This window comes from Cyclopterus lumpus, chromosome 17, assembly GCF_009769545.1.
Source record: "Cyclopterus lumpus isolate fCycLum1 chromosome 17, fCycLum1.pri, whole genome shotgun sequence".
Classification (NCBI taxonomy): Eukaryota; Metazoa; Chordata; class Actinopteri; order Perciformes; family Cyclopteridae; genus Cyclopterus; species Cyclopterus lumpus.
The window spans coordinates 7,589,677-7,731,538 of record NC_046982.1 but is presented as its reverse complement, the minus strand read 5'-3'; the positions used below and the strand labels follow the sequence as shown (position 1 = coordinate 7,731,538).

At 43.6% G+C, this 141,862-nt stretch overlaps 9 protein-coding genes and 4 non-coding genes across 16 annotated transcripts; 7 read left to right on the top strand and 6 right to left on the bottom strand.

The window, feature by feature from the left end:
* Window positions 1–9,804: 9,804 nt before the first annotated feature.
* LOC117746664 (solute carrier family 12 member 9-like) lies at window positions 9,805–17,538 on the top strand. The gene is made up of 14 exons (XM_034555935.1): window positions 9,805–10,163; window positions 10,462–10,596; window positions 11,220–11,357; window positions 11,434–11,534; window positions 11,974–12,175; window positions 12,332–12,439; window positions 12,850–12,961; window positions 13,221–13,378; window positions 13,865–13,947; window positions 14,991–15,115; window positions 15,221–15,413; window positions 15,501–15,675; window positions 16,024–16,170; window positions 16,256–17,538. The coding sequence occupies exons 1-14, from the start codon at window positions 9,950–9,952 to the stop codon at window positions 17,185–17,187; spliced, it is 2,823 nt and encodes a 940-aa protein (XP_034411826.1). The 5' UTR covers window positions 9,805–9,949; the 3' UTR covers window positions 17,188–17,538.
* Window positions 17,539–24,786: 7,248 nt separating this feature from the next.
* per2 (period circadian clock 2) lies at window positions 24,787–39,048 on the top strand. 2 transcript variants are annotated; one of them, XM_034556317.1, is made up of 24 exons: window positions 24,787–24,917; window positions 26,503–27,023; window positions 27,695–27,787; window positions 27,938–28,092; window positions 28,621–28,742; window positions 28,926–29,127; window positions 29,318–29,372; window positions 29,893–30,035; window positions 30,344–30,422; window positions 30,534–30,640; window positions 30,733–30,886; window positions 31,008–31,122; window positions 31,338–31,562; window positions 31,740–31,830; window positions 31,965–32,142; window positions 32,406–32,530; window positions 32,676–32,882; window positions 34,212–34,475; window positions 34,630–35,540; window positions 35,659–35,769; window positions 36,084–36,303; window positions 36,614–36,812; window positions 37,493–37,643; window positions 37,818–39,048. In XM_034556317.1, exons 2-24 carry the CDS (start codon window positions 26,626–26,628, stop codon window positions 37,959–37,961), a joined length of 4,449 nt encoding a protein of 1,482 aa, XP_034412208.1. In that variant the 5' UTR covers window positions 24,787–24,917; window positions 26,503–26,625; the 3' UTR covers window positions 37,962–39,048. The 2 variants fall into 2 exon arrangements, with proteins under 2 accessions (XP_034412208.1, XP_034412207.1); XM_034556316.1 differs by having other exon boundaries at window positions 31,962–32,142.
* Window positions 39,049–40,915: 1,867 nt separating this feature from the next.
* hes6 (hes family bHLH transcription factor 6) lies at window positions 40,916–42,833 on the bottom strand. Its single transcript, XM_034555798.1, has 4 exons — window positions 42,536–42,833; window positions 42,364–42,450; window positions 42,146–42,227; window positions 40,916–41,859 (listed from the first exon to the last, which is right to left on the bottom strand). Exons 1-4 carry the CDS (start codon window positions 42,608–42,610, stop codon window positions 41,444–41,446), a joined length of 660 nt encoding a protein of 219 aa, XP_034411689.1. The 5' UTR covers window positions 42,611–42,833; the 3' UTR covers window positions 40,916–41,443.
* Window positions 42,834–44,275: 1,442 nt separating this feature from the next.
* Window positions 44,276–49,341, top strand: itm2cb (integral membrane protein 2Cb). Its single transcript, XM_034556456.1, has 6 exons — window positions 44,276–44,416; window positions 46,714–46,851; window positions 46,992–47,183; window positions 47,287–47,397; window positions 47,549–47,699; window positions 48,208–49,341. The coding sequence occupies exons 1-6, from the start codon at window positions 44,330–44,332 to the stop codon at window positions 48,297–48,299; spliced, it is 771 nt and encodes a 256-aa protein (XP_034412347.1). The 5' UTR covers window positions 44,276–44,329; the 3' UTR covers window positions 48,300–49,341.
* A 495-nt stretch (window positions 49,342–49,836) lies between these two features.
* On the bottom strand, window positions 49,837–54,769 carry LOC117747028 (G-protein coupled receptor 55). 2 transcript variants are annotated; one of them, XM_034556415.1, is made up of 3 exons: window positions 53,511–54,769; window positions 52,243–52,984; window positions 49,837–51,571 (listed from the first exon to the last, which is right to left on the bottom strand). In XM_034556415.1, exons 2-3 carry the CDS (start codon window positions 52,969–52,971, stop codon window positions 51,365–51,367), a joined length of 936 nt encoding a protein of 311 aa, XP_034412306.1. In that variant the 5' UTR covers window positions 52,972–52,984; window positions 53,511–54,769; the 3' UTR covers window positions 49,837–51,364. The 2 variants fall into 2 exon arrangements, with proteins under 2 accessions (XP_034412306.1, XP_034412307.1); XM_034556416.1 differs by having other exon boundaries at window positions 52,243–52,981.
* A 291-nt stretch (window positions 54,770–55,060) lies between these two features.
* snorc (secondary ossification center associated regulator of chondrocyte maturation) lies at window positions 55,061–61,054 on the bottom strand. Its single transcript, XM_034555083.1, has 3 exons — window positions 59,698–61,054; window positions 55,995–56,156; window positions 55,061–55,906 (listed from the first exon to the last, which is right to left on the bottom strand). Exons 1-3 carry the CDS (start codon window positions 60,047–60,049, stop codon window positions 55,797–55,799), a joined length of 624 nt encoding a protein of 207 aa, XP_034410974.1. The 5' UTR covers window positions 60,050–61,054; the 3' UTR covers window positions 55,061–55,796.
* A 112-nt stretch (window positions 61,055–61,166) lies between these two features.
* On the bottom strand, window positions 61,167–75,819 carry gigyf2 (GRB10 interacting GYF protein 2). 2 transcript variants are annotated; one of them, XM_034555080.1, is made up of 29 exons: window positions 75,711–75,819; window positions 73,787–73,838; window positions 73,398–73,572; window positions 73,131–73,226; window positions 72,782–72,890; window positions 71,063–71,168; window positions 70,899–70,939; window positions 70,782–70,817; window positions 70,495–70,587; window positions 69,809–70,020; window positions 69,161–69,296; window positions 68,383–68,571; window positions 68,105–68,274; window positions 67,608–67,764; window positions 67,355–67,521; window positions 66,975–67,069; window positions 66,240–66,368; window positions 65,975–66,105; window positions 65,758–65,858; window positions 65,354–65,494; window positions 65,109–65,264; window positions 64,780–65,019; window positions 64,574–64,696; window positions 64,105–64,464; window positions 63,397–63,602; window positions 63,092–63,243; window positions 62,806–62,999; window positions 62,452–62,587; window positions 61,167–62,337 (listed from the first exon to the last, which is right to left on the bottom strand). In XM_034555080.1, the coding sequence occupies exons 2-29, from the start codon at window positions 73,822–73,824 to the stop codon at window positions 62,270–62,272; spliced, it is 3,957 nt and encodes a 1,318-aa protein (XP_034410971.1). In that variant the 5' UTR covers window positions 73,825–73,838; window positions 75,711–75,819; the 3' UTR covers window positions 61,167–62,269. The 2 variants fall into 2 exon arrangements, with proteins under 2 accessions (XP_034410971.1, XP_034410972.1); XM_034555081.1 differs by having other exon boundaries at window positions 69,809–70,017.
* Window positions 75,820–76,895: 1,076 nt separating this feature from the next.
* Window positions 76,896–76,967, top strand: trnap-agg. The gene has a single exon. It is a non-coding gene; the product is annotated as a tRNA-Pro (tRNA).
* Window positions 76,968–78,288: 1,321 nt separating this feature from the next.
* On the bottom strand, window positions 78,289–78,360 carry trnaw-cca. The gene has a single exon. It is a non-coding gene; the product is annotated as a tRNA-Trp (tRNA).
* Window positions 78,361–78,530: 170 nt separating this feature from the next.
* Window positions 78,531–78,604, top strand: trnai-aau. Its single transcript has one exon. It is a non-coding gene; the product is annotated as a tRNA-Ile (tRNA).
* Window positions 78,605–79,137: 533 nt separating this feature from the next.
* trnag-ucc lies at window positions 79,138–79,209 on the top strand. Its single transcript has one exon. It is a non-coding gene; the product is annotated as a tRNA-Gly (tRNA).
* Window positions 79,210–86,274: 7,065 nt separating this feature from the next.
* Window positions 86,275–89,993, top strand: LOC117747083 (transmembrane protein 275). Its single transcript, XM_034556486.1, has 2 exons — window positions 86,275–86,657; window positions 87,500–89,993. Exon 2 carries the CDS (start codon window positions 87,618–87,620, stop codon window positions 88,236–88,238), a length of 621 nt encoding a protein of 206 aa, XP_034412377.1. The 5' UTR covers window positions 86,275–86,657; window positions 87,500–87,617; the 3' UTR covers window positions 88,239–89,993.
* Window positions 89,994–115,354: 25,361 nt separating this feature from the next.
* Window positions 115,355–119,596, bottom strand: LOC117746663 (glutamine synthetase). The gene is made up of 7 exons (XM_034555934.1): window positions 119,142–119,596; window positions 118,250–118,437; window positions 117,987–118,148; window positions 117,230–117,376; window positions 117,018–117,145; window positions 116,731–116,930; window positions 115,355–116,610 (listed from the first exon to the last, which is right to left on the bottom strand). Exons 2-7 carry the CDS (start codon window positions 118,413–118,415, stop codon window positions 116,298–116,300), a joined length of 1,116 nt encoding a protein of 371 aa, XP_034411825.1. The 5' UTR covers window positions 118,416–118,437; window positions 119,142–119,596; the 3' UTR covers window positions 115,355–116,297.
* Between the last annotated feature and the right edge of the window lie 22,266 nt (window positions 119,597–141,862).

Genomic DNA, 141,862 nt, shown 5'->3' with positions numbered 1-141,862 from the left:
ATGCACCAGACCCCTGGTTGCTTTCCAACTGCTCAAATGGCGTCTCTCCTGCATCTCTGCACAGGACCCAGAAAATAACAGCTTGCTGCCATTCCTTTTTTTATATACACATATCTTGATGGTTATAAATAGCTTGTTTATTCTCTGTTTTACTATTCCCTTTGGATAATGAGTTCAGAGAGGTTAGTGGAGATGCTTTCTAAGAACAATCCATGAAATATTTGGTGCAGAGGCTAAAAACACAGCATCAGTGCTGCTGTGCAGATATGGAAATGGATATGACTTACATATCAAATCCTTGTTTTACGGTTGATTTCGCACAACGGGAAATGTGATCACGGTCATTTGCAATGTAATTATATCCAGCCGTCCATCTTATTTATGTGACAAGTTTATGACACCCACCACATATTATCTTAAGGGCTTCTCAAATTGATTGGCTGTAAAGCTCCAGCACTAGTTGTTTGCTCTATTGTCTTTGACACGTAAAGCAGTCAGCTGCTGATTCTATAAAAAGAAATGTATAGATACTGAAGGGAATTAGCCATTTTTTTTGGCAGTCGCTGTGAATGAGGAGATGACATTTCTGTGCTGCGTCCTCGAGGATAAGTTATCAGACAGATCTCTATTTTTCTGTATCTGCTTCAAGTCATCTGCTTAGTCTTGCTATATAGCACCAGTGGTTATGTGCTGCCAGAAATTCGAGCAACCACATGACTGAAAATCCTCTGAATCTTGCTGATGGCCAACAATAAAGCGCAGGATCCTTTTGTCAACATCAGAGCCCAATATAAGACTGTGGCTACGCTGGCAATAAATAATAAATTATCAGATTTGAGTTTGTGGTTAACATCTATCTGTGCATGTCGTTCCGTTCACAGGTGCTTTGTTGAACCAGGGGGAAGGTGCTTGATGAATAGCGCTGTCACTTTGTAGAAAAGTATCACGAGTTGCACAAACATGCATGCATCCATGTTTGGGGGTAATGGACTGCAGGTGATTGATAAAGCCATTGATCTGAGAGCTAGTCCACGGAGAGGGAGGGGGCAGACGGCACGTTCCAATTCTCAGAGGCTCTGACTGCCATCTTATATTATATTGATCTTTGCACTGAGACACACAGCACGGCATCGATCTTCACACAGACAAATGGCAGAGAAGAAGAAAACACACACATCTGTACCACTTGGGCCCAGGCACATCTGCGTGAACACGGACTGACTGAGTGAGGACGCATGTGTGGAAACAAGTGGACACAAAAAAAAGAAGCGAGGAAAGGAAGATAAGCTATTACTGCAGTCACAGACTCACTAATCGTTTTGGAAGGACACTTTAATGCACTGCTGTGTCTGTCTGCCCCTTTTATCCGAATATAGATGTTCCCCTGCGTGGAGAGCTCCGGGGTTTGACCGTCCACACACGAGTGGGTAAAGCTGGCGTATAAAGTGATTCGTATTTTAGTTTAGTTCACAAGTATAGAAAGCACACAGGAAGGGAAGAGGGGAGAGAGGAAGGGCACGAGGAGGGACAAGATCTGCATGAGAGGTAGGGGAGATAAGGGAGACACAGGACGTGAGTCAAATACATTAGAGCTCGAGTGAGGCTCTAATTGCATAGTGTAAGGATATTAACTTCTTAATAATGACCCATTAGGCCACACATAAAGTGATCAGAGATAGCCATACACATATTTCTTCGAGCTGAACAAATTCATCTGACATGGTTTGGTGAAATCTAAATGGATAAGAATTAATTATGGCAGGCAGAGACTGAGAGTAATGCAACACCTGTGGATCAAATTATACTGAATGGAGTGCACGGCAGCTGCTAGAGGGAATAAAATCAGCCAACAAGGGACTATTCCATAAACATTTTTTTTTTTTTAAAGCTGCACACAATCCCCCTCCTGTCCTCATGCAGGACACATTTTGAGCCAACCTGGAGGCTGTGTCTCCATCCTCCGGCCAACACCTATACATGGCCGACGCGTGTGTCCGAAGACATCGTCTGTAAGACCTCATCCGAAAACTCACCAAAGTTTGCTGATACTGAAGCGTCCGGTTCTCGGCCTTGTCCTTCACCATTGTCGCAATATCCTCATTACAGACACCCAATCCGAGCCTGCCGGGGAGCAGCAAGTGCGCCCGCTCATTAATCTGCGGAGGAGGACCCGGCACGGCGACCTGCCATCACGTGCGCAGCGCGTAACAGGTTTCTTAACATGAGGCGTCCTGCACGATGCAAAGCGCCGCCGCAATGTGTGTGATGGTGTGTGTGTGTGTGTGTGTGTGTGTGATGGTGTGTGTGTGTGTGTGTGTGTGTACGTGTGTGTGCGTGTGCTAGATGAGAGGATATAGCCGGCTGCCGACTCGGAGCAGCGCTCGTGCGGTTTGACTGCAAAACAACGCCTCCCTCCTCCAATATCTGCACTGTCTCCACTGTCTCTCATGGAGTTACTAATGATGTGATGATTTTTTTCCTTCTTTTTTTTTCCTTCTCTGTGTGCGGAGGCGCGCGCAGGTGCCGGTGTAATGAAACGCCTATTTGGACAAATTAGGATGTGTAGGATATCAATGCTCTTTTATTGCGTGGTGCTGCGCTTTGCTCCCCATTTGAGTCATCAGCATGGGTTGATTCAAGTGTGATGAGTAATTCTCGAGGCTGAGGCTTATGTTGGCCGGTTTTATGGCTCCGTCAATGTCGTAAATGCATCGTTACAGCGGCCCTTAAGTAGTGACTATACAGAATGGTGCTGATAACCCATCAGTGATTTCCAATGTCCTTTGCACGCGTCTCACTGTCACGCTATGAAGGGCGGTGACTCTGTTCTACAATTAATTTATAAATAATTTCAGATAATCTTTCTAAATCTAATTCCTTTATTGCTTTTTTCGCCTTGTGCACTTTTTCTTCCTAAAGATGGGTTGTCACATATTTGATAAAGACACGGTCAAAGTCAATGCAGCAGAAGCATAAGAAAGAAGAATAGAAGAATAGGTCCTGACTTTTAGTTCCTGTGGTCCAGCTTGAATAACAGGATCTTAGATTTCCCCATAATGCAACTCAATGTATTTATATACACCCTCCCACAGGCTATCTATTTAGAAGTTTGAAGTTTCAGAGCCCAGTGGTGGAATGCCGCTTTAAGAAGCCCTGGTGTTGATGCAAACTGAACTGGAATAACATCAACTCTCTTCATCAGCTCTTTGAAGCTGTCAATATATGAGGCCGCTGAATGATGATGTAAAGACTTCAACCGGCTCGCATTTTACAGAAAACAGACGACTTACACACCTGCAGATTAAAGTGAAAACATGATGTGAGTGGTCCTATAGCCCCATTCACAGGGTCAAAGAATGAGTACGACAATCACTCAGGGGACATGCACGCAGCCACCACAACTCAACACCTATGGCACATTTTGGACATCATCAAACCACCAAATGAGGGAACGTCATGGTGGTCATCCTGTCCAAAGACAGGTAGAATCAAGGCAATGTTGGAATGCATTGCCTTGCATTCAAGTGTATTTAGGAGAACCATGTCTTCCATTGGCTGCCCAACAGCCCCGTAAGGAGCATTCTGCAGTAAGTGCAGCGCTCACGGGAACAACAAGGTTCATACACCATAAAACTTCCTTTGTGCGTTTCGCTTTCAGAAGCACTTCTCAGGTAGGATTGTATCCAACAGTGAAAGCTCACACGTGAAGGTTTGTTACACTTCCTTTCCTCAGATGATACATGTATTACAATACTCTGAGCTCATCTCTCAGGCGTTCACTAAAGGCTTTTCAGAGGTGCTACTCACTGGCAGGGAAATCTATCGCACTGAGAGATGTGGTGCCAAAAGAGACACGCACCTGAACGATAACCTGTTCCAAGGATTCACTGCTCTGCCCGGCGCCAAAGAGCCCTCAGTTGGTCTGGGAACTCAGGAAATTAAAATGTTCAAGAGTTCAGAACTTTATCAGGTCTTAAGAATTATGCTTGCCTTAGCCACTCCTATTGTTTTAAACTTGGACCAGCAGGTCGCTAACAAATTCAAGCGTTAAGTGGAGGGCACAACATGAAACGGTTTGCCTCGTCACAGGCCACCGTGCATTTGAATATCAAACTCTCTGATCTTTTACAGGTTAAAAGACTTAACTCCTCCGGGAGTCAATGCCTCTGACTGGCTGACAGATAAAAAACGGTCCTGCACAAGGCTGCAGCTGATTGACGGTTGGCAGGGCAACCAGTTCAAAGCGCTGGAGCACTGGCACCAGAACCAGGGCCTCTGAGACCGCGGAGGGATGGGACAGATTTCACCCAGAAGCACTCTCCTTTACGGCATTCACACATCTCATTATTCATGCACTTCAGGTTCACACGCACCTCCAACGTGTCCTCACATCATCCCCCCTCCCTTTTAACTGAGGGTAAAGAGAGTGACCGACTTCATTTTATCAGGGAGCTGGCAGCCGCAGACAGGCCGGGGTTCTGTGGCCCCGGCAGCACAGGAACTGGGCGCTTTGCAGCCCCGAGCACCAGCACACTGACCCACATCTTTCCATCTTCACAGGACTCTTTAGAAATACAAACCATCCAGCTCTTAATAGAGGTTTGGTTCCAAAATACAAGAGGAAAAACAACATGTCCCCTGTCCTCTGTGACAGTGACAGTTAGTAGTCGATGACCAAATGATGAGAAAGCGTGGTCAAACAATCCATTTCCAGCTCTCGTTAGAAAATAGTATAAAGCATTTAGGGTTGTGATTAGAACCAGGTTTTGTTAAGTTAAGTGTTATTATAAATTACTCTGAGGAAAGATATGTCTTAAATGTATGGAAGTTGTCTTTCTTCTCATTATTTTTGTTATGATGGATATGGAAGTACCCATCTTATTCAATCTGACACACTATGGGCACAAATGTGTCAATATCCTCACACATTTAATTTGACTGCGATACATCTACAATATTACAAGGACCTTGAGTCCTTGGTGCGCAACATCATGATGTACAACCACCTGTGCTCCTTTTTGTTTTACATGACACGTTTCAGTCATTCCCATTAGCAGAAAACACTTAACCTGTCGGAAATACCCACAGAATGACACCAGCAAATACCCCATAACACAATCAGACCCACAAGTACCATTTGCCCTTGAGCCAGATGTGGGCAAAGTTCAGGAGCCACGCGTGGATTAGACACTTTGGAGGCAGAAAAGGGAGACGGTGATGCATCCTGTCAGGACGCCGCATACTTACGGTTTCCCCGGAGTCTGCTTGTCTCCTCTTCTTTTCCTTCTCTCCTCCTCGGGCCACGGATTCAAAACCGTCAGCTGTGTCCCTCCATTGTGCCTTCCGCGGAAACGATGACTGATGTAACGGGGCACGCAGCTACAGGTTGCAGCGCAACACTCAAAACGGTGATGTGACCGGATAGACTCCGGGGACAATCACACTTTTCTCTCCGCCGGAGAGAAAATATCAGTAGATCCCAGTAAAACTGTCCCGTCGCAGTCCCGACAGCGCCGCGTCCAAAGTTGTCAACACGGTGCGTAATTACCGGGTTTTTTTGCGCCTCCGGAGCAGCGCACAGCGGAGCAGCTGCTTTGCTGGCTTTGGAGACCAGGAGAGCGACGACAAGCCAGCCGTTGGAGAGCGCGTGCTGCATGGGATTGGGAGACCAAAAAGAAACTCTATGTGACAAGACGCTACAGTCTCCTCGTCGGCTCCAGCTGAGGTGGGAGGGAGACAGCGGGGTACCGGGTGTCGTGTCCGTGATGCAATGCGGGTACTGTCGGTGCCATCGCCCGCAGTGTTCTCTTTGTGTGCAGAAATCCAGGCGCTCCGTTCATTCTCTGCGGAGCCGTGGCGCACATTCGTCTCAATTAACGGCGCTCGGGATTGTCCGCAGAGGTAGAAGTGGGCTTGGAGGGGGAACAAGAAAGCGTGCTCTCTCTATCTCTCTCTTTATCTCCCGTGTCCCTTATGGTGACAACACGCACTCATTATGGGCTCTAACAGTAGACGGCATGCGTACACGGCTTGGGCGCAAATAGAGGAAGGCAGCCACTCAGTCAGTGTCCAGGCTGGGGTGATGGGGTTGAGCACGTGTGTCTAAAATGATGATGGATGGTGCATTACCCGTATGGTTTCTCTTATCCGTGTCTTTGACAGCTATTATACCTCCTCAACACATCAACATGGCAATTGGATTGGAGCGTCACCACGTCTTCCAGCTGCGGCCCTCAGGCATTATGGATGATTTGTTTTGCCTTACAGACACAGTTAAAATCATCACAAACACCCACATGGGTACACACCCACCAGCTATATGTGGGCTACATATAGCTCCCTCTGACACTCATTCTGTGAATTATAGGAACCCAAGCTGCAGCAAACCTTGACAACAAGTAAATAGCCTCTGGCAGTAGTGACCGGATTCAATGTCAGCTGTGTAAATGGAGTCTTACACAATAATAAATCATTAACATTTAGTCAGCAAGCAGGCTGTCCACTCAACACTCCGAAAGTCAACTGTGGCCCAATGAGAAGGCAAAATAGTCCGGCTAATATCAATGAAATGCCATTTTCGGTCTGTAACATTTTGTCATGCTGCGCAGCAGGGAAGTTGGAGCGCATCCTGCTCTCAGGCTAGATAACACTCACACTTCCCACTACTGAATGAGAAAGGTGGGACATCAAGTGGTGAGAAGACCAAAAAGGACGCACGGCTCCTCCAACAGTGGACACGGGGCATTTTCCACCTGGCACATTTCTTAATGGAACAAATGTCGATTCCTTGGGAGCGGCCGCGCAGGGCATGGCTTTAAGCAGTGAGTAGTGAGCCTCAAAAGTTTGACTTGTGACAATTGAATGCACTTGTTCTGAGCCGAACAAGCACGGTGTGTGGCGCCTCAGCTTCAGCATGTGTTTGCGTGTTCGTCCAGGACTCCTGCTGCTCTGTATGGTTGCCTCGGAGGTCTGGCACACTGAGACCAACCCCACAGAATTTGTGTGTAACAGGGGCGCCAGGAGGGCTATGAATATCGTGGCTGAGATGGAGAGTGCGCTGGTGAGGATATGACTGTCAGATATACATTTTACCAACATGTCTGCTCCTGTGGGGCTGCATCTAATCCTCCTGCCTGTCTGTTGTCACCTTTAGTCTCCCATCATTCTGTCTCTCTGTAGTGCACCCATGTGTCTGTCTTCTGTCACCTGTCTCCTCCCTTGCAGAGTGACTGTAACGGCTCCACAAACCTCTCCCCTACGGTTCAGCTTCCATGTACGGAGCTCCATGTAGCATCTTGGGAAAACAAATCAGTATGTTGGCACACGTAGGAGTCCAAAAGCCTCGCCCACAACGGTGTTCTTATTTGCTTACTATTGGTCTGAGTGTTTTATCACCTTCTAAAAACCTTTTTAATTGCTTTTTATGTATCTCCTTGTACCTCTTTGTGTGTGTGTGTGTGTGTGTGTGTGTGTGTGTGTGTGTGTGTGTGTGTGTGTGTGTGTGTGTGCGCGTTACCGCAGCACCAGGAGAAGAGAGGAGGCATAGTTGCATCCTTGAGGCTTCTTCTTGAAGGTCTGAAGGTTGTAAGGGCCCCAAGCCAGCCAGGATGTGCCGCTTCGCTACTGCAGAGGCTGAAGAACAACGTCAACAACTACCTGCTCATTCTCACACACCTCCAGCTGAGTGTACGCAGCAAACACACTGCATGCAAACAAACTGCATGCAAACAAGTGCACACATTTTGGTGATTCGTTGGTCAAAAGAAGTGTACATGTCGAGGGTTACAGTTGCCATACATCATCTGCAAAGTTTCTGGATGTCTTGGATACTTTAAACAATTTAAATATATATTATTCAAAGTAGAGGCGCTCCCATATGCACCTCAGTATCGACAATGAAGAAGAAACGTTATCGTCTGGATGCCTTTTGACCCTTAAGCCACCAAATCAAAGCGAACCAGGCTCAGTCTGTCTTCTTCTCCACTCACACACAAACACAGCCAAAAAACATTAAGCAGTGTGTCGATGAACATTCACACAAACTGAGTGAAAATGTGTTGATGGGCTTCTCTCTCACTGGTTTGCATCGGGTTCAGAGGCACTATCAGTTTCCTCCGGTGTGGAAATATCCTGCTTTCACATACTTCTGTGGCTTTCTGGAGTATCTGTGCCCTGCGAGTGATGATGTTATGTTGTGTGACCCCAAGCCTTCCTTCCTCAGGACAAGAAGAAGATAGCGATGCATACTTTCCCAGTGAGACACACTGCAAGATGGATGTCCTGTGATCTCTGTTTTTACATAATATCCTAAGTTGATTTGTGGAATACTGCTAATAATCACTTTTTATAAGTGTTCCTTTCAGTTGATAATGACATTAAAAAAAATCTGCGTTGGGTGTTGGGGTTTAATTTCAAGCCTCTTCCTTATGTTCATGTTCTTTCGGTCTCATTTTTAAAACTGTCTTCATTGTTGTATTTTCTTTTTCTACCAGCAGGGGCCAGTGGTGAGTCCAGCACTGTCTTGTGTTCCTCGAAGCACCCAGAGTCTGAGCACAGTCCTGTTGAACTACAACAGACTGATCTCAGGCAAAGTGGAGCGGTTCATGGTTAACCTCGGTGACAGATGCATTTCCCAGTGACACAAGAGCAACTTCAGGGGACAGTCTTCACAACCTGGGGGATGAGTTTAAAATGGGGCACCAATGCAATAGAAGAGGAAGAACCCCCACCAGAGGAAAACATTCAGAGTATTCTCCTCAGCTTGTCTAACTAGTGTGACGTGTAGACCCTTTTAGAGTAAAGAGAAAAGATACACACTTCTCTGTTGGCCATTCATAAAGTATTTTGAAATGAATGAATTAAGAGGCAGTGCAGCTGGAGAAGTGGAGGGAAAGGAAAAATAGCAATGTGTCTGCAAGGATAAGCATCATATAGAAATGAATGTATGACAGGAAGGCAGTTTTTTTGGATCATTCTACATAACATTTGCAAGGCTTTAAAGTGAGTTGAAGGCCCATAGAAGCAATACAAGCCTACAATCTGCCAAAAGGCAGTTATTTTATGTTGTATACTTTGTAGACTACACACAGCTTCTCCAAGTTTCTTCCGGTCAAAGTCTACTTCTTTGGATTCAGGTGTTCATGGCAGACTTACTCCCAAAACTATTTTCAATATAATTCTAGTTTTAATATCAAATAGAGCAGTCTTTGCACATTAACTGAGTAGAAAACAAATCAAAGATACTTACTGAAGAATAATGCAGACTGAAACAAGTGTTGCTATATGCTTTTCTTGTATGCATTTAGTGAGAAAATTAAATGTATTCTCAATGCACTTTTAGATATTATCTGTTTACATTTTTTTATTTACCGTATATATGTGTCTGCTTTTTTTAAATTCAGGAAATCTATCTGAGGCAACTTTGTGAATTTCTGTGTTTCGCTATCCATATTTTGAATTTAAGATGACGTTTTTTACTAACACGATATATGTGAATGCTGTTTATGATACAAAACTTTTGCAATACAATATGCAATAAACTCTGATTTCCTCCTGCCACATTTATTACAATGTGTTTATATATATATATATATATATTTTAGATATCACAATTGCATAGTGCTATCAACATGTAAACAACAACATGTAAACAAAGTAGCCGGTGGTTCAATCAAGGAGAACCTGCCACTGATTGGATGAGCCCAATGCTACGTCATTTCTTTAATTAGCGAACAGGTTAGTGATCCGTCATCAACTGCAGGAGGTGAGGAACCGCGCTCGGTAGGGGAGCCGTGAGAAAGATAATGGCGACGACTCGACGAGCTGAGCATAGCTCCGGGTGTTAGACGAGGAACGGTGGGCTTTGTATTGAGCACGTGCGGTTGAAACTGTGCAGGTGACGCCAACGAGCTGTTTTACCGTTAATTGAGTTACCGCGAGCGCGACGACCATGTCGGAGAAAACTCCTCTATTGCATTACCGACTCACCAGCAGCAACAGCCCGCAGAACAAAGATGAGTGCACTCACAGCGGGGCCAAGGAGGGCCGAGACGGCCGGCGGGCCAAGGACAAGACCGCGACCGCCCGGAAGCTCGGGGTGGTGTTCGGCGTGGTCACCCCCACTGTCCTGTCCATGTTCAGCGTCGTTGTGTTTCTGAGAATTGGTGAGTAACGTCAGAGGAGGGCTTTTAAATCTGAAAGTATTTCCTTTTAAAACAAAACAAATGTTTAAATGTAAATTTGAACCAAGTCTGTTTGGTCGATGCTAACAAGTGGGTGAAATAGGCCTATTGAGTCCAAAAGGGCTCATGGTGACATCTTGGGTTTGGGCCAGTACTGTCCCAAATCCAAAGAGATTCTGTCTACAACAAGTAACTTTATTATACAGAAAAGCAGCAAACTCCCTGAACATTAGGGTTGAAGGTTACAAATGATTAGACGATGCTCTCCTCCCTTTCGCAGGATTTGTCGTGGGTCAAGCGGGGCTCTACCAGTCCATTGCCATGTTCCTCGTGGCCTACTTTATCATCACAATGACCGTGCTTTCCATTTGTGCCATCTCCACCAATGGGGCTTTAGACGCTGGAGGTGCCTACTGTATCCTTTACTGCAAGGGTTCTCCACTAAAGGCCCTCTCTGCTGGTCGCTGAAACTATTCTGACAAAATATAAAAATATATTGGGCTGTGAATATGACTCACTATTCTGCCAGCCCTAACTCATCACTTTCTGCTGTTATGCAACTTTAATGAATTGTGTCATATTTCCTCATCAAACCTTTTGAGCTTTTCCTAGTGCAGATTATCTCCATCACTTTCATGTTTAACCTAATTCTTGGGGGTCGAGGGGTTAACCCCAACTGATGTGTTGTGGTTTGCATCCCTGGTCATTGAGCTTAGGCTTTTAAATTGCAATGTTATTTATATGAGTTCTTAAACATTTAGATATTATATAATAACTTTGTAAATTACCATATCTTTTTATTTATCTAACCTAATTACCTTTGCATCCCACCAGTGGGCCACGGGTCTGATGATGCCTAACTAATGGATTGAGGAAAAAAAATGTCCCTGCTCTAAATGTTCAACTCATGATGGCACAGGCTCCCCCTTGGTGTAAATCTTAGCCTTTTTAAAAAAAATAATATTGAACAGCCTTTATTAAGGCGAGTGTCCAGTCTTATAATTCTGGAGTCTGAAATGCCTCAACTTGGATCTCCAGACATGATCAGCCGAGCCCTGGGTCCAGAATTTGGCGGCAGCATTGGGATCATGTTTTTCTTTGCCAATGTGTGCGGCAGTGCTCTCTACATTCTAGGTCTGGTTGAGGCTGTCATGTCTACCTTTGGCATCCCAGAGGGTAAGGAATATTAGTTCATTACATCTAGGCCTTTGGGTCTGAGATATTAATTAACCCTATTTTTACCGTCCCTTAGAGGGTGCTGTTGCAGGTCCCCATCAGGTATTGCCCTCTGGATACTGGTGGTCTCTGGTCTATGGCACGGTCTTGCTCTTCCTGTGTTTTATTGTCTGCTTGGTAAGATTTCATTGGTTTTATTTGACTTCATTTTTGGCTGTCTGCTCATCTTTTTAAACACTTAACCATTTAAAATAAATTGACTTTTTAAGCCCCAGCTGGTAGCCTGTAAATGGGGATGCACCGATACAACTTTTTCAGTCCAGATACCGATGGAGATACCTGGGCCCCAACTGTGAAGTGGTTATTGTTGCACTATTTTAAAGTATTGGATTAGGGTTTCAACACTTTGAAATGTTATCTTACTGTTATATGTGAAAAGGTTTGTCCATAGTGCAAATTTGCCTTTTTTTTTGCTCCATTGTGCCGAAAGAGGAAGGCTCATCTAGACGTTTCTATCTATGCCAAAGATTTCTCTCAGGTTAAAGCCTTATCTAATATGTTATACACTTCAACATAACTTAAGTAGTTACTAAATCTAACTGGCTTGTCATTACAGGTAGGTACCCACATCTATGCAAAGGCAACCTTTATTATCGTCGTCATAGTCACGGCAGTTTTGGTTACCATCTTCATCAACTTTTTCATTGTGGGGCCCTTTGTGGTGACTCTGCCACATAGTTCTGGTCTTAACGGTACCAGTGTGAGCACAGCCAATTACACTGGCTTCCAGCTCCACACCTTGAAGGGCAACCTATTCCGTAAGTAAAACTTTAAAAAAAATGTATCTTTGATCTGTTAATTCAGGACTTTGATTATTTACGCAGAAGGTACTAAAATGTACTTAACATGCTGGATGTCCCCGTTTTGTATTGGTGATCCCTGATGTGTATGAATGAACAAGCCTCTCCTTCTAGCCAGTTACACAGTGGACTACACCACTGGTGCCACAATGAGTTTTGCCACAGTGTTCGCTGTCATGTTCAATGGCTGCACTGGGATCATGGCGGGCTCCAACATGTCAGGTAAGATGATGATTCAATAAATTAATGGAATTAAGGGCAAGCAAAGGGTCCCTATTTCAAGATATTTGTCACTTTTAGAAGGGAGGAACCCAGAGCTTTGTCCCAGTTCAGAGGCTGGATCCTAGACGGTCAAAGTCTATGACGGTGAGTCCTTCAGAGGCCGAGCTAGCTCCCCCAAATCAAGTGCGGAGGAAAGAAAGCTACATTTCTCAGCAACATTTGGAGTGGTGCTTTTTGTTAACCAATCGAGGCAGGGCTGCTCTATAAATGCAGACTTTGGATCCAGCCCCTGATTTTAAGAGGCAGTTCATGTGTACACTTTTTTTTTTTTTTGTTGAAAGGCTGAACATTGACAGAACTTACAATAAGGTATGTTTGTCATGGTGAATAAGTTTTGTTGTGATTTCCAGGCGACCTGAAAAACCCCAGCTATTCCATCCCAAGAGGAACGCTCGCAGCTGTTCTGACAACGTTCATCACTTACAATCTGCTTGGTCTGCTGGCTGCGTGGTCCTGTGACCGGTTAGACACACACACACACACACACACACACAGCAGTATTGGCATAAAACTAAAATAAATGAAACAAAGTTATATTTAATCTATAGAAACATCAGAGATACTGCTATGGTCACTTAACAATTTAATGGAGGATTTTTCACAAGCATTATAAATATTTTTTTTTAAGAGATGGAATATCTCAGTTTATTTAGTTTGTACCCGTAAAGTGATTAAAATGTAGTTTTACTAACGGTTAATCTTTTTTTTACATTATCCTTAGTCCCCTCCTCAAAAAAGACTACAATTTCCTGGGAGACATCAATATATGGCCGCCCCTAGTGACCATTGGGGTTTACTCCTCCACCATGTCTGCTGCCATGAGTAACCTGATAGGAGCCTCCAGGATCCTGTATGCTCTGGCCAAAGATGACCTGTTTGGTGAGATGTTTGCCTCCTGTCCCCAACATTAAGACTCATCGGAAAAAGTAGCAAATGATGTGTTTGTTGGCAGAAGGGTTTAATCTGATGACGTGAAAAGGATTTCAATAAAAATGTTGCTTGTTTAGGTTATCGGGGCTAAATAGTTGATCCAAAGTGTATATGAAAGAATATCCAACTCCAGCTGGCCTTGTACAAAGCCGAGTCAGCATTTAATATCCAGCCATCTGTTGAAAGAGGCCTCCCATCTCAAATGTGAGACATTGACACTTTTTTTTATTAATTTCATCATGTCTCGTTATCCAAGTGGAGGCATGTTAATTTGAAAGCATCGTTTAACAGATGGCTTGCAGTGTTGACTTTCTCTGAAGAGAGAAATCCTGTGTTTGGCTCCAGGACAAGTTTAGGATGAGTCGGCTTGTTTATCCGATCTAATACCATGAGCAATAACGGAGTGACCTTTGGTAATGTTTTAAATCTCTACAGGTGGCGTGCTGGCTCTGGTGAGGAAAACGTCTCTGAGTGGGAACCCCTGGGCCTCGGTGCTTGCCTCTTGGCTGCTCGTACAGGTTGGCTAGTACACTGACAGTTTTACGAGTGGCAGTCTCTTGTTTCATAGAGTTGAGAGTAACTCTGCTTTAGCTCCCCAACGCTCAAACAGTCACTTCTGTTTCGCAATCCCTTCTGGTTCACTTTGGTCTTTTGCATGTTAGATTAGTGACCAGGTACACAACCTGTGAAGGGACTCTTTAGCAACACAAAATGGATATTTATTTTTACTAATACCCATTGTCTGCTACCCATGAACCTTAAACAACAGAAGAAAATATAGTAATTTACACCCTAATGGTTTTTTAAAAAATGTGTTTCCGTTGTGCTTTCTGCTACATATGTGCGAAAGTAAGAGGAAGCATCTGATTTTCAGTAATGAGAAGGATAAAGAGGACAAAGTTTAAACATTGTTGCCCTAATCAACATTTTGCATCATAATGTATATTGCCACCGCTTGTTTGTGTACGATGTAGTGCTGCTCTAAGGTAAGGGTGGGAGCTTGAATGGAGGCAGAGCAATTAGCAGCTGACCATCTACTGGATAACTGTCAGGGTTAGATCTACTGGTCCTTCACCAACCTGTCCGCGGTGAAAACACTTAAAACTTTTATTTCCGTTTGGCTGACCATTTGTCAAATGAAGAACATTAGAAGCCTGATGCCTGGGAGACGGCAGGCTAACGTCATCTTACGCTAAGTGATTGTCTCATTTTACTACTTTGCCACATCATTAGCTAGATGGAAAGATTTTAAAATGACCACATCATGGGCATCTATAGTTGTAATTCAAACCAGTTAAGCTGTTCAAGGTGGTTTGTATTGGGGTCAAGGGTCATCCAGAAGTCTGAAGCTACTTTTGCTTTCTAGATATGGTCTATTGTTTGTAGACATTGTTCTCAGTAACACTAAGGTAGTGCGTGCCAAGGTTTGCACAGAATTATTACATTTTAATTATCCATTTTTAGAAATTGTAGCTGCAACCTAAATTGGATTTAAGTAACACAGGAATACATATTGATTAAATATGTCAGCCAAATTAATATTGTCAATCCCTTCCACTAGGTGGTGCTGTTTGCTGGTAAATTGAACAACATTGCTAGTATTGTAACCATCTTCTTCCTGTTGGTCTATGCTGCTGTGAACCTGGCCTGTTTGGCTCTCGAATGGGCTTCTGCACCAAACTTCAGGTACAGTGTGGGATACTGGCAGGTTTTCTGTGCTGGATTTCATTTGCACAATTGTGGTTGCAAAGTACATTTTCATTCTGCCATTGTCTTAATTTTTCCATTTAGACCCTCATTCCGATGCTTTACATGGCATACCTGCTCTCTGGGAATTCTTGGTTGCCTGGTCATGATGTTCCTGATCAATGCAATTTATGCATTTGCCAGCATAGCCTTTATGATGCTGCTGTTGATGCTTATCCACTACCTCGGTCCCATCAGCAACTGGGGCTACATCAGTCAGGCTCTCATCTTCCACCAGGTGTCACAAACAAGCCCTCTGTCTCACTGAAGCAACAGTATGATGCAAGTTTGCACAAATTATGACGGCACATCTTTATTCACTCAGGTGCGCAAGTACCTGTTGATGTTGGATGTGCGTAAGGACCATGTGAAGTTCTGGAGGCCCCAGCTGCTGCTGATGGTGGCAAACCCTCGCAGCTGCACAAATCTCATGATGCTCATTAATGACCTGAAGAAGAGTGGCCTTTTAGTACTGGGACATGTACAGTTGGGTTTACTGGGTAAGAATTGTCATTGGTCATACTAAAGCTAAAATGGAAGTTTTGAAAGGTGGCTTTTTAAAAGTTAGTGGCTGTAGCCTTAAAGTATAGCTTAAAATCAGTTCCCGGAAATTCTAACGTTGACACGGAAAAAGTGTCAAAATGTACATATCCACTTTTTAACCTGCCCTTGCAATGTAAGCCACATCTCTTAAGTATGCACCATCAGTATACTTTCACCAAAATATACCCAGATACACCGCAACCTTTTGCTTAAACTGATTTGCGGATGTTGGAAACTTGCAAACACGAAATAAGACTGTTCCAACACATTTGACATTTTCTATTTGTGTGTGTGTGGTTCTGTAGATGGGTTGCCCTCTGATCCTCTGCTGAGCTGTTATGACTCCTGGCTTTCTCTAGTGGACCATCTAAACATCAAGGCATTTGTCAACCTTACCCTGGCAGACTCTGTCAGACATGGAGTTCAGAACCTGCTTTTCATCACAGGCTTTGGTAGGCACGTTTCTATTGCTGATGTATGAGGATGTTATTTACAGTTCTTATCCTTAACGCACATTTCATACATCTGTTTGTCTAGGCGGAATGAGGCCAAACACTCTTGTCTTGGGATTCTATGATGACTGCACCCCTCAAGATGACCTCCAAGGTAAAATTCTCCTGTCTTCAGGACCTGGCCTAGATGCAGCGTCTCCATCCATGGACCCCCGAGAGGAATGGTCTCCCTTCTTCCCTAATGTGCGGTGTGCTGAGGAACTCAAAGACCTTCCAGAAGATGAATACGTGTCCATCATTGCTGACGCTGTAAAAATGGGGAAGAATGTGACACTGGCTCGTTACTTAACTCAGTTCAACCGCGAGGAGGTCTTGGAGTCAGGCAGGAAGATTGGGAGCCACCGAAGCATGACGGGGCCATTTGTTGACGTGTGGCCTCTGAATCTGCTCCAACCAGACAGCCGCGGATACGTAGACATCTGCTCACTGTTCCTACTGCAGCTGGCCTGCGTGCTTCAAGAATCACGTGCCTGGAGCCAGGCGAGACTCCGCCTCTTCCTGTGTGTGGAAGCTAATTGCAGCGTGACCGAAAAGGAGGAGGGAGAGAAGAAGCTCCGGGTGATGCTAAAGAAGCTAAGGATCTCAGCTAAGGTGCAAATGGTGGCATGGGACCAGGTGGTGGCGCTGCACTGGCGGAGACAAGGAGGAGAGAGTCTGGTAGAGTCTGCACACAATAATTATGATCGGAGACCAGAGCAAGAACTGCAGGAAGATGGCATCCAAATGTTTCCCAATAATGATGCTCTGCTGACAGACGAGTATATCTGCGCTGTCAACAGTCTGATTCGCAGACACGGAGCCCCTAGGCCCGTCGTGCGCTTCCTGTATTTGCCCCGTCCCCCAGCAGACACCAGACGGTATCGCGCCTACCTTCACCAGGTGGACATGTTGAGTCGAGACCTGGGCCCAACATTGCTCATTCACGGGGTCACTCCTGTGGTCACTACTGACCTCTAAAATGTTACTCTTGATCCATCAACTGATCTGGTATTGTTGGTCTATGGGACTGTGCCACTTGTCGTCAATGTTTCCACCTGTAATTTAAGCCGTTGACCAAACTTTCATACTAGTCATCCCCACGCTCTGTATTTATACAGTTTGTCTGCCTTCTGTTAGAACGACCTTTCGGGGAAATGGATTTGTTGAAGTTTACTTTGGGTGGGTTTTGAAAAGTAAGTTTTAAGCTGTTCAGTCCTCACTTGGAGAAGGTGCCATAGAAATGTATGATTTGCACGTGTTGGGTGAAAGGGGAAGTCCTTACCGCTCTCGTAGTTGACATCATATTATGTATGTTAGAAAAGTGCATTTGTCTGGCCCATGCATTTGTGAAAATACTGTTTTGCTCTTGAACATTTTTGTACATGTGAAAATGAATTTAATAAAAAATTGTATTAAATCACTTGCCTACAATTTATTTAGAAATGAGAAGAGACTGCACATAATTATCAGTTAGTCGCATATATTTTACAAAGATTCCTAAATCTGTTTGTCCAGTTTATTTTGTAGCCCAAAATCACAATTTTGCCTCAGGGCTTTACATCTGTACACTAGCACCATTACAGTCTCTTTAGAGCACCATTGAGGAACACCTGAGACATGGCTGAAAGCCTGCAGAGGGCGCTATACTCCCAGTGCTGATGTGCTGTACTAAATTTGCCTCTACTAGGCTGCTGGTGTACTGCAGCAATGGTGCTAATGCCAGATTATAAATCTGACTCTGTACTTTGAGTGCATCTAGGTTAGTTGTTTCAAAAGGTTTTCTGTATCTCAGACCACAAACTGTCGGACTCAGACAGGTACTGGAGGACCTTTTGCTGACCGGCTCTCATAATGGACAAAATTTATATTTAAATGTCAGAATTTACTTGCAAAATATTGACTAACTTTCACTAGTGTTTTCTGTTATAAATGGGGATAAATTAATTAAAGGGACAATATTGGGTATGTGTGGCTGCTTCTTGTTACTGCCCCCAAATGTTTTCATATATAAAACTTAATGTTTGCTTTTCCATAATTTGAGCCCATGTTACCCTGACTATTTCATTGCGCAAACGGTTTGTATTAAATGGACCGGATGTCATTTACCAGATGACGTCAGTCAAGTGCCTGAAGTTCAGGGTATTAGGCCTTAGACTACACTGAGACTGGGCCTAACCTTATCTTGAAATTCCTCCCTAATGCTTTCACCTTCCAGGTCTGTAGGGAACACAATGTACACACGCATGTTAATACAATCTGTTTTTCTCATCTGGCGTGGCCTTATTGGAGCGTTATTTGTAATTAATTGAAAACTACCTACGCAGTGCATCATAACGTGTGGTGGCAGATGACGACTGTACCTGCTGATGAAGAGCAGACGCCATCTGTGGCGTATGTCACGTTTGATTGGAGAAAATGCCATGAGTTTGCACATCGGAGTATTGACACCCGTCTACATGTCACTCACAACCTGCATGTGGGAAGGAGTGTGTTCACAGACGGAGGCAGATCGGGCTCCAAGTGCTATAAATGGATACCACGTTCAGTCGAACAGGAAACATGCGCATCTAAGACATAATGAAGTCCTCTGGGTCGTATTAACTACAATGTCTGCCATAATGTTGATGCTGAAAACTTCTGCTCCCTTTTTTAGGTGTTAGGGCTTAAAAGTGGAACTGTTTGGGAGAACGTCTGTTTAATTGACAGGTGTCTCAATTTGGACTGACAATATGTTGGCAAGCCATAAACACAACAACATACCTACATACTTCCACTTGCTACGGTGTAATGTATAAGCTGTCACCTGGTTTAGGTTGGCATGAAAACTAACCTATACAATACAATACTAATACAAATAATTGTTGGCAGTCCGGTGCGGCGGCAGCGGCGCAGCAAGCTCCAATGTACCTTCTGACGAAGAGACGCCATCTGCTGCTTGTGTCACATTTGAGGCAGAATTCCAAGAGTTTTCATCGAGTACTGACACCCGCCTTCATGTCACTGACATGTGGAAGGGAGCGTGTTCATAGGCGGAGGCCGTCCGGGCTCCGAGTGCAGTACAGGGAACTGAATCCCTTCTGACTGAGCGGCTGCTGATGAGTGAAGAACTCTCTGTGGACCTTTGGTCGGCTGGCACACAGTACTGACAGTTGTGTCTATATATACAGTACATAACCTTGAACTCTCTTTTCTCAGATTGTCCAGGTTTGAGTGTCTCCACGATAATCAATCCTGGATTAATGTTTGTCTTCTCGTCATTGCTGTGGTATGACCTCTTAATGCTTCATAGGGTGCAGTTATTATAAAGCGTTAGTCATGTTTCTAACTCAGTCTGTTGTTCGTTATGTCATCAATCACTCTCTGAAAATAGACGGGTACAGTTAAACTGTCGGAGATGTTTCTTCCTCACCACGGACATGTAAGGTAGAAGGAGTGGGAGCGGTTCATCCCGTACAGTGTGAGCTTCTGCTATCTGAACGTATCCCACGTCCTCCACCAGCAGCATCTCACGACTGACATTGTTCAAAGTGCTGTTTCTTCATGCGAGAGTGGGAGAAAGACTGTAGACATTTTGTCTTTTCTTTTTTTTATCCTGTGGGAGTGTACACCTCTTCCTCCTACAGCCTCTATATCAGCCTCTATATCTCATGTTATTTGTGAACTTTGATAAAACGTATTTTTACCACTGACCTTAAAGAATGTGTCAGTTTTTGTGTCGATTTCAATGCCCAAAATACAAGATATATTTTGGTGACTCGGGATGCCAGTTTTGTGGTATTATAGTTCACTGAGCTCCAGGGTGTCACATGTACGTTAAAAAAACAAACAAACATATTTCAATTATTTTCAGCAGAATTCATGGGCCAAGGATCATTTGACAATAGTAGTCTAACAGGTCTAAAGTATAAAGCTATAAAGGCTTGGTCTATATGTGTCGAGTGCTTTCTGTTTAATCTGTGCTTTTATTTGACAATGTACCAAATTGTATTGCTCTAATGTCTTACCACACATTGCTAAACCATTTGGATTATCACATGACCCCAAGGGTCAGTACCATTCCAACTAAGCACCACCCCTCGGGCCTCCCAGCAGCGCCTCCAGTTGATAGCTGAACAGAAACGTCACTTTACAATGCTATAAAAAACGCTTGTCAAAAGCAAACACTATCCATCGTCATGTGTTCACATCTATCTATCCATCTCTATCTGTTTGTCTCACACGAAGGTGTGAGGAGAAGAGGATGTGACAGAGGTGAGGGTGTTGAAATGCATGCGCTTCACATGCGCTGCACATGCGCTGCACATGCTACACACTTCTCACCTTTTCTGTTTGCATGCACAGGCTCAGCCTGATGCAGAGCACAGGGCAACCAGAACCTGTCCCGGCCGGCTGGTTCCTCCTGCCATCTGGTGCTGGTCGGTTTCTCATGTGGAAACTGTGTAGATTTACGCTACACAGACTCTTCTCCTTCTTGAAGGAATCAAGACAACAACCGTTTTGATTGGCTTATTTGTTTGGTTTCTTTTCAGCTGTAACAAATCACAGTATTGGAATTAGATAAAGGGATTGATGCCAAACCACATTTTTTATAGATGTCTAATATCATTAATTAGACATAACTGACCACCCCCCACACCCATCGGGGCTTTTGTTCACTAAAACAAGACTAATTTATGGATTGATGCAAATGAAATGAAAAACGTAATCATTTGAGAAGTGATGATTCCTTCCATTAATCTTCGTGTTCTCCACGTTCAGTTTATGCAAAGTGTCTCCCGAGAGCACATGGTGAGGCCGTGTCACAGCAGTGCTTCTAAATGTGTGAATGGAGGTCAGGATAGTGTGAGAGGTATGTTAATTGCACACGAGTGGATCAGGATGGATACACGTTGGCCTGGTTAGAGAAATATTTGGGGTCCTTTTTGAGTCTTTTGGGTCACACGTTATACGTCCTACAGCAGTGGTTCTCAAAATGTTTCAATAATATACCCCTTCTGAGTGCCCCCTAGGTGTTTGCTGCGGCAGTTGATATTTAACAGCAGTTCACGGTCGCATTTAAAAATAGGAATATTTAATCTAGAATGTGGTTTATCGAATTTACGTTTACCGTTTGTTATAGGATCATTATTTTAGGAATTATGCATGACACTCTGAAAATACCGTAAGAAACTATATTACCAAATAAGCTATAATTGTATAGTAAAATCGATACAAAATACAGTAAACCTTATTGTTATCACTCACTCGTAATATTGAGACATTTCATTGTCAGAAGTTGCCATTGATTTGCATCATTAAATGATATTCCACCTAATACTGACACAAGATACTCCTCTGCAAACTGGTGTCCGTGTTTACGCCTCTTACTAATTTACTATTGACCTTTTAAAAAGTTATTGCAGTGGTAGAAGCAGATTGCCAAAATAAGTGCACACTCAATATTTTTGACAAACGAGAAAAACATTTATTTATCTCACCGTTATCAATTTGACCAATGTGACACACACACACACAGACACACACACACATAATTATTAATCGTTCACATGAGAATAAAGCCAAAGTACACAAATACTGATGAACTAAAGATATAGTCTGTGAGTAGTCTTTAAGAAGCAACGCAACACTGTCCCATTTGTTACATGCTGCCCACAGAGGACATGAGGTAATGCCATCACAAAATGTATGAACACAACCACTCAATAGGATCAAATTCATCAAATGCATCATGCATTGTTAGACTGAAATTGGAATAATGAGTTCTGGCATCAGTCACCAAAGTAAGGTCATAAGTTCACCGCTGGCAAGTGGTTTGACCAGCAGCTAACATGAGTCCAAACTCAGCCACTAGAGGGACAATTGACTGGCTCCTTAGGAAAGAAAACAATCAAAACAATACGAACATTTTACATATGGAAGTCTTTATGCCATTGACCAATTAATATATGAGAACTGATTTGTAAATATATGTGACCACGGGCCACGGCAAGGCCCAGATGGAGTTCAACATGTACTCCCTTTAACACCAGCTCAACCCACTAAAGAGCTTGCAGTTTATAAAAGGTACATGTGTCAGTAAGTGACTTATCGAGACCAAGGATTACCTCAAGAGTACAACATTTATTAACACAAGGAACATTTTCACAGGGTTTTAAAATACAGGATGTCCATCACAGCTAATAGGTCAAAAACAACAAGAAAAGTATTTATCTAATATACTTGGTGATAAGGATGCGTAATTAAAAAGAGTAACAAAACAAAACCAAGCAACACAAAACCATGCAAATCAAAATCAAGTAAAACAAAACCATAAATACAACTGCATTGGTGACTTAAACCAAACAGCAGTGGCAGTCCACGTCTTTAGCCCGCTCACTGCACACACCCCATCCAGCAAGCTCGTCGGGGAACTGGGACTCTCTGGATCTGGACCTATAGAGACAAAGACAAACGGGTGAAACCCACGGCAAATATGCCTCAACGTAGAAAACTAAAGTCCACACCTACCGAGCCGGTTCAGAGAGAAAGAAAGACATCTTCTTCTTTTTTAAGGGTTTTTATTGGTGGTTGGCAATCAACTGTTTGGTGCATTACGGCCACCAACTGGTATGGAGTGTGGATCAGGATGTCTAGAACTTGCATTATTAATAAATAGAAATAATAACCACAAAATAAATGTTATATATATTTACACATATATATATATATATATATATATATATATATATATATATATATATAATTCCCAAAAAAGAAAGACAAAAAAAACAGGACTTATATTTTCCCAATAATATTTGTAATTCGAAGCTACTGTAATAGTACTTGATAGCACTTTAGTTATTTTGCAGTATACCTACTATATCTAAATGTACTTTTCCTTGCAGCGGCTTCCAATTAGCTGTCTTCTCTCATGCTCATATTTCTGACAGTGTAGAATAACATGTTCTATATTGTTTCCTCTTGCCCACAATAGTCATACTTGCCATGTATCATGTTTCATATCCTTTGTATAGCGTACTGTTCAGCCCAGTGGGTCCAAATCGAAGTCTTGATGTCACTGCTTCCTCTATGTTCCTTCCTGCCCATCTCCTTTCTCATGTTCTACTGAACTCTGATGAACCATTGCCCTTTCGTGTCCTCCTCCTATTGCTTCTGCCACCTTTCCTTTAACCTCTTTTTAATAATACTTTTGGTTTCGGCTTTGCTGACTTCAACTTTTGTGCAACTATTTTTTGTGGCTTCTTTTGCAGCTTTGTCTGCCATTTCATTCCCCCTGACACCAACATGTGCTGGAGCCCACAGGAACACTATGTCAGACCCATCATTTGAATCCTGTATAATGTTTGCTGTATTTCAATAAGGAGGTCCGGTCTACTGTGAATGACTGTTCTGTAAGCTGTCTAATGATGAACTGAAGTCCGAACAAATGATTGTCCTCAATGGTCCTGTGTCCTCTATCCACTGTAATCCACATTGTTGCCTGCATTTCCCCGGTGTAAACTGATACTCCATCTGTAATCATTTGACCTATTTTCATATTAAATGCTGGCCCTATAACTGCTATTCCTACCTTATACTAAATTATTTAATGCGTATGTGAAAACCTGGAAATAACATACTGTCAATGCGTGTCTGTATTGCAAATTAAACATACTATGGATCGTTGCTCTTTTTTTTTTTTATCAATGCAACGTTTAATGTTGCATCAGGAAGTACGGTGCTATTGCTGGCAATGGAACTGTTTAATTTGTCAATGTTCATTTATTTAGTTTTCTGTGCTACTGTCCATCCAAAGCTTCTTGTCTCCCTCTTCTCCTTTTCCCAGCAAGGCATTACAGTAGTTCTGTGTTGGATGCTCTTCACTGTGGTCCTGTGGATTAGTCCAACAACTTAATGCCAACTGCGTTCTTCGTAAATCTAGAGGCATTTCACGAGAGAAAGAGGTAACTCAGGGTGTGATTCATAAATGAAAAATTGGATGTTGAATGTAAAAGTGCTAATTGTCTTTTCTATTTGTCTCTTCCCTTCTGTGTCCTGCCCGATGCCAGAACCCAAGTCTGCAACACAACTGTATATCTTATTGCTCGGGGAGTAAAACCAAATAAGAATAACAAGCCGCGTGTTCTGTGTAAGTATCACAACGTGTACAGGCGATGTGTATTGGATATAAGCATTAGATCACAGCCCCATCTACTGTTATATGACTTTTTTGCAGAGTCAGGTAACATGTCGGATTATGCGAACGATTACGCAGTGGGCACCAAACAGTTCACCTACATTGGCCACACACACGCGCACACACACACACACACACACACACACACACACACACACACGGGTTCAACGTGAAAGCGGCGACATGCTTACGCAAACAGACAGGCGGAGCTGCGGGTCAACAGCAGCGCGCAGCGGCAGCCGCAGCCACCGCTACCGCCCTCGTTGGGCTATTGGTTCCCCGCGCCGCGGGGCGGAGCAAAGCGGTTCCCTGCGCCAATGGGCGAAGAGCTGTGGAAGGAGGCGCGGCTCGACTTGAGTTAAGCACGTTCGCTGGAGAATCCCAGGGCAGAGTATCACGAAGTGAGCGCAGTGTCAGACAGCAGCACAGGATCTTTCTACCAGTCGGGACCCTAAAGAGCTCCGAGAACAAGGCTTTCTTTCACGGAAACAGGACAGGACCAGGAGAGGGATTGTCTTTATTTCTGTCTGAGGTCGGTGTAATGTCTTATATGTGCGAGCTGTAACGTTTAACGTGCGTGATCGTTGCTGTGTGACTGACGCGTTTGACAAATGCAACACGGGGAGATGACATTAAGCAGCCAACGTGATCTTTCAGAGTTCTGTCAAATACTATGTCAAAGCGTGGAAGTGCCATAACTGTGTTAGTGTGAGACTCAATGCCGGTCCACGTGACCTTTTGTTTCTTTTAGTGCTGTAGGGGGAAATGCCACTGGTGTGACCAGCGCTCTGTGGAGCTCACAAAGTTTTACATTCACTTGTAACATGGACTTTGTTTATTAATGGAGCTTTTGCCAGTTTAAAAAGAAGGATGTCTGAATAGGTGTCCTTCCCTCTGGTGACTGGAAAGGAAGGATGGAGGATGGCTGACCACGTATGGCATGGCAAAGGTCATTTAGACTTGTTGCATGAGAGGAGGAGCTGCTTTTCTTCGAATTATTGTAAAGTAAATTTCACTCAAGGATATATATATATATATATATATATATATATATATATATATATATATATATATATATATATATCTGTCAAAGCAGATTAGGTTTGCAGGACAGTCAGGTTTGGGTTCTCTGAATATATATATTTGAGTTAGAGGCTCTGAGTGACGTTCACTAATTGAACCCTGTTGGAGTAACAACTGAAGGAAAAAGGATGACGCCTTGGGTGGTGTTGGAAGATGCAGTACAGTGGGAAGTGTGCAGTGTGCATCTGATCTATTATGAAAGTATATACTGTATATAGAAAAGGCTGAAGGTTCTACACCCTGTATCACCTTCAGCCCGGCTGGAGGTTCTACACCCTGTATTTCACTTTCTATATTTCACTTTGTGGCTTTCATGTTACCTTCACATGTTGCCAGGAAACACAATCATACACAGCATGGGTTCCATTGGCATCACTATGGTATAATTAGTATCCTTCTATATCATTATGGGCTGATTGCAGCTCATACTACCTTTTGCATCTTAACGATTTGATCTTGCACTTTAGGACATGTCACTCTCAATATGGTTTTTTTTGCCAGCTAGATTTGACTTTGTCGACCTATGGTGGCATTCAGATCAACACGACCCGGTGTTTCAAGTTGATGATCTTTTGAAAGGGTTGGGGGGCTCAGATGGGACAGCCCCACTCACCTGCAGGGGTCAGGGGTTAAACCCTGCTGTCTGCTCTGAAAAAGCAAAAGACTCCTTTTTGAAAGAGGATTTATGAAGCATTGACTCATCTTGAAAACATTTTTGGGGAACTTGTGGATGCACATGAATTAATACATCCTGCTGAAAAACCACGTCAGTGTTTTGGAATATTTTGCCGATCATTTTCAAAAGCACAATATAAAATGTGTACTGGGAACCTGTTGTCGAGACAGCCACTGATTTCAGTTTGGCATTAAAATGCAGAATTTATTTGGTATAGGTGATTTTTTTTTCTTCACTTGAACACAAATTATCATAATTATCTGTCGCAGTCATAGGATTCCACCATATTTAAAATATGCATAACTTGCAATGCACAAGCGTGACTTCATTACTAACACGTATAATATTCCCTCAACAGATCAATCCGTGACCTCTTTCATTGTACACGGCAACACCCTGTAGGAAAAGAAGTGATAGTGTTCTTTTATCATCCAATTACAACTGAAACCTGGACACAAGTCCCACGGCAGCACTCGTCCTGATGTCGCAAAATTCAGACTCCAAGCCCTATCACTTCACGGCTCTGGAAGGCCAGGACAGAGACTCGTGCAGCTCCATGCCCAGGGGAGCCTCTGGGTGCAGCTCCATGGCGCAGCTCCACCGGATGGGTGGCTACAGCCAAGGTGGGGCAGACTTAGGCCTCCACTCGGAGGGCAGTGATAGCAGCGGCCAGGATCCTCCCGCCTCATCGCACAAGCACCGCAAGAACGCCCACTCCAGATCGCTCCCCGAGGAGGACGTCGAGATGAAGAGCAGCGGCTCCAGCGGGAGTGGAACCGAGTCCCACGGCAATGAGAGCCACGGCCACGAGTCGGTGGGCAGCTCCAACGGCACCAGTAAAGACTCTGCACTGCTGGAATCTTCTGAAAGCAACAAGAGGTCAGTGGTGGTTGTTTGTCTTTCTGGCACGCCAACTGTGAATGTGGAGAAAAGTGATAGGGAGACTTCATAAGGGAGCTACTGAAATATATTTCTCTGCAAATTAATATTGAATACGTTCTTATTATCTGATCCTTTTATTTTTTTTCTCCAGCAACGCAGATTGTCAGTCAGTTGCCTTCCTCGAGTTGTTGTGACTCTGAGGAGTGAGTGAGGGAAAGGAAAATGTATTGTTTTAAGAGGTAATATACATCTCGTGTTATTAGATGACCACCACCTCTACCACAACAATAGTACTTTTTTGAGCCCGTTGAACCACTTTATTTTTTTTAACTGTTGGTGACGGGGTTAAATATGTGTCAGCCAGCAGGGGCAATTAGACTCTTGGGGTGGCACTTAGCAACACCAGGGTTGGGTGAGAAGTACGTAGATGAGCGCGAGTGTGTGAAATGTGTGCTTCAGAAATATCCGAAGATGACGCCAACATTTTTGTAACCGAACAGACGACTGTTTTATTTATTTCATGAGGAATGAGTTGAAATAAAGTGGATTAGTTGCGAGTCCCCTCCCTCTATTTCATGTGTCCTCTCTTTGAGGGCATTGAAGTATTAATATTGTTTTGGGATCTATTTGGCTGCAAAATGCTGACGTGTCCTTCTCTTCCCCCACAGCTCGAGCTCTCACAGTCTGTCTCCTCCCAGCAGCTCAAACGCCTTCAGCCTGCTGAGCTCGGAGCAGGACAACCCTTCAACCAGCGGCTGCAGGTTAGTGCACTGGCCGACTCATTCTTAGCTTACCATCAATACCGCTTACCAAATGACCTACAGCTGTAATGAACTTCTTTTTTTTGGGGGGGGGGGCATCTGACTGCAATATCTAACTTGCCACTGTGTGTGTGATTGTGCAACCCGCAGTAGTCAGGAGTCTGCCAAAGCCAAGACCCAGAAGGAGATGATTAAAACTCTGAAAGAGCTGAAGCTTCACCTCCCCGTCGAGAAGAGGCACAAGAGCAAGTCCTCCACGTTGAACACCATCAAGTACGCACTGCGCTGTGTCAAACAAGTGCAAGGTAAAGTGCTTTCATACGTCCCCCGTCCTCCCTCGTGTGTGTGTGTGAATGTCAACCACTACGCAGCACTTCATTATCAGGGCCTGTTCCCTTTTTGTTTGCGTTGTTCAAGCTGTGAAAATTCGCTCCACATTAACGAGTGCATTCATGACAAAAGGAGCTATTGTGCGGCTATGACAACAATGTCAGGAAGCGTCGTCTCCTAAATGAGATCCAAATAAAGAAATAAAGGTGTGATTTGCGTAGGAGGCAGATCCACGGGTAATGTCCTATAGAGGCTTAATTCTACCCTGCCTAAATGTTTACAGATGGATGTGGGCGGGTAGAGGTTCAACAGTACCGACTGTGACGCAGTTTAGCGTAGCACTGAGACATTTGTAATCATTAAACAATGTCTGTGACTTCACTATAAATAGATCATCTTTACTCCTTACCTAGGTTCATGTTGTTGTCAGACAATTATCAGTTTCCACATCTATTCTGCATTGTATATCAGACTTTATTAAAACCCCTGTCTGTGTGTTGCAGCCAATGAGGAATATTACCAGCTGCTGATGACCAACGACGGTCAACCTTCAGGGCTGGATGTGTCTTCTTATACGATCGAGGAGATGGACAGCATCACTTCTGAATACACACTCAAAAACAACGTGAGTCACTGGCGAAAGCAAATATTTAAATACTTATTGTAAGTCTCTTTGGATAAAAGCGTCCGCTAAATGACATGTAATGTAATGTAAATAGTTCTTTATGCACACGCCAACAAAAATACTCCGCTGATTGATTGTGTCCAAGTGTTCTCATTCATCCCGCCGTTTGGATTTCCTCAACAGGACATTTTTGCTGTGGCAGTTTCCGTCATCACAGGACGGATAGTCTACATTTCGGACCAGGCCGCCTCCATCCTCAACTGCAAACGAGAAGTGTTCAAGAACAGCAAGTTTGTGGAGTTCTTGACGCCGCAGGACGTCAGCGTGTTCCACAGCTTCACGACGCCGTACCGGCTGCCCTCCTGGAGCATGTGCACTGGAGCAGGTGAATATTTGGACGGCTCTGTGCCAATGCAACGCTTTAGAATATCAAAACAATGGCCGTTAGTGAGATCTCTGAATAGTACGTTAAGTTGACCTGACTTCATTCATTCATAAGACATGTTTGTCCCTTTTTAAACATTTAGCTGGATGACGTTGCCTTTGAATTAAAACGTTTATTTTCCCCGTTTCAGAGTCGTCATCGCCGCCTGACTGCATGCAGGAGAAGTCCTTCTTCTGCCGTATCAGGTGTGTGTATGTGTGTGTGTGTGTGTGTGTGTGTGTGTGTGTGTGTGTTGGTTCAAACACGCCGCCGGGCCATAAGCTGTGTTTATTCATGCTTTCGTTCCGCTCTTGATGTATTTTCAGTTAGTTGATGACATCATACACTTGTGGACTGTGAATACGGTTCTTTTTCCTGGCCAATTACATATAGGTAGACGCACAGACACACACACCTTACTGTACTTGTGAGGACTTCACCTTCACTCCAAACTTTCCTCAAGCTAAACCTTCAATCTAAGGTTTGGTTTAGAAATAAATCATTACACTCTCAAACTCTGAAGAACAGAAATATTGGAATGAACACGCACCACTCTTGTGGACCTGGACGAATAACTCTGGATTTGGCGATTTAGTGTATTTTAGGACTTTTAAAGCCTAATGATTTAAGTAAGGGCCATTCAAGTGTTCATGCTGGTGCAAAGGCCCGTTCATAGCCGCACGCAGCTTTATTTTGTATTCATCTTTTTTTCTAACTCATTTCTAGTGGCGGTAAGGAGTGCGAGGGCGACCTGCAGTACTATCCGTTCCGCATGACCCCCTACCGGATGAAGGTCCAAGACACAGTGCATGAGGAAGACCAGTTCTGCTGCCTCCTGCTGGCGGAGAGAGTTCACTCTGGTTATGATGGTGAGAACAACTCGTGTTTGGTCATTGTGACACTGTGTGAATGTGAATTCAATATACTTGTCTGTACAATCAACTAAACACATTTAGAAAGAAATGTCCGATCTGGGGAAAGTATTATTATTATTATTATTATTCTGAAGGAGACAATTCTGTTCCGTCGAGGCAGTTTTGTTTATTTTTTCCCAAAATCCCAAACTACAATTCATAAACATTGTTTTTTTTGTATTTAGTTTGTACTCCTGCAGACCGCTCGTGGCTTTGAAAGTGTTCTAAACTAAAATAATGAAGATCTTTTCTCTTTCTTAAAGCACCCAGAATTCCAACAGACAAACGCATCTTCACCACCACGCACACTCCGAGTTGTCTGTTCCAGGATGTCGATGAGAGGTAAGCCGCTGTGGGATGCCTTCCCTTCTCAGTTGAAGGTTCTGAGTATTTGAGCACAAAACATTTATGCAATAGCTTTCCGACAGAGCGATGTGTTTTGTCCGAAATCAGGGCGGTTCCTCTCCTCGGGTACCTCCCTCAGGACCTGATTGGCACATCGATCCTCCTCCACCTTCATCCCAATGATCGACCGATTATGTTGGCCATCCACAAAAAGAGTGAGTCTACAGAATGAAATGGAGTCCAGTGTCTGCACCGGAGATCCGCCCACATCATGATTTGACTCTGACGTTTTGGGCTTTCTCCGCAGTTCTTCAGTTCGCGGGACAACCGTTTGACCACTCGTCCGTCCGGTTCTGCGCGCGCAATGGAGAATACATCATTCTTGACACCAGCTGGTCCAGTTTCGTCAACCCCTGGAGTCGCAAAGTCTCCTTCATTATCGGGAGACACAAAGTGTGCATGTGAGTTACTGTCCGTCACTGTGGCGGTTCAATACGCCACTCTTTGAATTTCTCGGTGCTTCGTGGAAAGCTGTCGTGAACCCTGAGGCTGCTTGATCTTGATGTGCTTTCTGTTTCCCAGGGGTCCTGTGAATGAAGACGTTTTCGTGGGCCCGGTGTCCGCTGTCCGTGAGATGAAGACCATGGATTCGGACATCCAGGAGATTACTGAGCAGATCCATCGGCTCCTGCTACAGGTGAGAGGGGATAAATGCGTATGGGAATCAAGGACGAAGAGTATTGGTTATAGAAGAAGAAGTATTGTTAAGAGACGCAAAGGCTAATATATACAGCTGAGCAACATCTTACGTCCGACAAAAACAAATTAAATTTCTAAATTAGAACACATCAGGGTGGATATTGTCAAAAACGATCATCTTTCAACTGTCTACCTCTCTATGTCTGTGATCAGCCGGTCCATAACAGTGGCTCCAGTGGTTACGGTAGTCTGAACAGAAATGATCTCGTGGGCATGAGCTCCTCCAGCGAGAGCCTCAACAACTGCAGCGGGAGCAAGATCCGACCAAAGGAGGAGGAGGAGGAGGAAGTGGAGGAAGTGGAGGAAGTGGAGGAACTGGAGGAACTGGAAGTGGAAGTGGAAGTGGAAGTGGAGGAACTGGAAGTGAGAGCCAGAACGGTGAGTGAAGCCATAGTAACAGTACAATGTGTTCCAGCCCATGTGGTTCGGCATCACTACAGGGTGATATGGCAATAAAAGAGACCGGCTTGTGGAACTTAAACACAATAACCAACCGGACCTGATTGTTGTGAGACTAAAATGTCCTAAAAAACAAGCCTTGTGTCTATTTCACAGCGAACCTTTCAAGAAATCTGTAAAGGAATCCACCTTCAGAAGACCCAGGAGCATCAAACAACCAAACATGACATCAGGAAAAGCAGTAGCAGTAAGTCCAGCTGACAACTACCTGCATATTTGTTTGTGTCTGAGCAAGAAAGTTGTTGGGGAGAAACGTCATGTTTGTTGTGAAATGGACCACGTCCCGAGAGTAGCCCCTAACTCCTGGCCTTTCTCCAGTAGAGTCGATCCAGAAGAGCTCAACGGTGGTGCGGTCCAAAGACTCAGCAGCTCCCCTCCACTGGAAGGTGACCGGGGCCCCGATGGAGGAGAGTAGGTCCTCTACCCAGGAGGAGACGGCCTTCAATGATCCGAGCGTCTCCTCCTACCAGCAGATCAGCTGTCTGGACAGCGTTGTCAGGTACAGAGATAAAGACACGATTTGGAAACGCACATAATCAGTGTAAATATGAAATAGTTGAAATGCGACCCAAAAAAGCACCCCACATAAATATATAATATAATATATGAAATTGCATTTTTTTTTATGCTGGTTCTGGCAAACTTAATTAGCTTTCTTTAAACTAACAATGTTGTTGACCCAAAACCTTTTGATTTCCGCCTCTGGGATATTACCTACTTCTGCAGTTTCTCATAATTAATGGTGTGTTTTGATTACTGCAGGTACTTGGAGAGCTGCAATGTTCCCATCACAATGAAGAGGAAGTGCCAGTCTTCCTCAAACACCACGTCCTCTTACTCGGACGAGGACAAACGCAGAGGGCCTCACCGCATGCAGATGCCTGAAGGTATGTTTCCACAAAAAACCAACATCTGCAGACACTTCTTGACATCTCATCATACAAAGCTACGGCTTGTCCTTTACACTTCTCTCTCAGATTCTACAATGCCAGTTCCTTGTCAGTACCTCTTGTTCTCTGGTCTCTTTGGCAGAACCAGCCTTGTTGAAGGATCAGTCTGCTCTCTCCGCTTTGGATGATCGAGACAAAACGTCCAGTGACGCGGCCACAGCAGCGGGGGGCACTTCGCTGCCCCTGCCTGTACCTAACAAACCAGAAAGCGTGGTGTCCATAACCAGCCAGTGTAGCTACAGTAGCACCATAGTGCATGTTGGGGACAAGAAAACTCAACCAGAGTCAGGTACAGTGCCGTAAAAAAAAGATTAGCTTCCTACTTGATTTCTTCTATTGTGGCATATTTATCATACAAAGACATCAGATCTTCTCACATAGCTCAGCGTTTAATCGACATAAGAAACCCATTTGGAAAAAGGGATTGGCCACTCGAAACACAACTAGCTGCAATAACTGCATCAGGTGTTGATTATTGGTAATTGTTTGATATCAATCTTTGGGATGATTTCCGCCCTCGCAGAAATATTCCGCTGAGACGCACAGCTGTAGATTTTCAAGCATCAGCTACTTTTTGAAGATCTGAAACTACTCAGTGTGACAAATATGCAGCGACGGAAGAAATCAGGACGGCGCAAATGGTTTTTCACAGCACTGTAAATCCAACTGTCTTTTCTCTGTGTCTGTGCCTCTGTGTGTGTGTGTGTGTGTGTGTGTGTGTGTTATCAGTGGATGTTTGGCAGCTTGTATCTCAAATACAGGAAAAAGTAAACTCTTCCCACTATGCCACATTTGTAGTTCTACTCGGTGTTCACAAAACTTTTGCAAAGTTATTGGGTCCCGTCCAAAATAGCAGTGGTGGTGATAAGATAATTATTCAATTTCATCTAAAAACTGTTAGACGTTACTATGCTAATAATCCAAATACAATCTAGCATTACGTCTCATTGTTAGCATGTAGTGAAAGTTATATTAACTGACCAGATTAACATCAAAGCAAAAATACAGTATTAAGTACAAATGTGATGAAAACGGACAGAATTGGCAAAATCCAAATGATAATCTAGAGTTAATATAGTGCTTTATCTCAATACCACAGGCCTCACTGGCTGACATGTTGCAGCGAGCGACGGCAGATCACGTTATTAACAGTATTTCACCACCTTGCAATATATATATATATATCCTGTATATAATGTTTGATATATAATTGTTCAACAACTTTGAACCTTACTGGATTATTTAGAATCTTCCACAACGATGAACAGAAAGAAAAAAAACTAATCTGTACAAATTGTTGTAAATTTAGCACGGACATATAAAACACTACTATTTCAAAAGCCACTGTAGTTGTTGTTGTAACCAGTGAGCGACCCAAATGTTCCACCCTGTGATGGAAGTATGTAAGTGAATATTATCCGTGGGCCTGAATAGGGGGTTCCCATGGTATTCTTTCATAGGTCCCTGTTAATGCCCCTCCAATGCTTGATCAACACCACTGTTGTTGTTGTTGTCATTGTCACTGCAAATGCTAAACAGTTGTGTTACATTATACTCCATTTTGCATTGCTTTCGAGTATGTTAAAGTCTTTCTCTCCTGTCACCCTCTGACATACAGAGATCATAGAGGATGTCCGAGGAACAAGAGAGCCGGTAGAATGCAGCCAGAGCTCCAGGGCTCCTCTTTCTGTTGTTTCACCTCCTAGTCAGGAGAGGGAGTCCTACAAGAAATTGGGGTTGACCAAGCAGGTTTTGGCGGCCCACACGCAGAAGGAGGAGCAGACCTTCCTGTATCACGTCCGAGAGCTCCGAGGACTCACAGCGCTCAAAGAAAACTGTTCTCAGTACCTGGAGCGTCAGAGAGAGCAGATCGCCAGCGACGGTACCTACTACCACCACACTGACACACCATACCGCCATTTAATATGTATCACGCTCCGAGTTGATTGCTGGGATCTGTCTGACCGCTTGTGTTGTTGCCCCCATGGCGCTGTACACTGTGTACCCAACTAATTCTGCTTCATCCTCCTCTCCAGCTGCACCTGCTGCTCAATCCTTCAAGCAGGGCGGGCCGACTGCAGAGCGCCACGCGCGGCGAGGCACGCGGCACAGGAAGACCAAGTCGAAGCGAGCGAAGCAGACGGAGTCCTCCGACAGCACAGTGTCCCATCACAGACAACACCATGTGCGGCCTCGTCTTCTGAACCACGGCCTGAACCCAACCTCTTGGTCTCGCTCTGACACCTCACAGTCGACCTTTCCCATGGCCTACCCCTCCGTGATGCCAGGCTACCCCCTACAGGTTTACCCCACAGCCAGTGCCATAGCGCCCCGCACGGACGCCACTCTGCCACTCTTTGGGGACAATCAGGGCACCCAGGCCCCTCCCTGTGCCCCGCCCATTCATCCTGCTCCCTATCCCACCCCGATGGTCGCCCCCATTATGGCCCTAATGTTGCCCATGCCCTACCCTCCGATGGCCCCCGGACTGCCTCCTCCACAGCCAGTGTACCACGCCGCGCCTGGTGGCTTCTCTGCCCAGTTGCAGCCATTCGGTCAGGCGGCCTATCCAGGACCGGTCCCCTTCACGCCGCCACCTCCCTTCAGTGTTCAGAACCAGTTCAACCCGCAGAACCACTTTGCCCTTCAAGCAGACTACCTGACCCCGTCGTTCTACTTCCCTCCATCCTTGGAAACCTCGATGCCCCCCGTGATGGAGGGCCAGTCTTGCGCCTCTATGCCTCAGTCAGGAGGAGGCGGCGGCGGCCCGGCGTCTCCACCCCTCTTCCAGTCCCGCTGCAGCACACCCCTCAACCTGCTGGACTTGGAGCTGTCTGTGGACCGACAGGACAGCACAGTGCTCTCTTCTGGAGGACAAGGGAATAATGCAGCTGAAAGGGAGAAAAGAGCAAATGGCAACCAGGCCATGGAGAGGGAGCTGAAGCCGGTAAGCAAGGAACCAAACCTCTTCTTTACTTTTCATGCCATTTGTAAAGTGGAGTCAGTCAGATGAAATGTGGCACAGTGTGTTAACTCATGATGTTACTATTCCTTCCACCCTGTAGCCGTCTGTCAGTCTCCTCGGTCCACCCTTGTATTGCGAGGGCTCGCCCCGTGTCTGTGAGCGCTTGTCTTGGGACAAAGTGTGCTCTCGGCTGAGGGCTCGCAGCAAAGAGGTGAGCAAATCAACAGAAAACCGCCACACTATCGAGTTACTTCAAAATGTCTACCAAGTTACGCTGAAAACTACAGTACGTAGTAATGTTTGTGTGACTGCAAATACATACTCTTGCATGCCAGAACCAAACCAAGCTTGAACATTGCAATGAGTGGAAACCAGTTTTTAGATCAAAAGTGAAACAGTGGTTATTGTTTAATTGTAATAGAAAGAACAGTGACCAGGACCACAAAAGTTCTGCAGTCTGCTGTCCAACGCCATGTAGTCAAGCTCCTCTTTAATAGTATCACTTTTTGATTAATTTTTTTGCAGGCAAGTTCACGCGGCGACGGGAACAACAGTGACGCAAACTCTTTGTCCAGCGGCATGTTGGACATTATTCTCCACGAGGACTCCTGCTCGGGTACCGGCTCAGCCACCTCGGGGTCCATCGGCTCAGGGTCCAACGGCGGGACGTCCAACAGCGGGACGTCCAACAGCGGGACGTCTAAAAGCCGGACGTCAGCCAGTGGAACCTCCGGCAGTGGAACAGGTGTGTAGCTGAGGTTCAACCTTATAGAAAGTTAAACTTCACACATTCTCGTGGATGAATGAGTGGGAAAAACTGAATGCAAGTAGCAGCATGGGAAGTAGAAACCCCTCCAAGTTTAGTAGTATTTATATTAAGAGTGGTAAGTGCCAACTCTACTTGGACCTTATTTCATGTATATAGTTATAGATTTATTAATATACAGCCCCATATCACAAGATGTACAGATGGAAGCACGTGTTTACAAAAATGTGTCAGATAAGCGTAGCATGTGTTTCAAAAGTATTAATGCTGAGCTATTTGGGTGTTTCAGGAAGCAACAACAGTAGTAACTACTTTGGCAGCGTGGACTCCTCCCAGAACAGCAAGAAGGTCAAAGGTCACTCGAGCGGCAGCAAGGGAAGGCCTGTGGAGATGGACCAGAGAGAACACGTACCACTGCAGGACCCGCTGTGGCTGCTCACCGCCAACACAGACGACAAGGTCATGATGACCTATGAGTTGCCCTCGCGGTGAGTAGGAGGACAGGGGCGGGGCGGAGGGGGATGGTTACCCTGTAGGGAACTACTGTTTGATAGCTTATATAAGGGACAGCATGCATCCAGACCAACTCCAATCCTCATTCATAGACATGTTTCCGGTTCACAAACAATGGATGATGCGTGTGTGCAGCCAGGAGACAGAAAACATCAGGCAGATACGACGATAGCTTATCTGTGGATGTTTATCAGGATAAGTTCAACACTGTTTTCAGCAGTATTTGAAAACAATGCAATGTCAGTCACTAGATACACGTGCCTCCTCTCACTATCGCCGTCCTCAGTTTTCCGGCTGCATCTTACATACATCTTAATGTGGAGACACCTTTAGGCAGCAAATTAGTAAATATACAAACATACAATATATTTTAATATATACAATATATTTTACTTAAAAAGATTGTTGCAACAACAGTTTTTGAACACTAGATGGCACCCGTACATTCACACAGGCAGTAGGGAATTAGACTTGCATGTAGATCATTTCAGTGACTTTTATAACTCAAGATAATTCCCAAATGGTTGTTTTCACCGTTCGTGATTCTCCAGCATTAATAATATACTGTCCGGCTGTCTGACTTGCAAACAAAAGTGTGTCAGATACATCGGTTGGGTATTGAATGTGGCTGTGTTTCTGTTTGTTGTATCTGCAGTGACATCCAAAGAGTGCTCAGAGAGGACCAAGAGCAGCTGAGGCTGCTGCAGAAGAATCAGCCGCGTTTTTCAGAGGAGCAGAAGAAGGAACTGATGCAGGTCCACCCCTGGATTAAGAAGGGGGGTCTTCCCAAGGCGATAGACATCAAGGTACATGAATTTTTATTTTCATTTCATTTTAGTTTGGCTTTAAAATAAAAAATGTGGAAAATAAGGGATTAGGTCCAGATGTCCATCTGTTATTTGTTTGTATTATAATTGTTCTTTTGGCTTGAGATGTTTCTTGAACTCCCCTCACCTTCTCATTTTGTCTGTGCCGCTCAGGTGTGCTCCTGTTGTGACGGCGCCTCAGGGGAAGTGGCTGCAGTGGCGGAGGATCAGCGAGACCTGGACATCGGTGACACGGAGACGGGGGAGGTCGGCTGCCAGCGGCGGCCCAGAGAGGAACCCTCTCACGCTCTCTCATGAGTGAGACTCCTCCAAATGACTTGCTGGTGTTGCATTTAGTCACTGAAAGGAAAGTGCAAAATATAGACATGCTCCTGCAGCAAAGAGCAGGCACGTACTCACCAGCAATGGCTGCAGCCTATATCGCCCCATCCGTCCCCAGTTGGAAACCAACTCCTCACTCAAGTAAAAGTAGCAAAAAAGACAAATCCATTCGATGCAAAAAGTACAATATCTCCCTCGGAGATGAAGTGATAAGTCCATACGTTACTGATCCTTAGTCATGATGGAGGGGGAAACCCTTTGAGACTGCACTGTGAAGTTGTATTGTTTCTGAGAATGTATCATTACACATTTCCATTTTTCGAGCCGCCTGTGCCTAATGTGCCTAATGTACCTAATGCAGCAGTTTTTCATTCTTTATGAATATTTCCATGCAGCATTTGTATCGGTACCAGCTGTGAAACTCGCCTCATTTAAAGAAACTGTTTATTGGATGCATTTCAATGTGTGTGTGTGTGTGTGTGTGTGTGTGTGTGTGTGTGTGTGTGTCTGTAACTGCCTTTGACTCTGAGCATATTTCTCTATATATTTTTATGTACACCGATTGTTTCTGTGTGAAGAGATTTCTGTTTTTTTTTAAATTTATTTATGAAAAATGCGTCTTTACAAAAGAAAAAACGAAGCGGGACCAAGATTATTAATGCAAATCCTCTTCTTTTTTTTAAATGAGATCGTTAGGACAAATCCCACCCTGGACTGGAGCTTATTGTGAGTGATAAACATAAAATGAGGAGAATATTGATGTTTCCCCAGTTTTGAAAGTGTGCGACATAACACTTGAAATGTCCTGATGTTGCCCCTCATAAATATGGGAAAGAGCCCCCTGAGCATCCTGTGGAAGTGTCTGAAGCTCATTACCGTTTTGTGTGGTCACCTCAGAAGTCGAAGTTTAGGGTTATTGCACTGGTATAAAGCAGTGTGGAGAGCTTTCCTTCACTTTGAAGCTGTATGACGTCATGTGCGCTCCTCGGCCACGTGGAACATTTTCCTGAATTTGTAATTTGTCTTCCTGTGAGACGCTGACAACAATGCACCTTATTTTATTTGTTATTTCAATTGGCGAATGATCCGTTTGTTTTATTGTTCTCGAAATAAAGTGTTTCCGAATGGCCAGAGGGGCGATGTGTGTTCATGTCTGCTTAATTAGAACAGGTTCGAGGAGCGGTGCACATATTGGGTCCAATCGGATGTTGGATTGCAGCTGTTAATGAGTCTACAAACGACTTAGAAAAAGATTGCTCGTTTGCAGATAGATGCTTAACAAATGGGGAGATGGAAGACATTTATTTCGATATGAACTGAATGGGGACATTCTTTTTTTTTTAAAATTTTTTTTATAAACAGCTGCTACAAATAAGTTTTTAGATGATAAATATAGACCTGCTGGTTTAAAAAAAAAAAGAAGAAGAACCGTTTCTTCTCCATTCTGAAGTCGTGACATTCACCTTCCCGATGCAAAGGGCCGTCTGTCCCGACCCGAAACAACAGCTGCGATGTAATCTGCTGTCTTCCTCTGCAGACAGTCAGCCCCTCAGTCCGGATCAAAGCGACCCCCCCTAAACCCCCTCCACTGTTCACACCTGAACAAAATTAACAAGCTGCCCTCCTGCGGCGGTCATTTGCACTTCTGGAGATCCGCAATTCCGGTTTGGTCCACGCGCAGACTGACGGGCTGTAGATACGGGTCTGGAGGAGGAAGAACTCAGGTGTTGTTATACAAGTAAAAGTACTCGTATACTGCCACATTGTACTTTCTCATAGTTGATATTGTCATATATATATTATGTTATTAGATACTTATTATTGCTGATGCATGATCTATAAGCAGCATTTTCTGGGCTAACCTACAAAAAAAGTCTCAAAGTAACTATTAGAAATGAAGTGGAGTAATATTGAAATATTGGTGAAGTGGAGCAACAAATAGAAACAGTAAAGCATATCTTGGCCAATGTTGTAGCTGGTCAAGGTATTGGTCCAATAAGTATCCAATAACATAATATATATATACATGACAATATATGACTGTGTATAGTTTAATCTATAATAAGTAATCGTGTTTTGTTTAAAGAATCTGCAAAGTAACTGTAGCTGTCAGATAAATGATTAAAAACACTCTATTTCACCTTGAAATGTAGGGGAGAAATACAGAAGCATAAAACAGCCACGTGAAGCACCAGTAATGTAGAGAGGCTCTACAGTGTAATCACATGCTCAGCGTATTAATCTTTTTTTCTTGTTGTTTCACCCGAAGCACGGGTAAGAACGTGTCAGAAGTTACACTTGGAGCCATCTAACTAGCAATAGATTAAGAGTGAGTTTGGGATGGCTGTCTTTTCATATTCATAGCCGTAGCAGCCGACTGAGGCCCTCACCATGCAGGGCCACAGAGGTCATGCCTGAGGGTGCAGGCATGCAAAGAGCCATGCACATTTGTATGGGACTACTATAGGATGGTGTGTACAGCGTTTTAACAGTACATTATTAGTAATTGTATGCATTTTAAAAGCCCCATAATCAGTGTGTTGCAGTACAATATTTTGGGAAACTGATAACCTGACAGTGGTGGTGTTGTTAGTCAAGAGCCCGATTCCATGACTGGAAAGTTATTTGTTGCCATGTCATTTAAAAAACTTACATAAAAAAAGCTGAAGTCAAGTAGAGTTATAAAACCCATTTGTCAACTTCCAACTAGGCCTATATAAGGAGTGAGCGAATTACTCATTTCACACCTCACAAATGCCTACGATGTGCTAAGGGATCTTGGAGATAGAGAGAGATAGAGAGCACACAAATGGCCCACAATTGCAGAGTAATAACTAACATCTTGAAAACAGCCGTGGGCGGCTGTATAGTGGGATCCTTGGGTGTGAAATGCTGTATTTCTTTTTGAGAAGCAGAACAAATCCAATTTAAAAGCCGAAAAAGGTATTTATTAAAACGTTTTAACTTAGGCAAATCAGATGAGGTAGCCTACTAAAAGTCATTGGACACATAAATACAAAGTTAAAAGACATCCTAAATACAAAATAATTTACACACAACTAACAATGCATGTCTAGTGGGACAGCTATCTTCTATACAGCCCATTCATATTCAACAAGTAAATATTTACATATGCATGTACCCCTTCACTGAAGGCAGGCCCATATAAGACCAATACACTTCCAAATGAAGACCCTACAAGTCTCTGACTTCTGACAAACAAAGATTTAATTACATACTTTACTTATTAAATACATTTTAGCTTTATTTTAAGCTAAAATACAACCCCCCACACACTAATTACACAAAGAGCTTTTCAGATGCCTTTTAACAAAGTTGTCACCTCAGCAGTGTTATTGTCATGTACTGAGGCCTACCCCCACAAAACACCCTAACACAACGCAGTAAATCATCTAGTGTCGTTTAAAAACAGGCCTTTTTGCTTTGTTTGACGTGATCTACCATGGCCTCCACATTGACTTGGAGTAAGCTAAGGAAGGCAAGCTCAACGCATCCGGGCAGTCAGCCTCCTCTGAGGAAGAAACATGACTCTGCTCCGAGTACGTGTCGTCCAGGTCGGAGCAGAGGTCATCGCTGGAGGCGGTGGACGGGGCCGGGGACACGAGAGCCGCGTACATGCTCTCCGACCAAGTGCTGTTATTGCCGGGGCACTCTGGCGCCGTGTCGTGCAGCAACTCCCGGAGGCTGTCCTCGTCGTTCAGGGGCATGCTCTCGAGGAGGTGGTTCAACAGCTCCGCGGCCACTGTCTGGTCAATGCCCGGGCAGCTGGACACAAACGTGTGCACGTCGTGCATACACTGGATGTAGCCGGCCGCGAAACGCTCGCACGCCTCCCGGTTCACGGCGTCCACTTCTGTGGAAAGATGGAGTGAAACGACCGTTAGCGCGTGGGGGGGGGGGGGTTAGCGTAACCACACATGTTCAACCATTGGACCTCTGATTGGCTGAGCCGCGGCTGAAGATGCACACGCGCACCTGTGGCCGCATTAATTAATTAGGAGATTAATGCGCCGACCTTCATATATTAACGTTATATTGTCCGGCGGAATGACGCCGTGCCCAGTACGTTACGGTCACTATTTGTTTGTGAATAGTTAAATATGGCGGTACTCTCAAGTAAACGTGGACACGATGTGTACCTTGAGCCCGGCTTTGCAGGACGCCCTCCACCCGTTTCACTGTCATCTCCAGCACTTCAGCGTTCTCCATCTTTGATTGTAACTGCAGCGGGTGAAAGAAAGCGTTAAGTAACAAGCGCTGGCAACACAAGCTCGCTGAACTAACACCGGTGCACGTAATGTTGAGGAACCACACAAAGCAGGGGCCTAACACATATATGCAGAGCAGCCGGACTTACGTCTGCATCCGCCATGAGAACTCTGAGTTCTTGTAAACTTTCATTGATGCGAGCCCTTCTTTTCCTTTCCACCAGAGGTTTCCTCATCTGCCAAAACAGTGACGACAATGGAGTTACTTTATCGGCTATCGGCCGAGTCAAAAACGGACATCTCGGCATTCAGCGCCCTCACCTTTCTGTCAGATTTGACTCCGCCGCAGTCATCACCTCCGTCCGCTTCGTTTGCGTCGTTACGGATGGGGGCCATGTTGGTGAAAGTTTAACCCAGGCGCTGCCAGAAACCAACTGGGCTGGAGGTTGGCGTGTAATCCAAAGAGCCGTTACAGCTTGTCAATGGGACAGATGGCCGGGCGATCCCAGCGGCCAACAAAGCGTGCAGAAAGACGGGGCTCCTCAGTGCTGCTCCGAGGGGGCATGTACTCGGTATATATGACGGCTCATTTACATATGAATGGGGGAACCGAGACCAGACCCAGGGCGCGCGAGGCTCGTACCCGCGAGTCACCCGTGGTCACGTCGGCTTTTGTCCCCAACTTCAGTCAGAACCTTACGTTACTTAAAGATTACAAACATGAAATAAAGGTCATCCTATTTTAGCTGGAACAAATAAGATGGGACCTATGAACAAATTAAATGATAGCCAATTATAACCACTGGTCATTTCAGTGTCTCAAACTCCTTTTGCAAAAACACCTCCTCAACGTGTACTTCTTAATGTTAATATTCTTAAGCACTCTGGTAATGTGTGACACCACTATCTATCTGCTACTTCTCACTTTGCATCATTAGTGAGCTGGGCTTATGTCATGCTTGATTGTGAGCCATCAGTGCACCTCTGAGGACTAGTGCTCCACTCTGTAAAAAAATAACTAATGTGATTTGGACGCGATGAGCCATTTGTGAAGAAGTACACATGTGTTAAGAGCCTTTAGCCTCTCGAAATGAACCAGCAACCGGAAACAGTGCTTCCACAAAAAGAGATCATCCCTGTATTTGAACGTTTTCATGGTCAGTTCTGGTATAATTAAAGTTAGTAATGCTTTTCTCAAACACTTATTTGAGGTTGTGAATCATATGAACTGTGTGCATGTCTGCAAATGTGCATGTGTTGTGTAATAACCTACTTGGCTATTAAAAGTTTCTGATTCTGATTCTGATTCTAATTCTGATTCTGATTCTAATATGCACTGTTACATGAAATTTGGAAATTTAGAAATGTACAATGTGCTCTTACATGTTTATACTATTACATTATTAAATGCTTAAGTTGCATTCCATCATATTATACTACAAATTACACTATACATTGAATATTCAAACCTAAAGTACACATTGTAGTATAGCACACATCATATGTTCAATAATGTATGCATTACATGCCTTGCTAATGCCAATGTGCAAACAGTTATTATTACTATTATTACTTTGATCATTATTACCACACATTATAATGATCAGTCGTAGTGACATAGAGCTAACTTTGCAGTCTAGTCGCTGGCTGAGAGTTTGACACAACCCTCCATTTCCGGATGATAGTGTTGAGAACAGTACATGCAGCTTTAAATAAAATACGGAAAGCGCTACCATATCGGGCAATTGCCTTCAGAATAAGGGCACACTGTAGTCTAATATCAACAAACAGGAGAGGAAAATAGTTTATTTCCACCCAAAACACATTTGAACAGTCAATTAAATGTATGTGTTTACCCAAGAGCCCACAAATAGCGTATTTTGCATACAATATAGTTTTTTAACCAGACCCGAACTCTTATTTTGACAGCGGCGAGGCGCCTTTTCCTGTAGACCCACACAGTGCTTGTTCGTCAGAGAATACGCTGTTCTGAGGTCACTGATCCCCGGGGGCGAGACTGGTCCGCCGCTATATAATCTTCCCGGCTCGGTGGATGGAACCAGCGCACTGAGCATCAGCTAACGAGATAAGCAAACACACACTGACCAAACAAACATGGTGAAGATCACTTTCCAGACAGTTTCGGCGCAGAAGCCTGAAAAAGAGATCGATGAAGACAAGATCATTATACCTCAGGCTCACGTGAGTTGGCACTCTTTGTTTTTCTTTTCTTTTTTTTGTGTTGAGCCATTTGTCTTGTGTCTCAGTAGAGCATTAGGACACATTTTGCACATGTAATAGCTACGCTCATTTGATTGAAGCTGTATCGTTTGATCATCATGTCACTTATTGTTGGGATTTGATTTTGACCTGGTAATTCATGACCTATTTGATGATGCATTCAACCTTGTTTTTCCTTAAAATATGATGCAGTTGCAGTTTGTGTTTTTTAAATGCGGGATGGTTAAAAATCACTACGTAGTGCAGTTTATTATAATATATATTTTTTTTGCTTCAGTTACTGCTAGGACACTATTTCTGAATAGAAAAATAAAAAAGCGTAATGTACTGTAACGTTATAATAATGCTAATAATAATGGAAAAGAGCCATCTCCGCCTGGGGATGTTGACATTACGTCACCTTGGCCATCGCGAGGACACACTGCAGATGGCTCTCCTGTAATTGTGCCATCAGCAGAATATCACACACGTCCTCTAAATGTTTAATAAGTGCATGTAATATCAATCTAAGTATTTATGTTAAAGTAAAATATTCCCTTTTGTTAGAATAGGCGGTTGGCGTGCACATAGCCTCGTTTCTGTCGACACGAGTAAATAACATAACTGTAGTAGAACCACGGGACCAGTTAAGTGGCGTCACGAGACGTTGTACCACGGGGATCCTGCAGGTGGCGTCTGAGCGACTATGAGCCTGTGATTGAGAGTGGGAATCCAGGTTTAATGCATGTTGTATATGAACAGTGCACATGATCTGAAGGCGTAGATTTTTACGTATCAAAAGCGGCATTATGAAAAGTCAGGACACAAATACGGACAAATAGCAGTTTGTCCGTCAGTATTCCTGCACCCTAAGAGGAAGATCTGAGTTATTTTGAAGGGGGGTTCACCGAGGAACTGAACATCTCATTGTGTTACAATGGCAACTGATTTTCTGCAACCTATATGGCATATCCCAAATCCTGAGCTTTTAGGCTCTAATTCTCAAACGGGGCTCAACCGGTATTTTGAACCAAATGAAAATAACTGCTCTAAAGTAGATATACATATAGTTTATTGTGCATGATGTCTGGACTTTTTTTTACACAAGTATTGAATTCTCCCGTTTGGGATTGTAGACTGACTTAAACCTAAATTAAACGCCTTTGTCTTGTCACAAGAAGTCCTGTCCTTCTTAGCCTCCTTTCTGGACTACCTCCCAGGAGTTAAACATAATTAGATATCTGGCACACAATGGATGTACGCCTGTCTAAGCCTCCTCCCCCCCCCCCCCCCCCCCCCCCCCCCTCCACCCCCATCACATTGTACACAATGAATACCATTTGGTGACGCATCCACCCCTTCCACACACACCACTTTTTCACCTGTGTGTTACGTCAACAGAAGAATAAGACATGACCTAACAGGCTGTATGGATTCTGATAGGCTGAGTATAGGCCAGACGTCAGAGCCAATGTGTGTGGATCTATTAATGTGTCCGCCTCTGCTGAGGGACTCCTCCACGCAATTCATTTGGCTTTGACTCCCACTGAGGGCGCAAGGGAACTAACAAATATGGAGCGTGAAAGTAGGACTCCAAGAATAGACCCAGACGGCCACGTGCCAGCATTTTCGTCAGAGCCTGGCACAATCTGTTCTCCCTGCTTCCGCTCTCCATAGCAACAGTAGTAGCAGTCAGCAGACTGTGGCTGGGCATCTGGTACGTCTCATTCCAGTCCGTCCTACGTCTCTCAGATCTCCTCTCCTGACTGACGACTTTGCAACCACCTCTTGTCCGAATCAACACGTGTTCCGTTTCCGTCTTTGTACAGGAGAACATGGCGGTGTGAGAGGACATTACGTCCACTGATACTCCTTCATAGACGGGGGTAGGATTAATATAAATATTTAAATTTAAAGTTAACTACCAAGCCACGCTCCAATGTTTCGCCCCAAATCGTCTCCTTAAGTAGCTTCAGAGTTGGATGAAAAAAAGACAAAAAACATCAAATATGTACAGCATTCTGTTGCCCCGCACCATTCAAACTGAATTACACTCCTTCAGGGAAATCAAACAAAAAAAAGACTGATTTGTCTTGGCTGCAGCATCACTTAAAAATGGAAAACATGACACGTTCTTTGCATCATTTTGCTTCTTATGTTGTGAAAACTTTGGGGTGCTGCAAAAATACCATGAGATACCATCATGTCCAAAGATACAGGTTACGTTTAAACCGACTTTTCCTTGTGGACCTCTAACCAAACTGCTCATCTCTTCACAGGGGCAGCTGGTTCTTCCTGTCAGGCACAAAAAGCCTTTTCCAACCGGCCTCTGCTGCCTCACCTTTGGCCTGGTGGTCTTCATGTCAGGACTGGTGCTGTCCTCTATCTATGTCTATCGCTACTACTTTATACCTCAGGTCAGTTCATTCTGGATCCCTTTTCTGAGATTATATTCTGAACCCAGAGGCATGTGCAGTGAACACAAATATATTTTAAAAAAAAGATACAACCTAAAGTGACTGTCACGTGCTAATTTAGCTCTATTGCGCCCCATCAGCAGATCCCAGAAGACAGCTTGTTCCACTGCCGGGTTGTCTACGAGGACTCGGTCTACGCTCCTCTGAGGGGACGACAAGAACTGGAGGAGAATGTTAGCATCTACCTTGACGATAACTACGAGCAGATCAGTGTGCCCGTGCCACACTTTGGAGGCAGCGACCCCGCTGATATCATCCACGACTTCCAGAGGGTAGGTCAACGCCTCCACATGGTCACTGGGTTGCTCTCATTGCGTGTTCTTGTTCGTCGTTCATTATTGCCGAGGTCGTGACCTTGTTTTGAATTGATTTCAGGGCCTCACGGCTTATTATGACATTGCCTTGGACAAATGCTACATCACAGAGCTGAACACAACCTTGGTGATGCCTCCACGCAGCCTGTGGGAGCTGCTCGTCAACGTCAAGGTGAGGCCCCTCCCCCCGCCCCCGTTCGCTGCCGTTGTCAAAGCATCGTTTGCTGATGAATGACAGCGCACTCCCGTCTTCCGGCGTGCAGTGTTCGTCCCCCGTCCCCCTCCCCGACTGAGTGATTCATGTTGTGTTTTCTTTGCCACAGAGAGGGACGTACCTTCCTCAGACTTACATCATCCAGGAGGAGATGATGGTGACCGGGAGGGTGAGAAACATGAGGCAGCTGGGCCCGTTCATCCACAGACTCTGCTATGGCAAAGAAACCTACCGCCTCAGACGCCGCAGTCAGCACAGACGTGAGTGCTCTCGTCCGCTTCCTTTTTCCAATCTACTCAGGCAACAGGAGATGCTCAATGACGAGCGATGGGTCACCTTTGCTAATGTATCACCCTCTTTTCACACCAACACCAGTAAGTGTTGAGTACTGGGACCAAGTAGAAAAACAAATACAACCAGAACCAAATAGGGGCTTCCTAGTGTACAATTCAGAAATTGTGCAGCCTGATTATCATGCCAGTGTTTGTGTATGTGGGCGCAGCCCGGGAACTTCCTGCGAAGTGAGTCACTGGTAGTGCAGTGGACACATCCACACACTATGGAGGAGGCGGCGGTGCGATATCTCTGGCGCTGCCGCCTTTTGATTGGTGTGAGGGATGCGACGCAACGAGCTTCCCCTCAGCACATATATGGATGTGATTTGTGGGGATGACATGCCGGCTTTGTGGCACTATAAATAATATCACTGCTGCAAACCTCCACCGCTGGATTGCTTTTCTAAATGTGTCTCCTTTCTTTCCTCGCAAGGTATCGAGAGGCGCGACGCAAAGAGGTGCCACAGCATTCGCCACTTCGAGAACACGTTTGTGGTCGAGACCGTCATCTGCGACCGGTTCTAAATCCGAAGCGGAAATGCCAGCCATCCAACTCTGAAACCATACCTCTTGAATTCTTTAGGCTTATAACTGCACTTTAAGAGCAAGTGTTTGTCCAACAGTTTGACTTTCTGTTTTGTGTCTCCAGTTGGAAATGCTCTTTTAATTGTTCCATGTACAATGTCGCTGTCTTTTTTTATTCACGGTCCGTGTATGTGGATGATGTGATACACGTGTTGGGATATATCTGTAGCTTGTCGAGCAGCGCGTACGATGTTAACGTGTGTCAGTTTGTCACGTCAGACTGAGACGTGATTGGGATTTATTTTAGGAATGTCCTTATTGTTACCTGGTAACCCAGTGCACTGTGGGTGATGGAATGGATATGTTGAAGCTGCTTGCACGGTGCACTCATGTTAATATTTGTTTCTTTGTTGTTTTTTTATTTCGTTTTTGAATGTCATGTAAAGGCGAAACATACCTCATGTACATTAGACGTTTCTTTGCTGGTTTGTATCATTAATGAAGGGTGTATATAACTTTGATTGTTCCTAAGCAATATATACTGTAAATTGATTTTTTTCTGGAGCTCATATTGTTACTGGCATAGATTTTTATCTAAAATCGACTTGTTTTGTCTCTTTATTTCCTTTGGTATCACACTTGACTACTCCTTAGATATAATGGCTTTAGACTGTAATTAGTAGCAGTACTTCAGACAGAAGGAACCAAAGTCTGCTGTCAGAGATGCTATGCTTCGTGTTAAGGATATATGATATATTTAGAAAGAGTGCTTTTTTGTCTAGATCACTTACTGTAGATGATATCAAAGGCTAAAACGTTGCCCTGCTCTTCCTCCTCTTCACTTGGATTTTGCCTGTTGTCTTTAGCTCTCGCCAGTTCCCAATCCATTTTATTCTGGCATTCTAATCTCTACAATGTAAAACTTGGAGCAAATAAGGCGGGTCATGTGCTCCTATTTCACTGTCCTGGATACTTTATTTCACTGTACAGTCGATTCTTCTTGTAATATCTCACTGCTTAAAGAATAAATTATCAAACTTTTTCGTGTGTTGAATTTTCAACAGCAACAGTGTCAGTACACCTTACACATCGTGAATATGGAACTTATAGGGTGGAGTAGTTGTTGATTATTCCAATGTGTGCACTTTGAAGTAACGCATCTAGTCTTTATAAAGTAATATAAAATATCCCAGACACAATGTAACTGGGACCAACTCAACGCCCTGATCAGCTGCATTCCTGTTGGGCCCGCTTCACATATTTTATTATCACTTTCTATAAAACTGCCACGTCTTGGTGAATGTGACAAGTCGCAAGATGAATCTCTTGTGGTAAGTTGTATTTCCCTTTAAAACAGATATGGAAGATTTGGTTTAAAAATGTATGTCATGCAGAAAATTGAGAAAAGTTGAGTGAATTAATCATTTTTGTAATTTTCTTCACCAGCCACATGTCGTGTCTGTAAAGAACAGACTTCAGCCATAGAGCTAAAGCATGTGGGCTACAATTACTACAATCAATATTCATATCCTTATGATCTCGTCTGGGCTTACTTTATTTTGCAGAACAGAAAAATACTGCATCAAGAATCTCCATAAAAAAAAATTTCACTTCAGGAAAAACATCAGAAACAGAAATTAAAACACTGAATTGAGCACAGACGAATAACAAAGAAAGTCAACACAGAGGAGGCTGGTGCAGATGTATCGAGACTCAAGTGATGAACTAAACCAAAACATGACACTCTTACGGAATACAAATGTTTTATACAATAAAAACTGCATTAATACACACAAAATCGCCTAATCGAGACTGGTGAAAAACCTTCCACTTCTACCTCAAGGTAACTCTGTCTACCTAACATGAGCGGCGTAATGTGATGCAAGGTTAACTTCCCTTCTGGGTTCAGACGTTCACATCAATCAAATGTCCTCGTGAACATAATAATATCACAACAGTCTTAGTACACAGGTAAAGGCTGTTAATAGCTGGCTTTTAACAATTTGAAAAACATTATTGCACATTTTTTTATTACATTGTAAAACAATGTAATAAAAAAATTATATTTATACATTACATATGTCATCATGACTAATAGCATGTTCTATATTTAATAAATATGTGTATATATATATATATATATATATATATATATATATATATATTAAATATAGCTATATATAGTGGTCACATACATTTAAGAAAGAAGAAATGTACATGATTGATACACAAATGTAACCTCTCCACAAAAAGTAATATATTTTTTTTTTTGAAGCTATATTCCCAGTTTTCTTAGAAATAGATGAAGTTACTTGTAAGTAATATTTCCTAAAATGTGTTGAAGAACAAACTACAGTAATACAATGTCAATAATTACGAAAGTAACAAAATATTAGTATCAATTTAAGATGACAAAAATCAGTTTTCAATTTATAACTAATTATCAATGAATAATAATCAATTACATTAATGTGTTTTCGGATCTCAACTGGTTGGTGTCTTGATATTAGGTAAGTAAATATATGAATTAATATTTAAATAAAATATTGTCAGTTACATTTACCACTTGCTTACGTTTTCAAATTGACTTTTTATTTAAATCTACATTTTATAGATGAGATGCCATTGAACCAAATTGCTCCAAAGTGCATCTGCTTAACTGGTTTGCGCCTTTGACTTGACTTCTTGAGCGAATACAGCAGACTGCAAAGCTCTGCAATGATTTATTGTTGGCCGATTATAAAGCTTGGAAATGACTCGTAATCAGTAACCATCTCTCAATCTCCAACAATTTGGGTAGCGGGGTTCTCGGAGGTTACAGAGGCGTCTTCGGGCTTCCTGTCACTGGAACACATCACGTATCCGAGCTCGTCAGATCTTTTCCCTTCAGCCTTAATCTCAAGCGCTGTGGTTAACTGAGATGGACCCGTTGCTAATGGCCTGTCAGCTGAAACATCGCCGCCTCCTTTTCACCTTCACTGCCCTGCTAGAAATCACCAAGCCAGACATCCCACCGGCCTCCCGTGTACGGATATACATTTCAACTTTAACAGTCAAGCGTGTGCTCAGACCTCTGAAGTGCTGTTGGTGGCTCTTCTCTGGCTGACCATTGATATCCTGAAGGTGTGCTTGGGGCTCCTCACCTCGTGGGCGATGAAGTAGTAGCACAGAGCGTCCAGGCAGCAGGTGATGTTGGAGAGGCACATCGCCGTCTGTATGAACAGGCTGATCCTGGTCTTGCTGCCGCAGTCTTGAATCATTCCTTGACGTACCTGGAAATGTGTGGAGGGTCACACGTAGAGGACAGAGGAACATTAGTCGGCCATTCTGCCTCATCTTACAGTAACGGGCCCCCCCAGCAGTGGGAACTCGGTAGTGGGTGTGCAGTTTCTCATCAGGCCTTTTGAAGACCACCTCTTTGTACATTTGCTGTTCTTGCTGTCTGCCAGGTCAACGTCAGGGATTAGCTTGGATTAGTTTCTATTAAATCTATTTATGTCTTGGCTCCAGGAGCTTTCATAATTATGAACAGCCGTTTCTGTGTGGCTGAAATCGAATGGTCATAGAAGACGTGTTTAATACTGACACGAAATGAACTGTGCATAATAGGCTTTGCCACTTAAATTGCTGCTTACTGCTATCTTTGCTTCTATTTACATATTTTTCGAACATTTAAATTGAAAAAATGTCATTTTGCGAACCAAACCAGGCAAAAAAGATAACGTCAACAAAAAAAAAGTTTTTGGAGTCACATTAGGCTTAGTGTAAAAACAAATAGGGGAAGCTTTTCTACATCGCATGTAAATGCAATATTCTGCATTGTAACTGTTTTGCGTGACAGCGTCTAAATGTCTTCTCCTTTATTGGTTGCCTTCTGTAACCTGCTTCACTCTTTGCTCTTTAGAGTTCAGTTTGCTCAGAATGAACTTGCAGTGCCTCTCACCAGGAACTGCAGCAGGATGCCCAGGTGGCTGGGGGTGAAAGGAAGCAGGAAGGCACTCAGACTGCTGAAGATGATCTTCACGCAGGCCCGGCTCTGGGGGCTGTGCTGGCCAGACTGCCAAAGCGCCCAGATGGTCCGGGCCGAACAGTAGACCACCACCAACGTAGGCCCCAGGAACCCGAACACCAGCAGGCAGATGATTATCGGAGGGCTCCAGCCTTCCTCTGCAAAGCGGTGGAAGCAGTGGAAGTCCGTCTGCTTGGTCTCCCTGAAGCGAGAGGTGGTCCAAGAGACCGCCGCCAGCACCAGCACCCAGACCCCGATGCAGGTCCCCAGGGCCACTTTGGGTGAACGCAGTTGCTTGGCTTTGAACGGGTGGCAGATAGCCACCCATCGGTCCACGGATATGCACATGATGGTGTAGATGCTGCCGTATATCCCAACGAAATACAGGCTCTCCAAGACCGAACAGAGAGGTTGGAGGTAGGCAGGCCAGAGGTAATTGGTGGCGTACATTTTGAAAGGAAGAGGGAAGAGGAGGAGCATGTCCATCAGAGCCAAGCTGGTCATGTAGATCGTTGACTCTGTCCATTTCCGCAGGAAGACACAGAACACTAAGAGCGCCGCAGCATTTAGAATCAAACCAAAGAGGAAGATGGGGATGTAGATGGCCAGCTCCAAATATCTCATCAGGTGGTCCACCGCTTCCAGCGAACAGTTGCTTGTCATGCTGCCGCTGCTGCTGCAAGGGAAACAGTTTGATTTGATTTGGTGTCAACAGCCGCGTGGGGGGTTCAAAGGGACTCTGTCTCCCCTGTCATTACTCTTTGTTCCCACACATAAAAGAATATATACACCACTGAGCCAAGCCATGAGAATCCTCTCCGCTGTGTGGGCTCAGAATCTGTGAACTTGTTTTTGTATCTGCCTTCAGATTTAAGGACAACAATCATATTAGATTATATCACATGCTCCCGACAGTATTTTTCAATAAGTAGGTTGAAATACATTGGTGAATGATTTACTCGTTTCATTTCATTTAGATATGAATGAATACAGGTTGATCTTTGACAAACACAAATAGAGTTCCATAAGGATCTGAGGCTTCAGTGATTTCAACACAATTTACAAAGCGTCTCTAACTTGAAAGTCTGACTTGTAATTTAATTATATAAACAAAAGAGCTATCGTCCTAACATTTAAATGCAACACTAACCTGACATTTTTGTATGTATGTTGTGCAGTTTAAAATGTGGTTGCTCTCTTACCTCAGGGATGCCAGTCTGTCAGAGGAACATTCAGTGTGACTGTCTGACTGCCAGACACACTTCTGCTTTCTCTACCTTTGCTGTTTCATGACCACTTCCTGATTCAAGCCAAACATCATGCCTTTGTCTTTAGATGTGTGTTATAGCCATTTAAAATGAAGGCCAGCTACTTTTCTATGCTTTTTAATGAAATGTGCAGACATGATCACTGCAAATTGCTACAGAAAAGAAGATTACGTTTGTGATCTGGCAGGTTTCACAACAGTTTTAACAGACGACGTTACGTCACTCCAACCCTGACTTCTCTCTACCGGCTCCCTGTTCGTCTCAGAATTTATTTCAAGATTTCATTGATCACTTTTAAAGCACGTCTGGCAGAGATTTTGACGCCGTATCAGTCAAATTGCAGCTTCTAAAGGTGACTGTACTTTTGCCATCAGGGCCCTCGGCTTTCAAGCCACCAGCATGAGTGGATAAGGCTCGCAGCATCATTGGTAAACTAAAACTTAATCTTCACAGACTGGCTTTCATGTGATGTTATGCTTTTATTTGTACTGTTTATTTCTTTTACTGCATTTTCTCTAGATTTGTATTTATTAGATTTTTTTTTTTATTGAACAGTTTAAATTGTACCTTAGTTTTGTCTTGTCTATAAATAAAGTTATAATAAGAAAATACAATAATTAGAGCTGAAACGATGATGAATTGTTGCTTTTTCTCTGTTTTGTATCATTTAGTTTGAACTGCCGCTCGGACAAAACCTCCCATTCAAAGACATCATCTTGGGTTTAAGGGCATCCTTTTGCCGTTTTTCCTTTTACAAAGAGAAATTGATTGATCAAAAGATAATCCTCAAACTGAACGGTAATTTAAATAATCATTATTCGCAGCGCTAATGATAATAATAATATCAAAACATAAAAAGACAACATTCATCCAGTAAACCAGAATGATTGGAACAACATGAGAGAAGTGAGCCACTCTTTTTAGGTCAAAGCCCAGTTTGTTTATAGTTACTTTTCATCTCTTCATCATATATAAAACTAGTGATCACTAATAAAGCATGGTGACTGCAGTACAGTATACTAGTACTGGTAATATTATTAAGAGTGTCTGTAGAAATCAGTCTTCCTGTCTCAAAGTGAGACTGAAAGCATTCAAAGCGATTGTTGTTGCAGGTCTGAGAAGCTGCAAAGATTTAGACTGATTGTGTTTGAGGGTTTCCTGGTTTCAGACGCTGAGATGAGATCTCGCACGCACGCACACGCACACGCACACACACACACACACACACACACACACACACACACACACACACACACACACACACACACACACACACACACACACACACACACACACACACACACACACACACACACACACACACACACACACACACACACACACACACACACACACACACACACACACACACACACACACACACACACACACACACACACACACACACACACACACACACACACACGGCATCATATTCATTGGATTTATTTATTCAACCTAATTCTCACAAAAAATGGGGCAGTGACATTACCATGGCAACATCCAGCTGTATAGCTGAGGATTCTGAGGCTTATAGAAAAAAGATACAGTAATGTTACTAAAATCATTTTCGAATCCCCTGCGAATAAAACACCACCAAAGAAACTACTCACTCGATTGCTAAACAAATTCATCCAACTTTTTGTCTCCGAACTTTGACTTTGTAAATGGTGGAATACAAACGTGTATGTGGAAATATGTTACACATGATTTGGGCTCACGTTGAAAGACTAATAAAAACCTCATGTGTATCTTTCTTAATAAATGACAAAAGTAGGACACAGACTGACAAGAGCGCGTGCACGCGCACACACACACACACAGACACACACACACAAACAGACGCAGACGCACACAGACAGACACACTCACACTTACAAATAAAAGCAAACAAGTGCAGAATACCCCGAAAACAAACTTTATAGGAGCATGAAAGATCAAGAAAAATACAAAGTGAATGACATAACCATGCTGAGATTTCCACTGGAAGAGCCAGCCAGTTTCTAACATCATGCCTTCAGTAGCCAGTGGACATGTGAGTGTGTCGACAGGAGGAAATCTGTAAAAATCTGTCGGTTAAGGGACCTGCCACAATTTTCAGCATCTACAGCGAAGCGAAAGACACGACTCGGATCGAAAGAAAGAGCTGAGAGATGAGAGGCACAAGAGAAACATAGACATTCAAACACACACACACACACTAGGTGGGACGTGTTCACTCTAGGAGGCGGTGAATTTCCTGAGCGTGATGACGATGAGGGCGAGAAGGACCGACGCTCCAAGGAAGACCGCTATGACAATGGCTGTGATGGCCCCCGGCCCCAGCACCCCTGCACGCACACACACACGCACACACAATTTGAATCATTTGAACGCACGTGATGAACACAGATCTGGTGTAGGAAGTGTCGGCCTTACCCTCCTCTTCGTCGAGGGCCTGAGAGTGTGTGATGTCCTCGTAGTCGAAGGTGAAGGACGGCTCCGTCATGGCCTGCAACGGGTCTTTGGTGGTAACGTCACCGGGGGCTTCTCCAGACATGGTGTCCTGGTTTTCTCTGGTCGTTGAGTCTGCTGCTGTCTCTGCAGACCAAGAAGAAGAAAAACATGTCCTACTTGAGCTTCTTTTTGATCATGGCCGATCTCGATGCAGTCACCTAATTCCTGCTCCGCATTGACTCTCGGCTTGTTTTCTTTGGGTGGTAGTTTCACTGACGAGGCGCACAGCTTTGCTCATGGCTGTGTTTGATGCAGGGGGATGCCGAGCCGCACACATGGCCGCGTCTGTAACGAGCCCAACAGCCTCCCTCTGTCCCACTGGGTTAACGGCTCGGGCCTGGGCATAAGGATGTCTTTGTAGAGGATGGACATGTCGTCCGTTTGAGCTACAGGAAGCCCTCCCGACGTGTTCAAGGGTCCAATCAAGCTCGAGTATAATTGTAATCAAGGTTTAGTTGATTATTTATGAACATGAATATTCTTTGCTTCAGCACCGACTTGTTTGTGGGCAGAGGCAGTGATTTGCTGACTGGGCATGAAGCTCAGGTTGTGTCGCGCCGCCTCTGCCAATCAATGGTCCGTTTTCTTTCCATCCCAGTTTGCCCTCGGCCATTCATCCCATCTGAGCATGAAGTTACCCTGAGACTTTTCACACCGCTACAGTAGCCTATGATAAACCAGCAAAATGATCACTGTTGACATCTTTACAATAACTGAACAGCTGTGCAGCTTTCTTTTGAAATTCAGAGGCACATTTGATGTTCACTTCTCCTTAAAAAGATTTATTTTCAACACACAAGCCCACCCACTCACTGATTCACGTATCCCATTCCTTAACTCTTCGCATACCAACACAACCGGAATCCAAACATATTTGCACTCCGTTTATTTAACGCTACATATTTACTCTGTAGCCTCCGACGCCCTCAGTAAACTCCTTTGCCCTGCGTTATCTTTCCTCTCCGTCACTGTGAAAGAAGACTCCCCCCGATTAATAAGGAACGACTGCATCTGATATAATGATATCAAATAAAGTGTTTAACGTCAGCATGTTAGCTCTGTTGTCGCCTAAATTCTGATATGCACTTCTGACGCGAGTATTTTGATGCTGGTGTGTTGACTCTTTGAGTTGTGCGCAGCTTCCTGTCCTGTAGCTGGCTGGAGGATCGGAGGCCCGGGCCTGCGGCCAGCTCAGCCATCAATGAGGCCTTCAGCCGAGCGCACAAAAGGCAGCTTGTGCGGTCACGGAGGGCGTCGGGCTGCAACCAGTAACAACCTGCTGGGCCCTGGATGTCAAACAAACTTGTTTATTAAATAGTCCCTGTGTGTAAAAGGCTGTGCCTTCTGGACAGCTTGATTTCATAAGGCGGCAAAAAATAATAACGTGGTGTTTCCACTGAGGAAGAGTTCACTCGAGCTTGTAATTTGTGTGAAATGGATTCAACGTAACCGACACCTCGAGAGCAAAATAAAGATACATTCTTCTTCTTTTGTTGCCTGATGTATCAGATCAGCTGAAGTCCTCCGTCATCAACAGCACCCGTCATGTGGTGCGTCACTCTCATCAGTTTCCAGATTACCTTTAGCTAGCTAGCTAAAGGTAGCTAGCTAGCTAAAGGTAGCTAGCTAGCTAAAGGTAGCTAGCTAACTAAAGGTAGCTAGCTAACTAAAGGTAGCTAGCTAACTAAAGGTAGCTAGCTAACTAAAGGTAGCTAGCTAACTAAAGGTAGCTAGCTAACTAAAGGTAGCTAGCTAACTAAAGGTAGCTAAACAACTAGCTTTTACAACTGTGTTTCCTTTACTTTTAAAACATTAATATGGCTCATGTATGGCAGTTCAGTTATTGTACATTTACTAAAGACTAGTGCCACACCAAATGTGTAATCCTGTTCGTCTTAACACATTTACGTGGATGTGTATTTAAATGAAATCCCATTACTTCTAACAGAAGTACCCCTTGGTGTATGAGTCCCCCCTGGTCGTGAGTCACACTTTTTAAAAGACATGACTCCTTATGTCAATTTAAGAACCCTCCTTCTCGATATACTAGTCCAGACTCACGAAGGCCTGGCAGACTGGAGGGAAAGCTGCTTCCAGACTCTGAAAACACAGAAAGCCATTTGTTGGTACCTCAAGCCTCTTCGGTCAGGATTTCACACCAGCCAGAGAGATGACCGAACGCACAGGACGGGTGTGTGAAAAGCAACCTGCCCAAGCACCGAAAACCAAACATGACATTGTTGCTGTGGTGTGTCCCTGTTTCGCCCTCCTTAAATAGGACATATTTGACCAAGGCACTTTTAAATTTGTTTCTGAAATGATGAAAGTAGGAATGGGGTTTCAGAACTAGTGATGAGCTCTTCTGTGTATTGAGGCCATCTGAGATGGCTGCACTCAGTGTGAATTAGAACATCGTCATCTTTAGTCACATTTACATGCCTGTATTCATTTGAGTTTTGTGAGGTGTTGAAAAATAATGTTTCCACCTTCAAATTGAGAAGAGGCCGCAGGACACTAGTAGGAAGGTGGAGGCAGGTCATGGCACCTCAATGTTAGAAACCCTGACAGTGTTTGGAACGGAGCCTTTTTTTTTTCTTTCACAGCAGGCTTTGCAAAAGGTGACAGCCGTGTTTAGTTTTTTTTTTTCACAGGACAGGCAGAAAATACGTCGACTTGCTACATCCCTGTCGCCCCAGTGCCCTCTTCTCTGGCCTCTGGACTTCAGAGCTGCTCTGCTGTGTCCAAAGCTTTTTTTTTTTTCCTCCCAAGTGGATTTGAGTGAAAGAACTGAGTGTGCTTATCTGTCAAGTCTTAAACAGCACAGAACCAGATGACACTCGGTGTGAACGCTTTAAAACCAATGTTGCACAGCTGCAGACGTTCAAGCTGTGCCTGCTGCTTACTACCACCACTTAAATCTCTCCACCCACATGAAATAAACTCCACACTTGTGGATGTTTCACTACCTCAAACCGATGAGACACAGAATCACTTCAACTTTATAGCTGGAGTCAGAGGGCAGCAGCGAGTAACTTCCATATGAACATCAGGCACCGTGAAAGCAAAAAAGATCATCCTGTTTGTCAAAAAAAACTGCTTTCACAGATCTCAGTCTCAACAGCAGCAGCCGCATCATCATCATCATCATCGACCTCGGGCTACAGTATCACATCCAGGCCTGTGAATGTGTTTGTGCGTGTGTGTGGAAGGGGGTGTGGGGGGTTAGGGCAAAAATGACACGTATACTCACATCTATGATTTGATGCTTACAGATGACTGAACATCAGCCCATGAATCACATACAGCAGACAAGCAGACATCTATAAGCTTTTGGAATATAAAACCATCTATTCTGCAGTGTTCCACACGACAAAACATCAAAAATGATCAGCAACGATTTAAAATTACCCATTTTTTCTAGAACAAGAGGCTAAAGACGTCATTTAGAATTTCTTGATACAATTTGTTTTCGCCTCGTTTGTTAAAGAAAATGTTTTCCCTTACATTGTCGCGCCTTTCATTTCAAAAGGTGACAAGCAGATTTTTTTCTTTTACAGAAATCAGACTCATCTCCCAACCACAGAAATGAAATAAGCAAATGGATCACACTCAAAATGAGGTTTACCTGCGTGTACAAAGGCTACCAAGAGGCTGAGGAGCACCAGGAGGAGGAATCTACAGATACTGCTGCCGTGACCCATGGTGGTGGCTGTGAGGGACGAGATGTCGGACGGAGCGAGAGCGTCTCCACAACTCCTTCGAACTTCAAACGAGTAGCGGACCATGGAAGAGGAGCAGGGGAAGAGGACAGGGGAGCGCAGGAGGGGGAGAGGTAAGCGACTCAGGGGTGAGAGAGGGGGTGGGACTAGGTGTGCACGGGACTGTCTGGACAGTGTGGACTTTGTGAGCACATCATCGAAGGGCCCACCCACTCCAGAGCTCCTCCGGCCACATAGTTGGGTGTGAGGGGTAAACATTCGGTAGCCGCTGACCTCCACCGGGTCACATCACGAAGCTCTCCTCCTGGACACCTCGCGGCTTTACTCTTGGAGAAATAATGTGACTGGAAAAGGAATTAGTCTTAAAAATAAAAAGATGGTGGGAGGTGGAGGAAGTATTGTGATCTAATATAATCTCCCATAATGTAACTAAAGCGGTCAAATACTAGTAGTATTTATATATAGATAGTACACCAAAAGAGTACATAAGTACATACTTCTACTTATTTTGATGAACTGAGTGTCTCAGAGCCTGAGAAAGTAAGGGGGTTGGAGCATTGCTGAGGTTTGTTCTGGCAAGGGAAACTAGAGACCATCTTGAGACGGGTCGCACAAGCCGCGACACCAAATCGGTCAACGGGCCCTTTCCTCACCCCTTCCCCCCCGCAACCTTCACTTTGTTCGCAACCTCACGTGTAAAGTTTGACTGCATGCTGCCATCTCGGTGGCCGGCCCTGCCGACAGACAGAACAGCCTCTGTGGTGGTTCCTGCTACAGGAGGTGTGAAGATGTCTCGCACAAAGTGAAAACAATACCGCCGTGGCTTTGACAGCGAAGGCTTTTTAAAAAAAAAAAATGTTTCAGTGTCTGAACCGAGCCATGTGTGCTTAAAAATATGTTGCTTCTCATATTCAAAGAATTCAGTGGGTTTCATTTTCTCTTAAAAAAAATAAATAAATCACAACTCATTTCATGTCAAATACGCACAACAGCTCAGCGGATGCACTTTGACTTCCTGAAAAGTTGTTAGTGTTGGTGTTGTAACACCGGATGTACTGAGGGCAGAAGTGCATCTGCTCGACACAAAACATCTGACAAATAGAAATGAGTCAGAATAAATGTGGCAGGTCACTGGGAAAGAGGAATGTGAAAGTCTCTAAATTTAAATGGTTCTTTCATCATTAACATTATGAACGTCGTTACCCGTCTTCACTCCTGTCCTCCTCTACACCTGGCATTGATTACTTTCATATTTCCAGCTCTAAATAAAGCTTCCTGTAAAATGTGATTCATCGTGGTGCGACTGGGTGAACGCTTGTGAATCAAATATCGTTTGAATATTTTTGAATTTTTCTGAATAGTTCCAACACAGGTGTGAACAGCCCACACGTCAGACCGTTTTATTTCATACTGCAATAAAAAAAAAAAAAGTGTATGACTCCAACGGATCATTTTCATATATTATAATACAGATGCAGAATTGAAAGTTTATTCTTTAAACAGCCTAGTATTTTACAAGAAATAGATAACTACTTGGAACTTTTGATATGCCCTTAAAACAGGACATAAGTGGCCACGAATCCTTGGGCTCTACTTCTCCGTCATCGTCATCCATGAACACCCAGCAGAAAACGGGAGGGGAGGGAGGGGGCTGCATTCACACTATGAGCGATGAGGCAACATTCTCCCAAGTCATTTTCAATGGACGCCAGTGAGATAAGCCACAAACTGATGCCCAACACCATACACATCAAGGTGGAGCTGGTTTCAACAGGTTTAGCGCTTATGGCGCGGTTAAAGCATCAACCAATCATATGGTTTTGTTTCACCTTGTTCTGTTCCACCAAACAACAAAAAGAGAAATGACGTTAGAGAGCTCCGTTTAAGGAAATAACTACGCCAACGGGCAACACTTGAGTCTCGACCACAATGCAACAGGGTTTGTTGCTCGTAGTGTGAATATAGCATTGAGGGGAAACTTTCAATAAATAAAAAAAAAAAAGAAGAAAAACAATGGATATAATCTCTCTTGAACCTTTTCCCCATAATACCCCAACCACCCCACCTGTATATCCACAATTTTAAAAATACCATATAATAGTGGCCAAATTTGAATTTCAGCACACGAGTCGGGTCCAAGCTGCCGATGCCCAGCAGACCGCTCCAGAAACTTGAGTTCATTTGGCGATTGCTCCCTCGGCTGGTCGATGTTCCACTGGCCAGTTTGCTCCGGTCCGATTCTCCCGACGGTCTTTATCAGAACATCGGTGCGGCAGCAAAAAGATAAACACACCCTCCCTCAGAGATCACCCTTTGTTCGCAATTTGGAATTTTTTTGAGGAGGACCAGAGTATGTCTGATAAATGTGAAACTGAAAATAAAAAGGTGAAAGTTCTGGAAGCAGTCGTGGGGAGGGTTTGGGTAAAACAGCTGCTGTTCAAATTGGATACAGTCAGTGGAGTTGCTTGGCCGCAGTCCCTATGACTCCTCCACGGTTTCAATCTCTCCCATATTCAGTCTCTCAGATGACGCATTCACAGAGAAACCTGAAATTTTTTTTTTTTTAAATGAAAAAGATCCAGTTAGCAAATGAGATATAAATAGCAGCGACACGTCGTTAGTGATTTTCTTCAGATTCAGAAGATGGTGTTGGCGCTCACCTAGAAGGCTGGGGTCTGCACGGACCATCTTCTGCTTCTTTTTCTTCTTCCCAGAGGTGACCGTCTCAAAGCGCTGCTGCTGGCCACTCGTGTGGTTGGACTGATACGAAGAGCCTGTTTCACCCCATACAGAATCCTGTACAGAACCCCAAAATGTTACTACTTGACCTAATGTGGCCCCAGTAAATTGTGTTATCACAATCAACAAAAAACACTAATGTTTCACGGTCGGTTTGCTTTTTCTGATCACATCACAAAGATACGCGTGGATTTACGAGGCTAAAAATGGGACCAGAACATATGGTGCCTCATGCTGAGCCTTTAGCTCACTGGTACCACTTCAGTCTCGCTCACCTGCTGCTGCTTGAGGCTTTGCTGTTGGTTCTGCGATGCCGGTTTCGGTTGGTTAGCGTTCTGTTTGGCACGACGTTCCAGGAACTGCTTGGCAAAGTCCTTGGCCTCGGGAGTGTCCCCCAGATAGGCCCGGACATAGTCGTGCACCTCGTACGGAGAGTCCACTTCTTTCAGGAAGGATGCAAACGTCGGAACTGGAAGGGAGACCGATGGAGAATGCTTGTGACGTTAAAATCGATAGCTGTAGGTGGGCCGCTTTTGCCGAGCATATTTTTTAAAGTCTTACCATCCAGATTGTTGGCCGTGTTGAGGGTGTGCAGGGTTTGCTCACACCATTGCATGAAGGTGTCATGCTGGCTCCTGTTGACCCCTTGAAACAACTTAAGCAGCTTTTCCTCCTCTTCCACTTTCTTATTGACCCGCCCGCTCACAGAGTTACTTCACATGTACAAAACAATACAGGAAGACAAAAAAAAGAGAAGCCATTGAGATCGGTGCATTACTCACATCCTTCATATGGCAAGTCATGCTTCATCATCATCAGGAGGTTGCGACCGAGACGTTTCTAGTTTGGCATTCTTAATACAATACCTGAGGTTGGCGTTGCCTTTGTTGTTCTTCTGCGTGCCGCCTTTCTTTGTTTGAGGAGGCTGCTGAACGGCTTCCTTCACGGCCTCGTCCCAGAAGCCCAAGTTAGCATTGTGGGTGTCCCCCCAGATACTGCTGGAGTCTGAGCCCCAGTTAGTGCAGATGCTGGTGTTCACAGACCCCCACACCGAGTTACTCAGAGACGATGTCTGCGACGAGAGCGAGATACTGTTACGGACATAGCACTTGTTTCTCACAATACGTTTCCTTACTGACTAAGCTGCCTGGTACTTTCTTGACTGGTCCCTTGTTTGGTCTATTAAAAATGTCAGGAAATGCCAATCACAATTCATTTCATGCTGGTTTAGTAATCGATTCATCTCCTGATCCTTTCAGCCTTCTTTCTTTCACAAACCATCACCGGATATTATTCAAATTAAAGAGGTAACGTGAAAAAAAAATGTTGACATTTTAGAGGTATTATTGAACTATTGTCACATCTTCAAGCAACTATTTCTAAAATTTATACAATGCACAGAGTTCCTGAGCTTACATATTTAAATGAAATGAAAATGGCATTGAGTCATATTTTGGACATTCAATTTGAATTTCTAATGTCAAAATGTTGGTGAATCCTATAGAAATCCCTGCAGCTCTACATAACCTTTATATTATTTTAGCCAATAAGACAGTATGATGTAGGTCACGTACAGTTCTGTTTGAAGTGTGGCTTTGTTGGCTGACAATGGAGTGTGGTTGCTGTGGCGGCGGCTGCTGCTGCTGCTGTTGTAGTTGTAGTTGTTGCTGCTGTTGCTGCTGCTGCTGTTGTTGTAGTTGTTGCTGCTGCTGCTGCTGCTGTTGTTGCTGCTGCTGTTGCTGTTGCTGTTGCTGCTTTTCCTTCCGTTGTTTCATCTGCTGAGCTTCTTCCCTTTGAATCTCCAGCAAAGATTTGGTCGCAGCTGGCTGTTTGGCCAAACTTCCCCAACCAGACAGCTTGGCCTGGGGCTGCTGAGACAGTTGCAAAGCCTGCTGCTGCTGGAGTTTCTGGAGCTCTTGTTGCTGACGTCGCTGCTGTGGGGTTAAGAAGGAAAAAGGAGGACATGAAGAAATTTGCAAAAAAGATATTTGGCTAAATCATTATTGTTAACTCGAGAGGTACTAAAACATTGCTGCCCTTTACCTCCTCCCGCGTCTGCTGTTCTCTCTCCTCCTCCAGTTTCTGGATCTCAGCCATTGACAGGGCGCTCGGAGTCTGTTTTATAGTGTTGGCCGACTGCTGGCCCCACTTTGAAGAGGATGGTAGCTGGAGGGCAGGAGCGGTGTTTTATCAACTTCAAATACATGTTGTACGGTCCATTCTTGCTGGCTTATCCTCTGTGCACTTACCTTCATGTGTGCAAGCTGCTGTTGTTGAAGTCTCCTGAGGGCCTCTTGTTGCTGCTGCCTCTGTCTCTGTAGCTCCTGCTGTCTTTGGGCCTCCTGCTCTCTCCTCTTCTGCTCCTCCAGTTGTTGTTGTTGGGCCACAGCAGCGGCCGCTGCGGCAGCTGCCACCTCTTCTTCCGCTCGCTTTTCCTCTTCACGCCTCCTCAAAGCTTCAAGTTCCTCTTGCTTCCTGCGCTCCTCTTCCTGGTGAGGTAGAAAAACATTGCACTTTAGGGAGACATTTCACAAATCCAGAAAGGAAGCAGGAAGCACGTGGCACTTCATTAGCTTACTTGTTTGCGAAGGAACTCTTCCCGTTGGTTTCTCTCCTCCTCCCTCCGCCTCTCCTCTAATCGACGGAGAGCTTCTTCTTGTGCCATTCTCTCCTCTTCCTCTTTTAACCGGCGCAGCACCTCTTCTTGCTCTTGCTGCTGTCTTAATGCCTCCTCCTAGAAATGTACAACACTGGGTCAGTTCTCAACGCCATCAGAGAAACGTAGCTCAAAGGCTTTGGCTCCATATCGTTTGAATGCTCAACCTGTTTTTGCCGCGCCAGCTCCTCTTCTTCCAGGCGTTTGCGTTCCTCCTCTTGTCGAGCCCTTAGGGCCTCCTCCAGGCGTTTCCTCTCCTCTTCCTCCCTTTTGGCTCTCATTTCTGCCTCACGCCTCTCCAACTCCAACTGTCAGATGAGAAAATAAAAAAATTCCCCCATGATATCATCTGCAGAGACGTGAGAATATTTCTAGCTCATCCTACATCTCACAATCATAGATTAATCAGCTTAATTAATTTCCTCTTAGAAATCAAGAAACATGTTCAGGCTTCAAAAAAACATCATACATTGGATGCTGCTGTATCCAAGACGATTAAAAGGTCTTGGCTTTAGATGACTGTTACAGAACCTTTTTGCACCCCCACAACAAAAGCAGAAATACTGTTTACCTTTGCAGACTTTGACTTCTCTAGCTGTTGCATCTGCTCGATGGTTGGAGCCTGTGCCATGGAGTCTATAGGTAAATCCCACACGCTGCTGCCATCCCATGCTGTTGAGTGGGATATAATATGATGCATTAAAACTGCCATAACAATAGCTACCTTTTCTGTTCCTCTCCTGCGATTCAAAAAACAAACACAGCAGAATATTTAAGGAAGACCTCACTGTTTGGGGCAGCTTTTTGCACGTTCGGTGTGCAAGAAGCCTGAGAGGACGAGTTCTGCATTTCCCACACAGAACCAGAGTCTGATACAGACAGGGACCGGGTAACAGGAGGGAGGAGGCTCTCCGATGCTCTACAAAAACACAAGACAATACACATATTAAAAAAAATAAAATATATATCTGCAATACTCTTTATGTCAATGCACGCTAACATTTCTAAACACTGAAGCACGGGTACAGACGTATTTAGAGGTTGGATATCAACCTTAGCTTGAGAGCCTGGTATTGCTGTAGAAGCAAGTTGATCTGCTGTTGGTGTTGCTGCTGCTGTTGAAGAGGCGCTGAGCTCAGAGCTGCAGCTTTCTGCTGGGCCAGGGCCTGAGCATACTGCTGCCTGAACAGTGGAAGACAAATAGACAGGAGAAATGAGACGAACGGGAGTTAGCAGTTGAATGAATATCAGTGGATGAATTACGGACACTGCATTTTTATGTTTATAACCAGCTGCCACAGTGACGCTGGTATTTTCAACTTTTGAGCGTGCGTGTCATCATGGCCAAATGTGGTCCTGGAGACACCTACGATAGCGTGTAGTACCACGAAAGAGGCTTTGAGTATTGAAGTATTTTATATGTCTGTCTTTGAACAGGTTGTCACGGCGACAGCGCCATAAGCTTACAAGAGGCAGTCATGAAACTTTACAGGTGTGTAGTTGGCATTAAAATTAAGATAGAGTTCAGTGCAAAAGAGCTATAAGTAAGGGTGGAGGAAGCCCCTGGACCAATTTGGCGTTGCGACTGGTGCGAAGCCATCGGAAGATGGTTCCTAGATTACGATATTAATGGAATTAAATGTTGGATGCACATGTTTTACAGGTCATTTTGAACCCATTTCTTTATTAAGCTCAGGAAGTAAGTAAATGAGTATGTATGGATATTTTTCATTGTGAGACAAACAATCATGCTGCAACTGCAAACAAAGAAAACTGAGCCTGGTGTACCTGAGGTGGTACTGATACTGGAGTTGCTGTAACTGGTAAAGATTGAGAGCAGTGGGCTCTTGCTGCCTCTTCAACCTCTCTTGATCACCATCCCCCTGCATTACATAAGACAAATCAGAAGCAGTCAATACTAACAAACGGTAGCTAGAAACAATTTTAAATTGTAGAAATGGCTGTGATGCTTTTCTTTGTTGCTTTAAAGAGACAAGAGAAGAAGGGTCTTACAATTAAATACATGAAGGATTCCTTTTTACGGGAAAAAAGAAGAGTGGAATATCACGCCACCTGCAGGTCATGGCTAGTAATGGCAACTAGTACAGATTCAAAAGCTAAACTTTGGACATGAGGAACGAAACAGCCCTCATTTAGCAAACGCATACCTGTAGAGGCGGTGGTGCGGGGCCTGGAGTGAACGGTACTCTCCCCCATAACTTCATGATCTCACCAAGCGCTTGAAATACTTCGTCACTTCCTCTTTTGACTAAGAGAGACATTGTGAAGTAACCAGCCTGGAACCACTCAGTCATCTCCTGATTTCTGAATGGGCCTGAGAAAGCACAATAAGATTGAGGAGAGCGTTTTTTGAAAATAAATGTACAACATTCAAGTCACATTTTGAAGTTCCCATCTCACCTTGGATCTCCCCTTGGGGGTCTTTGTAGAACCACTTGAGAGCAGCCTCGTGGGTGAGCGGCAGGCCTGCAGGTTTGGGCTTCTCTGAAGTCTTTGCTGTAAGTCTGTCATCATCCACCACACTATCCTGTAGGTATGCTACCATCTTTTCTGCCTCCTGGGAAAACAAAAAATTAATACAATTATTACAATCGTCATTTACATGAAATACATACATGAAATTTGACCAACCCTAATCCTATTAAAAAATCAATAAGACCGAACAACTTCCTGTTTCCTATTAGCCGATTAGTCAATTAATTGTTTGCTGGGGTTAGAGTGGACAAAAATTGTATGAATTGTTTTATGGGAAGTTAACTATTGAGGGTTAATTTAAAAGGGTAGTTTTGATGAGTACACGGAAATCTCGTCAAAGATATGTTACGACTGTTTTGTGGAATAGAGGATAGCCCTCCTATCTTATGACAGATTTTCATGGGAAGATTCTCCTAACGTACCTGCTCAAAGTGTTTCAGTCCTTCGTCTTCATCTGTGTCATGTGGCACAGCAATGGGTCTCCTAATAGGTGCCATTATACTTGAAGGGAAGGGCAAAGGATTGTTCATTGCCACAGGAACCTCCATTGGCTTTTGCGGTAGCTGGACGCTGGGCGATGGTGCAGATACTTCTGTATAGAACAGCATGAAGAAAAAGCAGATGTCAGGAGGTTTTCCTGTAAAACCAACTGGCAAAAAAAAGGTTTGATTTACAGTAAAATTGATGACTCAAATCCCACCTGCAAGGGTTGTTGTAATGTGGTTTATGGATCGGGACTCAAGCATGCTGTTAGACATGGAGGCGTGCAGGGGGACTTTGCAGGGCTCTGGTGGGAGCTCCAGGGGTGGCTGTCGTTTAGCTGGCCTCTCAGGCTCTTCTGTTCTGTTGGGCTGGCTCAGGGACAGAGACTGGGCAGGACCCTGGGGCTCTGAGGCAGGGGGAGCCACAGGTAAAGACTACGCTAAGATATATAATAATAATAATAATAATAATAATAATAGCCAAGACATGAGCTGGTGCCATAACTAATATAATTGAGACCCTCAATTTACAAAAAGGAACAGTTTTCACTATGGTTGATGTTGACGTAATTGACAACGAGCATGAGAACCTCAACAACAGCCATTTTCCTTTTCTTTGTTCATGCATCAAGTGGCTTTGAGAGTTTTGAAATTGCTGACGGTATATTCTTATTTCATTATGGTGGTTGGTGGACAAATCAGCCACCATCTGCCGAGCAATCAATTTTTCTGCTCTCTTCTCGGTCTGACAGCAAACTGAAACACACCGTAGCCTCCTCCAACTCACTGTGCCGTCTTGTTGTCACTCGTCTCAATGACTTTGGTTAATAATAATAATAATAACAACAACAACACATTTGTGGGTCTTGCTACCATTTGAATTCACATCCTTAACGTTCATTTTAAAAGTTAGATATGCTGGTCCTACAGCATAAAAAAACCCACAAAGGCATAACCCCGCCCCAAAAAAACAAAACAGCACTTAAGCTATCTGACCTTTTCGTTCGGCATCTGCTGCCATTTCATTGGTCTCCCTGGGCTGACAGTTGTCCTCCTCCAGACCCTCTTCACACTCTTCCAAGGGTTTGAAGTCCAGCTCTCCCTCCTCCAGGATTGGCTCCTTGGAGGTTTTCTGAATACACAACAAAAACCACAAAATCAGTCACTGTGCCACTGAAAGATTTACAGAATGCTAACAGTGTCAAAGAAATTAGCTGCTCAATAATATCGAGTGAGGACGAGCCGTTCATACAAACGTAGTACAGAGAACAGTAGATAGCTTGGTCTCATAATGTAGTACTCATCCAAACAACTTCACAATCGACACTGTGCTTCCTTGGGTCCTGATTAATACATGTGCCATGATATAGTTGCATCGCCCAGCAATGCTAGAGTATAGATTTGGGTATAAAAGCTCACACCAACATCGACGGAGAGCGAGCTGTATCCAGCATGCATGGAGTAGTTAATAGGGCCCAACTAATAAATATGTCCCAGAAATCAAGAGTTCACACTCGACACTGCACTTCCTCAGCAATACATCCGTAACTCCAAGCGCAGACTCCTAGCTCAATAAATGGTGCATCAATGCTTAAGTGTCAAAGTCTTTGTCATGCATCGACTTAACCAAAACTCTTCTCGAACCTTGAGTGAGAGAAAGGCCCCTGATGAGTCGAAGGTGCCCGCCTCCTCGTCTGCGTCCTCCAGACACCACTCCGGCAGGCTGTCCCTCTCGTCCTCCAAGCTGCCGCTACCTGAGCGCGGCCTCCGGTAGCCACGCTCGTCTTCTCTTGCATCAAATGGGAAACGGCGACGCTGGTCTGGGTGTTCCCGCCACCCTGCTGACCGAGGCCCTTCTGGAGAAAACATTATATTTTAACATTCAATCTCATGTTCAACCATAGCTTCATCAAGATGGGGTAAATGCTTGGCCACCAGTACTGCGTCCACATACAATAACACATGGTAACAGTATGGTTTTGAGCAGGTGCATTACGATGTCCAGTTCAAAAGCACAGCGAAGTAAAGAGATACCATCCACCACTTTTTCATAAAGCATGAGCCCTTAATTGGTACCCGTTATGTACCAAATCATTCTGAAAGCAAACCTGAAAAACCAGCCACTTTACAGAAAGCAAAGTATAGTACATTTATTCTCCTGTAGCTTCTTCTACAGCCACCCAAAGACAAACACAGCTACACACCACCAATACATTTATCACAAGATAGATGTATTGGTAACATGGTCAGTGCTGTGCCCACCTGGCCTCAAGGGGGACCACCGCTCACCGTCCTGTCGAGACCCTGCCAGCCCCCCTCATCATCCTCACCATTCTGAGAAGAACGCCAGTTCTCGCTCTCTGATCGCGTGAAATCCTGCTTCCTCGGAAGGCCCGTTACACCATCCTCATAGTTGCCCCGGACTGTAAAGACCATTGGGATGGTTAAAGGTGAAGAAGCCGGGATTATATTGATAATTAACATTTAAAGATAGATTATCAAACTCAATTAACTTAATCAATCAGTTAAACTAACCGTAATTAAATGTGTCACTAACACCAAAGAAAAATGATAATCTGAACTCGAAACTACTACTAAACTACGAAGGTACACTTACTGTGATTCATCGGAAAATGTCCTGGGGCCACTTCAACTAGGGTGACAGAACAACAAATATATAAGCCATTGAATTTGACATGTATTGATTATTTGAGCTACGAGATTTAACACCAACCTGGATCTTTTCGACCTGGCTTTTCAAACCTTCTCTCTGCCCTGGTGAGGAAAACAAACAAACACATTATGGAAAGTTATGTTTTTTTTTAAACTAGACATGGTCCAAACAAGGGCAGATATTTTTGTTACAACAAAACTCCACAAATGGGAATTTTAATATACCTTTCTTCCCAGCTTTGGGAACGATGCATCTCCCTCACTCCACGACCAAAACCTTCCACATCATCAAAACTTCTTTGGTAAAAACCTCCATCTCCTCTTCCCCGGCCTGAAAACAATCACAGGTTGACGTGACTCAATATGACCTGACGAGGTCAAGTTGCCATTGACTTAGCAGGAACTAGCCTTTAGGTAGGATATTTAACATTACAATCAAAGAGCAAACATCAGCAGAGGATTGCATAAAACATTTAATGTTTTCCACAAAAGATAAATCAGAAAGTCTAAACCCACCCTCTACAGCCATTAGTCACTGGCGAATACGCTTTACCAAACATAGAGATAACAGAACTACCATCAACTATTGCAAAAAATCTGCTGAATAATGTGCTGTACACCCTTCCTTTTTTTAAATCCGAGGATGTATCATATACCGACTCTCGTGGTTTTTAATCTGTTTGTCCTCAATTATTCATAGACAATATCCTCCAACAGTGACATAGCAGTTAAGCTGTGGTATGATGTAGTAAGTTCCTAATGGTCTGTGTCTGTCAGATGACAAACAATATGGTGCACTACTGCCAACATCCAATATATTTTCTACATACCGTTTATAATAAAACCCTCTATATGACATGGCTTCTTGACCAACCTTCAATTTAGGCGGTTCGGAAAAAGGTTTTGAAATGACATGACCAGATGACGAAGTTCATCTGAAGTACATAAAAGCTGACAGATGTTAAGAGCTATTGCTACTGAGTAAATTTAAACTCTACTATTGTCTGGACCTAAAGCTGGGAATGTGGGCGGTGGGTGACTGTGGGTCAGTGGTTAGCAGGTCTGTCTTTCAATCAGGGGGTTGGTGGTTCAATCCCTGCCGTAGTCAATGTGTCCTTGAGCAAGACACTTAACCCTGAATTGTTCCCTGTAGCTGTGTCTACAGTGTATGAATGTAACATGATTGTAAGTCGCTTTGGATAAAAGCGTCAGCTAAATGACATGTAATGTGAATCTAAAACAGTGCAGAGAACTGTACCTCTTGCTACCCCGTTCTCAGAACAGGACTTAATTTACTCACCAACACATTGGTTATAGAGATATGAACGGTGAGGACATAGCAAAAGAAACTTAGTCCATGGCCCCAGTGAGCAGCGAGGTCAGGGTGAGCCTCCAATAGCCAGAAGCCACCTTTACCCCAGGCCTTTCCAAGCAGACCAAGAGCCAGCCGTCACACACGGAAGAAATGTGCCTGGCGAGGGGAGAGGTCACCCGAGGGCCAAGTGGCTATCTCTGACCCACTGAGTTAAATCCCACATGCAGACTGACTGCGAGAACTAGTTTTGTTTAAATCATGAAACCTTGGCAGGCCACATTTAACCATGTTATTGTGGTCACTGGAACTAATGCAAATAGACTTTAAGATTGCCAGAAAACTTAAACATGCAAACCCAACTAGGACAAAACATTTTTAATATCATACAGTTACAGCCCTAATATACGACGTTGCAGCGTCATGATTCAGCTCTTGAGAGTTAGTCAGTAAGTCAGTCAAAAGGCATCTCAACTATCTGCAGTTGTTATGACTTCAGAAACTGCAAAGACAGAATAGCTAAATAGCTCAGATAAAAAATTGGTTTGGTAGAATACATCAGCCCACAGCATAAATGCTACCTGCAGCTACTTTTCCTTGAAATGAAAGAGGAAACATGACGAAATTCTTACCTCTACCCCTTGAGGTACTTCGGCCTCTTGGTGCCCCTACTATCGGACCGCCTCCTCGCCCTGTCAGCCGAAGTACAGCCGCACTGTTTACAGACATGGAAAAATTTCTCTGCAAAAACAAATGGGGGAGGGGAGCGAGGAGGACAAAAGGCATGCTCTTAGTGCTCCTCTTTGCACCTGTTGTGTATTTGGTACCCTTTTTGACTAAAAGTACTTTATAGTCCAATAAATTACATCCCAGAGCCAACTGGTCTCAGGGAAATATGACACATATTTTAGCTTGGGCGATAGGTCAGAATGAAGGGTTTCGGATCTCACCAAGGTTGAGACCTGATACAAGTACTCCTACCTGTTCCTCCTCTGTAAAAGACACGAGTGCCAGAGGCGGCAAGGGCTCCTCTTGCAATATGGGCAGGAACTCCTTATCGTGTAGGTCTATGGGGATCTAAACAAACATAGGCTTCACTGTTAAGATGCATAAGGGTTTGAAAGAATATGTTATAACACACCAAAATAAGATGTAAATGGAATAGGCAGGAAAACAACTTTTATGCAAATCATGTTGACTTCAAGCCTGCATCAACAGCTAAGAAGCAGACATGATGAGCGTACCAACCTTGTTGTCCTTTACATAAAGTGCTAGCATCTCTTCTCTCCCGTAGCGATAGTCTGCAAGTTTATACTTTGGCAATGCAGGTGAGAGGGGTGGAGAGGCAACCCCACAGCCACCTCCTACTCCACCACCACCTCCACCGCTGCCACCACCACCGCCGCCAGACAAGGCACGGAGCCTGTAGAGAGAGAGAAAGAGAAGGGAGGGGGAGAAAGGGGTGGGGAAGAGGGGGAACATAGTAAAAGCAGAAAGGACAGCAGAAGGAGAGACAACAGATAAGCCGAGGTGGCAGTTGACATGTCTGAACATGTATAGAAAGCTGCACTGGGCCCAAATAGAAAACCAGTTTCACAACCTCCAATCAATTATGAAATGAATGCCAGTTTATTTACCATTCTGGTCCAAAGTTAAGTGTCTGGGTTTCGGCCATTCTTCCTTGAAGTTCTACAAATGTGAAAAGGGAGAAGGATTAGCACCACTCATATACTGTTGATATACATGACACATTCTACAGTTGAAAAACAAATTAAAGATAAATAATAAATGGACACTACGTCACTTTGTGGCATTTGCTATACGGCGCATGGACAAACAATTTAACTGCACTTTCATCCCAAGCACATTTGCAATGAATGTATATCTAAAGAAATATAATAACCCAAACCTATGTTTTGTTACCATATTGTTTAAGTAAATTGTCTATTTAACAACCCATTCATTAGAGAATACATCTGTCCAACATAATTTAGAGAAATATTTCAGGTTTCATCACTTGCTTTAATGTGTTACAACTCCCAGGGATATAGAGCCCATCCCACTAGCACACAAGCAGTGTTCAATTTCAGTCTGCTAAAGCTATTTTAGGAAGTCTCCCAGTCTCCAAAGAGGGTATGCCAGACACCTGTAATTGACAACGGGGGTTGCCTTTACTTCAGTTTATAACCCCCCCAAAAAACAATCATGTTTTGCCAACAAGATTAGCTAGCCGTTAGTTTACGTGCGCGTCTTTTTCCACTGCTCACTTTCCCTTCGGCTTGAAAGCCAGGTTTATTACATCGCGAGGCTTGCTCAAATATCAGGCACACACGGTGACAGAAGACACGGTACCCCCGGCCATATGGGAGACAGGATAAGCCACGTGGACGTTGTAGTACTTAAAGCAATAAAATTAGCGACTTAAGTTCGCAGCATTTGTGCAGATTCTCCAGCACACATTTGCCCGTGTTAACATAAAGTTAAAACACGACATAATGGTACGACTTATTTGAAATTAAATTAGGGAAAAAAGCTCCCCAACTGCCCAACTAAAAATACAACTTGTATGTGTACGGTTCTGTAGGACATGCATTTTTTTATAAGGGGACATTGTTTAAGTCGGCTGAGATTTTATTTTATGTTTTACAAGGACTGACCACTATGTTGCCAATAGTTGTCCGGAGTGTTGACCGTGTAACATTAACGCTAACGCTAAAACAGCCGAGCTACTTCAGCGGATAGTCACACCGACCCACTCACCCACAGATTGTAACGTTACTGACGCGCCTGGAGTTATTTACATGACTGTTTAATGTTAACGTCGAAAGCTGGCTCGAGCAGCGGCGATCACTCGGAAAGGTTTAGTGGAAATCATCCCAACGTTACAAGCATCACGTCAGCGAACATAACGAGCTAACATGGTTAATGGAGCCAACGTTAAAACACATGTGACACTAGTAACGGGCAATCGCCCGAACGGTTCCTGGGAGTTAAATGTTGACCCTGGAGAAACAGTCGTGTTGTAGTTTAAGTGCCACTCGCTACATGCTGGTGTCGGTCTGATAGCCGATGGTGGTCATGCTAGCACGTTAGCCATCTGCAGCTGGCCCCCTAACGTTAGCTAGCTAGCAGTGTTATAACACATTGCAGCTAAAGTGTCATGTCATGCGCGAGGATCGACATGTGTTGCGGCTAAATGTACGGTTTACTGAAGGAGGAACCGTGTTGTCATACACCCTAACGCTGTATAACAAACGCAACACAGGAGTTAATCCTCACTACACTTGTAGCTAGCATGCTAACAAGTTGCTAACTAGCTACACGCGGCCTTCGAGCAGACCGGATCCTCAACAGCGTTTCCTCGACAAAACGTCCCGCATTTCACACGGCCCGGACCGGCACAGAATCACGCGAGCCCGGTGCTTCGAGGCCAAGTAAACATGGTTGTTTAAGAACAGCCCCAACGCACCGCAGCTCGTCACAATATGACTCGCTGACCGTGGCACTTTACTTAAATGTACGAATTTCCTTTGCTAGTGTATTACACTTTGGCTGTCTTACCTCGGCTTGTTCTGACAGCACAAGGTTTGTATGCGAGTTGAGTGGCTCTCTCTCTCTCTCTTCGTTTTCCACAAGATGGCTGAGTGCGGGTCACATGACAGCTGATAAAAACCCGGATGCAGTGGGCTTTGCTGACTGGTGCGTATTCTCAGACAGTGTAGTGAATATGACCGCTGTACTTTTCACTGTACCTATGATCACTGTTATATGCACCGAAAAAACCCACAAAAAAACGTAAAGAAATTAATACAATTGTATTCAAACAGGGCATAGATAAATATATATCTTGAATTTATTTCTAAATTTCACCTACATTTTTTATTTATGTATTTCTGTGTCTGGATGTTAATGAGGTAGAAGGACCTAAGTCTATAGCAGAATTGCTTTCACATGTGTATCGATTCGGGTAAACTTGTGCTTTAATTATTGTGGGCACAGCGAAGTTTTGTCACCTCCTTGACCTTCTGCCTCCATGTGTATATGGACCAAAGTAATTAAGATACACAGATATCTGCAGATGGAAATAGAATATGTGGGCAACGAGATTTGAACAAATAAAAGTCAGTAAAATATTAAAAAGCTAAAAATAGAATACAAGTTGCAGTGCAGTTTAAGAAATGAAATGTAGTAGTGAAATGCAGAAATTAATTAATATCCTTGAATGGCAACAGCAAACAGATAAGTCTTCAATCCGTATTTAAAGGAGTTTTCAGGGACTTTGTTCTAGATATGTGGCAGTAGCCTTGAGAAAAAAACATTGATAAAAATGTGCAGATATTTTCAAAATTATGTTCAAGGTAACACGTTTTAGAGAGCCCAACCCCAAATGTTAACTGAACACTTAGCTACACAATACTATACAATATATTAATATATATATTAATACTGATGTGGATAAAACTATTTTGTAGGAACTCGAACGTTGGTTGTTGCAGTGAAGCTAACTCTATATTGTTTGTCTCTAGTGAGATCCAATTCAGCTCAATTCAATCATTCCAAAACAAATATTTTATTAAATCTTTCTTTTTGACGCAGTATAATGTATTTTCTGAAAGTAAAACAGGCAGCTTTGATGTCGTGCTCACTAAAACAATCATATCCGCCGTCTTGAAATTCGCCTTAGGCACAACAACGTCCGGTGTTCATTTGGTCGTCTAAAACCACGCCGCAATGTAAAGCTCGCATGGCTCGTTGGTCTAGGGGTATGATTCTCGCTTAGGGTGCGAGAGGTCCCGGGTTCAAATCCCGGACGAGCCCTGGATTTTGGTATGTTTATTATTTTTTTGCTGTAAGTAGATACTCATTTTGAATCTAATTTTGTTCTGCAGTCTTTAGTGTGAAACTGTCAGTGTCCTTCAACTAGATACATTTCAAGTGAGTTCTTTTAGTTTAGTAGTTCAGTTCCAAAATGAAAATGAAATCAATAGCACATTTATTTTTAATGAACTTAATTTGGCTACAACACTTGCGTAATTCAGCATTACGTTCAGCATAAACTCTCCCAGCTCAGCATGCCCACCTCCACCTGTCAGTGGATCACTAACTTCCTGACAGACAGGACGCAGCAGGCAAGGCTGGGAAAAATCACATCCAGCATCCGGTCTATCAGCACTGGCGCCCCCCAGGGATGTGTGCTCTCCCCATTGCTCTTCACCCTCTACACCAACGACTGCACCTCAGAGGACCCGTCTGTTAAACTCCTGAAGTTTGCAGACGACACAACGGTCATCGGCCTCATCAGGAACGGTGATGAGTCTGCGTACAGACGGGAGGTTGAACAGCTGGTACTCTGGTGTTGTCAGAACAACCTGGAGCTGAACAAGCCCAACACTGTGGAGATGACAGTGGACTTTAGGAGGAGCCCCCCAACACTACCCCCCCTCACCATACTCAACAGCACTGTGTCTGCGGTGGAGACCTTCAGGTTTCTGGGATCCACAATCTCCCAGGACCTGAAGTGGGCCTACAACATCAACACCATCCGGAAAAAGGCCCAGCAGAAGTTGTACTTCCTGCGCCAGCTCAGGAAGTACAACTTGGCTCAGGAGCTGCTGATCGTGTTCTACTCCGCCATCATCCAGTCTGTTCTCTGTTCTTCCATCACTGTGTGGTTCGGATCGGCCACCAAACAGGACCGAGACAGACTACAACGGATAGTCAGGTCTGCAGAGAGAACTATTGGTTCCAGCCTGCCCTCCATCCTGGACTTGTACACCTCCAGAGTCAGGAAGCGGGCTGGAAAGATCACTGCAGACCTTCACACCCTGGACACAAGCTGCTCAAACTCCTCCCCTCTGGTTTGTAATTTAAATATGTAAGTATGACGAGAGCGTACGTGTAACCAGAGTCAAATTCCATGTATGTGCACATGGCCAATAAAGCAGATTCTGATTCTGGTAATACAACTGGAAAATCCTTACATATTACCAGAGAACATCTATTAAAGAAGATCTATCTATGCAAATGTTTATTTAATTCCATATTCATTTTAGCATTTATTAATAATCGTTTTCTTTTATTTATTGATTTCAGCATTTGTTTTATGTATTGCATTTGTTTCGTACGATTTCAAAAATACTGACCCCGACGTGATTTGAACACGCAACCTTCTGATCTGGAGTCAGACGCGCTACCGTTGCGCCACGAGGTCTAAGGTATCCTGAATGTCCTCCATAAAGATTATTATAGAAATAGATTTAGTGAGACCGACTGTGTGTACACATGAACTAAAACCTATAGCCATTTCGCAGACATATATACATTATCTTTTATACAAGGAAAATTTGTTATGATATTATAATGTCATCACCTTAAGTTGTAGGCCGGTTAGCTCAGCTGGTTAGAGCGTGGTGCTAATAACGCCAAGGTCGCGGGTTCGATCCCCGTACTGGCCAGGTTATTTTGTGTTTCCTTACTGGATGACATAATCCTAAATCAATGTTCCTCATACACACCGGTTCCCATACTCTGTTTCTGGAGTCTTGAATATAAAATGATCATAAGAAGGAAAAGACAAGAAAAAAAGGAAAACTTGTTTAACCTTTCGGATGGGAAACTCTCCCGAGAGCAAAGAGTTAAAACACCTTTCAGAAAGGCTGGTAAAACACAAGAGTTATATATTTATTGATAATGCCACAAACGTTGCCTCTCAGCTTCATGGTACGTAGAGATGTGCCATGTGTCATTATACATATATTTATTCCTCTATATATTTCTACATCTATTAGCATTTATGTATTACTTTATATTTAATTCATTTGCAGTCCTCCATATTTGTGGATGTCTGTATGCTTTTGAGGTCGGAGGTCCTAACCTCTCTCTAAAGCAGGATTGGGTGCAGAACTTTGCGCTTTGGTTCTAAGCCTGGTGGGGTTACGTGAGCATCCGTAAATATCTGAATCTCCAGCACTATGTTGGAAAGTGTGACGCGTTGGTGGTATAGTGGTTAGCATAGCTGCCTTCCAAGCAGTTGACCCGGGTTCGATTCCCGGCCAACGCATTTTCTTAATTTTCTTCTTCATCAATGATTTATGAAAAACGTTACTGTATCTACACAATTGCAACTTCTAAATTTGTCTTGTAATATTACATCTAGTTTATAATGCTCAAATTATGTTATTGTTCTCTGACAATAGTCAAATGTGGGGAGAAAAGGGGTTCTTGATAGTAAAGGTATTGTATGTTGTATGAGTTGTATGAGTTTTTCAAGTTAATTATTATTGTAACTTTTAGTTTATCAAAAATAATTTTGAATGATATGATAGATCTGGTTTGGTTGCAAAGTCATTATATCATTATGTAATGAAAATATTTAACTTAAAACACTTTTCTTCAAGTGTTGACACATAAAGATATAACCTTTGACAAGTCGCTTAAAGAGTGACACAGTTATGGGTACACACACACACACACACACACACACATATCACATCACATCACCTGCATTGACTGATAATGGATGTAGACATATAGACTTGACATAGAGTTGCCAAACAGGAAACGTGTTTATCTTTCTCCCCACTAAGTTCATTTGTTATCCTATTCACCAGCGTTAATCCTGCTTACCCTCCTTCTCCCTCTGTTGCCATGGATATGCTATTCCTATGGCAACTGCAGGCCTTTGTGGATGGCCTCGGGCCCCCACTGTAGCTGAACCTTTCATTACACATTCCCTTCAAGCTCACAGACAAATCACACAAGTAGCACATACTCTAACTCCGACTCTAACCGTCGCCCTTTTCCTTCTCTCTCCATCTCCTCTTCTCTCGCTCTGCCTCCTTGCCGCCATGCCCTTGTTCTCACGCCACTGAGCCTTACTTCTTGGCCCGCGCTTTTCTAATTTCCCGTGGCAATGGAAACCAGAGCTCCTTCTTTAAAGATGCATGAGACGTTCTTGAGCTTGGAGGAACGGAGATGGAGGCTCTGCCAGAGAAGGTGTTTCTGTGTCCGAGAGAGTAAAAGTGAGGGAGGGCAGAGGCTCGTGCAGACATCAGTGAAAGTGCAAGTGGCAGCGAGGGCCTGAAGCAGAGCAAATCGTATCGAGACTCTTCACTGTGTGTGTGTGTGTGTATGTGTGTGAGGGGCAGGTGGCGGGGCCTCCACCTGCTGAATGAACCCCGTCAGTGTTGGGGAGTACCATGGGCTACGGGTGGGATCAGCCTTGCTCTGCATTGTGGCGGGCTGCATCATCATTGGGGTATCCACGGAGTGTGACGCTCATGCTGTCGGAGGGATCTTCCTGGGAGCGGGAGGCCTCGGTGAGTGTGTGCTGAAGTTTTTAGGGACTACACACCCCGTTTTAGGAAAGGTATTTAGTCATTATTAGGTCAGTGGTTATCTTTAATGGAGTTGTGTCATCAGACATTGATGGACGATTTGTTTGTGTAAACTGATTAACAAAAACATACTGTACATAACATTATTGTATCACTTTGGTACTTTATGACTTTTGTTAATTTTTAAGAAAATAGCTTTTACGTATATATAATTTTAACCTTTTCACATACTTCTGTTTGTAGTATCAGAGACCCCACCCCCTCTGTGACACCTGGTTAAATACTAATAATCCTCACCCTAATACCATCATGCAAAACCAACCATTCACCCCTAACCCACCAGTGGGCAGGTGGATTTAAGAGGTTAAGTTACCTCACGATGTAGGAAAACCTACTCTACATTTTGTTTGACGAATGATTTATTGGAATACATAATTGTCCATGCCTACCCCCATAAGAAAAACATGTCCTTACTTGGTGTACTAATGTTGTATCACCTTCATTGAATATGCTAGTTTAGGTTGCGTCAAAAGTGCCACATGGGGACCTTTCACGACATTGTGTTTTAATATGGTCAGAGCGCGGAAAGATGGTATACAATGATCGTTATCTCTCTATATACACCAGTGGGATCTGTGAGACCCCAAAAAACGATCCCGTATAACGTACGTTCTCCTCAGAGTGTTGTCTGGCTCGAGGAGGACACATTCATATCCAACGGGCAAGCTGAGGAATACTTGTTTCGGTTTTTTAAATATATTTAATGTCAAGTTAGTGATAGTTCTATGGCCTGGGACGTCTCCCCCTCTACCGCTCTTGAAAAAGACACCCTGTGATCACTCGATACAACCGTGTAACTGGAAGCCCGAGACGAAGGAGCGAGAAGGGGAAAGAGCAAAAGGCATGCAGGCTTTCGATCCGAGGACGACAACATCAGCATGCATAGTTAATGGGGAACCACCGTTGATTTGATCAGCTTGTTAATAATTCATTTGTGTTTTAATGTGCACAAGACTTTTGGCAAATTCAGAACTGAGCCCAGCAGCTTGCCGGAGACATTCGCAGACCAAGAAGCATCTAATTATGTGTTTTGGGGCTGATGCGCCTTGATGCCTCCTCTGACACATAGGCTGACTAATGAGTGTGAACGGAGTGTTCTCGACAGATTCCTTTCACTCCTTCTGCAGTTTGGTGACATTTTAAGCACATGCGTGCTCGTCACAGCCGCCCTCGGGACCAGCCAGGGTTTAATGTCAACTCTTGTGGCTTATAAGGGGAAAATCAATAACTGTTGAATTGGAGCCGAGAGCCACGGAGAGGCACACAAGCCGAAGCCGTGGAGCCGAACGGGGACGAAACATCACGCGCTGTATCTGGTGCACTACAAATGTGTGCCTCACATGCAATTAAATCAGATATCCCTTTATAATGAGATTTCCCTTTGGGCCTGCGGGATACACAACATGTTCCTCCACTCCTGGTTTGGTTTCTGTCCAGAAAATGACATTTGATTATCCTTTTTCTTGTTGCGATTGTGACAAATACTCACACGATAGCAGCGAATCTGTTCTCGTGCTTCTCATTTGTCGTAGCCTACCAACAGTGGATGACAGCGTTTGTGTGTGATTCATCAATTGAGTTACGCTGTCTGCTTCACAGGCCTGCTCATCTTCATCTACCCCTTCACAAAAGCCTGGCTGAACACCAACCACATACTTCCATCCTTTGGTACGTCGTTTGATTTGAACATTCGATTGAAAGACTTTTTTAAAAGATATTTTAAAGCCACACATTGTTTTGTCTCTTGTCTTAACAACCCAGGGAACTTCAGAGTGCACCCCGCGGCTGCCAATCCTGCTCCCGATCAACCGGTGGAGACGCTGAGAAGAGAAGGTGAGTACGTGTGGAGCCTTTGCAGCCAACCGCATGCGAATAACTTTCAACGACATGTTTGCTCCTCGGTAGCGAGCTGCCACGTTTGTGTCCAGTATGCATTGAGAGCAAATCTGACACCTGCACGTCTGCACGCTGCAGAGCTGATTAACACCAACGAGAAAGGTGTTGGCTCTCGGTGGTTATTGCAGAGCATCAATCATCTTACTAATATCGCATGGGGTGCAGTTGAACAGTAATACAAAAAAAGAGAGTGTGTGTGAGAGAGGGAGAGAGAGAGAAAGAGAGAGAGAACGACATGCTTTCTTCTTTCATAACCACTTTTTATTGACCTAGATGGGAAACATTATGAGATTAAGGAAAGATGTGACAGAAAAGATTCACTGTGCTGCCTTCTTTATGAATGTTACTGCATTAGAAAATCCAGGACAACATATAACAAAAAGTATAACAGCTTGAAATGAAGACCTACGTCATTTGTCTTGTGTAAGTGCAAACATTTAAAGTGTCTCCCCATGATTTTTTACGTCACAAAATACATCATTCTTAATATTATTTTATTTTATTCTTTAGGCACCACCATTTACAATCCAACATGAATAACTCTTGAATTAATACCCTGAATATCATGTAGAACATGTAATAAACAGATTTACTGTTTGTACTTTAGAAAACACAGGTATTCATATTTTCAAACCGTTAAATTACACTGGTGAAAAAGAAAAAAAGTTGGTCCGGAGTTATTAGCAATAAACTGTGAGATGGCAATTTCTCCCTTCATTTTTATCATCTCTGTTATAACTGCACCCATACAGTCCTATGAGATCTTTTATAAGCTACAGCGGCTTATGCATGCTCGTATGACTGCTGTTTGTTTGATCTGGTTTTATGTGGCGAAGACATTTAGATTGATTAATAGATTGAGAGATTATGTTTTCTCTCACCTGCCAGCCTTCATTACACGATTCAGCTGTCAGACTGAAAGATGAATATGTTGCATTGCATGTTTTCAGCGTGTTGATCTGCTCTCCATGGAGAGACCTCCTGAGGTCTCTGTAAATTAAAGAGTACGGTCTAGACATGCTCTATATGGAAAGAGTCATGAATAAATAAAAATGTACTTTGTAATTGACTCCCGTGCTCTCAACAGGGACCCAGAGTCAGCTCAATCTGGAGCGCTCTAAGAGTCGAATGGGAACCTTTTTGGAGGGCGGGCCGACGGCTGAGACCAACCCAGATGAGGGGTATGTGGACGAATTTTCTTTGCATATGTTATTAATGTGGATTAGGGATAGCATTAAGCGGGTTGACATTGATAACGTGAAAGAAAGGTAATGACGAGCAGGAAGGCCGGGTAGATCTGTGTTACAATGGACTTAGACGCCAGAGGCTCGGGTTCACATCCCATTTGAGGTCTCTACCACGGTCATCTTCTAGCATTAAAGAACATGATGTCACCCTAACTGAGGAGTTCTTCTTCCTCACATCATCAACCTCACCAGAATCTAATCACTGCATTCACCACCGATTTTCTTCCACATTAGAATGTCATCGCTCCGCCAATACTGCGGGATTGTTTTGGATATGCATGCATCACCATTCCACATATAAATGCCCCGAAATGAATGAACTGAAACAAACAAAGACTTTTAGTGACACATTTTCTGGCCCATAAAGCTGAGTGTCAACGCTCAACTGCCCTCATGAAGCGGAACAATCACTTTAACATACTAGAGTGACAGAGATATTTCTAGGATAATGTTCAGCAGGAATGTGGTCATGCTTTTAGTTCCCTGTAATGAGATTCATGAAACCCCCGCCAGACGGAAACGTCAAAGTCGTGCAGGGATCTATACACTGTTTAGATGTGTGCGCTTGCTTCCATCTCTCAGAGTCAATTTTGGGTTTGAGGCGGTCACATGCGAGGCATGAGATTGATTGATTTGATGGCTTCATAATTGTATTCGATGTTGCTCTTTTTTATGATATGTCCGGGAACAATTTCTTTTGCCGTATAGTTTAAAAGAGAAGGTGATGAGTTTACCTCGACACAAGTAAGAAGATGAAGCAATGCCAATGTTAGTTTTCTTACTGGTTACTTCAGCTTCAGGATCCAAAGAGTCAACTAACTGTGTGGGACAATCATGTAAAATGCTTTATTTATTTTATGTCACGTTCATTTAATTATTTTCAACTATCTGTTACATTTTTAGATGATTTGGGGGGGAAAGAACATAAGATAGGCTGTCACAAACCGGAGGGAAGACATAACACAGACAGACAAATACTCTGATAGTCTAATCTTCTAGTTTTGCCTCGAGGTGTTTGAGTACACAATACAACACCCCGTATGTGAGTCGTGCTCTGGTGTGTTGCAGGACATCTTCAGACATACCAGACATCTTACCTAGACGGAAACTGAAGCAGCCACCTTCTGATCCAGACCTGCCATGATGTCATCCATTTCTGTGGGATTGTGTCTGAACTTGCTTGTTTGTGGGGATGATGATGTGTACTAATAAACACCTCCGAAGATCCCTGTTGTGATTGTTTCGAGAAGTATCTCCAAACTTCCTGCCAATGAGTGGAACAAATTAAACCCAGTAGTCCCACTTGTGCGCCGCTCATCTCGCCATCTCAGAATGTTCTCAGCCGCCAATTAAGAAGCGGTAACGGTCGTTATGCGACGGTGGGACTCGTACAAGATTTCGGCTCGAGTTCCCCGTCTTGTATTTTTTTTTCACGAGGAAAACAAATTGGAATACACGTGTGCAGACAGACCGACACACAAACGGCTACGTCCCCTGTGCATGCGCACACTGAACTGCACCCCCGCAGTGAAACATTATGCATTGATATATCCAGGACAGCACAGAATGGCTGCTGCATGGGGAAGAATGCTGTGCTCCGCCAACAAAAACACTGTGGCGGGCTGCAAGGGTGAATTGTGTCGTCGTCTGCGGGGCCTTGATGAGATGGTGGCAGTCTTAGGCCTCAAATCACAATCGCTCTGTGTCTGTGTGAGGTTTAAGAGCAAAGGGACACATAACAAACGCCTATATTGCACCTCAACCAGAGCGGGTTAAAGGGATTAGCAATTAAAACACGCCTGAATAAAATCTAGAATGAAAACCAGAAGGTGTGAACAACCTTACAACCAGAAGTGAGAACATTTAAAGGGCCAGTTCACCCAAATCACAAACCGAAGCCCAATATTGTTTCTTTTATCTAAAGAGATTTTGAAGTATCCAAATCATTAGAAAGACAGTTCAAACTTCTGAACCCTTTAATAATGATTTAATTACATATAAATTACTGAATTTGTTGGCCTATTAGGCAACACATGCCCATTTCATCCTATACGGACATTTATAACTGCCAACCGGTTGGCCTATTTATTTATTAATGGCTTGTTAATGACTTTTCTTTACTGAACGGTGATGAGATTGTTACCATGGCAACCCTGAATTTGTTCTAATGAATGACTTGAATTTGTACACATTTTTGTACTTCACATTTAATTGATTTCTTAACCTTCAATTTAGCCATTAGTTACAACTTATGACTCCTCTACTTAAAGAGTTTATAGAAAAATCAGCAACAAGTATAAGTAAAGGGGAGCTAGTGAGCTACACAGGCAAGATGCGACAGCCTTCCTGTAGCTCACTACCCCCTCCACACGCACACGCACATGCACGCTTGCACACACACACACACACACACAAACACAGCACATACCAGGTTGAGCATGGGGTGGATGGGTGAGTCGCATCCACCGGTCCACATGGATAAAACAATAAAAAAAAAAAAAAAAACAATAATGATATGAGGACACACCCACCACCGGAGAGACGTCTCGCGTACATATTGCCCCCCCCCCCCCCCTCCCTCCCCCCGTTCCCGTTGCAGGATGACCTCGCCGGTGCTACGTGCGTCTCGGTCCACATCAGGAGCGGCGCGCGGTGTTTGCGTCTGATGTGTGTCAACTCAGAAGAAATGCCATCTCACTCATCTAGGAGATCTTTCCCCTCTCCTCCTCGTGTCACAGCCCTCAGCAGGTCGCACCGCGATGCTCCCGTGTGTCCGTGGCCACTGATTGAACGGCTGTCATGACTTGTGCCCTCAGCACCGGGAAGCCACGGAGGGATGAAAAGCCCTCGTTTGGTGTTGATGCGCGCTTTCAGCCTCTCGGTCATTTCACCCGGTAATTAGACCGGGACCCTCGGTGAACATCTACTGGTTAAACAATGGGAAGACCTGCACTACATCGACATTCAGGGTAAGGGGATTTATTTTTTTCACGGGTTCATTTCACAGGAATGTATTTAATGTGTTCCAAACAAAGCCTATTCATAATTAAAACGCACTGTTTGAGAGGCTTTCATAGTCGCAGTTTCACTGATATACACAAAATGATTTACACAAATAATACCCGATTTCCCCACACCCCTTTTTTACATTTGCACTGCATATGCTGGAATGAAAGGGCTGACTAAATTGCAACTACATACTGACATTTTATTATTTATTATTATTTTAAACATTTATTTTAAACATTTATTATTTTATTATTTTTTTATACGGTGGTGCAAGAGTCCCAGCGTGCATCTCATTTATACGGTGCGATAATGCAACAGTAGATTCACCATTAATGGTCTCACCAATTGATGTCCATGTTTTTGTGTTTACCTGCTACACAATGTGCTCTGCACTTGTTGTGTGTGTGTTGTTTTATTGGAATTGAGCAAAACAAGCCCAACATGATATTTAAAACATAGTGCAGTTGATTTAAATGTGCAGCATTTGCAGCAGTCCTCCCCCTGCATGTGAGACAGGCTTCATGGTGTCTCTATGATATAAACCACAGCTATACAGTAAGACACAACTTTAACACTCACCTGTGGCCAGTGTATTCAGCTTTTAGGTTATCAGATTGTTATCATGATGATGTGTAATTTATAGGAGTAGCAGGGCAGAGTGATGCATGTTCAGAGCTCGTTACACAGAGTCTCTCAGGGAGTACACTCCCCTAAAAATGCCCACAGTGATCATAAGAGCAGGCTTATGCAGAGTTTATTTCACTGTGTGACAGATGTCATGTGTTGCCATTTACATTTACAGACAAAGATGTTCCCTGGCTGTGAATTTATTTAAGCATTGCCATGGGGAAGAGTCTGGACTGAAACGCGGGGAGATTTGATAACACAGTGGAAGAGAGAGAGAGCTCGGAGGAGAAGACATGGTCATCACTGATGGAAACACTGGCACACCTGTACCTAAAAAAGAGCCCCAGAAGAAGACGAGGAGGAAGTCTCGCCCTCATGGCCTGCCCTCTCCGGCGCTCTGCTGTGCCTGCGGCCTATGCATCATGCTGGCTGGACTCAACATCACCCTCGTTGGAGCGTTCGCCTTCAGCACGCTGGTGCCTTCTGCCAATCCCCCGATCATCATCGGACCTATCCTTCTACTGGTGGCCTTCTCCTTTTTCGGGGCCTGTTGCGTGTGCAGCCGCCTTCCACCTCCCCACAGCTCGCGGAGGTCTAAGGTGGGCGGCAGGGGCGCGGGGCTGATGGGACACGGCGGGCTGGCCGGTGGGGCAGCGTTTGAAATAGAGATCAGCGAGCACACGCTGCAGGATACTACAGCCGTGCAGCTCAGCCCCACGTCGTCCCCCGGCTCGTCCCGGGCCTCCAGCCCAGAAAAGGAGGCTCCTGACGCGGCCCTACCAGGACCCTGCAAGCTCTTCACCATGGAGACCAATGGCTCTCCTTCTGTTTCCGCCACTGCAGTCTACTCGGCATCCACAGCAGCAGGAGGGGAGGTGAGGCTCAACCTGCCGCGTGAAGAAGTGGTCGCCTAGCAGAGCAGAAACTCTCGCCAGTGTAAATATCCTTCTGGGCCGAGGGCTTGCTGGATGTGGTCGTGTCCTCTGGTTTACGTCGTGCCAGATTTCTGGTTGTGTACAGAATGCTTTTGATTATTTTGCTGTGCAGACAATTGGTAATTAGCATGCAAAGCTAAGGAAACATCCAAATGTTTGATGATCATAATTTTTGGAATTCAAATTCCTACCTCCCCCGTGCTGTTTTTATTTGTTTTTTTTTAACATGGGGCATTATGAAAAGTTCATAAACAACATGTATCTTTCACTGCTCCTCGCCCATCAGCAGTGATTTCCGAGGGCTGGAATGAACAATGTGATTGTTGATTTGTTCTGAAAACGTTAAGATTGGTTGTGAAAGGTTCAACAGTGAACTGTGCCGGTACGTCTGACATTTGAAATTTGACATTCTCAGTGCCGAACTTGGTTTTGGGGGCATAAAATATTATAAATCACAGGAGTCCCAAGGCAATATTCTCCCACCTGAGATTATAGTTCTTTTCACAAGGATGAAAACACACTTACATTTCATGATAACGGTCCATATTGAACAGTGTGTCACAGTGTATTTACACGTAAGCGTGTATGTTGGAGCGTAGCAACATCAACACTTTTGTCACCACACCAACATCAACACATCCCCACGTTGTTTTCTGATTTCACGTTCATGTTTCAGGTGATCACTACTCACGGTCTTACGGGGCACGTTCATCATGACATTTACAGTAATTCATAAACGGTGCAATGCAGTTAAGGTCAAGATCCAAGCGTAGCATAGGGACATATACCTCACCGTAAAGCATACAGATGTGTCATGATGGTCATTCTGTCATCATGAATTTTAAATTCGGAGTGGGACTCCACGAAGGAAAGGTTTACAAATGTGAGCGCGTGAATTTCACAGCGCTGAATTCTTATTCCTAATGTCTGATACGACAAACCTAGAAGTTAACCGCCACTGAACTTTGTGTACAGTAGAGGCCAAGACGTCTGACATGGTTTAGATATTCAGATTGCATACAAAAATAACTTATTCCCCATCACTGTGATGATTCTGTGATGACATTCCCTGATTTCCTTTAAAAGGAAAGTTGCCTTACACTGAACTATCATCAGGATCAAACTAATGAGGGCTATAACAAAAGTGCACAATAGCATTTCTCTTCAGAAAGCTTTTGGTTTTTATTCCATATTATTAGGAAAGCCTCAACACGTTTTTATTCTTTTTCTTTCTATATAACAAATGCATGCAAACGGCTTCAATGTTCCATCCCTGCAGAAACGTACACGGAGCAGCAGAAGAGTGACCACGTGCACGCGGACACAGTCCAGTGATCGCAGCCTTCCCCTACCCGGTGTGAACCTCCCTTATTTGTGACGCAGCGCCTCAAGGGACCGGTGTCCCTGTCGAAGCTGTCCGACGTGCTGAGCTTTAGTTGTGCATGTTCAGAGAGCACCTTGTTGTGAACTATCCGTGTTATCTGTGTAACTCGTGTCGCACTTCTGGAAAATGTATGGATAGAATATTTTTGTGAAGATTATAATTTGTTTTTTTTCCAAAAGGTATACGCGATCCAAATGTGAATCCTTCAAGAGGTGTACATACCAACAAAAAAAAGGCTCTTTCATTAGAACATGAGATTGCTTATTATGTATGCTCGGCACAACACCGTGCTCCTGCTACTTTGCATTTTGTGTCATCATGAACTGAAATTAATAAAAATGTCCAACTGGATTTGTCACATGTTTAAATTTCACACAAGTTCAGTGCGGTCTTGTAGGATAACAGCCTTTCGTTGGGGGGGGGGGGGTCATCTTGACAAGCATTATTTATCCCAAGAGGGAGCGTGTAAAGATTATTGAACAGCAGTTTGGGGGAAAACAACAAGACATCAGATGATCCCTCAGAAAGAAGGTGCAAAACAGCTGGAGACTTTCCGCTTCAGTTTATCCTTCCATGCCCAACCAACCTCCTGTTCACCGGAAACAAGGCTCCTTCCGGTGTCACGTCTGGAGATGCAACCAACAGTTGTTTTTTGTTATTGATTAATCTGCCAATTATTCTCTCGAATAATAGTTTTGTAATGATGGGTCCAAAAACAAACGTTATATAAAACAAGGGAAAGCTGCAAATCCTCTTTTGCACTTTTACACCACAAATAATCTAAAGCGGTACATCTTTTGTCCAAAGTGTTCATCTTCCGTCAATCAACTGATCAGCTTGTTGTTTCAGTGTAACTCTCTGGATGGCTCTCTGGAGAAGAAGAAAAGCTCCCCCTCCTTTAATACATCACATCAAAGATGCCCTTGAGAAAGAACTCAATATGAGCTCCTTCTGCCTCCTCTACAAGTGTGCAAGTGTGCTTAAAGTTGTTATCACTGGAGGGCGCCACGTCTGTGAGTTCCAGCAAAGTTATATAAAATGTGGCTGTCGTTTTATCATCGAGGCAGTAGATGTCAGTAGACCCTAACAAACCTCTGCTGGCTCTCCTGAGAACAAATGTACAATGGTAGATCATATTGGCGTGCATGTGCTGACATGTACACAACATATTGAATATTGGTACAGTCATTACATATTGATTGCTGTGTTTGCAAAGCATTGTGTTGAGAAGGTTGCAAGATAAACCTGTCAAAGGCGCCAGTGGCGCTTGGGGAACATTTTTTACTGTGTGAGAGTCGGCTGCTCAGCTTATAGCACTAATGACACCTATGGATAAAGATAGTAGGATTTTGAGTACACTCGATGCTCATAAAGATCCCCTCGGACTCATCAAGATGATGACGGCACAGATCTGGCGTGTCCTACTTTCTGAGGCTGCCCACAGATGACAAAAAAAAAAGATATTTTCTTTTGATACCCGAAAGGCTCCAAAGAACTACTGATTTCAATCTCACGGTTGAGTTTGTGATCAAGTAGAACGCAGTGCGAGTTTTCTGTCCACTGAGTTTTGATTGGCAGTACAAAAAAAAGATTAAAGGCTTCAGGGATTTAGACATTAATTCATAAGGGGAGTTTTTGTCGATATGAAAATGCAGTTGATTTTATAAGAGGTATAAAAACCACAGGATAGCGTGTGTGTGACCCATTTATCAGTTCTGCTCCTAATCAAACTGATGCTGTAAGTGAAACTGTCACAGGGTTCAGCCAAACCCTGAGGCTGTCATACAACGTCAGCTGTCATACAACGGCAGCATACCAAGGTTTTCTTTTCCCTTTGATTAAGCCCGGACCAGAACAGTTTCACATGAACACTACTGGAGCGCTACACCATTCGAACCCCCTCCCTCCAGGTTTATGTTGCGTTACAACTGTGAAACATGCTTCCTGCCTCTTCCGCCTGTTGGCCTTCACCGAAGAGGCTCATAAAACATATTAAATGTTTAGCCAGTTGGAAGTTGGTAGATTTATGACCTTCTGGAGGTACGCTGGTTTATAGGGAAGATGCACCCTGAGGAGAACAGTCCCATATTTATGCTCTTGGTGAGCAAAGGTCAGGGAGACAGGTCATGGTGTACCGCTGCAGTTAAGCTTACCTGTCACAAAAAGGGGGAATAAATGGAAGTCACCGTTTGCCCTTTGAACCCACCCTTGTGTCCTCAGACTTCTTTTTATCAGCACTTTAATTAGAAAAAGCTCTGATTTCCAACGTAAAGCAGGCCCCAGGCTCTGTGAAACTGTCAAGATGCCCCTTTCCCTTGGCATTCCCACTCCTTTTTTTTTGTATTTGCCAAATAGTGTTGTAATAGTAATGAGTTTCTCAGTGGGAATGCAGAGTGTTGCTAAAATGAAGTTAGAGTTTTTTTGTGATAGCTTGTTTGACGTGAGTGTGTCTTATGCCAAATGATGGGTAATGATAAACATTTTCACCAGACACTCGTTTATCACAGCAGCTATCGGATGTACCCTGTGACTGCAAATTGTTAGCGCTACAATACAGAGTGTTGTTTGACTTGTGGGAGAAAATCAAAGAGAAAAAATCTTTTATAGGGGCACATGCTGCAGCAAATGTTGCCGCTGCATGTTGCATATTGATGAATCGCAGGAGCAAGATAGGGCATGAAACCTGGAAAGGTCCGGAGGTTATGGAGGCGAACGTACACAGCTAACCTCAGGTGTCTTCCAGACGAGATGCTGCACACTGCCAAAAGCATCCCGCCCGCTCTAAACCGGAGCGTGGCGGATCTCGACACGCTGTTCGTGTGTCCCTGTGTGGATGTGCCACAATCTCAGTTGAATGAGTCGGCAAGAGGAGGGGGGGGGATGGAGGGTGTAATCAAGCTGAAAAGATTAGGCAAAGGCGAACCGCTGAGGATCTATGGGAGCAGACACTGGTTATATAACCCTAACCCAGTTCACTCCGCTTCCAAAGACAAACTGGGAGGGAGGAGATTTGGGGATTTACTGAACTGGTGTGAATCCTTGTGTTTCAACTGAAATGAATGCGGCAATTGGTTGTCCGCACGCGTTGTTGGTTTCAGATGACAGTGGGCGACATATTCTTATATAAACTGAGTTTCACCAGGTCGACAAGGAGGTTAGCGGTTGTTTTGTCAGAATAAAAGCATAGGCCTTATTTGGTGCACGGGGATTTACGAGTGATTCTGTTGGTATTGACTGAGTGTCCACGTTTGGTTATTGCTTCATGTCACTGGTGACTAGAACAACCTATTTCAGGCCCTCCCTGCAACCCTGCAAGTGTTGACACAAGATTGGTGACCGAGCTCTCCTTCGAACACGTGATTTGGTCAGAAAAACACATCAGACCAACTTTATTCTCAGGGGTGTTTTGGTGCTCCATGTGCCATGCGGGCGGTGGGCCTCATGACGGCTCCTGATGGTCTCTCTGACAGGGCCAGTTTGAGGGCGACATGGAGAAGAAAGCTCCTCACAGACGCAGCAGATTTTGATTGAAACCAACTAGAGGCCTAATACTAATGCGGCAGTGCTCTGCATGCCAATGGCCACCGACAATGGATCCCTGGCCATTCTTAACTCCTCCATTCACCCACAGTAAATGGCAGTTCATTCAAGTGGCCGGGCTGTTGCATAAGCGCGCTTTTCCCAAGTCTATAAGGAAACATACACAGTAGCGCGCGGCGAGAGGATCACAAGTGCAGTTCCGGTGAAAATATCAAAAGCGCAGGGAAACGTTGCGCGTCGCGGTGTGACCGCCAGGACGTGGCTTGGTGTGCATTAATGCAGGGGGCGGCCCAATCAATCCCCCTTCCCTAAACCCAGCCATTAACGAGGCTGATCAATGTGGCTTTCGGTTGCTTCAGTGACACTCCAGACAGTCAAGCAGGTTTCCCTTCACCAAGACTTTGACCTGTTCTCAAAATATTGTCCTTTTGCACGCGGCCCACTGTTTAATTAAGTAAATTGATAGATAAACTGAAAATAGACCGCCGGTGTGCCAATATTTAAAGGTGACTCTTGGATAAATATTCAACCTGTGATCAGATCGCATGTGCAGCACAGTGCTTCAATGGATAATATTTGACTAGACAAAAAGGAGTCTCCACTGAACGCTGGGATGTCCACACACGCTTTTGGTAAACAACATGTGGTACCAGGGGATTCCAACAGAGGCCCCCATTTCTCAAAGGAATACATGGGCAAGGAATGAATAACACTCAGCAGACTGCTTCAGACCGGTTTATGTGCTCCACATATAATATGACAGGTTGTCACACTCAACATTGGACTCAGCGGTCAGCTCTTTCTTTGTTTTACTGTACCACGATAGTGTCGGCCAGTGAAGCACCTCAGACTGTTTCATATGCAGCATAAAGGGAACTCCCATGAGGTGCTTTTGCAGTAAAGGCAATCTTCCGTCGTTACAGTGGGCCTTTGTCCCTGGATGCTGTTACGTCTCCTCGTGTGGTTTTGTAATGCTTTGATAATCGTCTGCCATGTGGGTCATCTCACTGGAGAAAGGATGACAGGTAGTTGAGTTCACCACTTAAATATATATTGCACGGGAATAATAATGATATGATCAGTAAGAGGAGACGGCTGAGGAATGACCCTTGATTAAATTAAAGGCCTCATCTCAGGATGCCTATGAAGCATGTGTTGCGTATCAGGTATTCGCCAAGTTGCCTTTAAATAAATGATGGCAGGCTGATCTTTGGTGCCCGTGACAGAATACCGACCGGGCATCTCGCTACCAAAGGCCACCACAGTTGGAAGAAAATGCCTGATTTTGTGGTCTGCTGGTGGACAGCGGCCACCTGTGGAAGAGAGGAAGCCCTCCCTTGTCCCACAGGCCAGTGTCATAGCAGGGAACTCGGTTTGCCATGGCAGCGGCTATCGGAACACACGGCACTGCGGGGGTGGCCGGTCAGTGTCAGCACTCATTACCATCCACCGCCTTCGTGGACGTCTCTTCCAGGAGTCCTTTAGAAATAAATAAAAGAGAGACGCTTTACACTTTAATGACTTTCCCACAGTGGCTCTCCAAAACAACAGCTCCCCTTAAATTGCTTCGACCCTGGTGGAGACTGGAGGAGAGTCCCCCACTGCTCAACAGAGGAGAGGAAATACTGAGTCCACTGTCTGTCCACTTGGCAAGGCCAGCCAACAAGAGGGTAGAGGGGGGGGGGATAATCAGTTCTTTATGTGGCGTAGGGGACAGCCTTGGTATTGTCCCCACGGCCCCCTCTCTTATCCCGGTTTGATTGTTCCTCTGAATCCAACACATGGTCACGTTGCAAAACCCCCACGAACCCCAACCCTGGTTTTGTGCACCTACTTCCACCAGCAAACCCTGACCCATCGTCCAGTGGAGGTCCAGTTTTAAAGCAAACAAACAGCCTTTTTCCAGGTACTTGTTTTGATCTCCTTTTGACAATCTGGGATTTAGGTGGCTGACAAATGACCACATGGCCACTGTCTCCTTCCAAAAAAACATTTGTAAAGGACGGTCAGTTTTGTTGGACTAACACCAAAGTCGCTCCAAACAAACAATCCACATGTCACACGGTTGATGTTGGTTTCAAAGCCAGTTACAGAACCAGTAAGATGTATCATGTAGAATTGGTTTCCTTCTCCAACTTTAATCAGAATGTTGTATTAAAATAGATTGCTGTCTAAATAGCTATTTTAAATCAGAAAACATGTTGAGCCTGTGGACAGTATTTGTGCTGGTCTTTATTAAAATGTGTTCTCCAAATTATCAGTTAATCATTGATTACTTTATCAGTGTATAAAAGCATTTTTTTCATTCTGCAAATTAGATGCAAGCCAGTGGTCAGCAGTAAAGCAGGCAAACTTATAATATTAGGCCTTATACTTCTGGGTTGAGACTTCTCAACCCAGAAGTATAAGGCCTTCTTCATGTCGCACAGGTGGTGAGTCAGCAAATCCTCGTTATTGTCATCGACGTGTGGTCATAACTGACCCAAGGTTCAAGGTTTTATCAGTCGACAACACTAATTTTAGCCATGACTTGAAGTATATAATACTATTTAATCTTTCAGTTTTTAAGTGTTCTTTCAGCAAGGAGTCAGTCAGCAAACAAGCGCTGTTAAAGAGGATTACAGCCGGCGAAGGCATGTGTAATAAAACATAATCCCTGCTGTTACTGTAAATCCTCCCAGAGCCTTCTGTGTGCGTGTGTATCACAGCCAATCATGAGGGTATGTATGCTCAGTATGTCTAACCTCTCCTTTAAAACACCTGTGTCATGAAATGTGACCGTATAATACTGACAACTTACAACTGAGATGTACCTTTCTGCTGCCGCTGCAGTAAGTGGGTCATTTAATCTTGTGATGTTCTGCTGTTATCTAAAAACCAGTGTAATAGCCAGGTGACATGACATTGTCCTTTCACCTAATGCGCGCTGAGAAAATCCCCAATGCTGCTTTCACCCTCATTAAGAAGGAAAATGACTGAATGACAGTTTGATTAATGAATGAACTGTACACACGTTTTATTTCATTTATTTTCATAGTTTTTCATTAGTTTCAGTTTATTGGATCTATACCGCACCAGTTGAGATCCCAATTAAGGTGGTTCGAAGAGGGGAATGGCCCTTGACCCCCCCCTTTAGACCCCTGGCCCGATTTGGCGACGCAGCTGGTGTTAACCCAACAAAAGATGGTTTCTAGTGTTTTTCCTTTTCTGTTCTTAATAAGTGTGGGAAATAATTGAAAACCAACTAAACAATGAACGAATGTGTTTATTCGTTGCTGGAGCAATGAAATGTGTCCCAGAGGATGAGGACCATTGACCTTCGTGATCTCCTTACCGTTCCTGTAGAGCCGCCATGACGTTGACATTTGTGGGTTTTGGGTGAAATGTCTCAACAATGGATGGATTGCCATGAAATGTGTCACAAACCCTCATGTCCCCATCGTGAAGCACCGCCTTGGCTCAGTAAAACCGCACCGAGCTGCTTCAGCATGATTTTAACCTCTTGTTATCACATCGATGACTGACAGTCGCCGTTATTCTCACTGGCTTATGGAGAACCGAACAACAGAGACTAAAAGACAAAATGACCTTGAGAGAGTTGATAGGTTCATCTCCTAAAAAAAGGCTGTGAAATTGAGGCCCGGGCACGACCACTGATTGTGCTGTTCAAGTTCAAATAGGTTTTGAGTAGGCGTTCCCCAGCTGATGGTGAATAGAACTCAACTCCTCCTCTCTTCTGGATCTGATTACATTTATTCACCCGTTGTAGTCTTTGGTTGAATAAAGACTGAGAGAAAGAAAGAAAGAAATAATTGAATGAAACTGTAAACCAGACATTAGGACGTGTAACTGAGATGGTAAAAGAAAACATGTGAAAATCCACACGAACCACTTACAAAGACTATTGTTATAGCACCCGGTCATTCAGAGGTCAAACTTTTATTGGATTTATTAGATTATTTTCCATTTTGGAGATTTGATCACTGCTGAATAAGACACAGCATGATATGATCTGAGTCAATGACCATGTCCTGTATGTTGGAAAGTATATTGACCATATGCAAATATAGCTTTACAACTGCTCTACAAGGCTGCCAGGGTTACAGGGTCACAGTGCATAAAAAAAGTGATTCAAGGATGCAGCTGTTTCCTGGACTCTCCCTGACTCATTGCTTTGAAAGAGATGACTCATGAAGAGCAAAGTCACCGCCTTTGCACACACTGCTTACTAAGTCTGTCACTGTGGAGACACACCGTTTCTTTCCCTCCTTTGCATGTTTGTACAAGTCATTATTGCACAACCTTAGACTCAAAAAGGGGGAAGCAACTTTCTTCAGAAGCAGAAATGCAAAGTTATTCTAATTTTGAAAGCGACCTTGTGGTCCAGTAGACGAGTAAAAGTGATATGAGATAGGAATAGAGAGAGGAAATATATATATATATATATATATATATATATATATATATATATATATATATATATATATATATATAGACGGTTAACGTGGTTGTCATACAGTAACATTTCTGTATGGTGAAGTATTTTAACTCAAACCAATTGAAATGTTCAATTGAAATTGTCAATAACTGTGCTAATCAATAATTCTATGTCACCATTGTGTAAAGATTTCTCTCTTTCATGCAAAGACAGGCACAAAATGTGCCTTTCTACAGCAGAAGTTAAATAATCAATTGCAGATTGCAATACACAACTGGTGGAGCAAACATGCTTCACATACATCATAATTATAATAAATCCCTTTCCGTTACAGTTTGTCACATTTTGTTTGTATTGATATAGCCTGGCGGGGAGCTTGTTTGCAATCTTTCAACTTTGTTTTCAAATTGTAGCTGTTTTGGTTTTTATTTGCAAATTGAAAAAGCACATCAAAAGCAGCTGGATGGAAACTCACTCTTTTTTTGCGCATTGCACAGTTTTGTATAATGTTGTGATTTAGTTCAGAGGACTTCCCCTCTCAGCTGAGCCCAAAGGCTTTGTCAGACGCCGGGGGAAGCTGTGCCCGGTGTCAGTGTCCCGTGTGATTGGCATAAGGCACGCCGTGTGACCCAGCCAGCAGGATGGTGAGATCGGCGTAATCAAGAGGCCGTAAAGAGACACTGGTTTCATACAACCAGGCGATGAATGACTGCTGTCATTTCATCTTCAGATGTGTGGCTCCTCTGGAAACTGAGACAACATCGGAGGGGAAACGGCTAGACGACATCAAAATGTTTTGATTTCATATAATGCACCGCGATGAAGAATACATCTCTTATACCAGAGCTTTGTCCTTGTGTTTTGTGCAAAATGAATCAGACCGTGAGAACAAAGACTTCACCGGAAACAAGGCTCCTTCCGGTGTCTGGAGATGCAACCAACAGTTGTTTTTGTTGGTTGCATCTAGTTGATTGGAACAAGTGTCCTCTGTGCACCGAAAATAGGATGGACGTGGCCATGGAGGAGGAGGCGTGTGCAGCAAGGTAGAAGAAGAATACTTGTTGCTCGGGGCACGAAGCCTCCACCAGCTTTCTCCACAGTGAATGGGTGTCAGGTACACAGCCCAACAATAAAGCTGACATATTGAATTGGTGTTGGAATGTTTAAGATTTCGTTCCATGTGCGTGCAGATCTGTTCCCTCCTTAAACCAGGATTTAATAACATACCATTTTCCAGCTATACGTGCAGCCTGCACCTGGTTCAGTCAAAGAGGCTTATGGCCGTACGCTCCTAATGAGGCTTTGCACACTCAGCCCCCCCCCGTCGAGAACAATGACCCCGCTGTATGTGGCCCTTTTCTCTTTGGTGAGGTGGAACATATGGGAAGCTCTGTTCGCAGGTCAGTGGGAATGCAATGGGTCCTCAGCCACTTGCCTGTACATTTCTGTGGCGATGTTTATTGCGTCAGGAGCACAGCATGCTCAGGTGTCCCCCCCAGTACTGCTCTTCAAAGGTAAAGAACGTGCATAACGGCTTGGGACGTAACGAAGTATGCAGAGCGATTACGTTTCAGTTTTTGCAGATCACCAGGCCGGTTTTGCCTGAGTGGGCGGCCTCCAATGTTTGAAGTTTGAAAGAGGCTTTAACCACTCGCCTAATAATGAAGCCATTGAGATCCGATGGGGCTGAACTCGCTATGAATAAACAAGCCCCGCTTACATAAACAGCGAGCAAGGCCAACTCTAATTATCATATAGCCACAAACAACGGGCCTCCGAGTTGAACTTCATGGTGTCAGAATCGAAGGGTTTGGACATTTTGTGACATCACCCGGCTTTTTAAGAAGCTGCAAATTATTTCTCTCTGCAAGGAAGTATGAATGCGTTTCATCTTGTCCTGAACCCCAATAATAGGATGTCAAAGTATTGATTTGACTTCAAATCATTTCAAGGGATTTTATGCATACATGTACCTCTCTGCGCTGTTGTACACAACGATCCCTTAGGTCGATAGTCATCTTAACTCTGGATGTCATCTGTGGTCATTCCTCCTGCAGGTAATGCTCATTTCAAAAGTCCAAGAGCAAAGTTGAGGTTTACAGCTATCGACACTTTCTCATGTTAACCCAGACCTGTTGTTGACCTCATGGCTAGTCAGGTAGCCCCTGAAATAGACTAAAACTAAACTAAAACTACTGTATTTAAAAAAAAAAAAATTTAAATGTGAGAATAATTCTTTGATTAATAGACAAGTCGTTGTATGTCATCATATAGTGACCATCCAGTTCAAAGAAATCCAAGGAACTAATTATCTTCTATTGTATCTTCTATAGACCCAAACGACTCTTTGATTAATGGAGACTATTGAATACAGTTTAATCCAAAATAAAAATAGTTTGCATCCCTAAAATTTACTATATAATTTATGGACCAATAGTCAAATGAATAGTAACTTCTAAGTGGGGCTGCAACTAATATTGTATTATTATTTATCAGTCTGTTGATTTTTCCTTTTTTCTTTATTCTTTATCACATGTCAAATAAACTGTGTAAAATGAATGAGTGAACAATTCATGTTGAAGTCTTCTGTCTTGTTTTGTCCAAAAAACAGTCCTTTTTGCTCGGGACAATCAAAAATATACACATAAATATAATCTTGTCTCATAATAATATTCTTTATTCTGTGAAAATGCCGGTTGAATATCTTGTACAGGAAAATATAGAATCTACATTTGTGAGAACGTTGTAAAACTCCAGGAGTCAGAGAATCATTGTCCACTTGAACACGGTCGTGGCTCCTGTTCCAGAGATTTTCTCTCACCGCTCTGGAAACATAAAGAGGCCATTTGTTGTCTTTGTGTTCGAGTTTTAATTAAGACGGCTCAGCTAAATGTCTCTGTCGGTTTGTGCATGCCCTGCACTGTATCACGGAAGGTGGAATAATAGTTCCTTCAGTCTGGACCCCAGAGAGGAATAATCAGATGCTTCTAGCCTGACTCGGTTCGGGTCGGGTCAGGTGATGTTACACGAATGGGCTGCTGTGTGCCAGCTAAATGAACTGGGTCCATGCTGAGGGACAATTCCTGTTTTATCCCGCTGTCCCTCTCGACAGCTCCGGTGCCACAATGCACTGCAGTCCGCGTGATACGGTTCCCACGGTGCAGTGGGCAACCTGGGACACACTGCGTGGGTGGAGCTGTAAGAGAGCACCGGTGTGTGCCCACCTGAGTGTCTGTTCAGCAGCCTTTAAGATACAAAGGGAGGAAAGAAAACAATAAGACTTTTTTTTTTTTTAAATGCCACTATGAGAGTTCAAATGACTGGAGAAGCTTTTACAGAGAGAAAGGAATGAGCCTTCTGGAGGGCTATTGTGAAAAACGTTGGGAACCCAAAATGACAACGAAGATGTGAAAATGCTGCAGAGGAAGTAAACCCAGACATGCAAAAAGAGAAGAGAAGGAAATCTGGGTCACTGTGTGCTGGTTTTCCAGACAGATATGCTTTCAAACTTTTTGGGGGGTTTTGAACATAATGAAATTCCCTTTCGGCAACTTTATTTTGGGAGGATTTGTGAACCCCGTCAGGCTGACTCAGGCCTTCACTCCCTTCCATTTGACTTCAGATCAAACATTAATAGATTTCTATTTGAAAACTTTGCATGACATTTGATTAAATGTTCAGTTCCCATAAGAGTTTCATCTTCTTGCAGGCCACTGCGTGTATCTGGTGTCTTAATGGCAATGCTAAACATCACCGATAGTTAATATAGATTAAATATATCTGCATGATGTGATTTAATCATGATATCCCCATAAATTAAACGTTATGCTCTTATCTTGCATGAGATATCGTTGGATATATTTTGCAGGTTAATACCAGTAATAATCATTACTGGTATTAGTAATCATTACCCCCCCCCCCCATCTGCTAAACCCCGCTCCTCTGGCCACTGGAGGGCAATCCCTAGCTTCAGAGTTCACAGTGGTTGCATTGTTTTTTGAGTCTAAAGATTTCCAATGGTGCGCCTCAGAGGTTAAAGTTGAGCAGGAAGATCAGAGGTGTTTTCTTAACTAAATGTAATTCATATTTTCTAAGTTTGATTAGAAAAAAAAACATTCAAATCAAGAAAACGTTACGACCTGCAGCCAGACAGACGAGTATTTGTTCAGCCATGAGCGCTGTGCTTCTACACCCCTCTGCAAAGCTCTGGAGAAGTTGGCCGGCTTGTTCAGTCAGAAAAGGAAAGGAACTCACCTCCAAGGAGTTTGAGAGCAACAGAGGGTTTGCCCCTGCCGGCTGCTGACGCTCCAATATTGACATGAAAATGCTTCACCTTTGTTTGGCCAGTTGGTGAGATGAACAAACTCTAGTGAGGGCAATGTAGCCCAAAAACATTTGGTAAATAAAGGAGGTTGTTATATAATGTGGACTTGCATTGAAGCCTGCACATTGCTGTGTGTGCACTGTGTAAGTAACAATGAGATAAATAAACTCACAACAATGTTTAACACAATCCTTTACTAACTTTCTTTAGACGTACCGGTGGAGGTCATGAGCCTGTGGTTCACCGTAATGAACCAACAGCATTTTACTGTGACTACAAGAGAAATTAAAGTGTCACTCCTCTCAAAATGTTGTTTTTGACATTTCTACAAGTGTCTGTTAAAGGTTTGTTTTACACGGTCCATTTGTATACTCAGCATGTTCACAGATATCTTTTGGGCCAAATTATGGACAAATAGTCCAGTTTTAGTCGTCGTGTGCAACCACATTTAACTTGTGAGGGCATACAATGTTGGATTGAGAAGAGCGTCAGGAAATCCAACTCAAATAACCAAAAATCCTGGATTTTATTCAAACTATAATTCATAAATGACCATTAAGTTGCTTCCATTGTCATTCTCATCTCATGCAAATACTTGTGCATGTACGTCCCCTTCGGTTTATTTCACTTTTTGCAGTGTCTGAAAATAGAAACTGAAAAAAAGAATGTAATTAATGCAAATCATTTCCAAAGGATAAGCCTTTGTTTCTCAGTACGAGAGGTGTCTGTTCAGATAATGTTGTGGAAAGTTTTTGAGACGCCCTGGTGACAGAACAACAAACCGACAGGTGCAACAACACATCGGCCTCTGCTGGGGGGGGGGGGGGGGGGGGGGGGTTCTTGGCCTCATGAAATAAACACTAACAACTCTGGTCGTGAAAGCGACCGCTGTGGGAATCGTCTTTTAACAACAAATAACTACTAATGGTATCAGACAATGAAAACATGCTAATGGTTGCATAATAACACAGATGTACTGATATGATTTCACTATCAGAAAGGTAGCGTTGCATGTCCCCGTCTCCTTGTTTGAGCTGGTAAAAGGCAAAAGATTATGAACCGTCGATCCAGCCTTTAATCTCAATTATTTCACCTTGCGGCTGGCGCAGGTTGTCTTGCAGGGACAGCTGCTCCACTGGCTTTTCACAGGAACGATTACCACTGTGATATGTGCTTTATTGACTTTGTAAAGTGTAACCCTGAGTCCGTACAGCACATTCAGAGGAGCCTTCAAGGTTAGTGCTTCGCCCAGAGGCACAGTGAGTGGTGTAGCCCGCCTCGCATGTGATGATGATGAGGAGCTGGGAGGATTATGACAATAAGGGTGACACTGATGCTTACCAGCCAGAATAGTGTTCACCTTGTGGGTCTGTGTGTGTGTGTCTGTGGACAGATTCTTGGTACCGCGATAGCGTCTCAACAGCGCCAGGTGCCAGGTCACGAAACTTTACAGGTGTGTAGATCCAACTGAAGGTTGAGTTTAAGATGGGCGAGGCCTGAGCGCAGGAAGTAGGGGGTAGGAAGTGGGGAAGGGCTCCCCCTCCCTTTACCAACAGTTCTATCAGTGAAGTATACACTAGTACTTCTTCCACTCTCAATTGGAGATTGATTTTACATTAAGGGGAATTTGCAACTTCTAAACCGTTATGATAACAGTGACCATCGACCATGATTGTGACTCAACATTGTCAAAACGTGACTTCAAAACCTCTCGTTCTTTCCACACATGCTTTGACACTCGTCCGGCTTCAAAGCGGACGAGACGTGCGTCTGTCTAGTAGCTTGTCTGCTGCACCCCCCCACCGCTTCATGACCGCACTGAAACCTCTGCCCTCCACTGGGGTGATCCTATTACTCTGAACAGGTCGCAGGCGCAGACACCAAGAGCACAGCCCGATTGGTTCAAATGCGTCATTCTGTTTTGATTGCGTCATTCTGTTTTGATTGCTGCCCGTGGATTAGAAGCAAATTGATTCTTCACGATGACAATCCTTTGAGTAACGCCACAGCAGTGTGTAGTCTCTGCTCCTTCTCTACTCTTTTATCCTACTTGTTGTTGTGCTTCAGTTCAGGCTGGTATGTGCATGTGTGTGTTGGATGTACTGAGGAAAATAAAGGATTTGTTGGGATTAGGACCTTGCAACAGACTAATGGCAGCAGGAAACTTGCTGTGGCACCATCAGATACATGATCAGCCCTTAATCTTACAGGAGCTTAAGGGAACGTGGGGGGTTTGAAAGGGCACTGCTTTCGCGTAATCATTTTTAGATATCTGGGTTAGAGGGAGTCCTTGTGTGTTCAGTAACAGTTCATATGATGTCACAAGTCATTTCTCATTTGTTTGTGCTTTCTCGTACGAAGTGCACTGCCTGTTGTTTAGGCAACACAACTACTTGTTTAGCTTCAGGAAAAAGGGTTTGAGTTCAAATGAGTGTGCTTGTCATGTAAAGCAACTCTGTTTGCTAAGTAACTTACGTAGGGGGCATTAGTTAAGTGCACAAGTTAAGTAACACAAGTACGGTGAAATAAGTCTTTCACACAAGGGTCTCCTGGGTGAAAGTCTTGTGATTGTCTGACTCACTCAACCTCTTCCTTTGTACAATATCACCTGACTTCTTTGGCGTCAGCCCTTCACGCTCTGGCTCATGATTGTCTGAGTTATTCAAATGATTTCGTAATTATAATATTTTTGTAGGTATTTGTAGGAATAGTGAATGAGAACCGCCTGAACCCTGACACACAATTCAATGAACACTTGATGGGAACAAAGATGAGAGAGCGCATGTATGATACACACTGCTGCTCAAAGGTACGGGGTGACTATTTTAACAGAAGAAAAGAAAAGAGTATCATTATTTTTATAATTGAAATAGTTTAGTATTGCATGCAAGGGTAGAATGCTCTTTTAACCATTTGACCCGTAAATACCCTTCAATTTTGAATTTGTTGTCCAGTCCAGTCCAGAAAATCATTATTATAATGCAACGGTGCAATTGGGTTGTAAATATTTTTAGGCACCCACTTTTCTTTGGGCCCTCTGTAGTTTACTTAGTGGTTGGATATAAGAGGTTTCAACTGTGATTTGTCAGTCAAATTTCTTCTATTCTTATCAACTGTTGCTCAGAGGATCTTTGTCTCTTTCTGCACGTTTTAATTGTCTGGTTGAAAAATTGTACAGCATTTTCTTTTGCAAACCCCATATACAAAATCTATTAAAGAGGACATTCTCCAACATAAAAAAGCATGAAAGACAATTCAAAACCAAAGACTAGTCCTCTCAGCCGTCTCAGGGTAACAAATCAAGATGTTATGGCAGGTAAGCCCAAACCTTTGAGCGGCAGTGTAAAATACGAATGAGAATACATATAAGACAGAGATATACATTTTTTTCTTCTTTTTTTTTGTAAAAGCTAAATGCTAATATCAGTAATGCTAATGTTAATCAAGTATATTGAGCTTTATAGGGTGTTACCGTGCTAACATTTGTTAATAAGCACTAAACATGAACTACGCTGATGGGAATATCAACAAATATTTATACAACATTTTAATGACAATCCGGTAGTTGAGACATTTCAGCTTAGACCAAAGTGGTGGACTGGCAGAACGAATTACTAAACCTAAACTTAAAAGAGCCGGTGAGTAGGATTTAAGGGATCTATTGGCTGAAATTACATAGTAGGTATGTTGTATTAGTATAATCACCTGGAACTAAGAATACTAGTTTTTGTTTGCTTAGAATGAGCACTCCATGTTGCACCGCCATGTTTCTACAGTAGCCCAAAATGGACAAACCAAACACGGGCTCTAGAGAGCGCCTTTCCCATTTTCCCGTTGAAGTGGCAGCTTGAATTTTACACGCTTGGCTTCAGTTGTTTGCAATCTGCAACCTCATCGCTAGATGCCACTAAATCCAACACACTGGTCCACACAAACCTCAGCCAGAGCCAAAAGGGACATTACACTGTTTTCACAGGCTGAGTAAAACCCTCTATGACTGGGAAACTGACCTTTTATGAGTAACATTGGTGTAGCGCTGCTGGAAACTGGAATTTGGAGAGTAAAAAGCTCACAATGTAATCTTTATGTAACCATCAAATGATTAGCATCATGTGAATTTTGTCTTTTTACATCGTCTGACACACGAGTAATTACTTTTGTATTATGTAAACATAAATGGCAGAGGACATAATAATGATGTGAATGGGTACACAATCCAGTGGCTTTACACAGAGGGCCAGTGTGTTTTGTGTGCCTAATCATGTGTGTACAACCTGCCCGTGTGTTGAAGCACATAGCGGGCCATACATCCAGGACATTAAATAATGTCACCGGAGCTCGGCATCACTTTTGGAAGCCGAGAAGTAAACGCAGGTGCCGCGCAGAACCAGAGTCAACATGTCTCATATCCTGTTATCTGAGGTTTGTTCACACTGAGCGCTGTTCACCTGTGTTCGTCTGCCTTGTTGAGCTGAACGAGTCGACAGAATGGTGTCATTTGGGGAAACATTCGTCCCAGCGTGACTAACTGGGCCGATCCCTGTTCAGTCGTCTGTCGTAGTTCTCAAGAAATGAAAAAGGCGTTTGCCTACTTATTTAATTTGACCTTCCTTATTTCAAAATAGGGGTGTGTCTCTAAAAATACACAACGACTCAAGTGTGAAGCAGATACTAATGTTTGGCGTTTCAGCATGTTAACATCGACCATCAGCACATACACAAACAACACACCTGTCTTGATGGATTGCCATTCAATTGAGTTGAATTATTCATATTCAGAAATTATACGGAATAGTTCACTTGATAATCCAGATTACGTTGTTGTTTTCTTCCCCCTCTGAGGGATTGCCGCTGAGCCCAGACACTCCTGTCTTTAAGTGACTGTAGCACGCTTGGTTTTAAAGTGCGAGTGAAGATATTGGTATTATATGAAACTCAGCGGCCTAAGGACCTAAATAACGCTCCACAGTTGGCGTACATTTTGGCAAGGGCAAAACTGGCACGGCTATTTCAAAGCTGTCCCTCGACCTTTCACATTTGTGAATGAAAAAGGGTTCTGTGGGTACCCAAGAGTCTCCCATATACAGACGTGCTCACTGTTGGCCAATCTCATGCAGGTTTGAGCAAAAACCAAGCAGTTATTGGTATTCGGACATAATTGAGCATGGGAATCATACATACCATCATATGCTTTCATCATAATGTTCTAAGCTCTTTTAAATAGGCGCCTAACAGAACACAATATTGATTACAGATTTATGACAAGAACATCTTGACACACACTGCAACCTTTAAGATGATGTAAACCACTTCTATGTGGTATATGCTGTTGACCGGCTCTCTCCCACTAGAGAGCCCCCCTAAAAACGACAACTGAATGTTACATATGGGTTTGTTGTGATGTTAATATGTTTACTTAAATAAAAAAATGCATTGCAAAAAAGGACTTTTTTCATTCCACCACTACAAAGAAGAAAAATGATGAGAACTCTTCATTATATAAAATCCTAAAACAAATCAAATCAATGCAGAAATAAAGCTTGATCAACTTGAAAAAAAACAATAAGAAACTGAGAAAGAAAAACATGTTTTTATCAAAAGCCAGATCAGACTGGAATGTTTTAAGACTCTTCTTAAAAGCCCCGAGTATATCAATAACCTTCAAAATGATTATAATAATGCACTTATTCAGCTACTTTGATGAACCTTTAAACCTTTTAACATTACAAAGTCACGTCATCTGCCTCTCTGCCTCACCCAGTCATCTTACGTAACATGAACCTGCCATATCTGCATCATAAAGCAAACAGACTCAAGATCAAATAAATATCATCAATTAATCTCGCTGTGTTTCCCACCTAACTGTTATGTTTCCATGATAACTCTTATCCAGACTCAGGTCAGCCATACATACGGTGTGATGTTATTTAATGATGAAGAAACACTTTGACATTGTGGTTTGTGCCTGCTGTTTGGAAGACCTTTAATGACTTTAATTACTTGATATGTTGTGTGCGTTGTAGCATCCGTGTAGGCATATGTGTGTTTGCTTAAAGGGCAGTGAAAATCCGGTAAACATGAATCCTGGAAGAATAAGCATTCCCTTTGTGAGGCCTAAACACAATAGTGAGAGGTGTTCAATGGGGAAAGGACAAACAGGCTTCTCCTGTCTTAGCTGGCCCGGACTAGAAGCACATGGATGGATGAACAAAGGAAGACAAAGCAGTTGTGTTTTTACTCTGCTGTTCTCTGGGCCTTTGGAGGTGCCTGCCGCTGTCCGTGTGCCGTGAGACACCAAGTCAACTTTGACTTCTGTTACTGTAGTTTCGTTACTAAACCGGTGTAGCCCAGCTAACGATCGCCAGTTGAGGAACAAACACGGCTACTTCATGTGAGTTGGCAATGAGAAAGTGTTGCTCGAGAAGGCCGATGAGCCAACGCACCCACGTTCAAAGCAATCAGTTATCAGGACGTAGAGGCGAGCTCAGTCCTTTTTCTAACCGTGGTAAATATTATATCCAGCCATTTTCTAACATCCACTTTGGTTGCAGCGCTTTGGGAGGAGATATAACCTCATAACAAATCCTCACACACAGTAAATCACTCCCTATGATGATGTTGTATTGTATTGTTTTTTTTAACATATTTTGAGGGGTTAATTATGCTATAACATGTTTAGACTTAACACCTACTGCAGGGACAGCGGAGCACTTTTCCCAACAGACTCATGCAGCTCCGCTGTCACAAGGACAGACACAGGAGGACATTCCTGCCCACTGCAGTAAGACTTTATAATAGATCACCTCTGGCCAAGTCAATCACACAACTGTAACACCGTCACACTGCTGTTTGTTGGACTACATCTTTGCACTACTGTTTTGTTAGTTCATTTAATATTACTCTATTCTATTTGTTTGTCTTATTTAACTATATATCTATCTATCTATCTAGAAATGTGTGGATTTGGAACAGCTGATGTTTTCGGTGGTAAATCCCTTTCATCCCTTCTTCCCTTTTAAGCTCCTAGAAAGCAGTACCGCTTGTGTAGTATTATACTGCTGTCTACTTTATTGTAATACTGAATTTAAGGCCAGTACAATGTTTGCACTGACTTTCATTTTGGGATTTTATGTGACATGTTCATTTTTTTGTTATTTATATATTTACATCTTTGTTGCTCTTGACTGCTGCACTGACCCAACTACTCTTGAGACTTTGGTTTTGGGGGGATACAAACCTGTGTGGAACAAATCAGCTTTGAAAAAAGTAAAATTGATGCAAACATGTTAGGAAGCAAAGCATTGAGAGAGTATACAGATAACTATGTTGTTCTTTGACTACATATAACATGTAGTCGAATCTAAACATAGATGCTCTTGATGGAGGCTGCAGTGCATCGGCCTGTGAAACCAGTAAGTCTTGAACAGTGGCTATGAAAAGTCAAGGTACTCCCCGCTGATGTTTTCATGGATTTTATCTGCATACACAACAAGATATTCAATTTAGTGAAATGATTAACATTTTCAATTTGATCATGGGTCTCATTATGGAGACAATTTAGTCAATTTACAGTAATACATACAAATATAGAAGAGAATATTGCATCTAAGCTGAGATGATTCACATGTTTGTCCTGAAGGCTGCTCGATGTACATAAACAAAAACATTATACATAAACATAATAAATGGGCCCCTTTGTCTTTCCTGTTGCAATCTTTGTTAATGCAATAGCTGACAAGGGACCTATACTTTCTTTCCCTTGGTAGCTGACAGGATGTAAACCTGGACCAAAGTTGTTGCCTAGCAACAGGCATCAAGCTATAAAAGACCATGCAGATTTTATCGGTTGCTTCTTGCATGTGACTTGGTAATCTTACCCGGACACTATAAGTGATGACACTAGACATGTGCATTACTGTACCACTTGCTGTGGTGAAACAAAGAAATAAGTGCATTTACTTCAGTACTGCACTTTTTTAAAAGTTGTAAATGTACTTTATACTACGAAACAGCAGTGCGTAGTTGGGACTCCTTTTCCCTTTTATTTTGTATTTAGCAATTCAGTGATGTCACTTCCCAGACATCCCAACAGTGTAGCCTTTTTTGAGTCACTATTGTGTTTAGTCATGCTCAGTCAGAGATTTAATGAAAATGATGTATTGTTCTTTTACTGTTTCACTGTCACATTGTCCAATATATCACAAACAAAACCAACAAACAAAACAGATAAGTAAAGTTAAAAAAAATAAATACTTTTGTTCGTAGAACTTTGTTTTTCCTTCTTTTCTACTCTCACAACTCCTCAGATTTATCTTGTGAACGTTTAGAGCGACTAAACAACCTAACAATATATAAAAAGGGGACCTTGCCTACTTTGAATATATACATATACTGTAGAGGTATGACTTCTACTTCTTTAACGCATCAGTATTAACAATCATAATTCAACATAGTTTTTCAGCAAAACAAATACTTTTTATATTTTAGGTACATTTAGCTGATAATAATTCGGTTCCTTAAGGATTTTGAATGCAGTGCATTTACTTGTAATGGAGTATGTTTACATAAATGTAATGGTACTTTTTCTCACGTAAAGGATCTGAGTGCCCATCCCTGATATCGGAACACATTGTTTTACCGATTGTTGTTATAACGTATTTTTTAAGAAAGTATTACTCTGTTAATTTTAGGGAAAGCCAGGATATTTGTACATGACGCAGAAAGTTATGAGTACGTTCCCTACTGGTGTGGTGTCAATCAACAATAAGGGGTGTGTTCAGCTGCGACTAACGCTGAGGGTGTGGGCGAGGGCGGCTCGCAGGAAATTATGACAGCCTCATGTGAAACATGCAACAATACCAATATCGGATACCGGGCCGATACCGACTCAAATAGATGGATCGGACATTGGTGACAATAGGGCAGATTTATTTTTTGACCATTCTGGATTAAAAAGGTTCACATATTAGAATTGGAATTCCTGCTGGTGCACAATTTATCATTTTGATGATAAATAACGATTCAGTACATTTCTATCTATAAGTGTTTAGTTGTTGCATTTTGTTTTACATAGTTTAGAAAACAATGTTTAATCCAAGCCTGATGTTGCCTCACATGTAAAATAATGATCCCAGTCACTCCCATAAATGAAACACTGGTATCGGATTGGCACTCTATCACAATCGGGACTGAACAAGTCGGACTGGTGCGCCCCTAATATGTAGGTGTTGTTTATTAAGCGCCTGTTTGGCAGACTTGACCCAGAACGTTGACCTGTTGGGGGTTAAGTCTTTTAAGCAAACAGCCTCAGTATAATGGCTGCCGTGTGAGAGGCAGCTGTTGGTATCAGGTATGACTTCTTTCTCCTGCTGAAATACTAACGTGCTATTCAGTCTCATGCTCACAAATAAATGCTCTTTTTTAATAAACACGTTATGTTCTTTTGTGTGAAACCATCAAAGAAAACTTTGATTAATTAACCTTTTTTCATTAGAAAACACACTTTAATTTTTGTATCCCATGTCATCAGGTTTCACTCAATCATTCAATAACATATAACTGTAATGGTGTAACAAACTGGAACCCAAAAGCAGGACTCTGAGACAGGGGTAACAAAGATGCTCGTCTTTATTGGATACAGGCAGGGTCAAAACCGGGAGATCAGTCCGTGAGGCAAACAAGTCCAAAAATGGGCAATAACACCAGTAACATATCTACGAATATGTACACTTGAATCAGAGATATATTCGTAATTTCCATTATGTCCATTAGTGCATTCTCATACTTTGCATGATTTCCGTTATGTCTACTGCTGTCATGGTGCAGTCTCACATGAAGCAACAAGTTTCATATTACATCAATTCTTTTAGAAATTAAAAACTTAAGGACAACGTGTACTAGATGAAACCAGCTGGTGTACCATTCTTCTGTGTTTTGTATCCCTCATCCATGGAAAATTACACTGACTGTGAGGGGGGGGGGGGGTGTTAAAGAAGGGACAACCCCTGCAGATAAATCAGCAGGAGGCTTTTGGGGGGGAGGGGAGCACTGCTTGTAAGTGTGGTGTCACCAGAGTGCTGGCATCTGGCCACTCACCCTGCCAACTATTCAAGTCATGGAAGTGTGGACTGTGTGAACTGTTGTGAAGCTGAGCAGAACCATGTGTGAGCTAAAATGACAGAGTGTTGTTCATTATGAATTCACCACTGATGTTCCTCCCAGGGGGTCACAATCCTTTATGTATTATGAAGCAGATGTGCTTGAATCCACATCTACAGCATGTATTACTTACAAAAGGCCGTCAACACAATTCAGATTGCTGATTATCGTGCATCTCTATCTGCAGTCTGAACGAAACAAAGGTAGATAGATAGCTGCAGCGGTACACCCAGAACTGTGTCACTGTGTCACTGGGGGGGGGGGGGGGGGGGCTCAGCCAATCCGGAGGCCTCGAGTCGAGGCACCGCATCTGCCTGTGTGGACACACCGAGCCCTGTGAACCTGTGTGACTGCAGCGTGGATGTAAACACGCAGCAACTTGTTGTTATCCCCAGCTGCGCCTGCAGACAGCGCCGTGCTTGCGCATGTCTTGCTCACAGCTTCCACTTGTGTGGCAATGCACGTTGAGCGTGAATACTTTGTGCATGTGTGGGAGATGATTGTTGTTGAAAGGTTGGTCTAAACAACAGGATTTGGTTATTTATCTTGTGACATGAACAGCAACACAAAATGTAAAATCAAATTATTTAAAATACTTCAGATATGCCCAAACTCCCCATGTTGTCTTTTTTTTCTTATTCTTTAACACTACGCGCTTCTTGCCAATAAATGAAACAGCGTTGTCCTCCTCTGACGTTTCCCCTCCATCTCTTGCAGTTGTTCTTGCGCAAAACAACACGCTACAGTTGTCTTTTCTAAGCTGTTATGAGCATTTTCCCTCATCCCGCATGCGCATTAAACACGGCTTTAACGCAGACTCCCCTTATTCCTTTGTTGCACATGGTAGAAAGAAGGGCCAGCACTGGTTTGAACTAGTATGGCGTGTTACACAACGACACAGCACAAGAGGGGAGAATCATACTGGAGATGTACGAACAGCAACGCCTCTTCCCTTTAAAAATGATAGATGCTGCGTGCACGTGCTGCTTTTCTTGCAGCTCCATGTACTATTTTTACGTCAGATTACCTAAATGTCAGTCATTATTATTAATGCTATGTAAAAGATTACACACAGTTGGAGGGCATTTGCACTGCCTGGTGCCATAGTGTGAGTGCATGCTTACTGACTGGGGTGGGGGGGTCGATTGTGCAGCTCCACTTATGAGACCCCATTTCATGTTTTTTTCCCCCTCCTTACATAACATACCCCCCCTCCCCCCTCTCCACACAAGAACCACCACAATCCAGTCTGTACATTCCGGGTGGTTGTCATAGCAACAGGGCAGCATCCCTCTCCATCCTTTGTCCAGTGTCTCCCCATCGTTTGAGCTTCCCAGGCGGAAGTTGGTTTGGTTTCTGCATGCAAATCGAAAAACTCCCTAATTGAGCTTCGAGGCGAGGAAGTGGAAGGCAGTTAAGACGGTGACTGAATGTCATTAGGTGCTTTTCAGAGATCGTATAGGAGGTACTGAAGTCCCCACATCCTGCAATGGCATTTCACAAACAAGCGTTGAATAAGGACAGATCCATGCAGTTTTCTGTCAAATATGTAAATGGTAGATGGAGGGAGTGACTGAGGTCATCAACCTTTTTGGTAATGTTTTGACTTTCCACACGTTCAACGGGATATGAAAAAAATACACACACAGACAGGATGAGTAGGAAGGTTGGTGGGAAAGAACATTGTGTCCCCGTTTGAGTCTGTGAATGTAGGGTGCTTTACTGGGAATAATGGGCTGGAGTGCAGTGTGTGGGCCAGTTTAATTCCCTTGTGATGTGTAGCGGTCAGTGGATGGAGTCTTATTCTATATGTTCGGGTGCTTTTGGTGCATGGTAGTCTGCATTTTCTACTCTATTGGCTATCTGAACAACATGTTCTATGAATGTCGGCAGAAACAGAAGTATGGATGAAGAATATTTCTGACAGATTAGACCCGTCATATAGATTACTTTGGGATTATGTCAATTATATTATAGGAATACCTCAACTCCAAATGACGATTTATATATCAATCACTCACCCCATTCAAGGTATTAGGGGGGTGAGTAACTGATATACAAATGGTCATGCAGGGTGAAGTATTCCTTTAAAGTATTGTCGTTTCCTCATACTTTTTAAACTGCTCTCCAATCTTTGCATTCTGTACCACAGCTCTGTACACGATGGCCTTATACCCCAAACTCTAAGAACCCGCTAAGGCAGAAACAAAAGAAGTTTATGTTTGTGGAGATTTTGGTGCATGTGTTGGCTTCGGGCCAGCCGACACCCTCTGAAACGGGACTGAACCAGAACTCACCTTTATGATTGGTTATTAACTCGTGCCTGGCAAATCCAATCAGTGAGCTGACTCACATGCTGTTGTGAGGCCTGTCGGGAAGTAGGGGAAAGGTCTCAAAGCAAAGTTACCTTGCCCTTCCCCCGAGTGGAGTGAGGACACCAGAAGTAAATGTTTGTGTCCCATGAAATGAGGACCCGTGGGTGACTCTTGTGAAGACGCATTGGTTGACTAAGAAGACAGCTTTCCAATTTCCCCTTTTTAATATTGCAAATGTGATATTAAGTCAAATAAAAGTCGAAACTGGAGTGCTGTCCTAGTGTTTCCTTTTCTTATAATCTACACCAGGGATCCAGTAGTCTTCAAGGTCTAAACGTGAATGGAGCAGGTTGTAGGCTGAAATGACTCCCTGTTATCGGTCAGGAAACAAAGAATCCAGTCACTGTTTGTGTATGAAGCTCTGACTCACAACTCTGCCGTTAAGACAGCTTTGACTTAAGTACTGCTGAATTGGCACATTTGTTCTTAGCAGGCCATGTGCTGGCACTACAGGCTTAGGTATGCAGGACATATTCACATTAGCATATTAGTTACACTTTGTACAAACGGCCGTATTTGTCACTAAAGATATTTCCACGTTTGCTTTTTTCCCCCAGTAGAAACTGACCCTACATCCTGAAGGACCATACAGTGGTAAGCAAACTGCACTCAGCTACAATTGTGTCTGGTCAACCTGCTGGACTGGTTTGCTTAGTATAATAATGATAATGTGGATCCAGAAAGTACATGCCGTCAGGCTGTTGTTCCAGTGAAGGCATTTAATAACCGTCTCCAGTTACGTCCTATAGGACTGACGCATTGGAACATTTGGCAACTTGGTTGTTGTTATTTTTAAGTTTGCTGCTCTCAGGAAAATGCTGGCGCCAGCCGTTTAGACCAGCTTTAAATTATGGTGTTCACGAGACGTACAAGTTCTTCTGCTCCAGCATTATTAATTTATTTGCAGCATTGAGCTCCAGATTAGCAGCATGCTAGCTTAGCATTTGAAAACGGTGGCAACATAGTTGAATTAACCCAGAAACTTTAGAATAAATGCTTCCCCCTGGTGCCAGTCTTTATGCTACGCTAACCATAGAGCAGCATCAGTCTTCCAGCCCTTGGAAAGCAAATATGCATATTTGCCAAAACGATACGTCAAGAGTCAGACAACCATGTTGTGGTAAAATAAAAGTTTTAAATGCATCAATAAAAACACCAGGTCCAGTAAACATGGTGTTAACAAATCAAGTGCATTACAATATCGCTGTTAACAAAAGGATAAAACTCCTTGAGGAAATCTACAAATGGCATTATGGACAATCCACCACATTTGAACGACATACGTCTGGGTACAGACATCTACAAAGTGTACCATACAAGTTGACTCAGTGTGTCAAAAATCTGAAGACAAACATTGCCATTTAAAAAATAGACGCGTCAAAGAATTAGTAACATTGAAGACTGGATACTTAAAAAAGGCAGGTCAACAGATCTTTCTTCTTTCTTTTTTTTTAACAGTACATGAACTAATCCCGATTTTTATTAAGTTACACATGCTGTCCAAACATTAGCATCTCTACTTTTCAGGGTCCCGTGTGCTTTAGTTCATTTTAGTCACCAACAAACAGAAAGGGCTGGGCTATAAAACATAGTTACAAAAGCCAATCCCTTCTAAAAGACGAGGGGAAAGACGTACCCTGCCATTACCAGCACGTAACTACCAAAGATAGTATTACCTCGTCATGTTTTAAGTTGACCAGCCAACTTTAAGCCATTAAATGCAGGTTAAAAGTCATCTCATTGAGAGAGAAAAAAATAAAAATACAGTACTAGTTTAAAGAAAAGGAGGGCAGTGGGAGTCATTCATAGTGTTGTGGATTTAATAATCCGCTGGTTCCTCTCCCTCCTCGCTCAGCAAACAGGTGCGGATCAGGGCCTCCGTCACACCGTACGGGTCACAGTTGGCCGACGGGCGGCGGTCCTCGAAGTAGCCCTTCTTGTCCTGGCCAACGTTGCGAGGAATGCGGATGCTGGCGCCGCGGTTGGCCACGCCTGCGGAGAACTCGTGGATGTTGGAGGTTTCGTGATGGCCGGTGAGACGGCGGGCGTTGTCGAGCCCCCCTTTGGGATCATAGGCGCGGATGTGATAGCTGTGCCTCTTCCCGAGCTTCTCAATGGAATCCTCAATGGCTCTGAGGGCAGAAGTGACACGACTCATCAGAAATGTAAATGAAATCGTTCATGCTACAAAAAACTCCCCCACTAAATTAGCAATAGTTGTCGACTCAACCGCGACGCTTTTTGACACTCACTTTAAGCCACCATCTTCCCTCATCTCTTTTGTGCTGAAGTTTGTATGGCAGCCAGCACCGTTCCAGTTGCCAGAGATTGGCTTGGGGTCAAATGAGGCAACTACGCCGAAATCCTCGCAGACGCGATGCAGGATAAAGCGCGCCACCCAGAGATGATCGCCCATGTTGATCCCCTCAGACGGTCCGACCTGGAACTCCCACTGAATACACAAAAGGAAAGTTAGTTTTAATCTGTTCGTTTATAAACAAAAAGTGAGTCCAAACATGGATTTGTTTTTTATCATTACCTGAGCGGGCATCACTTCTGCATTTGTGCCACAGATCTCGACTCCGGCATACAGACAAGCTCTATAATGGGCCTCCACTATATCTCTGCCATAGGCTTTGTCAGCTCCCACACCACAGTAGTACGGACCTGTAAATGCAGTCATCAATAACCAAACCATCCAGACATTGATCCATGTTTTCTATGCACAAACGCTAAGAACTATCTGCTTACCTTGTGGTCCAGGGAAACCATTAGATGGCCAGCCAAAAGGGTGCCCGTCCGTGCCCAGGATGGTATACTCCTGCTCCATGCCAAACCAGGGATGCTGGTCCTCCACCATCTCCATGATCTTGCTGCATGTGATGCGAAGGTTGGTTTCTGTATGAAGAAAAGATTCTCAGATTAGACCGACACCAGAACAGTCAAATACAGCTGCCTGCGCAACTTCTGCAAAGAGTCTTTAAAGTCGTCTACACAGCAAGGTTGCAACAATTTCATATTTGCTTTAGGGTGCCAGAGATACAGAGTGTGGCACGTCCCTTCCATACAAACAGTCAGACGTGTGTGAAACTAAAATTCAGGATTTCAATAACGTGTTCATCTTGATGTACGCGTCTCAACACGTCTCCATCGACAAGCCTTTACCAGTGAATCCTGAGTATGTGGGGATGTGCCAATTAGTGAACTTGTCTATTTAACATAAGATAACCAGACACTCAAAATATGTACATATACATTTAACACATTTCTAAAACAAAGTGTGCCCCCACCGCCCATGAAGTAATGTTCCTCCCATCATGCATTGCAAGTCTGAGTCATTCTAAGTAGGCATGTTACCGTTACAGCATCTTTAAAATTATGTTTTATAGTCATGTTACTTCCTCTTCGAGAGGGCAAACACATTTCAAATAGTTGCCATTTACATTACATGGCACCATTTGTTAGGAGAATTTAAAAAGACTTTACACATTGAGAGCTTCTGAGTTACCTGCAGGTTTGCGGTTGTACTTGAGCACTTCACACAGGACCAGCTTGTTGGGGTCCTTGCGGAACGGATCCCGAAACATGGCAACGGGGATCAGGTACATGTCGCTGTTGGAGCCCTCGGACTGGGCCGTGCTGGAGCCATCGAAGTTCCACTCGGGGAAATCTACAAGGGGGAGGAAGAGGATGATGAGCGAGGGTTTTCTTTGGGACATCACCTTTCAGTGATGGAGTCTCAGGGGGGGGGGGGAGAGGGGGGCAGCTTACCGTTGATGCTCTTGGGCTCAAAATCCAGCGTCTTGGTTTTGCACCGGAGCCCCTCTCCGGTCCCGTCAATCCAGATGTACATGGCTTGGACTTTATCTCCCTGGGGGAGATCCATGTACTGCTGCTTGACAGCTTTGCTCAACGTGGCGCTGTCGGACGTGGCCATCTTATTTCCTGCTATAAAACACCTGAGGACAAGAAGAGCAAGGAATGAGACCTCGGCGCGCTCTGGAGCTCATGTTACGTAACATGTTTTTTTTTGGGGGGGGGGGGGGCGCAAACCCCTCGCAACCGCAAAAAACAGCACCATTGTCTCCTCTTCCAGAAAGGAGAGGGGGATGAAAAACGCTTTTTTTTTTTAAAAAGGAGGTTGTAAAATAAGTCACATGTCTAGTCTTTTTTCTCCCCTCCCCCCTCTCCAGTTTGGAAACAAAGGGAAAAGCCACTTGCCACCACAAAAACAACAAAAAAGGAGGGCGACATTGAATTCAACGAGGCAGACTGGCTCACAAAAAGCTGCCTCGTGGAACGACACACTACGAGGCAGCGACCACAAACGCCTCTTTACTGTACATCCTGTTGCAGTTACGTCTGTAGTCATGGTTACAACAGTTCGCCGACACGATGCGAGGCATCATTACATCATCGGGCTTTCCTCGTTGAGACCATCACTCCGTCTACACGCGAGTCCCATAAATAAATAAAAAACCACACACACACACACACACGAGACACGGCACATAAAAACACCCGCACGAGCAGACCGAGCGAGAAGCCACACGGGGGCGAGATGAGAGTCGGCGTCTCAAAGTAGGAAACAATGAAAAGTCAACGAGCACGAGCTCCGAGTCAAACGAAGACACGCGCACACACACACACGAGGGGAAGTTACCTGGGAAAACGAGGAAATCGAAATAAAAACTAAAGGACTGATAGGTCCAGTGTCTCGTCGAGTGATGTCTCGTTAGTGTCTCTCTCATTCTCCGGTACCGAGTGTCCGGGATCCGTGGACATTTATAAGAGCAGGAACTGGGACGTCGCGCCTTTGATTGGTCGGAGAGGCGGCGCCGCGTTTACTCCATTGGAGCTCAAACGGAACCGCAACGCCCCCTAACGTCCACGGGAACTCAGCCGCGTGCTGCCTATGCGTGCCACTCCGCCGCATAGGCATGTAAAAAAAAAAAAGAAAAGAAAAGAAGAAGAAAAACAGCGAAAAGTGTGGACGACGCTGCGTTAAAAAGCCTTCTTTTTCGACAACGTGCTCCGTTGTTGCAGACGGACTCAAGCGGGCGGGATGAGACGTTACGACACAACCGCCCAGCAGTCGTCGGTGCAACACGCCACCTTGTGGCAGAAACCAGGCACTACCCGTTTACTGGCTTCAATGGGAGAGATTATATAATCCGACCGGGCAATATGGTCTGGTACAGTCCGGTTTAGTCCTGAATGCACACGTGAGCGAATTATGTGCACAGTGACTTCTTTAGGATGCTTCACACAACAATAATGCAGCTTTTGACTCCTTCTGTGTCTTGAGTTAGTGGGATTTCTATACCACAACATGAAGTATATGAATGTATGATGCTTTGGTTTATTGATAGCAGAATCACCACACTATTGATTCATTTTAATGTAACTGCCTCGTGTCTCCAGATTCTCATTGGGATGCAGGGACAACAACGTGAGGGGTTCAGGGGCCTAGATTAGTGTTACGTCTAATAAATGTCGTATGTATACAGATTGTAAAGCCCTCTGAGGCAAATTTGTAATTTGTGATATTGTGCTATACAAAATAAACTGAATTGAATTGAAAATCTAACCGTTGCTACTCTGCTAAAACTAGGCTAGGTAATCTTTTCAGCATGACTACTGGCAGAATGGCTGCTGTTTCTTTTTCTTATGAATTTTTCTACTGCCTTATACTAAATATCTGGCTTAACTAAATAGATATGTTGTCTGCCTCTGGCTGTCCCACCAGCCCATCTTCACCGACAATGCCATCGTTTTAGCTTTGTTTTGGAGCTTTAACGCCACAATTTACATGCAGTTATATCATCTGAACAAAAAGTAAACATATAGTTATACACATGAACGGTATAATAATATCTTATAGTAAAATATGTGGTAAAAAATAACTGTCAAAAGTCAGATTATGTTATCAACTCAATCTTGACAGGATATGTACTTTGCTGCTCTTTGGCTTTATAGGGCAGCACAGATGGCTGACAAATTAAGTGTAAAAAATACATCACGTATTGTCTTAATGAGGTGTTGGGACACCACAAGCCTCCAGAACAGTATACGTGCTATAGGGAGGAACACCATTGTCAACAATCCACTCCCTCATTTGGTGTTTTGAGCATTTGGTGGTCGTCCAAAAACATCCCATCATGCCATATGATTCCCAGATAGGAGTGTTTCATCTTCAGATAAAGGTGATCGCTTTGGATTTGCATGGAGCTTTTCCTCTCACGGGACAAGTGTTTTTCAGTTTCCTAAGCTCCGGTACAAAAGAGGGTGTGACACACACAGAAGAGATTGTTGACCTATTCATAACTTTGCCTGTATGCATACACCGGGGGAGGCTTCTGCACCTGCCAAGCAACCTTCAAGGATGTCAGTGTCAAAGAGCTCGAAGACGTCCCCTCACCCTCTGGCGATGCGCTTGTTTTGAAACTGCAGATCATTTGAAGTGTGGTGCTGCAAGCACACCCGAATGGGACAGGTCTGTTGTTGTGGTCCACCATGATTAAATGAACCACAAGTGCAAACATGTATCTTATTATCAGCCTGCAGCCCTCTGGCGATGCTGTGCCCTGATGTGTGTGTGCCAAAGGGATTCAGCGACAACATTTTATTCTTAATATCAACTCATTTAACTCCCATGATTGACACAAATATGGAAACATAATTACATACAGTATAATTACTTTGGAATCCACTGTCATACGTCTGATACTGCGGATGACAAACGCTTTCTAACGTACTGTAGCTGGCAATTAAACCTGCATCTGTGATCCACTGAAAACATTGTATTACATCATAAAAGGATCCTCCATGAGCAACCCCCTACTGTTGTTTGGTTTTGCAGTTCAGTGGATGTACAGCACCACCTGATGGACTCAGAACTCCAGAGCAGCAGATGAAGAGGAGGAGGAGGAGGAGGAGGAGGAGGAGGAGGAGGAGGAGGAGGAGGAGGAGGAGGTTGTGTCTCAGGCTTGCTGTGGCAACGCTGACACTGAACCATCAGACTTGTATCTGGAGGACCCGAGAAGGAGTTGGTCCCTCTACCTGCTGTACATAAAAACAAGTACGGTTTTCACTTATACATTTTTTTCCTGAAAAATATTCTTCATAAAGATGGGCAGTATGTTTGAAATCAATATCATGATGTTGATAAGAATATCATTCCAGTAATGATAAATATTACGTAAAATAATGATTTTATTTATTTATTTACAACCTTTACAATAGTTGTTTCACAAAAATAGTCTCTACTCAAAGTCAACGTTGTATCTTTTTTTAATGGCTTCTAATCACGTCTCAGGGTCTTCATCAGTGGTTGGAGTTTACTCAGATGTCATGGAGATGGACTAACGCAACAGACCAAATTTGAACAGAGGCAGTGGTTACCGTTTCCGGAGACAATCAGTAAAATATTCATATTCAACCGTGACGTAGCAGCTGTAGCGTTCAATAAAAATAGAAGAAGGCCGTGTTCCCGGTGGGTGATGAAATCACAGCCCATGTTAAGTGACTTCTCGCTCTCAGAAAAAAAAACATGTTGAGTTTCCCCTTCCTAATCTTGTCACATTTGCACCATTGCAAGCTGCTGCACCCGTCTGTCGTGAGTTTTTCTGTGAAACATGCGTAATATGGAGAGAGGACACCATGAGTAACCAAAGGGATGCGCCTCTCCATCACGGAAACATGCGTGCATGTGGAGAGTTTGACTTAAAGTGTGAGAAGGATCCATCTGAGACCCGTCACGCCCTTCCAGAGTAACGTACTTTGGGGGGATACTTGGATGCTGATAAAAGTGCCTTCTCTCATATGAAAAGATGATCCACATCAAAGTGATAACAGTGAAAAACAGTAATCTAATTAATGACCGGTTCTTGAACAGCGAGGTGTTGAATCTTTATTTTGGTTTCGTTCATTTTTTGGAAAGAATAGTATATTTTTTTATATGTTCTTAAAATGCAAAATATTACTTTGTAAAAAAAGAAAAAGAGGTAAATTCCTGGACATACAGTATGTCATTTATCCTTTTCGGACCAAAGGTAATCAAAAGTAAGGGGCTTTATGAAAATTGTTATGAGGGTTAGAGTGGTCAGAAAAAGGGGGAGGATAATTAATTGTCTTTATCTGATGAAAGGTCGTACTGGATTTCCGCTTGCAGACGTTTTGTCAGGCCGAGATATCTTTCTCATCAAACGTTACCACCAACAATACGCATTATCTTCCATTAGGCCAACACCTTCACTCTATCTAAAAGAAAGCAGAGCTTCAGTGAAATTACATATGTCCAATAAAGTGAGCTGAGAAAGAGTTTTTAAAAATGTGATCGTTGGATAAGTGAATTCCGACCACATGCTTATTCCTTGTGCCTAATAATAAACATTTAAAAAAAAGTAAATGCTAAAACAATGTGGGATTTAAACACAGCCACTGGCTGACTTAAAAGACGGCATCAACAGGATCATCGCTTGTTTATGTAACGGGGCCATTCATCACCATAAAGCTGATATATTTATCACTCTATGCTTTACCTCTGACACACGTCCCGAGCTCTGGGTAATGTCATGCGCTGTGCTGTGCATCTCATTTCAGCCAGAACACATCCGTGCAGAGTGTGGACTTGCTGATACTGTTGTAATCTGTCGTGACTGTCGGCACAAGTCCTATCAGTCACTTTGATATGACGACACTTGTCGTTTCATAGCTGAAGTGACTTGAAGTAGTCTCTCTGCGTTTACATCTTCTGAATGTGTCCCCCATCTCGCCTTATCGTGCTCATTACCCAGACGCAGATACACATATCAAAGCAAAGGAGTCTTTCTCCCAGGGGAGGGAGCCTGGAGGACTCTGAAAAGGATGACTGGACTCCTCCGTCTCTGTGGGTGGGACCTTGATTCATTTGTGTTGTGAGACAAAGGCATAATGAAAGCATGGGCACATGGAGAGTGTACACTTTGAGGAAGAGAAATTCCAGCAATGGAGGTCATTAATTAATGAATTAATCTGGAAATGAAAATAATCTAGAAAGAGAATGAGTCATTGACAGTTTAATCATTAGTATTATGTTTTGGATTGCATTATTTGCATGCGATTGTACTTCATTTGTACTGTAATCACTTAATAGATTCAAACATTCATTTGAAAGAAACAATAATTACTTGATTTACTGAAGTCAAAGATTAATTCAGTGGCACATAATAGCCCACACGCAAGGAAGTCATTAAAAATATGAAAATCAACATTCAGAAACTTAAGAATAAGTAACTTTGACTATTTGGTGTCCAAGCGCTCATAGGAAACGTGGACATCTGAGTAGTGAGTCGACTGTCGAGGAACCAAGCTTTGTATTCGGCCCCAAAAAACCCTTTCTCATTATATCAGTGCAGTGATCAGCTCCAGCTGTGTGGTATCAGTACTGATACTGACTGAGTATTGGCCGTGATGTGACCTCCTCTTCAAGTACAGTTTCTTCATTAGAAATCAGTCATTGGTGCCATTGGAAATCCCTGGCCACATGTTGCCTCACATTGAAATGATTACAGTTTATACATTTGGAAACAGTTGAGCTATTGCAATCTGTATTGAAAGAGAAAAAGTTGTATACATTTGGCTGCCCTTAAACGATCTGCATTGAAGTTATATGTGCATAGTCGTGTATATAACACTATACACACAGTTGGTAGCTCAATGGCTTTGAAGATAAAGTGAAATAAACACTAGTTTGTTTCTCTAGTGTGAGAAGTATTGGTTTTAGTAGCTTGGTGGACGCTGTGCTAATCATCATTATCCAAGCATTCAAATAAAACTCATAGTAAAAAACTCATGCGTTGCAAAATGAGACATTTACCAACATCAACCAGTGCATGTCAGCATTAATGCAGGTATTGTTAAAAGAAGAAAGAAGAGAGCTTTGTTCCTTCTGGACGAACTTGACGTTATGAACTTGACGTTCCAGCAGAGGGCAGCAGCTCCCAACAGAGGACTTCATCTGGCGTGTTGAGTAATACATGCTCGGTCTTGTGTGATATAATGCAAACTGGTTTGTCAATATAAGGTATAATACAAGCCCTCCATAGAGGGAACTGAAGTGAGAGGGCAGGGCACAGCAGCGCTACCTTTATCAGTGATATCAATATAATATCTCGAGGAGGGCTTTTGAGGTGAAGGATGTTTTTCCACCATGTGTCCGATGGATCTGTATTGTATTTCTGTACATTGTCAGTAAAGGATTTTGACGAACTCTCCAGCTCGGTCATTCAGCACGGAGGCCGATGGATAACCCTCCACAGATCCTACGCCTTCACCCCATCCACCTGATAACAATTAGGCCCTAACCCCTGCGATCCCTCGGCCGTCATAAATCATCATGTCCTCTACTAAACCACAGGACAACACGCTCTACCTTAAAAATTAATAAGGCTGACAACACATTTGTCGGTATTTCAATGCTCAGCATGTCCTCTGTGACTCATCGGTTCAGCTGTAAATCAGGCCAGGAGGAGCCTCGAGGGATTGTGTTCCTCTAAAGCTCCTTCAAAACACTTTTGTATGGAGCATCAATAACTAAACACTTTGCAATAACACTTATTGGCGCGGCGGCATGAAATACCATTGATCGTTCAAATGAAACTCAGCAGAAGCACAAGCTGCTGCTCGGATTGCTGCCTTTGCGTGATTTTTGTCTATATTCTCTCTGCGGTATCAGAGAGGATGAAGGCAGAGCAGCGTGAGGCATCATGGGTTATATTTAATCCAGCCTGGCTGTTCTTTGGGATAATAACTTTTTTGGTCCATTCCAGGACTTGTCTGTCATCTTGACATGGCAATATCTCCCAACTCCACTGTTTCATAGTCAGTTTCATTTACTTCCAAATACCATTTCACACCCTGCTGGCTTTAACTAGGTATTATACAGCGTGTGGGGAGTGTGCTGCAGATTGAATCGTGACAGAGACAACAACGTTTCTGGTGAGAAATAAGTGAATATTGTAAGTGGCAGACTATATAAAATGACTTTTTGCTCCATTTTCTCGACATGAATTTGTGTGATTGTCATCTTGGTCTCTCAAATTTGTATGGGACGTCTGCAGCTGATGAAATGTGCAGCCTTCATTTTGTTTTAGAATGAATTCTCCTGCGACCCCAAATATGTATTATGCTTCATTGTAGTAACTGGTATACTACATCAATTTTGTTTGTTTTATTAACGTATTTAACTGATACAAACCCTTAAACTAACCAATTCTTCTTAACTTTCAATTTTCTTTTGATTGCAGCATGAGGTCAAACAAGAGCGTTACAAACTGGCCAACACATTACTATTACAAAATCTTCCTGTTGGTCATTGTGTTGAGATTAATAGAAGCTATTGTATTGCAAAAGAATAGCTCAGCTAACAACTATTGTGGGTTATCATACTTTACTGGGTAAGCCAGCATGATGCTGTGTGATGTGTCCCTCATGTTACTAACAGTGAATAAGCGTATTCACTTCAAATGTCACTTCCTTTAAGAATTGCTTCGGCATTTTTCAATGGTTCTTGCTTGTTTTAGCTGCACAGGCACTCTTACGTGGGCCTGTTGTAAACTCAGATTATTGTGGTTTTAATTAACATTGTGAGCACACGTCGTCCCCTCAGTGAAACATGAATTGTCCACCTGTTGTCACCCGTTTGAATCCTCCCACATTCATAAAGTACAAAATCAAAAAATGACACTTGTTTTTCGCCGCACAGATAAACTCAACCACAACCACACACACAACAAAAAAACATGTTTTTCTCCGCAGACGTTATTGCATGGTTTACCTTCGGGAATGAAATCAGGACACAGGAATGTTTTTGTCACTTGTTTATTCCTCTCCAGTGATCGCCCTGCTCCCGCCCACCGCCGCCTTCATATGGAGAGATGGCCCACGGATGTGTGGGCCGCGGTGCCAGTAGGTGGTCCTGCCCATGGCTTGGTGGGTGAGCACGCTGTAGCCCCTACTGCCACTGCCGCTGACATATCAGAGATGTTTATTAAGAGCATGACAACTCTATCAAGCCCCATAAGCGGGCCCTCGTGCACAGGAGTTCTTTTGTTACTTTCAGGGAGGGTGTCATCAATCTTGCTGCCATGCTACTCTCTTGAGCTGTTGATGGCAAACACGATTCCTCCCTTTCTGCCTGGCCTCTCCCGCCTCGCAGTCTGGAAGCAGGCGTGGTGAGGGGGATCGGGGAGATAGGAGGACTTTCCCCGAGAGTGCCTTTTCTTGACAGGCGACAGAGCGGACCGCTTGGACACCAGGGGTGGATATATGGGACCGTGTAATGAAAAGACGTTGACAGGACCTGCTTGCTCTGTAATGAAGGTCCTCTGGAGCTGTGAATGGATACACACATCTTTCACGCTTTTGTCTCCCTGCCTTTCCCACAGAATCTATCTCATCCATTTTAACCCAAAGAAGAAGAAGAAAAAGGAGGAGTAAGAGAAGCATCCCTGACAACAGGGTTAAACATATAACATGCACCAACGCGGTGTGAATCTTTAATGAAACAGCAACTTAGTTGATTTACACCTACGATTCCGAGCTAAATCCCCTCCGCATCCGACCATGGAAGTGCAGTTGAGTGCAGTCTTTCTCTCTCGCTCTCTCTCTCTCGCTCTCTCGCTCTCTGTCAGTGCTACTCAAGAGTCAGTGTAGCTCACAGAGATGGACTATGATGTATGTACTCCACTTTAGCATTGGCTGAGGTCACAGACTCCATAAATGTCTTAGACAAGTCTGATATTTTAATCTCTTTTTAGTGAGGGGATGTTGGGCCTTTGCCCAATCAATACACAAGGCAATAGCCTTGCCAAGATATCTTGCGGTAGCTTTTCATTGTTCTGTCTGGAAGCTGAAATGTCAAGCAGGGTAGCGCTGCTCAAACTGAAGCTTAAATAGATGATTTCTTACAATCCAGACGCTTTCCGACAATAATAAACGCTGCGATCGCGGTCTGAAGATGACTCTCGTCTGAGGAAGAGGGGGGAAGACTAACACCTGGATCTTTTATCTTTTTTTTTTTTTTTTACTCTCAAATCAAGTCCAATCAGTTTAATTCTTCAGTCAACAATAGCATAAAAAGAGAAGTGAGCGGGGGAGCTGTGCTGCTGCCTTTTGTATGCACACACAGCCAAAAATATCAAGACACTCGCTCACATTAACATTGCTAATTTGTTTGCCAATGGTCTCCAAGGCGCTGAATAATTGGCTGTGAGATATTGTTTGTTCAGGTGTTCCGCATAATTGAATTCTGTATTCAAAATACTGTGGATGAATGTTGAAAGAACACTGAAAAGAATCATGTACTCTGCGATACGTTTTCTTTGAAATGGAGCTATTGGTGTAGATTAATTCTCATCCCCAATGCGACGAGCGATGATTGCAGCACATTAATTATCTGGCTAATGTGTAAAGCACACACGTTTTGAATTTCAAAACAACTCAACTCGTGTTCACCCATTTCCAATTAATGTCCTGTTGTTGAATTCCTCTTTGTGGACCCTTTCTTCGAAATGATATGGTTTCAATGCACATTGTAACCTTTTGAAACTCGCAGATTGGTTTCATGCTGCCGCTATTCCGCCGTTAACGCTGCTTTTGTCAGTGCTCCGCTTCGAGCAGCGCTGCTGATAAGGCAGCTCGTGTGTGTTGCCGCGTAGCTCGGCCCATGTGCACATGTGGAAGTGATATAGCGTCCAGCCAGACACATGTGTTGACAGAGCCGGATGATGTATTCGATTATAGTTAGTTGTGAGGAGGGTCTCGCTCGGGTTTGATTCAGCTGCCCGACGCTGACCTAATGCCTCAGCTCAATCAGTCACCTTGTCCTCCCCTTGACTCCTCACCCCGTGATCCCTCCCTCCCACCCCAAAGGACTCAAGAAAAACAACCCAAGTGCTCCAGACCCTCCCTTTTGCTCAAACCCCCTGTCTGCCCTGAAATAAATTATATATGAAATCAATGCCGGGTCCGGCTTGTTGTTTTTCTCACAGCGCTCTGTAACCATGTCTCTCCGCAGTGGCGTGCCACACAGAAACCTGGGCCTCCACGAGCCTCTTTCTCCTACTAATACAAGTGTCACCAATACACTTTTAGAACATTATTGCCATCACAGTATGTTTGGTAATTAGTATACCCTGAGCATCTCACAAAGTCCATCATTAGTCCGACAGTAATCTCTGCATGTTAAACGGGCTACTTGTGAATCAATCTGGGAGAACACGTCGTCTCTCAACTCCAACTCCCGTGTCGCATCTCAAGTTGCTAATCGGACTGTAAACAATGAGCGGTGCACGGAAAGAGAAGTCTCGGCCCAGATATCCACCGTCTTCATGGGAAACCCAGAGATACAGCCCCCTTGACTCCAGGGCGCTTACCCGTTTCCAAGATTCGTCCGACAGTGATCGAAACACAACTACTTGCTCATGAAGTTGAGAAAAACTCCAAATACTTTGCAGCCGGTTGCCATATTCTTTCTTCAGTTGTCTCAGCGTCGACCATTTTACAGCGCTCGTCATTGCTTATGTTTATTTTCCAAATGTGTGTCATCTGGTTCCTTCGGTAATATAAGCACTCCTCTCCTGTTTCTGTTTACCATACCGACATTGTGTGTGCGTGTGTGTGTGTGTGTGTGTGTGTGTGTGTGTGTGTGTGTGTGTGTGTGTGTGTTCGACTCCCTGGTCTGATAATCAGTGACAGAGATGTTATAGGAGTGTGACAGAGTTCTATTTGCCATAACGGACATCTTCATTCCATCACTTCCCCTGTTTTCTTTTCCTTTTCTTTTTTTTTTGCAACTTAGCTAGTGCCGGCATCTGTGGTGTTTCCAGGCGGATACACTGCAGTGGAGATGGGAATTCAGAGGATTCAGACAAGGCCACAGCAGCTCAGGCAGGTGGAGAGAAGGAAGAGCTGTTCACACAAGCAGCATGGGAAGAGGAGAGGAGTGGGAAAGAAAGAGGGGGGGGGGGGGGGGGGGGGGGCGAGAGAGAGAAAAAATCTGACTTACATTTGAAGTGTTTTGCAGACATGCTGTCGGATTCAGAGGTCAGAGTGGAGGATGGTATCGACTGGTTTTATTCGCCGGCCGTAAAGTAAAAAAAGAGACGTAAAGCGGGCTCGAACAGCATGCGCTTGTGATGAGAAAAGCACTTCAAGTCCCCACATTCAGTTTGCGCTGAATGAAAATGGCATCAAAGCAAGAAACTGAAGTTTTCACAATACCCTCTACAAATACCCGCATATTTGCTTCCTCGGCTAATACGGCCAACTAGTTTGGCCCACGCAGCTTTTGAATCGGGTTTACGCTTGGAATCATCATCCAAAAGCCGTGCCTCAACTCCATCCGTTTGTAAATACTTGAGTGATTTATGGATATCACGACAGGTATTGCTAGACTTAGGCATAGAGTACCTGACTGTAGCACCGCAGCAAGGAGTTACAAATATGAATTCAATGTGCACGGAATCTGCAAACAATGCAAACCCCCGACATATGAGCACATCACACCACAGATAATAGATACGGAACTGGCATATATTTACTTTACTGGGTCAATGTCAGGTTTTTATATTCTGTGATCTGAAAGGAGTAATCAACAGCCACTAAAGGTACCGTCAGAAACAGGTGAACTCTTCTTCGTGTGCATGTCGTGCACACTCATTCGTGCACTACGGCTTTGACAGTTTCTCTCATCTCGCTCTCTTCGCCACTGTCGCACAACATTAGAAACAAAGTCCATGTGACACGCTGAACTGCACGTGTGGTCGTAAAAAACTCAGAGCAGTTGGCAACGTGAGACGTCCATCGTTAATAAACAGAAAGCGGCTCTTGTTAACAGATTGATTGCACCACATTAACAACATATTCTCGCTGTCCAATGAAAGCCGCGTATTTCCATAATGTCAACATTCCACGAATTTAGAAAAAACTGGCTTGTTTTAAACACTTTCTTTGGCAATGCACTGTTTGAAATATTGTAATCGGGATTTAAGGCTCGCCCCGAGAAGAAAGAGAATTTGAACACTTAACTTCCAGCCGAAGCTTTTCATCACAAAGTCCTTCTGTCACGCTCCGATGGAAGTCTATGAGAATCAAAACGTACACATTCATTTGCTATTTCTTTGCCCCTAGCGCCTTTTTGGCTTGTAGTGGTCAATGAGAACATTTTTAATCTTGCAGTTTATCCAAAAAACCAAGAATAATATAATAGAAATGCAATATTAAAACGGGGGATATTTGGTGTTCTCTGACCAGTGACGTAAGAAATGTATATATGTGTATAAATGACTTGTATTGTTCAGTTATTGAATGATATATGTACATTGCTTTTCTCAAAATACAGCAGCTCTGCTACAAAGCACGGCATGTTGGAAATCACTGAAAGAATATAATGCAATGACATTTAGATCACTCTGTTTAAGAGTAGAGTTCCTTACAGCTAGAAACTGCACATATGCTTCAGTACATTTTGGAGAAACACTATTTTCACGAGCAAACACTTTGTAACGTTGTTTACATGTAACTGAATGGATGCTTGAAGTATCCAGTGTTTGTGACACCGAGCAAAAAGGCTGCCGTGTGTTTCACTCAGGCTTTTCAGTTGCCAGTGGCCCATGATGCCTGACCCCTCCCTTTCTTTGTCACCGCCGGCGTCGCACTCTGTTTTCCCCCCCGATCTCCGTGGCAACCGGTCCTGCATGCTATTGTGTTGATGTTTGTCCACAGCTAAGGTGTCGCCTATGTGTTTAATGGACCTCCCAGTCCGCTTCAGTGTCCGCTTCAGAGTCCCCCAGCAGAGCTGAGCGGCTGGGCCCTGCCACTGTTTGTCCCTGGGTGTCAGTGAGTGGAGGCAGGGTGGGGATGAGATAGGACTGATAATGGCTGCTTTGTTCCTTTGCTCCATGTGTTGAGGCTGTGCTCATGTGGACCAGGAGACGCCTGGTCAAACAGAGACACACAAAGGCTCTGCAAACGGCTGGCCGTGGCCCATTCTCCAGAGTCTGCCATGTTGCCAACATACACCACCTTCTGCGGCCGCGCTGAATTACTACCCTCACAACCTTTCACACATATAAAAGCGCTCCCTCACTCAGTGGGAACACTGACATTTGCCTTTTGTTGGATACAAAGGATTTTTTAATTCTAAGTTTTTTTTCAGGTGATCACTCTGAGGCCATATACACCATTAGAATCAGTACGGGGGCGCTCTTTTGAAGGGCATTCAGTTTATTCACTCGTAAAAGCCACACGGGCATTGCTTGATTTAGTCGAGCTTAAGTCAAGATTGATGCTTTCCCCCGTTGTCTTTGATGTATAAGTAGTGCATTTTGCTTTTAAGATATTATTTTCCCTTGATTGATTGACAAAGTAGGCACAAAGCGTCCCTGATACCCTCACTAGTGTGAGACATTGAGCAGAAATGACTCTACATTATGGAGCTTTTAACATTTGCAGAACCGACTCATTGCTGCACAGAGAGTCGTCATGTTTTGTAGTTCTGAGGAGATAATGGGGAATTTAACAATCAATAACAGAGGAACCTTTGGAATGCCGAGAATGAATCTCCAGAGCTAATGCGCCACATATTCTCATGTACCGGCTGGTGTTTTAACCTCTTTAGCATAGCCCCTGGAGGAAATGGGGGATATGATTAGGAATTCGTTAGAGGGCTTCTATTTTTATGCTGATGACACACTTTCTTCTCCCTGGCTCTCAATGTTGCTGGCTCTCGACTTTCTCACTGTCTTTTCTAAACTAGATCAGCTGTTTACCACCGTGTGGGAACGTGACATGAAGTTCACTGACTAAAGCAGCTGCAAGCAGAAGAGGTCCGATATCAGTCAGAGAGAAAACTCCTCTGTCATCTAAAAGCCATTCGCAGGCTTCTTTTCATCCCCGAAGGCGCGTTTGTTTTCTTCATTGCCGCTCCATTTACGTTTCACCAGTTGGACCTGCTGCCGTGCGACCTGCCCCAACTATTGACTGCGAGATACAGAAAAGGATGTACAAATCCAATAAAGGGTGCCATACAATTTTGTTGAAATCCGCTGTTTTTGTTCATGCCATCATGTTTGGAGCAGATTACAGTGTGTCCGCACATCCCCGCTCCCCAGGGTGCCTTTCTCTGTGGTTCAGGTATTGTGACCAGGCAGGCGGGCTGGTGGCCCTGGGCCCTTGGCGCTTTCGGAGAAGAGAGGACAGTGGCTGCATTTGTTTCCCACTGAAAGGGATTACAGGTCCTGACGGCCATGATTAATCACCCAGAGGCAGACATCTGAATACGGCCAGGGAAAGGTTCAACTTTTTAATTCATCCCGCACACAATCTATTCAAACCAGCTGTTGGCGCTCCTTTCCCTCATCTCCCGGCTCTTTCTTCTCAGTGACCATTGCCTTCCACTGTCTTTCTCGCCCCATTTATGGCTCACATAATTATCTGGGGACGCAGAGTACTTATAATTGTGGGGGCGCTTGGACGACGCTCGGTGCTCTATTTTTATTGGAGATGAGTTCCTTTCTTCTTTACGGGAGAATAGTTAATTGACTTTGTTAATGCTTTTGGGGATCAGTGATTTCTCAACAAACAAATGACCTTTATGGAGCTCGGCGTCACATATTGTTTATTGTGTGTGTGCGTGTCCGTGTGTGTGTGTGTGTGTGTGTGCGTGTGTGTCTAAGCAAGTGTGTAAGCCAACGTGTATTGCATCAGTGCATGCGTGTGTGTGTTGATCCATTGTGACCTTTTCTTGTGTCAGGTGTGTTTGTGCAGCGGCAGAGAGATATTTCCCTCAAAGCTTCTTTTCCAAAAACACTTCAAATTCATAAACATTTCCATGTCGCCACTACGCTGACAGACAGCTGAATTCCTGTGTTTTTGAATAAATTTCACATCTCACCATGTTCATATCCACTCATATGAGCAGGCCTTCTCATTAAGACTCAGCAGGTTATATGATGGTATTGCTGGAATCCCTGGAGCAAAATGAACAGGGACAGCTACACTGCTTAATGCAAGGTAGCCTAGCAACAGATAGTGGGATGGCGGTGGAAACATACCCTCATATTTATGTTTACATGAGAGAATGATTTGTCTGTCAGGCTGATGGATCCTAATGTTCTCCTCTCCCCGGGGCTTTTCTTGTGCCGCACGCAGGCCTGACACTTACCCTGAAGGACAGGCACCACCTTCCCCAACACGCATGAATACTTAATACTGTTAGACTGCATTTATGCAAAGAATGGAAATGGCACTAGACGAGGAGAGGGGGGCTAAGATGCATCAAAAGCATGACACTGTATGCATCACGAGCATGTGTGTGTGTGTGTGTGTGTGTGGGGAGAGTTGGTGGTGGTGGTGGTGGTGGGGGGAGGGGGGTCATAGAGAATGACAAAAGACATCAGGAAAGACACTGTAGCATGTTGTTTCTTTTCTTTTTCTTCCTCATAATACCATGCAAGTAATCAGGTTGTAGTTTCATGGGCATCGTGACTGTTGACAACTGTGACAATATAAACGCAAGTCACTTCCAGTAAGTACGCTACATGAGCTTTAGGACTTGAGAGAGTCCGTCTTTACTGTATGTCCAGCTCCTCCAGGGACAGACTACATCAACTCAATTAGCCTGGAACAGCCTGAGTATCAGCACTATGGATTAGATTTCACTCTGCCTTGTTTACCAGAGAGCGGCCCGCGGAATAATATCTATACAATTTGTGCTTTCAGAAAAATGATGATGGTATCATAACATGGAGCAGCAGATATAAGCTTCTCCAGTGTTGTGGTGAGGGCACCTGGCTGGGAGAGATATAAAACAGCCTTTTGTCAGTAGATGGGCATATCCCCGTTCATCCTGGGAACTTGTTTCCATAGTTACATCAATGTTGTAGAAGTGAGAAGATCAGGTATTCCAGTGAGTTATCCTTTACATGAGCTCTGCTCCTCGCCTATTGATTTTCATCCCACGTTGAAAGAAACAACAGACCACTGCAAACCGTCTCAGAGATATTAAAGTCGTAAATGTGCCGGATAAGAAACAAAAATAAAAGCCTCTTTAAAAAGCATGGAGAGGGTTTTGAGATCTTAGCTCAGACCCCCCTCCCCCCTCTCCCCCCCCCCCCCCACTCCTCAGGTAATGCTGTCAGAACCACAAACCACAAGGCTTGACAGCGGGCGCAGACTAAAAACTAATCGCTGCCTCTAACGGTCGATGATCGGCGTGTTGTTAGCCACATGCTTATGTGTTCATATGAAATCTCCTCAGCAGCGTGCTGCTTGCCGTAACACTAATGGCTCTGAGAAGAGAGTTAATCACTGCTGCGCTGTTAGCCACATGCTTGCCTCTTGCAGCGTGCCTGGTGTGTTCCAGGGGTTAGCAAAACACTGGCGCAACACATCATCGCTCTTTATGAGGCTGGGGCCTGCGAAAGAGAGAAGGGGCCCACAGACGATGCTAAAAAGACGGTAATGACAGCCATTCACCGCAATCCAATTATGCAAAAGGGAGTCTAAACAATTCCATCATCCCCTAAATTAGATTGTCCTAACGAGATAAAGGCACCAATTAATCCTGAATTAATTTCTACAGCTCATTTTCCCCAGAAAACACTCTAATATGCAAATGCCAATGAGAGACAGAGAGGCATCCTTCTGCAGGGGTTTACACCACCTCAGCTTGTTGGCTTTTCCCTTTGAGTGAACCTGTGAACTAAGACATAAATTGTGAGGGTAAAATGAGGGATTGTAACACATGTAACCCGCTCAGGTGTAGCGCTGAAGATGCGTTGTTTAAGAATAAAGGCACATTTAATATTTAGAGTTCAATAACTGGCATTGTCTTATTGACGCAAGAGAGCGCTTCAATAAACTCTTTATTGTGATGGAAAGCAAACAGAAGCCAAAGCAAAGTCAATACATCTAATTTGGCATCTAGGTGTGGTTGATTAAATGTAAGGAGCTCAAAAGATTGCATTTTCTTCTGGTGTGGCTGGATAATTGTGAAGGTGTCTGCATATAGAATGAAAATGTGTCAATTGTTTTGGCCGTTTTTGATGATCTTTTGTTCAAGCTGCAAACTACACGTTGTCGCTGTTCTGTGAAAACCATAAATCTCTTAGAATGAAGAAAAACTGCCCTGTTACCAGCTTGGTGACAAGCGTTGACTGAATATATACGACGTCTGTGGTTTTTGAGCATTCCTTTGTTCGTTTTTCATCTTTTTGCGTTTATTGTACACCTCCATGTGATAATTCTGTGTCTCTTTGTGGCCATCTTACGTATCTTTCTAGTCACTTTGCATCTATTTGTCGTCGTGTTGCATGTCTTTGAGGTCATTTTGTGTCTCTTTGAGGCCATTTTGCATCTCCTTGTTGTTGTTTCATGTTTATTTGTGCTCCTTTTCAAGTTTCTTTGAGGTTGTTTTGTGTTTCTTTGCGGCCGCTTTATGGTCGTTTTGCAGTCCTGAGATTGTTTTTCATCTCTTTGTGTCTCTTTGATGGTCTTTTGCATCTCTTTGTGGTAATCCTACATCTCTTATTGATAATGAAGCATTTTTGTGTGTCTTTGTGGTCTTTTTGCCTCCCTCTGTGTTATGTTGCGTGTTCATCAGAAGTAGTAATTTTCTCCACTCATGATTTGAGAGACAACAATGATTTGATCATTTAAAAGTTGTTAAAGTTACCAAGAAATTCACATTGGCCACAGACCGACTAGAGGTTGCAAATTAGCCTGTAAATATGTCATCGCTTTGAAAACAAAGCAATTAAAATTTTTGTTCATCATAATCATCATTATCATTTTCACACTCCTAATTGTCTCGCTGCCAGCTGTCTCGAGTTGTTATAATTGAGTGATTTGACACATTTTCATAGTGCCTGAGATGCCGCCTCCACCTCTGGAGCAAATGTACGTTTACAGAAATGTCTGTTCAAAGTTTATGTAGAACTTCAACTTTCATAGTTATTATTTATGATTCATGATTGAATGACTTTCTTTTTTTTTTTTCTAGCCCTCTTTCATACACCGGAATGAATGAACATTTAGAAATGCCTCTTTACGCCATGTATTATCAATTTCTTTATGAACCCGTTTTGGACCTTGAAGCCCAGCGTTTTATCGATCAGCAGTGAGCTACTACCACCTGTGCCCCCCCCCCCCCCCCCTCCAAGTGATGACAGAAGCAACCAGGCTGTCAGTTGCCAGGCAATATTCACAACCACTGGCCCACATCAGCTAATTACCAGCAGAAATCACGTATTGACAGACGGGCCTTATGCATATTGATCGGCCAGAGCTGCCACGTTCTAAATAACCAAACGCTAATGAATCATTTCCCTTTGGGGAGAGAGAAGGGGGGGGGGGGGGGGGGAGCATTAGTCTTTTGCTTGACATCATACCTGTATTGCCCATAGCACATGAGGGGAGTACACACAAATCACAGCGAAACTCTTTCCCAGACCTCAGCTGCTCATTTATGCACCACCAACCTCTCTCTCTCTCTCTCTCTCCCGCTGTCTTCCTCTCTGTCTCTCTTATTTGTCTCTTTCGCCATCTTTCTCACCCCAGCCATCCCTCTCCTTGTGCCGTGTGGCAGTTATTTTTCATCACGGCGAGCTGGCCTAGGCAGTAAATACCCCACTCCTCAGACTGCGGACCCACAGTGACCCTGCAACCTCCGTGTCTCTGATGCCTCTCCCAAGGTCTCTCATTCCAAGGCCCCTATGATGCAGCGCTCTGGTTGCAGCACAGACCCTGTAATTCACCAGCCTGCTAGATCGCCTGCCAGGAGCTATTGATTTTTGTTTCCCCAATCTCCAGGAGAGAGGGAAAGAAAAGATTAAAAACACTTTGTCAGTTTGGTGGGGAATAAGAATTCTGCGCAGGGGGATACCTAGGAGGGCACGGGGTCAGGGCTGAGGTACTGTACGTCTTTATGACTTTAACTATTTCCACACCGCAGACATCTCTGTCGGCTCATCTCGCCGACTCTTTGTCTCTCTGCATGTGCAGGGAACATTCAAGAGGGGGAAAGGAGCGGAGAGTTTGCAGGTGTTGTTGCTCAGGGATGACCTTTAACTGCTTCTCTCGGTACACACTGGGCAGTACGACATGAGTAGCAGTAACAGTGTTTAAATGCACGCACGCACACAAGAAGAAAAAATAAATAAAAATGAAAAAAAGCTTTAGCATTAGTGATTACTGATTACTCTAAAGCCCCATTTAATTGCAGCAATCTGAGTAATTCGATTAGTATCGACGGCCGCAAAAATAGACATTACTTGGCCAACATTTAGTTTTCTTGCTGCAGAAATGTAAAGATATATTAAATTCAATTCAATTCAGTTTATTTTGTATAGCCCAATATCATAAATTACAAACTCCCCTCAGAGGGCTTTACAATCTGTACACATACGACATCCCTGACCTTTGACCTCACATCGGATCAGGAAAAACTCCCCAAAAATAACCTTCACAAGGAAAAAAGGGAAGAAACCTTCAGGAGAGCAACAGAGGAGGATCCCTCCCCCCGGATGGTCAGAAGCAAGAGATGTCATGTGTACAGATTTAGAAAGTATGATATAGATTATATTCTATGTTGCTACCTATAGCATATCTAACCAAGAAGAAAACGGTTGCCAGAGCCCAGGAAGGGACATGGAGGAAAATATTTTCAATGGGAGGAATGAACAGGATCAACTTCAGCTGCATCCAGATGTTTCTATTTGTTTCCCCTCCCGTTGAATAATTGTGTTTTGGAGTCTGTTTATTCACCCTGATTGTGCAGATGGTGTGTGTACCTAGCTAGCAACATACACACACACTGTTACATGCTACATGCTATATCTGTCACATTTATGAAGAGCCGTCTTAATGTCTCTGCACGTGCAAATGTTGAGTGAAGTGAAGTGAAGTTTCCACAAACCGGTTTACCATCCAAGAGGAATACCTTATTTCATTGTGTCTTCTTGTTTACTTGTTGAACATTCTGCAGAGTTAGCCAACATTACCACGGACATTAACAAGCTACACCCCCCACCCCCTCCCCCATTCACCATGAACTAACATGCTTGCACAGGCATTTTTGGCAACTGAGCCATATCACCATGACATCTTTGCAAACTCCGTCCACTGCAATGTGGTTGTTGTTTTGTGGTTTTTGAGCATTTTAAATGCACAACATGTAAAAACTATATATATATATATATATGTATAGTTCTATAGTGGGCCAAATAATGAGGTATCTCCAGAAGGAATTAGCTAATCTAAATGTATTCTTAGCCTGAAAAAAAACCTACTAAAATTGTATCATTACCTAAAAGATCCGATTATTTCTGTTCACGTTAATGCACTGACAGTGAGAGCTGAGTTTTTATTTTTATTTTTTTACTATTGCTCCTTTTCACCAGATGAACCAAATGATGAATTAAAACCCCTTTTTCCCAAGTTCCCAAGTTTCTCATTTGAGTCATTTGGGAAAACCTACACACACACGCACGCACGCACACACACACACACACACACACACACACACACACACACACACACACACACACACACACACATATGCTGCAGTCAAATACAGTCATGCTAATGTGATGCCAATGCATAACCCCATCTGATTGTGTTATGCATGGACAACTCTTATCATTTCACCCTAACTTCCAGCTAAATGGGGAGAATGTTTTCCCCCTGACGTTTGGGTTTGGTAATGGTGCCTTTCAGGGCCACTCTATTTTCTGAAATGAAATAATAATTCATTGGCGAGGACAGTCTTAGAGGAAGTCTGTCTGAAATATGAATTCATGGTCCCAGCAGACATTTCTTCAATATTCGATGGGTCATCGGAGCTCTGTGTCTAAAACTGCACAATTCTACCAAATATTCATTCTCTCTCTATATTTTGCTTTTCTATCTTCAGTTGATTTTTTTTACAGTGGACTAATTCAGGCCTGAAAGTTATGCATAAAAACACCAGCGAGGATAACTCTGGTACATATACTGGTGAACATTTGAAAATCCTTTTTGTGCACTTTCCTTTTGCTTTGTGACTGTTTTCGTCTTTTTTTCTCAACAGGTTATCATCGCTTTAGTCCAATCCATTGTGTGAAACCATCAGCCAGTGCAAACTAAATCAACTTGATTGCATGCTAGCAAGAAGATAAAAGGCTCGGAGGTGGGCACAGTAATCCAAAGAGAGCGGGTGGTCTGCTTGAAGGCATATCGTTTTATTCTCTCATGCATATTCACTTCTAAGCCTCTGAGTATGCAGATTAGTCTTGTCTGAACAGCAGCCTCTCCAATCACGTCCTACTTTTTCTTTTTCTTATTTCTTATTTTTTCTTATTTCTCCAGCCCTCACGCACCCTGCTGTGCGTGAGGGCTGGCACAATGAATGTAATGTGCATGTACGTGTGTGTGATTGTTAGTGTGTGGGGTGGATTTTGTAATTTTTTTGCTTGTTTGCAAGTTCAAGGGCAGCCGGGTTTGAGTGTGCATGCATGAATAAATGTTTGTGGGTGCATGCGGTATGTGTGTAGGTATGTGTTTGCCAGACACATGGCTTTGTCTCGTCCTGGCACTGCGCTCGGATCACCAGATGTTCTCCTTTTTTATCATCCTCCACTTGCGCCACAGCTTTCTTTGAGGTTTAGGGAATCTGTGTCGCTCACATTCAACTTGCTTTGTTGTTTTCTACGTTTTTGTGGGGGAAAAAAAACGACGAGCTCTTCAAAGCCTCATGTAGCTTCTTCTTTTTTCATTTTTTTTTTTTTTTTGCACAAAAGAATCAAGAATGTTTGGGGTCCTCCAGGAGCAGCAGTTCATTGTACAGCGGTTTTTTTTTTCTTTTTTAGAAGAAGTGAATGATTACGGGCCCCAGAATTCCTTGTGATGTCCCTGCCCTTCTTTCACAAGAGGTCAGAGTTCAGGTCGCATCCAGAATAACGTCTCTAACGGTGCAGTGGATGCGGCGTTTTGCTCATGGACACTTTAGCAGCAGATGCCTGAAGAGAATTTGGAAATTAATTGCATCTAATTGCATGTTTACGTTCACCTGCTGTTCCACGTGCGCATCAGCGCTTGATTAGAAAGCTAGAATGAAAAGTCAGAATTAAAAACCAGTGCACCACCACTGCAGTCACTCCCATGTGGAATTAAATCAAGCTGTCACCTGGTCAGTGCCCCCTCTCCCCCCCCCCCCTCCCCTCCCACACACACACTCCCATCAACAAACACAGAGAGCTGTCAAATACAGCAACACTTGTAATTATGGGAGGGGGTGAAATTCAGATTTATTTATTCCAAAATGAAGCCTACCGATCGACGGAGGGACAGCTCTCCTCCATCTGTCATCGTTGAAGCCACACTTGTCTGACACAGGGATTCATTCATCTTGTCGTCTTTGACAGTCGGATTTTCCCGGCGCACTCCCACCAGGAGTCACACAGGATTTTTTTGGAGGCAGACTAAAAAAGAAAACACTCTGTGACAAGGAGTAGGCTCCTTATGAATGCAAATGAGTCTGGGAAAATTCACAGAGCAGCCAGCGAGCTGCGAGGCTCCGGCATCCGTCACATCTCCCCCCACCAGGCACAGCCCACGCTTTGCCAAGAGGTCTAAGGGCTTACAGGGGCCCTACAGCAAGAACAGACACACTCACGGAAAAGGGCATGGAAATCCTGTGGCTGACACACACTGCGAGTGCCACTGGTGACTATTATTTTCACGGAAATGATAAGCTTACTGTTTTTACATGCCATCCACAGAATGGCTGGTGGGTTTTTAGGTTTTATTATGAAACATTCATCTCCTCAACCCTGTGTGCGTGTGTGTGCGTGTGTGTGTGTGTGTGTGTGTGAGGATGCGTCACTTGTATCACTTGACATTTGGCTCCCCTTTTATCCTGTTCCAAGGATAGTAAGTCAAATGCTATGTGACAGGTCAACCCCTTCATATCAGTCATCCTTCACCCTGACCCAGCCTCAGCTGCACAAAGGCACATCCAGCTTATCCACGTTAAAAAATGTCACTGGCTACAAGATACAAGCAATGCAGGGGCTAAAGGCAGAAATGTGTTTACTCAAACTAACAAGGAAGTGCAGCATAAAGTCTCCATTTTAACCAAAATGTAATGTCCTTAAATGAAGGCACAGAGACAGAGGCAATTAGTTTACCTTTTTATTCATAAATTAATTAAGCTTTAGAGAAGATGAGGAAATAAGCTTCATCTCCAGGTGGTTACTGAGAAAACTGCTATCGTATTCATTGCCAGAAGTAAATTTATGGGGCACTACATCAACTTTACGCCTCCTGTTGAATTGTTCAGATTATGTTTTTTGTTGCCTTTAA

Coding starts and splice junctions, on each gene's coding strand:
- gigyf2 (XM_034555080.1), bottom strand. CDS start 73,824: ATGGCCGAAACCCAGACACTTAACTTTGGACCAGAATG. Junction 73,573..73,786: donor CTTAACTTTGGACCAGAATG/GTAAATAAACTG, acceptor CTCTCTCTACAG/GCTCCGTGCCTTGTCTGGCG. Junction 73,227..73,397: donor TTTATGTAAAGGACAACAAG/GTTGGTACGCTC, acceptor ATGTTTGTTTAG/ATCCCCATAGACCTACACGA.
- hes6 (XM_034555798.1), bottom strand. CDS start 42,610: ATGGCCCCCATCCGTAACGACGCAAACGAAGCGGACGGAGGTGATGAC. Junction 42,451..42,535: donor GAGTCAAATCTGACAGAAAG/GTGAGGGCGCTG, acceptor CTGTTTTGGCAG/ATGAGGAAACCTCTGGTGGA. Junction 41,860..42,145: donor CCTGCAAAGCCGGGCTCAAG/GTACACATCGTG, acceptor ATCTTTCCACAG/AAGTGGACGCCGTGAACCGG.
- snorc (XM_034555083.1), bottom strand. CDS start 60,049: ATGTTTACCCCTCACACCCAACTATGTGGCCGGAGGAGCTCTGGAGTG. Junction 56,157..59,697: donor GGTAGCCTTTGTACACGCAG/GTAAACCTCATT, acceptor CTTGGTCTGCAG/AGACAGCAGCAGACTCAACG. Junction 55,907..55,994: donor GGCCCTCGACGAAGAGGAGG/GTAAGGCCGACA, acceptor GTGTGCGTGCAG/GGGTGCTGGGGCCGGGGGCC.
- itm2cb (XM_034556456.1), top strand. CDS start 44,330: ATGGTGAAGATCACTTTCCAGACAGTTTCGGCGCAGAAGCCTGAAAAA. Junction 44,417..46,713: donor TCATTATACCTCAGGCTCAC/GTGAGTTGGCAC, acceptor ATCTCTTCACAG/GGGCAGCTGGTTCTTCCTGT. Junction 46,852..46,991: donor GCTACTACTTTATACCTCAG/GTCAGTTCATTC, acceptor GCGCCCCATCAG/CAGATCCCAGAAGACAGCTT.
- LOC117747028 (XM_034556415.1), bottom strand. CDS start 52,971: ATGACAAGCAACTGTTCGCTGGAAGCGGTGGACCACCTGATGAGATAT. Junction 51,572..52,242: donor GCATCCTGCTGCAGTTCCTG/GTGAGAGGCACT, acceptor ACACATTTCCAG/GTACGTCAAGGAATGATTCA.
- LOC117746663 (XM_034555934.1), bottom strand. CDS start 118,415: ATGGCCACGTCCGACAGCGCCACGTTGAGCAAAGCTGTCAAGCAGCAG. Junction 118,149..118,249: donor TGAGCCCAAGAGCATCAACG/GTAAGCTGCCCC, acceptor TCCCCCTTGTAG/ATTTCCCCGAGTGGAACTTC. Junction 117,146..117,229: donor TGGTTTCCCTGGACCACAAG/GTAAGCAGATAG, acceptor CTGCATTTACAG/GTCCGTACTACTGTGGTGTG.
- LOC117747083 (XM_034556486.1), top strand. CDS start 87,618: ATGGTCATCACTGATGGAAACACTGGCACACCTGTACCTAAAAAAGAG.
- LOC117746664 (XM_034555935.1), top strand. CDS start 9,950: ATGTCGGAGAAAACTCCTCTATTGCATTACCGACTCACCAGCAGCAAC. Junction 15,116..15,220: donor GCTTCTGCACCAAACTTCAG/GTACAGTGTGGG, acceptor TTTTCCATTTAG/ACCCTCATTCCGATGCTTTA. Junction 15,414..15,500: donor AGGCTCTCATCTTCCACCAG/GTGTCACAAACA, acceptor TTATTCACTCAG/GTGCGCAAGTACCTGTTGAT.
- per2 (XM_034556316.1), top strand. CDS start 26,626: ATGTCGCAAAATTCAGACTCCAAGCCCTATCACTTCACGGCTCTGGAA. Junction 27,024..27,694: donor TCTTCTGAAAGCAACAAGAG/GTCAGTGGTGGT, acceptor CTTCCCCCACAG/CTCGAGCTCTCACAGTCTGT. Junction 31,831..31,961: donor CATCAGGAAAAGCAGTAGCA/GTAAGTCCAGCT, acceptor GCCTTTCTCCAG/TAGAGTCGATCCAGAAGAGC.